Source organism: Solanum lycopersicum, chromosome 8 (genome assembly GCF_036512215.1).
Source record: "Solanum lycopersicum chromosome 8, SLM_r2.1".
Classification (NCBI taxonomy): domain Eukaryota; kingdom Viridiplantae; phylum Streptophyta; class Magnoliopsida; order Solanales; family Solanaceae; genus Solanum; species Solanum lycopersicum.
This window is the reverse complement of record NC_090807.1, coordinates 59,280,144-59,399,357: the sequence shown is the minus strand read 5'-3', so window position 1 is coordinate 59,399,357 and position 119,214 is coordinate 59,280,144. Positions and strand designations below refer to the sequence as shown.

The 119,214-nt window shown below is 31.4% G+C and overlaps 12 protein-coding genes, 2 long non-coding RNA genes and 1 pseudogene across 15 annotated transcripts; 12 read left to right on the top strand and 3 right to left on the bottom strand.

Moving 5' to 3' along the window:
• The first annotated feature begins 6,548 nt into the window (after nt 1-6,548).
• LOC104648865 (uncharacterized) lies at nt 6,549-7,175 on the top strand. The gene is made up of 2 exons (XR_742853.4): nt 6,549-6,672; nt 6,783-7,175. It is a non-coding gene; the product is annotated as an uncharacterized lncRNA (long non-coding RNA).
• A 5,372-nt stretch (nt 7,176-12,547) lies between these two features.
• Nucleotides 12,548-16,412, top strand: LOC138337637 (uncharacterized). The gene is made up of 2 exons (XR_011211013.1): nt 12,548-14,186; nt 14,260-16,412. It is a non-coding gene; the product is annotated as an uncharacterized lncRNA (long non-coding RNA).
• A 490-nt stretch (nt 16,413-16,902) lies between these two features.
• Nucleotides 16,903-18,327, top strand: LOC101244692 (protein ENHANCED DISEASE RESISTANCE 2-like). Its single transcript, XM_004245247.5, has one exon. It carries the CDS (start codon nt 17,250-17,252, stop codon nt 18,195-18,197), a length of 948 nt encoding a protein of 315 aa, XP_004245295.1. The 5' UTR covers nt 16,903-17,249; the 3' UTR covers nt 18,198-18,327.
• A 24,502-nt stretch (nt 18,328-42,829) lies between these two features.
• Nucleotides 42,830-45,472, top strand: LOC101244399 (aspartate protease family protein). The gene is given in 2 exon segments (NM_001329206.1): nt 42,830-43,054; nt 44,173-45,472. Coding segments are annotated over 2 exon segments (1,323 nt in total). The 5' UTR covers nt 42,830-42,897; the 3' UTR covers nt 45,339-45,472.
• A 3,556-nt stretch (nt 45,473-49,028) lies between these two features.
• LOC101244101 (aspartyl protease AED1-like) lies at nt 49,029-51,810 on the top strand. The gene is made up of 2 exons (XM_004245245.5): nt 49,029-49,609; nt 50,465-51,810. The coding sequence occupies exons 1-2, from the start codon at nt 49,465-49,467 to the stop codon at nt 51,631-51,633; spliced, it is 1,314 nt and encodes a 437-aa protein (XP_004245293.2). The 5' UTR covers nt 49,029-49,464; the 3' UTR covers nt 51,634-51,810.
• Nucleotides 51,811-52,990: 1,180 nt separating this feature from the next.
• Nucleotides 52,991-55,342, top strand: LOC101268894 (uncharacterized). Of its 2 annotated transcripts, none has more exon segments than NM_001329208.1 (4): nt 52,991-53,136; nt 53,726-53,851; nt 53,972-54,100; nt 54,986-55,342. In NM_001329208.1, coding segments are annotated over 4 exon segments (579 nt in total). In that variant the 5' UTR covers nt 52,991-53,010; the 3' UTR covers nt 55,184-55,342.
• A 417-nt stretch (nt 55,343-55,759) lies between these two features.
• On the top strand, nt 55,760-60,592 carry LOC101268597 (uncharacterized). The gene is made up of 7 exons (XM_004245242.5): nt 55,760-55,924; nt 58,688-58,754; nt 58,859-58,941; nt 59,041-59,121; nt 59,773-59,874; nt 59,973-60,026; nt 60,201-60,592. The coding sequence occupies exons 1-7, from the start codon at nt 55,874-55,876 to the stop codon at nt 60,417-60,419; spliced, it is 657 nt and encodes a 218-aa protein (XP_004245290.2). The 5' UTR covers nt 55,760-55,873; the 3' UTR covers nt 60,420-60,592.
• Nucleotides 60,593-60,935: 343 nt separating this feature from the next.
• Nucleotides 60,936-65,276, bottom strand: LOC101268301 (zinc finger CCCH domain-containing protein 22). Its single transcript, XM_004245241.5, has 4 exons — nt 64,968-65,276; nt 64,203-64,514; nt 62,688-62,748; nt 60,936-62,029 (listed from the first exon to the last, which is right to left on the bottom strand). Exons 1-4 carry the CDS (start codon nt 65,091-65,093, stop codon nt 61,050-61,052), a joined length of 1,479 nt encoding a protein of 492 aa, XP_004245289.1. The 5' UTR covers nt 65,094-65,276; the 3' UTR covers nt 60,936-61,049.
• Nucleotides 65,277-71,469: 6,193 nt separating this feature from the next.
• On the bottom strand, nt 71,470-75,935 carry LOC101268016 (ubiquitin C-terminal hydrolase 22). Its single transcript, XM_004245240.5, has 3 exons — nt 73,500-75,935; nt 72,897-73,015; nt 71,470-72,594 (listed from the first exon to the last, which is right to left on the bottom strand). The coding sequence occupies exons 1-3, from the start codon at nt 74,264-74,266 to the stop codon at nt 71,831-71,833; spliced, it is 1,650 nt and encodes a 549-aa protein (XP_004245288.2). The 5' UTR covers nt 74,267-75,935; the 3' UTR covers nt 71,470-71,830.
• LOC101267727 (probable phospholipid hydroperoxide glutathione peroxidase) lies at nt 75,900-79,180 on the top strand. Its single transcript, XM_004245239.5, has 6 exons — nt 75,900-76,234; nt 76,743-76,816; nt 77,299-77,363; nt 77,483-77,610; nt 78,596-78,757; nt 78,870-79,180. Exons 1-6 carry the CDS (start codon nt 75,950-75,952, stop codon nt 78,906-78,908), a joined length of 753 nt encoding a protein of 250 aa, XP_004245287.1. The 5' UTR covers nt 75,900-75,949; the 3' UTR covers nt 78,909-79,180.
• A 2,783-nt stretch (nt 79,181-81,963) lies between these two features.
• On the bottom strand, nt 81,964-82,809 carry LOC101267431 (tyramine N-feruloyltransferase 4/11-like; annotated as a pseudogene).
• A 1,747-nt stretch (nt 82,810-84,556) lies between these two features.
• Nucleotides 84,557-85,492, top strand: THT7-8 (N-hydroxycinnamoyl-CoA:tyramine N-hydroxycinnamoyl transferase THT7-8). Its single transcript, NM_001247093.2, is given in 1 exon segment — nt 84,557-85,492. A coding segment is annotated over 1 exon segment (720 nt). The 5' UTR covers nt 84,557-84,636; the 3' UTR covers nt 85,357-85,492.
• Nucleotides 85,493-87,737: 2,245 nt separating this feature from the next.
• Nucleotides 87,738-88,658, top strand: THT1-4 (N-hydroxycinnamoyl-CoA:tyramine N-hydroxycinnamoyl transferase). The gene is given in 3 exon segments (NM_001329205.1): nt 87,738-88,099; nt 88,102-88,273; nt 88,275-88,658. Coding segments are annotated over 3 exon segments (726 nt in total). The 5' UTR covers nt 87,738-87,821; the 3' UTR covers nt 88,551-88,658.
• A 19,629-nt stretch (nt 88,659-108,287) lies between these two features.
• On the top strand, nt 108,288-109,222 carry THT1-3 (N-hydroxycinnamoyl-CoA:tyramine N-hydroxycinnamoyl transferase THT1-3). Its single transcript, NM_001247948.2, has one exon. The coding sequence runs from the start codon at nt 108,367-108,369 to the stop codon at nt 109,060-109,062; it is 696 nt and encodes a 231-aa protein (NP_001234877.1). The 5' UTR covers nt 108,288-108,366; the 3' UTR covers nt 109,063-109,222.
• Nucleotides 109,223-113,201: 3,979 nt separating this feature from the next.
• LOC101266849 (tyramine N-feruloyltransferase 4/11-like) lies at nt 113,202-114,200 on the top strand. The gene has a single exon (XM_004245237.5). It carries the CDS (start codon nt 113,341-113,343, stop codon nt 114,052-114,054), a length of 714 nt encoding a protein of 237 aa, XP_004245285.1. The 5' UTR covers nt 113,202-113,340; the 3' UTR covers nt 114,055-114,200.
• Nucleotides 114,201-119,214: the final 5,014 nt, after the last annotated feature.

The following is a 119,214-nucleotide window of genomic DNA, read 5'->3' as shown; positions in this document are numbered from 1 at the left end:
ACTTTTTCTATAGGAGATATTGTTGTTCGTATATAAATTTCAAAAAAATATTGACAATCTTGTATTGAATACAAGTCTGTAATAGATTCGTTTTTTTTCATGTTATTTTGCAGTGATATTTATTGCTGTATAACATAAATTTTTATGTTTAAAATCTTTGATATTTAATATATATTGTCCATGAATATTTTTTATACGACTATACGATACCCTTTTTTTTCAATTAAATGAATAAAATATTAGTAAGAATTTAAAAAGCCATGCTACCGATCATGGAGAATCAACTGTACAACAGATGCTGACACGCCAAAAAAAAACAGTACGAAGTAAAAGAAGAAAGAGGCTAGTTTAAAGTGAACATAATGATTAACAAAGTTATGAAGTTGTCACAGGTTACTTTAAGTTAGTACATGAATATCTTCAGACTTCAAAGACACTTCTGTAAGTTTCACAATAGACTAATTGGATGGTGCACAAGCAATCTGTAGTATCCATGGCCCACGTTGTTAGATTTTCTTCGAAAATTTTAGTAGCTCAGTTGATTGATTATTTGAATTTTTCTTTTAACAAGAAGTTCAATTTTCCTCTATGTAATCCTCTCTCGCGTTTTCCTTTTTCTTTACCCTTGTTTTTTGAGAAAGAAGTTGGATTCTATTCTGCAAAATACCTAAAGGAGACACCAACAACATGTATATTTGTATATGAAGGCTAAGCTAACCTACCCTTTTTATTAAAAACATGAAATTAAGCTTACCTACCCTTACATTAAAGTATAATAATATAAATATGCATAAAATTTATCAAAATATATCCTATTGTAGACGGTGCTTATTAAGTTGGAGTATTTTTTAAAAAAGAAAAAATTGTATGTAATAGCAAAACTATTAGTTTAAATTAAATGATAAATTTAGTTTGATTAAATGTACCCATAGTAAACATATTGCTATTTCGCCTCTCTCCAGGTGAATTTCGGTCGCGTTCTCTCCCTTGCCTCTCTCGTTTTTTATACAAACGCAAATGTATAAATTGTGTTTATGTTTGTATAAAGCAAGAGAAAATCGTATATATATTTTCTTCCCTTCTCTCCCCTCTCTCATATCTCACTCGCTACTCTGTCAGATCTCGCTCGCTGACTCGCTTCTCTCACTTTATACAAAAGGGCAAACGTATAAAATGTTTTATGTTTGTATAAAGCGAGAGAAAATTGTATATATGTATATATTTTCATTTTCCTCTCTCCTCTCTTCCAGATTTCGCTCGCTACTCTCCCAGATCTCGCTCTCTCACTTTAAACAAAAACTAATGTACACATTGTGTTTTTATTTGTATAAAGCGAGAGAAAATTATATATACACATATAAATGCGTATAATATTTTCGTATACACTTATGCTTATATAAATACATCTGTCCAATTTTCTTTTGTCTTTCTCTTTTTCTTATTTTATACAAACACATATTATACAATTGATCTTTTTTATACGTATACCAAAGCAGATAAAACAATTACTTCTTTTTTTGATATATGTATGGCGAAATATATATATTTATATTTGTTATGAAGCGCAATTATACAAACTATAGTTATAACATGAAAATATAACTTTTATATTTTCTATAGCTGAAAGTTACTCCTTAAAAATAGTTGAGGGTATTATTATCTACTAAAATTCTTCTACACCATAATTAAATTCTAGAGGTAGGAGGATTTATGATTACAACATAATAATTAAGTGTTTGTTTGTTCATAAAGAAAATCTATGTTTTCTGGAATAATTTTTCATTTTATTTAATAAATGATTATGAAAATTATAAATCTATCTATTTTATTTTAAATTAGTGTTTGATCATAATAAGTTAATAAGCATGAAATATTTTTCATTTTTTTTTAATTCCTTCAACTCCCAAAACTAAAAGAAACAAATGACTTTAAAAAAATAAAATAAAAGATGAAGAAAAACAATGAAGGGAAGTGACATTTGATGTTTATTTGTGTTTTAGTGCAGTCAGGGGAAGGTGCTGGATAGGTTAAAATGTATTGAAAAAAAGATAAAATAGAGAAATTTCCAGAAAAAGTCACATGTTTATACATACATATATGATCGGTCTTTTGATTTTTTAAAAAAAAAAAAAAAAAACTAACGGAAGGATGAATATTACAATTTTGACATAGATAAGTAGGAATGTTTTTTATTCACTATTATAGCACAAAAATGTAATCTAAGTTTGACTAGTTTAAAAATATTTTTAATTAAAAATTTGAAAATAAAGCATCAATAGTTATGTCTTTAATATAGAGGATAGAATATATATTTTTAAGGGAAATAAGTATTTCTTTTTTCTTTTTTGGGAATTTAGGAGTCGCTATGATCTCTGTTATAGCTTGTACTTTTCGAGTAAGCATTTTGTGCGCACTAAATAAATTCCCCATCCTCCCCCACATTATATAATAGCTTGCAAATCACACAAAAAATATAAACTGCACTAGACAAGCCTTATACATACATCAGGTTAGACTCAGAAGACATTAAGGAGGAATCGATCCCAAATTATCCGTGTGAATAACATATTGAAAGTAGGAATAAATTTTTTTAAAATATATAATGTGATAAACTCACCAACTTTTGATAATAGAATGGGTGATAATGTAGGGATAGGTGATGGGGGTTTAGGGCAAGTAAACATGGGTTTAACATGTTTGTAGTACCTTTTAGGGAAAAATAAAAAATATCCCTTAATTTCGTTTTATTTTATTGATTGACTTGTATAGTTACGTTCTCAATTAAATTTAAATTATTTAAAAAAAATAATTGACGTAAATTGAGATAGTGAGTTATTTGATATCCTATGAGGGGTCATTATCCATTAGCCACGTGTCCCATTAATTACATTTACGCTAACTACTACTACGTCACCAGCCACTCACTCTCGCTGCTTCCCGTCCGTCCACCACTTCTTTCTTCGCCCCTATTATTCCATCAAATTACAACTTTATCCTAATTAATTTTATTGCTTAATTAGTTATTTACTTTTTCTTCTTTATAAATATTTATAAGAAATTATAAATTTAAAAATGTTCTTACTAATTTATCGTTTGATTTTTATACGATACAATTTTATTTACACTTTAAAATAATAATGAATTATAAACATAAAATAATAAAAAAATAATTTTATCATAACATTATAATTTAAATAAATTATTTTTATATATAAATAATTAATGTAAGACGGAGGAACTATGTAAAGGCTCAAAATGTTAACGTCAAAAAGACAAATGTGTGCATTAATAACATGTCTTTTCGTGCTGACCTGAGGCTATTTTGTATTAGAATATTTTTTATTTTTTTTATTAGACAATACTTTAATTTCAATATTGGAGCTCTAATAGAAAATGGAAGTTTACAACTACCTATAAAAGAAAATTATTGAAAAGAACTAAATTTACATTGATCCTCGTATAGTTATTAGGGAAAACAGTTAATAATTCCCCCAGAATAAAAATACTAATATTGTTATTATATTTTTTTTTCAATTTTCACCTATTTTTCAAGTTGATGATTTAATAGATCTTACTTTAAAAAATTAAGATACATAGAATCATCAAGAGAGATGTTAGTATCAAATAAATCAATATTTAGTAGATAAGCGATTGTAAATTGAAGATTTTGTTAGATATTTAAAATATTGTTGATATGATACAAATAATAATATTATGAAAGGAAAAAGTGTTGTGTAAATAACTTAAATTTAATAACGTACTAAAATTTCAACTAAAAAGGTAAAAACGCCAAAACAATCATATAGAACTATCAAAAGTAAAATTATTGATTGACAGATCAAAGAAGGAAAATGAGAAAATACAAACACTAGTAAAAGGGAGATTATAAGGATCAGACTTTCACAAAAATATAACTTTTTTTCTTCTTTTGAACTAGTTGCTACTTAGGTTTGAATCCCAAATTAATCTTTTTGATCCAATAATTAATTTTGCGACGTTAAAGATAATTGAAAGCTTTTAATTATATCATATTTTAAAATTTATAACACATAGCCAATAATTTATCTAAATATTTTCTCTCAAAAAAATTCTTCAAAAAAGTTTTCCCGCATTAAATCCTATAAGATGTTAAAAATAATATTTAAATTATGGTGATGCACTAATAAAAGATCTCGTGCTTGAGAGAAAAATTTATATATTTAGAAGATGAGTGAGAGATATTATTGTTAGTATTAGATTTGAAGGTAAGTAAGTTTTATATAAATAAGTACATGCCACGTATAATTGTTGTCATCAATTAAAAGGAAATGTTTGACCACTGGCTCCAATTTCTTCTTTTCATTCACTCTCTCTCTCTCTGGTAAAATAAAGAGGGAAAAAAATATAAAGTGACATGTTGAATTTATTCGGAATTTTCATTAAAAAAAATATGATTATGGGACGTTTTATTTATTTACTATATAATTTTAAATTGAAAAAAGAATTGAAAATATCCTTAAGGCATTAAAAATAGCTCAAAAATGCCTTCTTCCATCTATTGAATTAAAAATGTTCTTCCATCTACCTATTTGGATCAAAAATGTCGATAGAGTTAAATTTCAACCTAAAATACCTTTTCCTTTAACAGAAGCTGATGTGGCAAAAATAATTTTTAAAATTTCATGTGTTAGCATTATGATTATTGATCCACATGTAATTAGATCAATTTCGTTCTCAATCATATCGATCAATCCAAACTCATTCGTAAAAGACCCTACTCTTTCTTTCTTCATCTTCATCTTTCTTCCATAAAATTATTTGAAGGATTAACAAAATACTATCAAATTCTTTCGAAAAATTCAAATTTTTGAAAAAAGATTATAAAACATTCTATATATCATCATTCTCTCGATTTTTTTTTTAATTGACCTACTAATTTTGTGATAGTAAAGATAAGTGCAATTTAATTTGTATCTCAAAATGTATCAAAAGAATAAGTGAATTTGCTGAAATAGAATTAAAAAAAATTATACATTCAATCTTCCATGGAAGCAAGACACTCATCAAATCAAGTCATTTTTATCACATTTCAAAAAAAAAATGGAGCATCTAACAGTTGAGGAGGAGTTCAATCTCCAATTAGCTCATGAAAGAATTTGAATCATGTTCTTTTATTGAATGTTTTGATATTATTAGGCCAAAGTCATATGCGGCCACTCAAACTTGTTCCGATTATTCATTTAGACACTTCAACTAGACGTACTACCAATTGAACACTTCAACCATACTGAATTTGAACCATTTGAACATTTTTTCGAGAATAAACAAAAAATAGAGAATGTGTGAAATACACTCGTGCTGACATGTCAATTTGACCAATCAAATAATGACATGTGTTATTTTTTAATCCAAAAAATTATTTAAACATTATATTATAAAGTAAAAAAGATAAAAATTATTTTAAAGTAAAAAAAAAAAGAAAAAAAACAGTAAAACCTAAACAACTCTCTGCCTTCAACTGAACAAAACATACATTTCCTCTAACTCCATTAATGGCGACCCCCCCCCCCCCTTCCCTGTACAGTTCCATCTTTAACCCGATAAATTTTTTTTCATCAGCTTTTATTAATTATAACTTTTTACTTCATCTCGTTTTTTAGGTAGAGAAAGATGGGGAAAAGAATCTCTTTGAAAAATTTATAAATGAAACAAAATGCTAAGAATTTTGAAACCATTAGAACGGTGGGGGAAGAGGATAACCACTGATACTAAGAATTTTGAAATCATTAGAATGATGGCGGAAGAAGATAACCACTGGTGTATGAGTATGGGGGTTGGGGTGGGGTGGTGGGGTTGATAGAAATAGGGAAGAAGAACACAACTGTTCTTCTTCTTTTTTGTTAATTTTTTTTTAAAAAATTAACTTAGGGGTATAAATTAAGAGAAAAAAAATATATTATTTTTAATAAATTAACGCGCTCAGGGAAAGTGAATTACACGTTTTTTGCCATGTGAGCATTTTGTATCTAATAGGAATGACTTTTGAACAAATAAAGTGTTCAATTGGCACAAGGATTAGTTGAGGTGTCTAAATGAATTATGCGAACAACTTTGAGTTGCTGGAGATGACTTAGGCCATTTTATTAGTATTCCAAATAATTTTTTTTAGATGAAAGATGAAAAAAGTGGGAGATATGGGTTTGGATTTGGGTTAGGATTTTTAATGTGTATGATTATGAATTAAAGTGGATCTAATATGTGTGGATCAATAAAATAAAGAAAAATTACTTAAATACACTACTTTAATTATCTTAATAACCATTTATCCCAACTTATTTTAAAAATTTCAAAAATCCCTTATTCCCCCAATTCAAAAAAATATAAAAGATACATCAAGATTTTCCACCTTTTTTTCACCCAATTGGCAAGTTTTACTTTACCAAAAATTAAATCCTATTTTTAAGCTACCCACTTCCCCATTAACATCCCCAATTAAAATTTACCATATTAATTTTTATTCCTTTTCCTTTTTATTTCCCTACATTGTAGGTGTATAATTGTGTACTTTTAATTCCCCATTCCACACGTTTGCAGGTTAATTTTGAATTCCAGTTAAAATTTCATCCATATCTATTTGATATTCTAGGACTCTCTTTCCATCTACCAAATTTTCTCCTTCAGCTTATTCATCGTGTGAGTTTACTAATTTTTATTCCTTTTCTACTTTTAATTCCCCATTCCACTTGCAGGTAAATTTTGAATTCCCTTCAAATTTTCATCCATATCTATTTGTTATTTTGTAGGACTATCTTTCCATCTAACTAGATTTTCTCATTCATTCAATTCATCGTGTGAGTTTACAAATATCATGGAAGAGTGTGGTAATTTCAAATGTGTGTATGATTCTGATGATGAGCTGTGGGCTGAGAATAGATCTAAGCGATTGCATGACCCATTGTTGATGAAGAACAACAATGATGAGCCAAAGAAGAAGACTGAAGAAATCAAGAAAAAAAGGCCAAGAAAAGTTACATCAACTGTGTAACTTATTATACGTAGCTGGGACAGGATGAACAAGTTTATATGTTGTTTTGTGTTGAAGACAATTATCTTTTGTGTTTTTCTAAAAGCTTATTGGTATTACAATATTTTATTAGTTATGAATGTTATATTTTTTCAAGTTATTTTTTTAGAAACAGTTGTTGCTTTACAAATTTTTTAGTGTTTCATTTTAAGTTATTTTGACAGCTAATTTACAAACTGAAGTATATTACACTTAAGTTCTAATGTGTATGATACATTATTAAGTTTTTTTCACTTTATACAAATGATGTATATGATACATAAGTATAATATATACTTGAAAAAATATTGCAGTTATATTTTTAGCAACTTGAATTATATGAATGTATATGATACATCATATACATAAACAAACTTAACCCTGATTACTATTACAGTATAACGCACCACTAGAATGTACTATATCAAAATTACAGTTCATAAGGCTGTACACACTAAACATGTCGTACACATTTGAACAAGTCAAGTTTTAGGACACTAGAATAACTCATGATGGAGTATACACGAAAAATATAACATATTTTTCACTAAAATGAATGTATCTGATACATAACTGGTTACAAATAAGCCCAGCTTGAATTACTGTAAAACTGAAACCCAAACACTGTTGAATATAATATATCAAACTTATAACTCATAAGTATGTATATACGAATCATATAGTAAACAATTGAACAAATCAATTTTTTGTACACTTGAATATCTCAAAATACAATATACACGGAACACATAACATCTTTTCAATAATATTCATGTATATGATACATCACATACACAAACAAACTCCTATATCATTACTGTTACATTGAAAACGCACCACTGTTGAATCTATTTATTTATAAAATTTGGAGTTTAAATTTGGCACATAATTAAACTGCAAAGTCACAAATTCTAGACTCGACCAGAGCAAGAGCTTCAGTATCTCTTTCGGTACCTTCCACGCATATGACTTCACCTGATGAACAATCAAAATTACGTATATCCCTAACAATTTTATCAGTTGTATCAATACAAAGCGGATACATGCCAATTCTAGTTGCATTCTTTTTCACTTCGAAATAAAGTTTCACACCCATGTCGTTTTTTATTTTCAACGGACATGAGCTTCCCTCGACAATGTATCGTATTTCAATATCCTTTGTAACATTGTCGATCTCAAGCTCTGCTAAAATCAACGTTTTCAGATTCACAAACGAAATAGAATGGCTAACAACAATTCCATCAACTTTGTAACCTTCATAATTAATATTGCTTACCCAAATTCCAGAATGCCGCAGCAGAATTGAGATATTCATCTTCAAAACCTTTTTTTTTTGAATTCTTAGTATGCAGATCAACCTTTACAAGAATATTTTTGAATTATGAAGCTAATCTGATTTAAAATTTGAATTTACTAATCAGTTACACAATCTGATGACCATTAATTACGTGATTTCAGTTAAGAATAACAGGAATCACGTTAATTAATCCTAATTAATCGCAACAGCCTTTTAATTATGATGTATCAGTTAATATGTATCCTGTGCCAGAGTGATGTATCCCTTGCCAGAGTGATGTATCCCTACTAATCCGTTACACAATCTGATGACCATTAATTACGTGATTTCAGTTAAGAATAACAGAAATCATGTTAATTAACCCTAATTAATCGCAGCAGCCTTTAACTTTGATGTATCAATTCTTATGTATCCCGTGCCAGACTGATGTATCCCGATTCTTTGCTTTTTAAGGGATTTTTAGTAATTTCAATTCTTAAAGGGATAAATGGTCATTTTGTATTTATAATATGTGGTTCCTATAATTTATACATAAAATAATGCCACATATTTAACTAAAAATATATATTTGTCACATCAACTTCTATTTAAGATAAAAGTAATATTAGGTTTAAATTTAATTCTAAGGGTATTTTTTATCCAAATAGGTAAATGAAAAGACATTTTTTATCCGATAGATGAACGAAGGACATTTTGAATCATTTTCAATAATTTAAGAACATCTTTTATCCTTTTCCTTTTTCAATTGATACTATTATGTTATTTCTTACTGACATAGAGAAAGTGTGTGTGCTTTTAAAGAGAGTGAACAATTCAAAATAATTTGTGTACAAGTTTAATTTTTTCAAGTATTTTATTAAAATTATATATTTTTATATTTTTTTCGTTGTAACTTTTTTTCTTTTTTTCTTTTTCTCTTTCTTCTTTAAAATTTTATTATCATCTCCATCTAAGTTGTTCACTTTTAATTTCATTTTTATCATAATTTTTTTTTTACTATTATTAAATTTTTATCTAAATATCTTCTTACATTTCGAACAATTGATAAACCCACTAAATTACAAGATGATTATAAAGTATTATATAGTTTTTTTCTTTGATTTCAACTAATTCTTTTGATTTTCGGAGAATTCATTGATTCTTTTGAAATTATCATTTCTATTTTTGAAGTATATGATAAGGAGTAATTGATGGTACCTTTAAAATTTTAAATTTTTTTAGAAAAATAATTAGTTTCGTTATAAATAATTTGATAAAGTCTAGAAAATAATTCGTTTTTTATTTAAAAAAATAATTATTGAAATAAAAAAATTGACTGGAGAAGTAGAAAAAAAATGAGAGTGTTTTAACCTGATGTGGAATAGATGTGAGGGTGGAAGGTGAAAAAAATGTGTATGATACACTATCGCTATAAAAGAAAATTAATTTGTTCAATATATATTATATAGAAAATCTGTTTAGTGAATTAATTAGTTAAATTTTATTTGTGAGAGATTCATTTTCCATTTTACTTTTCATTATCCTGTTTAGAAAAGAACTGTTCACTAATACTGAGAATACATTTTCACTTTTATTTATTGGAAGTGCATTTTACATGTCTTTCATATTTTATCCTCAAGATTTAGTACTTATTTTTTTACATTATTTTTTAAGACCTAAAACTAAATATCAACTATAATATTATTGCTGTGGTAAATGGAAATATAGCCATATTAACTGTGCAAAATTCAAAGTTATGAACTTATATTTATTATTAAATATAATTTTAAGAAACAATATGTTAAATATCTAATTTGATATTATTTGTAAAGATACATATTTATTAAACATTAGCTTATTTGATGATTAACTTTTATTTTAAACTTTACCTTAATTATGTTATTACATTAATTAACAATAGATTTGTAGTTACACTATAATTACATTATGAAAAATAAAAAGGTCATTATATGTAATTATTAGATTGTATAATTACTTAAAAAGTTACCTCAATATCAATTAATCTAAAAAATACTCCCAAATTTTCGGGTTTAATTATCAAGTAATGAAATTCCAAGGAACATTCAAACCAGTACAATAATATTAATGTCATCGGTATTTTTATTAAATTTTGCGTTAAAAATTGTGACATTAACCTTATTTTCCTAACAATTTTATGACGAAAACCACAAGTTTGTCATAAATTTATAATGAAATTGTGATGGATTCTTATTTTTGTTATAAATTTGTAACAGAATTGTGACCATTGACCAACCATTATTTATGTCAATTATTTAATTTGTAACTGAATTGAATTGTGACGGATCATTTAGTCCTTAACAAAAATTTTCCACTTATGAATTATATCGTAAAATTGTTATAAATCCGTCGAGAATTAGTGATTTGTTTGTCACAAATACTCCGTCAAAATTTACATTTGTTCGTAGTTAGTTGGTAATCCTCCTATAGTTATTATTGTCCTAACTAGCAATTAGATCAAATTTTACAGCCTAAGATAGGTGTTTCTCAACTGCGTTTAAAATTGAGCTTTGAGATTTGTTGAAGGACTTAAAATTGAGCTTTGAGATTTGTTGAAGGACTTAAAAAGGGATACTACATATGCAGGTCCCTAAAGTTGTTTGCGTTTTTTTCCTAGGTACCTCAACTAACCCAAATTTCTATTGAATCATTTAATCCCCTATAGTTTGATCCTTTCAAATATTCTGGGCTGATGTGGAGCCAAATTTCAACAAATTATTTTTGGAAATTGGGCGCGCGAGATGAACCTTCTCTACGTGGAAATTTCGACCAATACACTCCAACCCAATAACACGTTAGTGCCACATATTAAATCATCAAACCTAAAAATCAATTTCCCCCCAAAACACTTCTAATCCGCTTCTAAACGAGAAAATCCTAAGAATCTCTCCCTTTCAATGACTTTTACAGCTGAAATTCTTAGATTTTAAAGTGATTTCGAGTGTTTTGCTGGATGAATCATTAAAGATTGCAGATGATTTTGGAGTTCACTCGCGATTTTCGAGTTGACGAGTGTGAGGTAAGTTCATTCCCTAATTTCTATGTAATTTTTATTGTTGTAGTGGTTGTGTGTTTTTAATATATATGTTCAGCCTGTGTCTTTTATTGATATATATTGGGTTTTAGTATCAATGTGGTTGCTGTTGTTAATATCTGGATAAATTTAGGGTTTTTTGTTTTAACTGTTTATAACGTGTCAGAAAAATTTTGGGGCCTTGTTTCAGGGGATCTTATGAACGCCGTTATTATAAGTCGTTTTCATCATGGTGGTAAGTTTATTCAGGATAAAATTGGAATTACTTATAAAGGGAAAGCCGATGTGGAATATGTTAATATTGACAAGGACCACTTCTCAATAATCGAGTTACTTTTTTACACTAAACAATTGGGGTATATTATTGTTGGTGGATTCTGTGTTAAAGACCCCACAAAAATGACTTTATTGAGGTGGACACCGATTTCACTTTAGTAAATCTCATCAAAACCTAAAAGATCGTGACTTTTTAGACCTTTATGTGAAGTATGTGATGGATGATGTAGAAGTGGTCACAACGGGTTTGCTTTGTGGGTCTGTCATTGAAGAAGACTTAGAAAATATAAATGTGACTGCAAGTGAAGGGTTGAATCATGAGGGTGAATCTGAAAATATTAATGTGAAAGTTGAGACAGGGGATATATTAAATCTAGATGTGAAATGGACTGAATCAAATGAAGAAAGTAATGACGACTCTCAAGAGGATGTTATTCCTGATGTGGATGACTCTGAGGTTGAAGAAGAATTAAAATCTCTCAGAAATGAAAGGAGAAACAAAGTGAAAAATAAAAAACCTACTCAAACTGAGGAAATAAAGCTTGGAACAGCTGGTATTGATAGAGGCTTTGAAGACATGGGAACGAATAAGGCTACTAGATACACTGGAAGACTAGGGGGTGATGAGCAATATATAGATAGCTCAGAATTGGACAGTGAAGACAGTAGGGATGAATTGAATCCAGAATTTGTGAAGGGTGTTGATTTACCAAGAAAAATAAAAACTAAAAATTTAAGATTTGATCCTGATTGTGTTGTAGGAATTTTTTAGCTTACTATGGTATTTAAAGTGCTGAACAATTTAGAAAAATTGTTGCAAACTATTCTTGTGAATATAAAATTAGGTTAAAATTTGAAGCCTAATGATAAAAAAAAAGAGTTAGAGTTAAATGTGAGGACAAGAAATGTAAATGATTGTTGTTTGCACTAATAGATATTCTGATGATTTTGTTGTAAAAAATTATTATTCTGTACATGTATGTCCTCAATCAATCAAGAACAAGTTGTGTACAGAAGTTTGTTGCAGAAAAGTTCAAGGATGAAATTACCTGTCAACCATATATAAGATTATGGAAAATTCAAGATTTGGTGAGAAAAAAATTTGGGTTGTATATTGAAAGAATTGTTTGTCATAGGGTAAAAAAGAGGATTATCTAGGAGTTCTTACGTAATTGGAAGATGGAATTTTCAAGATTGTGTGATTATGCAAACATGATTAAACATACTAATCCTGGTACTTCCAGTTGAGTGAGGACAAATAGGGAGTCTCAGCCAGGAAAAACTTTGTTTATTTACTTCTATGTTTACTTTGATGCATTTAAGAGGGGTTGGTTGGAAGGATGCAGAAAAATTATTGATTTTGATGGATGTTTTCTGAAGAGTTCTTGCAAGGGAGAATTGTTGGTTTCTGTTGGTAGAAATGGAAATCAACAGATGTTTTCAATTGCATGGGTTGTTGTTGACACAGAGACAAAACATAGTTGGAGTTTTTTTTCTTAAGTACTTGATAGAAGATCTGAAATTAGGCACAGGACATGGACTGACTGTTATGTCAGGTATGCAGAAGCTTAGATGGTTTTTGTATTGTATGTTGTTCTTTTATTTTTTATGTTCTTGTGTTGCTAATACTTTTCAATATTTGTGCTACAACTGTTTACATAGGGTCTTGTACCACCTTTATGTGAGTTGTTGCTAGATAGTGAGCAGAGAAGGTGTGCTATACATATCAGGTTCAACTGACATCAGTTATGGAGTGGTGAAGAAAGAAGGAAATAGTTCTGGAGATGTGTTAAGTCAAGTTTTGAAGTGAAATTTGAAGATGAGATGAATAAACTCAACAAATTAGGTAATAAAATTTGTGAGGACTTGTTGCATTATGAAAAAACTACTTGGTGCAAAACATATTTTAAAGAGCATTCTAAGTGTGACATTGTTGAAAACAATATGTGTGAAACTTTTGATTCTTGGATACTAGTTGCTAGACATAAAGCTATCATAACTATGTTAAAGGATATTAGGCACAAGATAATAGACAAAAATATTGTAATGAGGAAATTTGCTGAAACTTGGATCTCAGATATCTCTCCTATGGCAGCCACCACCATTGTTTAGCCAACCATCAAGCTCAAGCCAGCCACCACTTTTTAGTAGACCATCAAGCTCAAGTCCGCCACCAGTATGCAATCATCACGGTAGTTCTATGTGTTTTGATTCTTCAGCTGTTAGAAGAGAGCAACAACCTGCTAATAGCAGAGACACATGCAGAGGCAGAGACACTGATAGAGGCACTGGGAGAGGTACTGACAGAGGAACTGGTAGAGGCATTGGTAGAGGCACTAGGAGAGGTATTGGCACTAGCAGAAAAATTGGAAGAGGCACTGGACATTGACGGTGTATCAAGTCAGCAACCTGACCAACCAAGGGTTGTGAAAGCTTCAATATCAACAGGAAGACAAAAAAGGACCAAGACTAAAGGATTTGACATTTTTACAAATGCAAGTGGTAGTCAATCCTTTAATGTAAGTGTATATATAATTTTGTTCATTTCTTACTCTACTATATAAAGTCTCATTTTAAGACATTTCTATACAGCCTAGTACTTCAGGAGAAAAAGCTATCAATCCGAGAGTTTATAAGAATGCATCTCCAACAAATATTGATTTGGTTATAAGCCTTGAGAACTCAAGTGGAATGGTGGAGATGTTATCACTGGTTCACAGTTGCAACGAATCACTCAGTTAAGGAAAAACAAGCGTGAAACATCTAGTGTACCAAATAATACCTAATTTATGTAGAAAAGTCACTTTTTGGTTGTGTAATTAGTAGCAGAAATTTGTATTGACTACTTTGAAACTTGGAGCTCACTAGAGCAAATTAATGGCATGAATGATCAATTTTTACTGCTTTTGAGGCACAAATTATCTTCGTTCCTTTAATTAATCATTGCAATAAAAACACAAGACATTTACAATAGAAAAACCAATCAAAATTGCCCATAAAGAACACTACAATCTAGCATACATACTTTTATGAAGGAATCTAGTAGAAGACAAATGAACCAACTAAGATCATTTTGTTACACAAATCCAAGTAGTCAATATCACCCCTATGATAATGCATATCATTCATACTTTTGTTGATCGATTCCTCTACAATTCATATGTTTTGACTCTTTTCAACAAACCACATATCACCCTCCTAGCTTGAGCAGACATTTTGTCATCATACCATCAAAAATATCCATATCCACCTCGTGCCTACAAAATTAAAGAAAAAAATTGAATTATAAATAAGGTGATTCTTTACTATATTGGACAAAAAAAAAATTTATTTATCTTTGAAGTTTTGCAACAAAGGAACCTACGTCCAAGATTGGATTGCGTCCATGAGGTCTTCATTTCCTCAACATTCCCACATTGACATAGTACCTTCGCAGTTGAAGAAGATAAACTCGACATTGGAACTTGATGATTAAGAAGAAATTAATGAAAAAGAGATATAATATAATGAGCTAAAGAGGAGAAATAATGATGAAGACAAACAAAAGAGGAGAAATAAGGGAAGAATGGGAGAAATTAGGGTTAAAAGGGGGAAGAAGATCGTTGATGGGTGATTCAAGATCCACATCAGTGCTTTTAAAGCTTCTGCACACGCTTAAAGAACGTGAGATCACGTTTGGCTCCACATCAGCCAAGAATATTTAAAAAAATTAAATTATAGGGGGTTAAAGGATTCAATAGGAATCTGGGTTAGTTGAGGTACCTGGGGGAAAGCGCGAATAACATTCGGGAGCTGCATATGTATTTGGCCACTTAAAAAGTTACTAACATTTTCAAAAGTAGAGACAATTGAGACAATATTACTATTAATTTAAAAGCAGGTACACTGTAATTGAAATTATTGACCTATTTACTTGCTTATGTTATATCTCTTCCTTCGCTAATTTTATCCATACTTAAGAGTTAAACATGAACTAATCTATTATTTCCCTCTTATCTCTTAAAGCTTTTACCCTTTCCAGATTGTTGACCAGCTAGATAATCCGAGTAAAAGAGGGATATGTTATTTCTAAACTACCAAATGTATCATAAATAAAAAGGCAGGAAATTATCCCAACTGATGATATCTTGACGTAGGCTAATGTATTGGGCTGTGTATGATGCAATTCTGGCTAATAATCTGCCAAAAAATAACTGGCACAACAGGAGTTGTTGGAATTGATGTTGAGGGCTATCAATATATGAAGTTGAAGGTTTTTAAACCACACAATTAGCTAGAAAAGAATTGCTTATTTTGTGTAGTAAGTTGTTATATTTCTTATATTTAATTTTAAATGTTAGATTAGTAAATAGCCAAGTGAAAAAACATAACGCAAATAGTATTATTCCCAAGCCCCAAACATTTAATTATTGCTATAGAAACTTTTTTTTGGTTGATCAAATATGTATGCTTGTTCAACCTTTTGATTACGATTTTAGCGAACAAAAAACTTTTAAAAAATTTTCATAAAAACAAAAATTATTCCGCATTCAAATACTTCAACTATGTTTTGCTTGTTTAAGCTTTGAATCGACCCAGCAGATTGGAACATCTTTGTGTTAAGTAGTGTTAGCTTATTTTGTTTGAATGTTATTTTATTTTTTTTTTATATTAATTGAGTGTGCGCGTTTGGCAAAAATTTCTATAGCATGAACAATCATTTTATTTTTTTAAAAATAATAACAATTGTGGATAACTTCCAAAAATAATTATAAAAAAAGTTAATAGAACTAATGAATCATCAACACACAAATTATGGAAGTTCTCACAAGACATGTCTTCCAATTTTCATATCTTAAAGCATGGAGAGTTTTATTTCAATTTTATGAAATAAGATACTTCCTAAGAAAAATAGCTTTTGACATTTACTTTTAAGATTTCAATATGCAAGTGTGTCAAATAACACCCTTTTAAGTCTATCCACCCTACATATCTTGACCACACCATGAAGCATCAACCCATACCGGTGGCTCATGGTCCCATCTCTTGGCTCGGTCGATTCACTTGATATATAGTTTGTTTTCCAATTTTCTATGGTTGAACTACTATAAAAAATATAAATCTCTAATTAATATTTCAAAAAATGATCGGATTACTATATAAAATATGAATTTCTGACTAATATTCCAAAAAATAGGAAAAAGCTTGGCTCTAACTCTAAGTATGAAAATAATTGAACAATTATTTTAATCCATTTTATATTTTTAAATTTTACTTATTTATTTTCATACTAAAAAAATAAACTTATTTATATTACTTTTTCAAAAAAGATGCAAGCGAATATATGAAAATGAACGAAAGAGTGCTTGTCTGTCATTATTTATTTTTGACAATATTAGCTGTCATTTGTCAGTGGCATTGAAAAGGGGGCATTATCGTAGTTTCTACGAAACTGAAGGGTATTTGTATACTGCTACTCTCAAATATATACCCAAAAAAAAACCCCAAAAGTGGTACTCAATTGCCTTTTTCATCGGAGTTTTACTATTGCTGCTACTATCATACACTCCAATTGCAATACGGAAAAGTAGCGGTACCGGAAAATGTGTTCCACTAAACAAAAACAGAAGCAGAACCTCCACAATCAGCGCTCCGTCGTGCCTACCTCTACCTCCGCCTCAGGCGGTGACGGTGGCGGTGGTGGGGACTGGAGGGAAGAATCCATAACCGGCGGATCACTTAAGCATGTGGATTTGGACAAGGGCAAAAACGGTTGGGCATCACCACCGGGAGACCTATTCAATCTGCGAGGGCCACACTACTTGACGAAAAAGGCGAAAGTACCTTCTGGCGCGTGGCTTCTACAGCCTGCCGGAGTGGATTGGCTCCGATCTAACTCCAAGCTCGACCACGTCCTGGCTCGACACGACAACCGTGTGATGAACGCGCTGAAGAAATCTCACTCTGAAGGAAAGTCTCTGAAAACCTTCATAGTCGCCGTGAATCTCCAAGTCCCAGGGCGTGACCAACACAGCGCTGTTTTCTACTTCGCTACAAACGACGATGAGCCGCTCGAACCGGGTTCTCTCCTCTATCGGTTCGTCAACGGCGATGATGCGTATCGTAACAGCAGATTTAAGATCGTTAACCGGATCGTGAAAGGACCGTGGATCGTGAAAGCCGCGGTCGGGAATTACTCAGCTTGTATACTCGGTAAAGCGTTGAATTGCTACTATCATAGAGGCCCTAATTACTTAGAAATCGACGTGGATATCGGTAGCTCAGCGATTGCTAGCGCTATTTTGCACTTGGCGTTAGGTTCGGTAACGTCGGTGACGATCGATATGGGTTTTCTGGTTGAGTCACAGACGGAGGAAGAGTTGCCGGAAAAGTTATTTGGGGCAGTTAGGATTTGTCAAATGGAGATGAGCTCTGCTACGTTTATTGATACGACGTCGTCAAGGAAGGTATTACCGACTGCTAATTTACATAATCCTTGCAATAGTAGCAAAGTCCAAGCTGAGGAGAACGGTGAGAACAAAGATGATTAAGAAGAAATTAAAACAAAATTACTTCATATTATTCTTAGGGGAAAAAAATTGTTGGTGCAATCCATGTAGATAGATGTCTAAGCTTAAGCTTTCATTGTTCAATAAAAAGTTCATCTCTTACTTTTCTTAACTATCATTTAAGTTACTTATAATTTACTAATTTTGATTAATACTATTGATTAGAAAATTAGGCAGCTCCATAGATATAATTTCTTATGTATATATATATAAGATTTTAGGTGATAAGATAATGCTATTTTATATGGTGATAAGGTAATAAAATACCAAAAAAAATTTAAAAATGGGTATAGCATGACTCATTTTTGGATTTGTCTTTGTATTGCAATTATTGAGTGATTAACTAACAAATACTGGCGTTGCTTGTGCCGGCGTATATGGATTTGGAATTTGTACTTTTGCTTGTAAATACACATCATTTTGTTTGTTTTTGGTTTCACTTGAATTATTGTTTTACCTTTTTATCATTTAATTGATCAAATTTCTAGGGGTATGTTTGGCAGGGAGGAAATTATGTTTTGATTTTTTTTCCTTCTCCATTTATTGAATTTTTTAAATCATTTGTTTATTTAAAAATAAATAAATTAAATAATTTTTTATTTTTGTGAACTCCTATTCCAAAGTTCGTTTGCTTTTTAGGCTAGTTGTATCTTAGTTTGATTAGGAAGACACGTGTTTTATGTGTAATTAAATTACTAAGAAGGTCGTTAATCGAGATCGATACAGACAAATTATGGTGGGGATAAATAATTATTTACTTCTCTAATGTCCTCCATTTAAAAAAGAATCCTTTTCTTTTTAGTCTATTTTGAAAAAAATGAATTTTTTTTATAATATTTTGCTTTTAACTTTTTACGTTCATATTTAAGACCATAAATTAGGATGATTTTATAAATTTAACATAGCTATAATTTAAGGTCAAAAGATTCATAAATTTATTCTATTTTCTTAAAATTTGTGTCAAATCAAACTAGGTTATTATTCAGTTTATTTTGCCGGTGAAATGCGAAAATGTTTTATTGAAACAAAATTTGTAGAGTACTTTTTGCAACCCATGTTTAAATGAATTGTTGGAATTTAGCACAGTTGTTAAAAGAGGAGAAATATTTCAATAATTTTATTGAATTTTGAAAAAAAAAGTTTCACGAGAGGGAATTGTAGTTTTTTCCACTTGCATATATTTATTTCTAAATAACTTGAGAAAAAGATTTGTTGAAAATTCTTCTGGCAGTACTTGCTAAATAAAAAAGTAGCTCTCTGAAGGGTATATAGTGAATCTTTTATCATGTTATTAAGGACCCAATTCTCAATATAAATTAATAATACTAACACAGTCTTGTGCATCTAACACACAAAAAGAAACTTTAGATACAAAATCATATTCAGTATGCATGTGATTCATTACTGATTAGGCAAGAAATAGGTTCTTAAAGATCTTCATTGTATCTAGTAGATTTTTTTAGATGCTAGGCTGGCTGGGTAGAAATTAAATTAATAATTAATCAATTTGCAACTTTGAAGTCAATAATATGAACTAGCCTATGTAACTTGTTTTTCTAATAAAGGATGTTTCCTTTGGAATGAAGAAACAAAATTCATTGGTCAAATGCAACAATATGGATCGGACTATGTACTGAATTTTTAATTAAGAGCAGGAACATTTACATTCATTCTCTAAGTTTATAGATTCAGAGTTCGTAAATTTAATGACTATAATATTATTAATAACTGCTTTAATGATGTTGTTATTTTTTAAAAAAATGATGATTAATTATTAATTTTCACCTTTGCCATGGAAATTAATGTGGTAAAATAGAGAGTTGTACATGTTCATTTAATTTATTTATTTTGGACCTAGGTAGCTACTTATACTCTACTATATTTATGAGTAGCCATTCTTTTCTTTGAATACTTCTTTCATTGTCTTTGAGCTTTAATTATTGTTTTTTCACGGTATTTCTTTACCATCTCCTAATACATCAAATTTTGTTGTTTTTCAATAGGCAAATTTGACTTCTGAAAAATGAAAGTAGGTGGACATAAAATTTAAGAAATTTTTTATTTTAAGTGGACATAAAAAATTAATTATTATTATTACTCATGAAAGATACTACTTTGTCTGTTTCTTTTTATTTGATTTTATGAATTCCTTTTTCAAAATTTTGTTTTGTTAATATGACACGCTCTTTATGAAATTATTTATTTGCTGGAAAGATATTTGTTTTATGTAGTATTATTTGTAGTTATTTAATATAAAGATAATACTAAAAGAGGATTATAAATAATCTACTAAAACAAACTAGTAAAAGAAAAATCTATTAAGAATATTATCTACTATATTAGGAGTAATATTTATCTTTTCCCAAGTTTACCCATAAGAATTGTAGAAGGTACTTAAAAAATTGTTACAATCATTTAGTATTAGGTAAAGAAATTATGTAGGAAACAATAATACCTTCTAAGACTTCTTAAAATTTTACTCTTTTTTGGATGAAATTATAAAGATTAGAGAACCATTTTTAAAAAATGGACTAAGTGCGTATTACAACTTTGTGATGAAGATTTTTTTAAACTATAATAATGTCGTTAAAGATATATATATTAAATGTAAAAGAACGATCACAAATTGTATACAAGGTCTATAAGTATCATTAGATGTTGTAATATATATACATACATATACTTCTTCAGCGATGGAAAGTGGATTTCAGGTTCGATAGTCTCGAGAAGGTATTAGCCATCGGTGACCATACTTTCGTAAAAGCACCATTGGGCGGTGGTTCCTCTCCTTCCTCTTGAACCTCGAACAAAAAATCGATCTCGCCATCAGCTCGACTAAGAGTTCCGAATCGTTAGAATTTTTAAATTTAAACTTTAAATATAAAATCATCTTTTTTCAAGGACTCTACCTCTATCGCAAATCTAAATTAGATACCAAATATATTAAACATCAACAAAAACATAAAAAAAAAAAAAAGAAGATTTAAAAGTCAAAAATCATGCTCCATGCCGTTACCATCCCACATAAGTTTTTTTTTTGTTGTTGTTATGTTATTGTCATTATTTTAATGGAAAAGGGCTTAAAATATTTTTGAAGTATTGAAAATAATACAAAATTATCCTTCATCCACCTATTGGCTCTAAAATATCGTTTCCACCCAGCTATTGGCTCCAAAATATCCTTGTTATCCACTTTTGAGTTCAAAATTGATCACTTATTTAACGGTTCTTAAACTATTTAAATATTTTTTAAAATTTAAACTTCAAAAAAAATATTTAAACAGTTTAATTTTAAAATAGTTAAATAAGTGGTCAATTTGAACCCAATAATGAATGACAAGAGCATTTTGAAGCCAATAAATGAATGAAAAGGACATTTTAAAGCCAATAGGTGGATGAAGGATAATTTCATACCATTTTCAATACTTCGAAAATATATCTTAAAGTACTTTTCTGTTATTTTAATTAGGTGGGATCAATATGGAAGGACGAATCATGCAAGATATTCTGCTTTTACTAGAAACTTTTTTGTTGTCTAATAAAGTCGAGGAAGAAAAGTATAGTTTGTCTTTGGAATTATTACATGCTTTCTAGTCTCAATTTGTATGACATTCTTCTTTTTCGAGAGTTAAGTAACGCTTAAATTTGTCTGAAAATATGTGCATGAAATTTTGAAATTTATATTTATTTATAAACTACATAAAAAATATTATAAATTAGAATAATTGACCATTTAAAATATCTAAAAGCTATATAAAAAAATTATAATAAAAAAAAATATATAAAAATTTCAAATAAATTAAGACTGAAGTATCTTTTAATCTTTAAGTTGGTTACGAATGTTTTGTCTTCACTTTGGTACTAGTCTTATCAATTTTTTGTATTTTTTTATTGGGAAAAAAGTTGCTACATTCGGTCATGAATTCAATAGGATAGGATTTGGTTGATCATTGAATGTTAGGCTAAGCCCTTATACTTGAACCAACAACAAATTCAACATTGTTTTTAATGGGATCTAACTACTTATTTTTCGTATAGAATTAAATAATTAAAGGAAAAAGAAATTTGACTAAAAAATTTGACAAGTGATATTTTTTCTATGTTATTATATTTTCTAAAATATTTTTATCTTTTAATTTTAATATTTTTAACTAAAAAAAATAATTATTTTAAAATAAAAAAATATTATAATTTTTTAATTTTCTGATCAGTTAGCAAATTACTCTTTATTTTTCAAAATCGAAAGGATGTCGGCTTAAAAATTGTCATGGAACAAAGTAAGGTTGTTGGTTGAGGCCTTACAGGGAATATATGCTTGCAAATTAGATCCTTAAAGTTTTACCTAAAGTTTAATTGTCCCCTTCCTTTTAATTTTATTCGTATATTATAAGTATCGTCGATTTTTAATATTCATATATGATCACCAATATAACCTCACTGGCTTATATTTCATCCGTTCCATTTACTTTTATGTCAAACTATAGTGACTAATCTTGGTACCCAATGTTAAATTTAGAGTTAAGTGGAGTTAATAGATTCGAATGACCTTAATGATTTTGCAGTAATATTTGTACTAGAAATTAAATAAACATAAATCTATATTAATTTTTTTAAGGGAATGAAGGGATTGTGAAAATGTTTTCTATACAAAAGTTATAAATTCGAGATGTAATATATTTTTAAAATTTAAAATTCTCAAACTACTCATAATTTTAGCTTCGACTTTACCTAATTTAATACTAATAAGAAGCTAAAGATGGCAGTAGCTAGAGCCTAGATGGTGGCAGCTTTTCTCCGAAATAAAATGTTATCAATCTTTTAATAATGGAAAAAGGGCGAAAAATATTTTTAAATTACCTAAAAAAAATAAAAATGTCATTCGTTTATAATTTGGTTAAAAAATATTTTGCAATCAAAATTTTAGTCCATAAATGTTCCTATAATTATAAAATAGTTCAAAAAGGCCCTTTTTCTTAATAAATATATTATTTTTATTTAAAAAAACATTTTCTACCTAATTAAAATATAATTTAGGAAGACTGTTCTTGTTTTCTTTCGTTCTAAAGTCACTTAAACAAATAAAAACATAGGAAATATTTTTTTCTTCTTAAATCTCACTTTGTCAACTAAAATAGAATAATTTTATGTACCCTTTTGATAAATAATATATGTCATATATCTAAGATTATAGTATATCTATCGTTAATTTATATTTATATAATGATAAAAAATATTAATGATAAAATAAAAAATATTTTTATTTTTTATTTTTTTTCTAAATTAAGGTAAGATAAAATTTGCTAATCTTTTTAAAAAACATTAATTAAAAAATGTGTCAAAAAGAACAATAACATATTTATTTAGAAAATACACTTTTTTGCCCATTAAATAACAATAAGGGTATTTTTGGATCAAAGTATTAATGAAAAGGACATTTTTGAACGAAAGTATTGATGACAAGAGCGTTCTTGGACCAAATTACAATCGGAAGATATTTTTGTTCCTTTCACACAGTTTAAGAGCATATTTGAATAAAACAGTGACCGTAAGGACACATAAACTGTAACGACCTGTTTAGTCGTTTTGAGCAGCAGATTTTATTTCTGGAAAAACTGGCTGGGACGACGGAACCCACGACGGACCGTCATGGGCACGACGGACCGTCGAGGGTGTCTCGTTTCAAAACACTTAGAAAATCTGAAAAATGGGTACTGAAATCGACTCTCTGAACTTCGTAACGGAATGGCAGGACGGACCGTCACAGACGTGACGGACCGTCACAGACTCTTCAGAGAATTGAGTCTCTGAACTCTGTCACGGAGCAGCAGGACAGACCTTCGCAGGCACGACGGCCCGTCACAGGCTGCATAATCCCAGGCGGAGTCGGATTTCTTTAAAGTTTTAAGGGACGTTTTTTACTATTCCGGCTTATAATTATAAAGTTAGTGGTTTAATATTAATAACTCAATTACTTGGGGGCTAAAAGAGATAACCTTGAGTAAATTAGTGGGTTATTATTGCCATCTTTTATTCTTAATTATATGCTAATTAGGGTAAAAGAAAGAGGGTTTGAATAAGAAAAAGAAAAAAACAGAAAGAGAGAGAGAGGAGATCGAACGAGAAAGAGGAGAAACGAGAAGAAGAACAAAGCTTTGGGAACTTGCTTGCTTGATTTCTAATCTTCGGTGGAGGTAGGTTATGGTTTTTATACTATTCGTAGTAAACTCTTAATAGCGAATGATATGTATTGGGTAGTGTTGTAAACTCTTCTATATGCTTAATTATGTGTTTGCATGTTGTTGATGATATAATTGTGATGAAATAAGCATGATGAAACTATTGAATCCTAAATCTTGAAAAAGAAACCTTAATCTACTTTGTTAATGATGATGCCTTGGTATAAAAGAAGGCTTGATGAACGAAAGTAGTGAGATTAGGGGATCGGGTGCCACGTTCCGGTACCAGGATAGTATATGAGGATCGGAGTGTCACGTTCCGACACCAGGATAGAATATGGATCGGGTGCCACGTTCCGGTACCAGGATAGAATATGGATCGGGTGTCACGTTCCGACACCAGGATAGTATATGGATCGGGTGCCACGTTCCGGTACCAGGATAGTATATGAGGATCGGAGTGTCACGTTCCGACACCAGGATAGTATATGGATCGGAGTGTCACGTTCCGACACCAGGATAGAATATGGATCGGGTGTCACGTTCCGACACCAGGATAGAATGAGGATCGGAGTGTCACGTTCCGACACCAGGATAGTATATTGAGGAGCGGAGTGTCACGTACCGACACGAGAGGAATAAAGGTAATGAATCTTGAAAGATGTTAATATACTCAATCTAATGAACCTAATTCCCAAAATGAGTATGATGAGGAGGCGTGAGTCCTCATTGATGAGCTTGGTGTTATGACCAAGGGTTATGGTAATTGTAAATGCCGCATGTTGAGTATTGTAGTTGATTTTATGATATTATCTGATATATACTGTTTTCTATTTTGAGTTGGCCGATGATATCTACTCAGTACCTGTGTTTTGTATTGACCCCTACTTGTATGTTTTCTTTTTGATTATTTGTGGAGTGCAGCAAACGTGCCGTCATCTTCAACTCAACCACAACTCTAGCCAGTCTTCATTACTCCGGTTATCAGGGTGAGCTAATGCTTCTAGCTTGGACTGGATCTTCTTCCTCATGTCTTGATGCCTTGAAGTTCCGGCATGGACTAGCTTTTTATGTATTTTAGCTTCTTAGATACTCTTAAATTAGTAATTTGAGGATAGATGTTCTTGTGATGATGACTTCCAGATTTTGGGGATAATAATAGTTGTTGAGTTTTTAGAAGTTATTGAATTGGTTTTTATTAATGAGTTTAAATCTTCTGCATTACTTTCTGTTGATATTATATTGACATGTTAAGGTTTAGATTGGTTGGTTCGCTCACATAGGAAGGTAAGTGTGGGTGCCAGTCGCGACCCGATTTGGGTCGTGACATAAACGAAGGACATTTTTATTCCTTTCACATAGCTTAGGACATTTTTGACCCCTTTCTCTTAATTAAATACTAAAGGACGTTTGTCTATAAACTTTTTGATTTTAATGTTTTATCATAAAATTTTAAAAATATTGTAAAATTTAAAATTTAGATTTTAAAAGTTTTAAAGAATTCAAAAAACATTTCTAAAAATTATTTTTCACTTGAAATAATCAGAAATCACAACTGATGACCAAACGCCTCCTAAATCTTCATTTGGACCAATAAAGTTTTTTGAAGAAAAAAAACAAAAAACTTAGTTCAACCTTATTTTTGCTTTTAAAATGAAGAAGTGATATTTTTTTTTCTGAAAACTTTTTGGGGGTAAGCAGAATTAGTTGTTACTAGGGCTGATAAATGGTTGGATTGGATCAAATTTGGATGGATTAAATATAAATTGAGAAAAAATGATTTGAGTTACAATTTATTCAAATATAATATGATTAAATATGGATTTTGTCAAATATGATTTGGCGAAACTGTTCTAACTCATTTAAATAAATTTATTTTTTAAAAGAAAAAAAAAAGAAAAATTACCCATTCCCACAGGAACCCCCCCCCCCCCCCCCTATCCACCCACCTTTCACCAACCTATTCCTAAAAAATATTTGTTTTTTAAAATAAAAAAATCTATTTTTCAAACAAAAAAAATTACCATCTCCCCAAGGGCACCCCCCCCCCCTCCCCCCACATGTAACGATCCTTTTGATCGGTTTGAGTATTAGAATTTTTTATTACATAAAATACTTTTCGATAGATTTTAAAGAGGTATTTTGAACTATTCATGATTATATTTGTGAAATTAGTGAGGCAATTTAATAATTTATAGAGTTAGTGATTAAAAAAATAACATTAAAATTAGGATAGTAAATAATGTCGAGAGGAAAAGAAAAATAGAAAGGAGCAATCATTCACCAAAGCAAATTGAATTATTGACTTTAACTTTTCGTAGTTGTATTAATGCTTTGCTTATGCTTATTTGGTTAATGAAATAGTGGGTGCTATTGGAAAGTATCACGTGTGTCCTCTTCTGTATTGTAATTTAATTGGATTTTGTAGAAACTTTTGTCAACAAAACATATGTATATAATATTCATCAAATGCTAGCAAATTGAAATACATTGGTTGATTGATTTTAACATTATTATAATGTGAAATAATTGGGAAGAATTGTGTGGGATCGTTCTTATATTGGTGGAAGGAAAATAATTAACATTTAAATTGGATAGTATGTTTTAGTGAGTCTTGAAAAGGAAATTTTGAGTTTGTGAATTTTATACCTTGATAGTCAATGATGAACGATTAATGGGAATATATTAGATGGGAAGGAATTGCTAAAACTATAATTAGGTTCTGCTTGGTCTTGGTGTGCAGGTGGAGTACTGCTTCGTATAGGGTGGGTTGCTTTTTGAATTTCTTTTTATTTTGTCATCAGATTATAACTACATTTGATATATTGAGATAGGTAATTAAATATAAGGTGTATAATATTGTTAGAATTAAAGTTATGCTAATTGGAGAAATTTAGACTTATCCATAGATTTGACACTTTAAGAAATTGATTCTAGAATTAGGTGAGTTTTTGGGTCTAGGCTAGATATAAAATAACATGAGTGTTTATAAACCCTTTAACTTACAAATATTGTATACTTGATTGACTGGAACTTTTCGAGACATTGAGGAACTGAAAATCATTGTGGCTTAGCTTGCTTGATTTTGATTGTTCGGTGGTGGAGGTTGGTTATGATTTATGTTGTTTGATAGTAAATTCTTAATAGTGATTGATATGCATTGAATGATATTGTGAAGTTTTCTATGTACTTGATTGTGTGGTTATCTGGCTTGGTTGGGTGTTTTATGATTGGTCTGAAATTCCGAAGACGTGGAATTTATGTTTTTGAACCCTCTTTATCAAAGTGATGCTTTGAATAAAGAAGGTTTAATGAAATACTATCAATGAATTGAAAGTGGTGATAACAAATGATAAATTAGTGGTATAATTGGATTGGAGTGTCACATTTCGACACTCTGTGTGTGTGTGTGCGCGTGTGTGCGTGCGTGCGTGCGTGTATGCGTGCGTTGATAAGATTGCTCAATACAATTGTGTTGATATATCAATTAGATTGGACGATCTAGAAAAAAAATGACAATAAATTATACTACAATGTCATTGTCGCTCAATACAATTGTGTTGATATATCAATTAAATTGGACGATCTAGAAAAAAAATGACAATAAATTATACTACAATGTGATTGTCCAAATGTATGTGTATTTCACTCTATAAAAATAAAAATAGGTGTGTTGTATATGTATACATTCGAATCTATGTAATGTATTTATGTATCCAAATTTACTGATATTTTCAATTAGACAATCCATAAAAAGAACAAGTATTTAAATGTTTATGTATTTAACTGTGTTCGACATTCAAATACAATAATATGTCTGTGATCAAGAGAAGAAAATATATTCATGTATTTGATCACCTAGTAAATGCATACACTCTTAGATTGTAATTAGTTTTTTAAAAAAATGGATACATCGTACAAAAAAATTCATTGTCGCTACTCGCTACTGTATTTGTTCAAGCGTGAAGGTATTTCATATAAATTTCTTTAGTTAAATTGATTTATTGTAATTGTGAATTTGTTTGTTTCGATTTCAAATACGCAAATTTCACGACAAACATAATTGTATCCCTAAGATTGCTCATTACAATTGTCTTAATATATCAATACAATTGGACAATCTAGAAAAAATGACAATGGACTATACTACAATATAATTATCCAAATGTATATGTATTTCACTCTATAAAAATAGATGCGATATATACGTATACATTCAAATCTATGTGATGTATTTATGTATCCAAATACACTTGTATTTCCAAATCTATGTAATGTATTATATATCCAAATGCACTTATATTTTCAATTGGATAATTCATAAAAAAATAAAAAAATAACAAGTATTCAAACGTGTATGTATTCCACTCTATTCAACATTCAAATACAACTATATATGTATAATCAAGAGAAGAAAATGTATTCACGTATTACCTCATTTGTATCAAAGTTAATTTTAACATAATTAAATTGTATATTTGAATGCTGGTAAAATTAACTTCTTCAAATAAAACCCTGTGAAAACTGAGTAAACATATAAATGTATACAAATATAAACTCATATAAACGAGAAAAAAAAATAATAAAAAAATTACTCAATATAGATGAATCACAAAAATCGTTCCTATAATCATAAAAAGAATCATGAATTAGAAGGAAAATTGGAGTAAAATAATAAAAAGAGATATTGATACATGTATACTGAAAGGAAAAAATATTGAATAGGATAAGCATGGGAAACTTAGCACCATAAAAACGAGCATATGACATTTATTAGGTGCGTAGTAGTAATATCTTTCCTATTTAATAATTTTTTCAAACACATACATTTTTTTTTATAAAAAATCTGACAATTCATGTTTAATTAAGAAAGTAATTCTCGCTCGTTATAGAAGATGCTTCGATTTGCCATCATTTCTCTCCTCATTTCTAAGCAAAGTGCGTAACACAATTATTTCTACTTGCCTTACTATTGCTAGGCAGCTTGAGAGGGATAGGAATTGAAGTTTCTTTAATTTCTATCTAATTGTATTGTTTATGATCTCAAATTAGATAAATTTATATGTAGTAATATCTTTCAAATTTTATGTAGTAATATCTTTCAAATTTTATATAGGTATACATTTATATATTGGATACATTTGTTCATATTCATTTATAAATTGATATACATTTATTTGCATTAATATCTTTCTAATTTTAAATTTATGTTGTATACATTTGTTCATATTCATAATAAATTGGTATACATTTATTTGCATTAATATTTTTCTAATTTACATAAGTATATGTTTGTATTGGATACATTCGTCCATATTCATTTATAAATTGACATACATTTGTTTGCATTAGTATCTTTATAATTTTACATATGAAGACAATTGTTTGCATTACTATTTTGAAATGCAATAAAAAAAATCGCTAATAATTGTTATGTGTTCGTTTGTATTCATTAACAAACTTAGATGAATTTGTTGGAGATAAAATAAATATTCAATCAACAAAATCAATATTTTTAAAAATTGTCATAAATATATTTTTGTTATAAATTCATTGAATGAGTGGATAGTCCATAAGGTTGGTACATGAACAACCATTCATATTCACTAGGTTACATGAACCTTTTTGGATAAGAATGTATCTATTTATTATGATACTTAATATGGTGACCTTTGGAGTGATTTCTCACTCTATAAATAGGGTTGTTCATTCACTATTGTAATATAGAGACATATGAAAGTTATATACACTTGAATAAGAAGAAAGTCTTATCTCCTCTATCTTATACTTCTTGTCTTTTTCTTCTTATATTCTGAGCTTTTTTTACAACACGTTATCAGCACGAGTCTCTAGCCAATTAAGATTGAGTTTTACTTTTTCTTTAACTCATGTTTTGGTTGATCTCGTTATGAGAATCAAGGTATTATATGCATAAAATCAGGTATGTATTTTCTAGAATATTTTTATGATTTAGAATAAAAATAGTATTCAGTCACTAACAATTATCAGGAACCGAAGACATATACTACTATTGGTTGAATATGACATGTTATACAAAATTTCTTAAATAGAAAAAGGTATAAAATTTTAATAGCATGAATTTGAATGTTATTTTGATTGTTTTGAAAGACTCAAAGGATGAGTCATGTTGTACTTCGATTTATTATACCGTTGGTTAAGGGTAAGACGATGGATTCAAGTTTCATCGCACCAAAAGGGTAAGACATCAGGTTAAAGTTCGGATGCATCATAATAAAAATATTTGGGGATAAGACGATAGATTCAAGTTCTATCGCACCAAAAGGGTAAGACATCAATTTGAGTTTTGATGCACCGTGATTGGGTTCAAGTCCCATAGAATTATGGCGTAAAACGCCTTTTATGGATAAGACATTGAGTTTGAGTCAATGCACCATAATGATGATATAATGATGACTAGGCTTTGATGAAAAGTCTTGAAATTCGTTCTATTGAATTTGCTTCATTCCTTGAAAAGAATGTGGTAGCAACATGTAATAACTCTGAAATCCGTCTGTTAACTTGCTCCATTCAATCATACGAATGTGGTAGCAGTGAATGTTAGTCTGAAAGATGACAAATGATTAATGATATGAATAAGGGCGTGGAGGGACATAATTATAATAGTCATCATTGTGGTAATGATAAAAGGAAGAACACTATGAGTTCTTCAAATAGTCCTTCAAAATGTGAAGGCAATTTTTATTATCAAAATGGTATGAAAGGTCATTAGACTTGTGAATGTTGTCAACCCAATAATTTGACAAATTTATAAATCCTCTATCATGATACAAGATAAAGTGATGGTACACTTAATCTTTCAAAGTGATGTTGAGGTGTGACATGGAAATATGATGAATTTTAAAGTCATGACAATATGCTTATAATGCAAATTTATGAAGTACATATAAATAATTAGTCCAATCCTTGAAGAGAATGTGACTTGTAATGAGTATCGTGAATGCTCGATCATTCTATAAGAGAATGGGTCCAGATGTGATAAAATCATTATGGGTTGGATACATGTCACTTCTCATCTCTACGGGAGATTTGAGAGGAAATAAATTTTATTTGGCAGAAATGGCTAATTGTATTGTACGTTTTATACGTCACTATGGTATGAACTACCGAAAGGGCAAAAGAAAGAAATAGTTCTTGTCTATAAGGATTGTGGTCATTATTGTGTGGCAATACAAATTTGTCATTGGTTGTGTACCTATGGTACAACAAAAGTAAAGCAAGAAAGACGTCTTGCTCGTAATGATTTTGACCATGACAATAATAATATAATTTCCTCATTGAAGGAGATGCTCAACATAGGGATGATGTCATGCAATATGTAATAGTACATAAAATTAATTGCAAGCTCTAACGAGTTGTGCTATTATTAGAGGAATAATATTGGGGTTGTAGTAAGTCTCAAAAGAAACTTTTTAAGTTTCGGATAAATTGAAAATAAATATTGAGACTATAAATCACTACAACCGAAGAGGGTTATAAATGTTTATGTAAAAGATTACCCCACTTTTCCTCTTGTTTGTTCCATACAAACATGTACATGCTGATGAAATCACATGTAAAAGTAAATTATAAGTGTACTAAAATAAAGATCAGTTGGCATGACTGATTGACCATTCCGATTAAATGTGATGCAAACGTGATTGAGAATTCAGGTGACTTATATGATGAAGAAATAAAGATTCTTCAAGAATTCTCTTGTGTTGCTTGTTCTCTTGATAAAATGATCATTGTACCAGCTAAGATCGGGATTGTAATCCCCTAAAATTTTTGGAACATATAAAAGAGTGAATATGGGCCCGTTCACCTGTCATGTGGATCATTTGCAACTATATGATTAATGCATTTATGCGATGGTCACATGTATTTTGTTGTCAACTTACAAATTGGTTTTTGTAAGGTTGAACTAGTTCCAAATTATGAAATTATATTGATAATGCTGGTTGATTTAACAGAAATTGTATGCCTCCAATTATAGCTAAATCATGGTTATGAGAACAAAACTCTCAAATAAGATTTGGTATGAGATAATTTTGTTTAACATGTAGCAACACATGTATGCATCAAACCAACAAGGTTTCCCCATTAAAATTGGTTCAGGGTCAGGAACCATATAATTTTCATCTAAAATGTTGAATGTGCGGTTATGATTTTAATTACTCCACCACGCACAAAGATGAACTTCCAAATAAGGTTGGAATGAATGTTAGATTTTCTAACATTAGGGGGAGAGATGATTGACAGCTGAAAATTATGTGTGAGGTTAATTATGAATTATCTAGATCCTCGTTAAAATAAATATGTGAACTTAAAGTTCAAGGGATAATTCAGTTGCAGTTGCCAGATGAATGCACTGACCCTATGATATAATTCAGCTGCAAATGCTCCAATATGAATTCCTTGAAGGACAGAGTCTATGATACGCCGGAAGCGTAATAGACCAATCGATTCCAAATATAAAATTCCTTGAAGAAGGAAGGAGCAAATGATCAATATGGTCATGATAATGAGGCAAGTGCTATAAAAGAGCACATTGACATAACAATTCATAAAATCTTGAAAAAGGTTCAGGTACCTGAAATAATGAAAAATGAAGAGATCTCGATAAGTTATGTCTTGTTAGAATCGATATCAAATAACCGTCGACGGTATCTTTGATATGAGGTAGCGCTCAATGATATAAATTGTGATGAGGATCTTGAATTCAAATCTGTCATATAGTGTGAACAGATAAATGGTTGGCCAAGTAAAATGCACAATTCAAGTATATTTTGTTTCACTTAGAAAAGTGACATTTTGGACTGGTAGTCCATAAATCAAGGTATAATGTCAGTGGGGTACAAATAAATTATTATGCGATAGTATAACTGTAAGATATCAAATACGATTTGTGCCTTGGGGCATAAAGGTTTATCGCAAAAATCCTGACATTAGTGGAGATGTTTTCTCCTTTGGTGGATGAAATGAGGTTTGTTTTGATCTGGCAACATATGAAAACTTGAATGCATGTAAATGAATAATTTTAATGTCTAGCTAGACAATAAAGGTTATATGAAAATCCTTGAAACAATCGAGGTGTCTGAAGCATATAAGAGTTTGCAAGAAACTTTTCCAATAAAGCTTCAAGAATCCTTATATGGATTGAAATAGTCAAGGAAGAAAAAGGGTACAAAAGAATGATCCTAATTGTCCTTGTATTTTTATGAAAAGGTCTTGGTAAGACAAAATTTTGTCTTGACCTACAGATTGTTAATTTGACAAATAATATATTTGTCTAACAGTGCACAAACACTGAAATTTTTTGATGCAATTTTATGTGGATATATCGCATTCATTGAGTACCCTAATGATTATGAGATCACTTGGCATAAATGATGATTCAGTTTGATCTCAAAAGAAGGATGAAGAGTTTCTTGGTGATGAAACTCTATCTTGGTGCAATCAGGGCACTAGTGCATCTTACTAACAATATTTGACCAGATATTTGTTTTGCAGTAAATTTACTGGCAAGATTCAGTTTCTCCCCGATAAAAGGACATTGAAATGGTGTTGAGCACATGATTGAATATCCTCGAAGGACCATAGTTATGAGTTTATTCTATCCCGAGGAATCCAAGACAAAATTGATTGATTACGCAGATGCAGAATATTTATCTGATCCGCATAAAGCTCTATCTCAAGCACGCTATGTGTTTGCATGTGGAGGCACAATAATATCCTGGGGATCAATGAAGCAAATGTTGCTCTGCAAAAATAAAAGTCCTCCATGAAGCAAGTCAAAAGTGCGTCTGGTTGAGATAAATGACACACTATATTCAAGAAATGTGTGGTTTTTCTTTTAAAAAGGAATATACCAACCACAATGTACGAAGATTGGAGACATCATCACAAGAAATTAAGTGATGTTTTAATCAGGGGGAGTACAATACGCGTTGCACTCTTTTTCCCTTGATCGAGGTTTTTTCCCACTGGATTTTCCTGGCAAGGTTTTTAATGAGGCAACAAATGGTGCGTATGGTGCGTATCAAAAGATATGTGTACTCTTTTTCCTTCACTAGAATTTTTTCCCACAGGGTTTTTCCTAGTAAGGTTTTAACGAGGCACTTATCTATGAACATCCAAGGGGGAGTGTTATAAATTCATTGAATGAGTGGATAGTCCATAAGGTTGGTACATGAACAACCATTCATATTCACTAGGTTACATGAACCTTTTTGGATAAGAATGTATCTATTTATTATGATACTTAATATGGTGACCTTTGGAGTGATTTCTCACTCTATAAATAGGGTTGTTCATTCACTATTGTAATATAGAGACATATGAAAGTTATATACACTTGAATAAGAAGAAAGTCTTATCTCCTCTATCTTATACTTCTTGTTTTTTTCTTCTTATATTCTGATCTTTCTTTACAACAATTTTATTAATTATTTATTAGAAATTGAGAAAATCTCAATTCAAGAAATCACGATATATTGAAATTTTTGGGAAAGGAAAACGTTGCAAAAAATACAAATACAATAATTTGTAAAAAGCAAGATAAAGAATATATAAAATCTCAATTTTTAAAAAATTAACCCAGACAATCAATATAAATAAAATTAGTAGGATTTGAATTACTTACTGTGAAGATTTACTGTTGTGATTGATCTTTAATGAAAATAATTTAAAGAAAAAGATAGAAATCCTAAACTTGAAAGAGGGAGAAAAAAAGGAAAGAAAGAGAAAATTAAAGAATACATAAAAAAAAATTGTTCACAAATTATAAGGAGATAGAAAAAAGGAACAATAAAAACATGCTAGGAAATAGAGTGAAAAAATCAGGAAAAAAATTATTTTTTAAAAAAAGAATGTGGCTATTTAATGCCAAATAAATATCTAAAAAACTCTTTTTTTGCTAAAAAATTTAAAGTGGGATATTTATTACTAATAAAGTCTATAGGTTGTCTTATTGTGTCAATTCCTTAACTTTCATGCATTTTCAAAAGTTTTGTTGGTGTAAGATTTAGATCTTTGGATACATAGAGTTAAAATAGGTGTAATGTATTTCAGATACACTATATTCAAACGTGATTTATATGTATATGAGATACACTGACTCTTTCACTCGTCTTTTTCTTGTCTCTCACATCTCTCCTCTATTTCTCTCTCTCTCTTGCCTCTCTCATATGTATTTATATTCAGAATGTATGTATCCAGTGTGATTCACATGTATTTGAATACGTTCACCCTTTCACTCACCTCTCTTCTATCTTGCTCGTTGCTCTCTTCTATCAGTCACCGATCTCTCCCATCTCTCTCTATATATGTGTGTGTGAGAGAGATTTAAAATCTGGCATAATGATATAATATATAATTATTTCAAACTATAAAGAAGATTACTTATAATAGAATTGATCGTATAAATAAATTACTTTTCCAAAATTTTATATCGAAGTTTTCACATTCAGTTTGATGGCTGGAAAAATCATCCATAGGCTTTCTAAGATCTCTTAGAGGTCTTGGACTCTTGGTTAACATGTAAGTTAGTGGAATTTACAATGATTGAACTTTTGCCCGCATGAAATAATAAGGTTTTATACCTTCTCAGATCTATTTCTATCTCTTATTCTTTATATTGAGAGATTAAAATAGCAAATGAGTATTTTAATCTATTTCTATTTCATTTTTTGAATATTTTATTATTATTTTCTAATTAACATATCATTTTATATATAATAATATTAATTAAATATCTAATATTAGTACTTCTTTTTAAATGTAATATAATATTTTTAACATATACTATTTCATCCCAAATTAACAGTACTTAAATTTTTTCTAATTTTTGTTGATAATATTATTTGATTTTATTATTAATTTTTACTATAAAGAATAAACAAAAATTAAAATGATAAAATGAAAATTTTAATTTAAAAATACAACACATAATATGATAATTAAATACAAGATAACAATACAATACATAACATAATAATTTAAAATGCAAGATAACATACAAATACATAACATAATAATTAATTTGCGATTCATGCCGGAAAGATATTGAACGTGCATTCAGAGTCTTGCAATCACCTTTTGCAATTTTTGCAGGACCTTGACACTTTTAGAGCAAGGAAGAATTACATGATATAATGACCACATGCATCATACTGCACAACATGATAATTGAAGATTAACGTGATCTTAATGCATTAATTTAAGATGTAGTAGAGGCTTTAACTCCAACGACAGAAATGGTGGTAGATGAAAATCTTCGGATTGAACAACTTCTAGCTAGACAAAAAAAACAAGGACAAAATGTTCATTTTGAACTATGTAATGCATTAATAGAGCATTTATGGGAGCAATGTAATAATTTTAAAAATTGAGTGGTTATGTGATGTTTATGTATTGTATTTCTTTTTTATTTGAATTTGTCCATTAATTTGTATATTATATAATATTTTCTTACAATTTTTGTTGACGCACCAACTCTAACGACAGAAATGGTGGTAGATGAAAATCTCCGTGTTGAACAACTTCTAGCTAGACACAAAAAATAATGACAAAATGCTCATTTGAACTCCATAATGTATTAATAGAGCATTTACGTGAGCAATGTAATAATTTTAAAAATTGAGTGTTTATATAATTGTATTTCATTTTTATTTGAATTTTTATATTATATAATATTTTCTTACAATTTATGTTATTTAAAATTTAGAATAAAATATAATTTTATATTAATTAATTTTTTTATATCACATGAAAATTTTAAAATAATTATTGAGGAAAAAGAAATAAATGATTTATATTATGAAATAAGAAAATAAAATTGAAATAGAAATAATACTTAATATAATATTGATGAGAGAAAAAAAAAATTTTAAAAAATAAAATAGAGAATTGAATTAGAGTTAGTTATCTCAAAAAAATGAACTCTGCATTTAGAGAGTAAAATAAAATGTAAGGTTTAGAAACCTCATATAAGATCGGATTGTTTGTTATTTTGACATTATAAAAAATCTTAAAATAAGTAATTTATGCATAAAAATCATTCATTATTGTTCACTTTAGACCCAAACATCGTGTCAAAGTAATCTATAATTCAATTTTATTTTTTTTGGTTTTATAGCTTTTATTTTTTCTAAATCTGAAAACATACTAAAAAAATCAAACAAATTATACTATTAATCCAAAATCAAAAAAAAAAATAACCAAAAACCAAAATTAAATAATTAAATTTTGACTTGATTTTTCGATTTAATCTAAATAGCGCATATCCCTAATTGCAAAGCTCATACAGAGATGACACTCTCAAATAATTTTTTACACATCAAAAGCTTGAATTCAAAACTTTTAAGTAAAGATAAAATAATTTTACTACCACTACAACACTACACTCGGACTTAGCTCCTCTCTAGTAACGGATTCCTCCTGTTCCTCCATTACCATTTTAATATTTCGACACATGTCATACAAATAATTTAATGACTCAGATTTATTTGATTAATTAAAGAGTTTTCTTATAGTTTATATTTCTCTCACTTTCTTTCTATTCTTAGAATATTTCTTCTCTGTCATAATTTATTTAGTCAAACTCTTTTTTTTTTTCAGCGAATCAACAATACATTTATGAATTTTATTTATATGGTTGATATTTGGGACTTTAAATTGATTTTATTTTTAGTCATTGATGAATTCTCAAGTGATTTCTCTCTCACAAAGTTTAATTGAAATTTTTCGAGTCAGATCTCACCACTGGATTTACCTTTTCATCTCAAAAAGCTTAATTTCAGTTTTCATATTTGATTTTTTTTAAAGAAGTTGTTACTCTTACGGAACAACTTGGGCAATAAATTCTAGCTATTTTTCAAACCGGCTTCTTTGAAACTCCTCTTTTGTAACTTATTTTCATTTATTTTGTTGAATTTATTTAATATTTTGTATATCAAATTTTCAATATCGGACTTAGTGAAAGAGAAGGAATATGTTGAAATGGTTATACAAGAAAATTAAATATGATGAAAAAGAAAATATTGAAAAATATTTTAACTCAATTTGCTGTTTGATTTAATTTTATATGCTCTTACTTTGTATGATGTAAAAAAGGAAAGGACATAAAATAATATGTGGAATAGTAAAGGGGAAAATTCCACCATACAAATAGACGTACGTTTTGGTTTCAATTAAAGACTGGAACGATTACTAGCCATTGACCAAATATAATTGGGTCGTCAAATTAAAAGTTAGTACATAGTATGAACATTATGATATTTAATAGATTATTTATTCCTAGTCTATGTATTATGTAAATATCCATGTAATTAGGCAAAATTTAATTTACGTGGTTATGTAGTTCTCTTCTTATTTTGGAAATATATTCTAAGTTCCAAATTATTTTTTAATTTTAGAAAGATTATAATGTTATTATTATTACAAAAATAATCATAAAAGGATGATTTTTAAAAACTATCAAAACTAATTATATTTTTGTATTACAAGTCAATTGAATGTTCGTTACAACAATAACAAATATTGTCTATGACACTAGAACAATGTAGTAATTTAGAATGAGTGCAACAAGCATCATTTCATACATCGTGAAGTAGACGAAACACATGACTTTGTTACCTCAAACTATTTTTTTAATCATTTTCATCAATAATCATATCATTATTTAGTATTCACTAGATATTTCATCACTATTTTGGTGTTCACGTAAAAAATTATGTAATATAACTCAAACAAGAGGGTAATTGTAAGATAAAAGTTTGGGTAAATTTTAATTTTCAAAAAATCCCAAATAATGAGATTTGATCTAAATATTAAAAAAATTAGTATTTGAAATTTGAGATATTTCCCAAATAATTAAAAATTGTATGAATAAACATTATTTGCTAATTTTTTTACCAAATAGTATTTGAAAAATCTATGGTCAAACTATTCAAATATATTAAATAAGAATTCATGTACTTACTTCAATGAGAAAGAGTAAACTCCGAAAGTTTGCTTGATTAATCACCAATAATCACTTGCAAGAACCTCAAAGTAATCAACAATCTCACAAAAAGTCCAATGATTCTCCAAAGTCTAACAATACAGTGTGTAATATGATGTCTAACAATACGGAGTATATCAATACGGAGTCTAACAATACGGAGTCTAACCTCAAAAACGAAGTTTTTTGAACTATTTATAAAAAATAAAAACCTAATTAAACAAGGACTCTATTTGCTGGAAATCTGTCAAAACGCGGCTGGGTCGACGGAACTCGCGACGGATCGTCATGGTCACGACGGACCGTCATGGACTCCGTCGTCCTATACTTATGCAATTTCTTCTGCTGCTCTCTTCATTACCCTCGACGGCAAGTATGATGGACCGTCATAGGCACAACGGTCCGTCGAGGGTCTTCGTTTCAAAACACTTGAACTCTGGGAGTATGGGTACTGGGATTACTTCTCTGAACTTCATGACAAACCTGCAGGACGGACCGTCATAGACACGACGGACCGTCACAAGCTTCATAACCCCACACTTGGTCAGACTTTCCCATCTTTCTTCAGCAGCTGCACTACGCTGCCACCTACGGACCGTCACAAGCACGACGGACCGTCACAAACTCCGTAGGTGGTCTCTTCTGTATTTCTTCACTCAAAATCTCACATTGTGCAAAAAGTAAAATAATTTTTTTTAAAAAAAATGTTTGTTACTTCATCAAGTTTTCTAAATATATGGGGTGAACTTTTTCAATGTAGTAAAATTTTCCACCTCGAAATTAGTTGAATATTCTGATTCCAGTGACCTATTGAACAGTAAAGAGAGACCCCGTTGATTTAGATTTGGACTACTAGTGGACTGACCTGGTCATACATTTTAATTGGTTAAAGTCATCCACTCCACTCTATCACTTGATGGATACAATTTTTGTGATATGAATATTTTAATATTTGTTTTCCATTTACCAATATGCTTCTGCCTTGTAAATAAAAATAAACAAAATATTTTATCACTATATTAAAAATAATTTTTAGCTATAATTAATTAATGATAATAAATTTTAAAAAAAAGATTGAATGTATTCAAACTTTGATCGAAATTATTGTTATAATATCAAACTTTGGAAATGACCTTTTATCCCTCTCCACTATTTAATAGTGTATTTTAAAGATATATATGAATATAAAAAATATTGCATCATTATAAATAGTAATGTGTCCACATAAGTACATATATATCTTTAATATATACTATTAAATAGTGCATGGGGCAAAAGGTCCTCCATAAAGTTTGATATCGTCGTAACAACAATTTTGGTCAAAGTTGAAGTATTTTCAGAACATATCCCCTAATAACTTAGTACTAAAAACATCTTTTAACACTTTTTGTAAATGTCTCTAAATTCTATATCGGCACTAAATTCTGTGACAATAAACTAATGTTGATAAAAACTTCATCACTCTCTGATAATGTGTATATTCTTTTTTGGTGAATGTTAATATATACTCCGTATATTTTATTGATGATAAAAATTGTTTATGTTGTAATGTGTATAAAGAGTTTAATTTTTTAATGTAATGAACACTTAAAGAATAAACGTAAATGTTTTTTTAAAAAAAATTAGAATTGAAAATATCTGATAAAAAATATTTTATTGTACTCATTGAGATGATTCATAATTCAAATATTATAAAATTGTTAAAGAATGACAAAAGTCTCACATAAGTAGTTAATGAAATGGGTGGACTCCTAATAAGACTTGGGCAATCCTCTTCCCTTTGAGCTAGCTTTTGGGGTGTAAGGCCTAAGACTTAATTTCACATGGTATCAGAGTAGGGCCGTCTCACCCGATGTTGGGACCCCCCTAAAATCAAAATTTTCCACGCACCAGATGCTAACCTAATTGCACAAAAATTTACTCAGAAATTTTATTACAAATTAAGTATATATTAAGACAAGTTATTTTGAATGATAAACCTCACTAAATATAGCGTCCAAACTTTTTGGTAGTCTTCAATTGAATGATGTTCTTCTCCTCTCCTCGCCATGAAAACAATTGAAAGATTGGTCAATAACGGGTGACAAAAAATTGAAGAACATTAAAAGAGAGAAAAAAAGAAAAAGAATATCTCATTCATTTTAATTTGTGATATTTTATTTTTTTTGAATTTTGAGAATAATTAAAGTAAAGTATTGTTTGATCACGACTCTTTCCATTTGTTTTATAAATATTTTGAATAATCAACTGCATGGTAACTTATAGTATTAAGAAAAAATTATGCTGATAAGCAAATTTATATAATTTAATTACTCATCATAGTTATATTTTGCTATAATTACCACTAGCAGCTAACATTATACATTAATTACGTGGGCTAATTTTGAGTTTGTATAATTAGTCATATTTGTATATGTATAATTCGCTGGGATATACAAATAAATATGTATAATATATAATTTTTTTAGCCTATATACATATAGAATTCACCTCTCTCCCACTCTCTGCACTATCTCACTCGCCTCTCTCCTCTCTCCCACTCTCTGCACTATCTCACTCGCCTCTCTCCTCTCTCTCTCTCTCTCTCTCAATATTGCTCTCGCTCCTCTCTCTCCCAGTCTCGCTTGCCATTTATGCAAATGTATATGTATAATATACAATTATATACAATAATATACATATACAATTCATGTCTCTCCAACTCTCTGCCCTCTCTCGCTCGCCTCTCTCCTCTCTCTCCCAGTCTCACTCGCCTCTCTCCTTCCTCTCCCAATCTCTCTTGTCATATATACAATTACATATGTATAATATACAATTATCTAACCAATATACACATACAATTCACCTTTCTCCCACTCTTTCCCCCCTCTCTATGCCTCTCTCTCCCAGTCTCGCTTGCCTCTCTCCTCCATATGGCATGTAGCTACAAATTGTAATTATCAAACTATAGCTATGGAAAGTAATTAATTATTTTTAAGTGGCCTATATGTGAAAATTTCCCTAGTATTAAAAAGTTCATATATAAGAGGATGTTTGGATTGATTTAAAAGTTGGTTAAATCTACTTTTAATTTAATTTTTTATTTTTAAAAGGGTTTGACAAATATAAAAATAATTTAAAATAAGTTAGAAAGTGTTTGTCAAGATTTAAAATAACTTAAAATAAGTCAAAACTATTTAAAAGTCATTTTAATTTGATTTTTTATTTTTAATTTAAAAACTACTTTTTTTAAGTCAATCCGAACGAATCCTGAATTTCATGTTCAATTTCTTTAAAATATTAACTTTCAAAATTCAAATGATAGCACCTAAATTATAACCCAGGGAATAATGGCAAAGACTTGAAGTCGTCTCCTGTAGCATTGAACTTTCCAACTCAAGTAATATATAAATAGTGGGTATGATCAATGTTATTATAATAAATTAAAGGAGTGAAGAAGCACAACACATAACAAAAAACAAAATTGTATTTTGAGATTCATTTTATGGCTTTGATCAATAAACTTATTTTCTTTTTGGTGTATTTTGGTTATAACCAAATACTGCCTATTCTTGGAGAAAATCACTCAGCACCACCAAATTATAAGGTGGTTAATATCAGCTCGTTGCTACCAAAACCATACTGCCAAGAATCTACCTCAGGTAAAATATTCTCTATTTACACTCTTAATTTTTGCAACTCTTATATACAGAAGAGACGAATTTAAAATTTCTAAATTATAGAGTATCACTACCAAAATAAAGGGAAGATATATTTATTTGATTCGAAGTCCTTTTAAGCAAATAACTCAATTTTTAATCTAGTGCACTATTTTGTATTTTTTTAAGTTTTTTTAGAAAAAAAAATTGTCTTCTTTTCTAGTTTAACAACTTCTTAGTTCTAGCTTTCACGTAGTATATTTTATTTTTTAAAATATATTCTATATATTTTTAGTTTAAGACTAATATATTCTAAAGTCTTATTTATTTTTTTAAATTTTGTGTCTAAGTCAAAAATCTCACTGTACTATGCGAAATTAAACAAATATACTTATAGTTAATAGTTTGATTTAAAATACCATTGTTGTCGATAATTTGGTTTGAAAAATCCCTTATTTTTATTATTTAATAGGTCAAAAATGCTCTTATCTAAATAAATATTTTATTCCTTATCTTTTCAAACTCTTTCTTTGGTTGATAATAATTTACTAGCAAATGCTTATCCTGTTTCAATTCAGAAAATATTAAGAAATACAGATATTTTCTATTTTTAATATTTTGCGCTATCATAATGAAATTAATGATTGAGTTACCATAATTGTTATTATCAATTTAAAAGATACATATAGTTATTCTATTTTAATTAATAAAATGAGATTAAGAACCAAAAAGATTTGTCCCCTACTTATTAGTTAGTTAAAGCGACTTTAAAAGAAAAGAAATAGGGATATATTTCTTTTAAAACATTCTTTTTAGAAATACAATGTATATTTTTAAAAAGGAAATAATATTATTGTGACCCATTAAAAAACAACATGAGTATTTTTGAGCAAAACTAATCACGATAGAAGAATTTACAGTATATTGAACTGTGACTACAAAAGCATTTATAGATGAATCAATTAGGTGAGGTGTTACCCAATTTCACATGATTTCCAGACATTTTTTTTTATCCTTTTTGTAATTTTTATTATTTTAGATTATTTGTCATTGTTTTAGGTCGAATTATCGTTTATAGTCTTTTATTGAAATCCAAATTATGCATTTGAATTTGCTTACAGGCCCAGCAATCGGATCGCAGAAATTGAAAATCGTACCAAGACATGGACCCTGCTATCCAAATGCTAAAACTCCATCGTCCGATTCCGAGCAACTTATGAATTGGGATAAAGTTAGAGTTCGTTCAATCAATAAAAAACCTAAAACTACTCCACTTGTTCTTAGTAATTATGATTACGGAAGCTATACTGTAAAAATAGGTCTTGGCACACCTCGACAAGACTTCTTCTTAATGTTTGATACAGGTAGCCCAGCGACGTGGGTGCGCTGCAAGTCGTGCACCAAAGGCTGCGAATCAAACAATCGTTTGTACGATTTTTCAATATCATCGACACATACAAATAAAACAAGCGGGTGCAACGGTCAATTCGGGGCTAGCTATAATGATAATTCGTTGGTACAGGGCATTTGGGGATGTGATACTTTTATCGGAGATGATCACGAGATTGGTCCGATACAGGATTTTCGATTTGGTTGTGGCGAAATTTTGAAAGGCGACTTTGATCAAATGGATGGAATGCTTGGGCTCGGCAAAGGAGATTCCTCTGTAACGTCTCAAATTCCTTCGATACAAATGTTCAGTTATTTTATCCCAATAACAAGTAGCCGTATGGGAAATATATATTTTGGGTACGAACAAGTGATGGATCGATCTAAGGATTGTTCGATGACTCAATTTACAGCGTTGGTAGATGGGGAATGTAAAGATTGTTACTATGTTGATCTGATTGGTATAAGCGTAGCTGGAAGTAAACTGGACGTATCTTCGAAAATGTTAACTTCTGGAGGTACAGTTATAGACAGTGGCACTGTGATTACGTATTTGCCAGAAGAGGTATATTATGCACTTCGTGATGCTTTTAGACAGTCCATGTTGGGATATACGTTGTTAGAAAAGGGTGATGTGTTAATGGACACTTGCTACAGTGTGAACAAACTTTTTACTATACCAGAGATTAAATTTCATTTTGGAAAAGAGAATAGTATTGATGTGAGTTTGTCAGAAGCAGGAACTCTGTGGACTCCAACAGATTCAACAATGTGTTTGGCTTTTGCTCCTGCAAAAGATAGCTCCATTATTGGTAGCGTTCAACAACGTGGAATGAATGTCATTTATGATTTGGAACGTAAAAGAATTGGATTTGGCACCAATTGTCCAATGTACTGATTAGAGCCAGAGCCAGAGCAAGTGTTCTTTTTATTTTATTTTATTGTTACTACTTGTTTTTATAAGCAACTTGTGATTACTATTTGTTGTTATATATATCGAGAGGGATTGAGTTTTTTTTGTTTGGTATCAAAGAAACTTTTTTTTCCCCTAAGCTAAATGAGTTCTTATTTATTTTTTAGAGTTTGGTACGAAAGTAAATTTGTTGGATTTTTTCCTTCAGGTATCTCATTACACCATTTTCTTATTGAATCATTGAACCTCCTATAATTTGTTTCTTTTAAACACTGTTGACTCAGTTTGATCGGCTTTTCTATTGTAAATGCCTTCAACTGTGTTAGTATTGTAATGATTTTGATTGAAGGAATGAAGACAAACAATTTATCAGTCTCATTTGTTTTCTAATATGTTTAAATGACTTGAAGTATAAAACAATTATTCTCGAAACAGTTTTACTATAATGAATTCTAAAACAACATATATATCACTCTATCAATACCCCTCACAAAGTTTGGTTCCACATCAATCAACAGTGTTCAAAAGGAATAAATTATGAATGGTATAGTAAATCATTAGGAAGATGACATAGTTAAAGTATCTAATGGGAAAAACCTAATAAGTCTAAGAACCTGCTTATGTATTTAGTCTATCCTAAAAACATTTATATGTATAAAGATGGAATGGGTCGGGTGGGATTCTTAAGCTATGGGGATTGGGGTAGTCAGGGTAGGGGCGGAGACGATAAGCTTGGAAGGCCATTTAGGTCGAATTTTTTTTAGTTATCAATCAAATATTAGTAATTCAGACTTTTGTTCGAATAAGTTAGACCAAAAATTTGAATAAAAATCAATCGATTCGATTGATTTATATAAAACTATTTTAAATAATAAATTGATTGCGATGGTTGATTTTCCTATTTCCCTAACTTTTGATTCTAAAATAATCAATCGAGTCTATTCTATAAATTTTACTAACAGAATTTTCAGTTTTTTTTTACAAATTTTAGACTGTAATTTAACTTTTGGTATCACTTTAATTTAAACCAAAACATACACTTCAATTTAATCATAATTTAATTCTCTAGGTACTTCAATTTCATTATAGCCTAAAACCATAGGAATAAAGTATTTAATTTGTTCACTACCTATTTGCGGTGGAACTTCGGTTTAAATGTAACTAATGCTAATTAACTAATTAAAATGTAAGCCTAATACATAAACAAAGGATCTAAATGTGAAGGTGAACCAAATGAAAATCCTCCCGCTCAGGGTATGGTGTGGTATAAAAATATTATTCAAAGCTTCTCTGTCCGATTGATTAAATATTTTAATTTTCTTTTCAAATAAATTTAAAAAAATTCATAAAGAAAAACAACTTTCTTCGTAAGAGTAAGAAAAACAAATCTCATAAATAACATTTCAGGTTAGTTGTGTCCCTTCCACCCCTAACACTATTACTCCTGTAATCAAAATATAAAAAGAAACCAAAAAAAAAGTGTGTTTCCACAATTTTCAAGATTGTGATTATCAAAATTGTTGAACTTGGCGAACTCAACAAATGAAATTCTATTAAAATTGAGCAAGCGACAATAACGACACAAGGGCAAACTTTCTTCTCAAACTCTTTAATAGCTAAGAGCGTAAAGGGTTAAAGTTACCCTTGAACTATCATAAATAGCTCAAATATATTTTTTAAATATATTTCGATTCAAATATATCCTTATCGTCAAATTATAGAGTCAAAAATCCCCTTTTCATTAACATAATCGGTTAAACGTTACTTAGATGCAATGTGAATGTCACATGACATGCCACATGAGCCAATAGAGACCACTCATGCCAAGTAGATTAATAAAATTATCCCTAATTCCCCCAATTTTCTCCATTTTTCGTAGAATTTAGAAACAATTTTACTGAAGAACATAGAACCCCGTTTCCTTATTTCTTCATTTCCTTAGAACGATTTCACATAATACATAAATTCGAAAGCAAAGAGGTTCTATGTTCTTCAGTGAAATCGTTTCTAAATTTTAAGGGAAACGAAAAAAATTGGGAGAAATTAGGGGTAAGTTTATTTTCTACGTGGCATGAGTGAAACTCTATTGGCTTATGTGACATACCACATGGCACTCAAGTGGCGTTTAACAGATCCTGTTAATGAGAAGAGTATTTTTGACCCTAGAGTTTGAGGAAAATGATATATTTGAGTCGAAATATAGTTCAAAGGTATATTTAAGCTATTTCAAATAGTTTAAGAATATTTTGACCCTTTTCCGTATTTAAAAGCATAAAAAAATCTCTCGTTCACCACTCATAAAGTAGAAATAAACATTATTTTCCATCCATCTTATTTCCTTTTAATTTTTCGATTCACATTCTATTTTTTAAGACTTAATCCTTTAAAGAAACCCGAAACCCCTTAAATGACTTTATGTAAGTGTGCGAATTTTCGCCCTGCATAAAATTAGTAGATGTATATTTTGGTTCAAGTGACCTTAGCTTTCTGTAAGACAAAAGAGTGACCCCATTAATTTGGATTACTAGTGGACTGACTGACCTAGTTGTCTTCAATTTTAATTGGTTTAAATTAATTGTTACGTTCTCTACTAGCCTAACACTTGATGGAGAAATTATGATATTTATTTCCCTATAAATTTTTCAATGTTTTAGCTTAATTATAGCATAACATATATTTTTAGTAATAATTAATATTTTTTAATAAATATTTTAAAAATTTATAACAATATTTAATGCAATGACAATTAGCTAATATTGATAAAAGTTTAAACATTTTTATTAATACTATATCAAAAATGAGCTTTAGCGATAATTAATTAGCAATTATCGCTAAATATGTATTTTAAACGAAAATTAATTAACAATTAGATCTAATAACACTTAACTAATGCCAGTAAAGACTTTAACACTCTTCATTTGTCGATTTGTTGCCCCTAAAAGTTACTTTTGCTATAATGTATTATCCATATTTATTCCCACTAACTTTTTTTTTCTTTGTTATTAAAGCATAATGATAGAGAAGTTAGAGTTGATCAGGTTCAATCAATTAATGTCTCATGAAGGATATGACATATTCTTACCTTCTTGATGTTTTATTTTCGTTTCACTATTTGAGAGGTTCTTGATGAACAAGTGATAGAAGTTAACATAGTTAGAATCTTCATTGTACATCACATTTTTTTTTTATTTGTAACTATTTAAAAATATTAGAAATCTTCCAAAAAAAAATCCCCATCTTGACAATGATTGGTCAATAACGGGTTACAATAGCTAAAAGTATATAAACAAAAAAGAAAATGAAAGAATGACCCAAAGACTTGGATAATCTAACCAATACCGTCTCAAATCGTTTGGTGGCCGAAAGTCAAATTTTATAAGGAGATTTAATTTTTCATTGATATATATAAATTGAATAATAATAATATAGCTAGTGTAATGCAATACCATCTAATCGTTTGGAGGCTGAAAGTCAAATTTTTTAGGGAGATTTTAATTTTCGTTGATATATATAAATTGAATAATAATATAGCTAGTGTAATTGTATAATTGAGGTTTGAAGATGATAGAATATATGTACTCCTTATAAAGTAAGAATCCAGATTTTCAATACAAAAATATAAATGAAACAACAAATTAAAATAAATATAGTCATGTAAGAAAGGATACTATAGTTACTTAAAAACTATTTTATTTTTCAATTACTTCAACAATCTCCATATCTAGTAAGGTGATTATACTTTTTATCCAAAAACTTCGTTTCAAATTTAAAGTTCATGAGATTTATATATATATGTTGTTTCCCCAAGTCATTATTACTTTAGCAGCCTTATAGCCTAGCCATCTCTAAATTTTAATAGTTCAGTTAGTTGACCACGTACTTTTTATCATTACTGTTGATTGGTTAGTTTCTCCATTTTGTAATTTCTCCTATTTCCCCTTCCCCTAATTTTAGAAAAGAAAAAAAGAAACTTTGAAGTCCTAAGGTATTGACCTGTTCAAGTATATGAAATTGTGGTTGATCCTATAATAAACAAATTAAAGGAGTCAAGAAGCACAACAACACACAACACAAAATAATTCTGTTTTGGATACTTACATTCAATACAAATATGGCTTGGATGTATAAACATATTCCTACAATATGCTTCTTTTTGGTCATGTGTTACCTAACAATAAAAACAGTGCCTATTCTTGGAGAAAAAACACCTCACTCACAGTCTCAGGTGGAACCAAAACCTATCTGCCAGAGCTCAGGTAATTAAGTTTTTTCCATTTATATGTGTGTCATGGTTCAGAGTAGTCTAATGTCATGATCCGTCACTTTGTCATACCACTCAGACATAAAACTAAAGCATAAATGTGCTAGCCTACAATTTCATTATATCTTTATTGTGGGTGTGTTTCGATATTATGGAGTTGAGAGTTTGCTCCGCAGCTCGAGTAAATAATTTTTCAAGAATTGATCGATCCATTAATTGAATTGATTAGTAGGTATTTTTTGAACAAGAATCATAGATTTCTATATAAATCCACAACATACCAAATAATTTGGGCAATTTTTTTTGATTTTTGTAAGACTAATATCTTTTTCCTTGTGTGATTTGAATTTCTCAATTCTCATCTTTGCTTGATTTGTTTTATACTACTATAGAATAGTGAGATGAATATTTTTTGGTCATGTTCAATTTCAGTACAAAAAAGATTGCTTGAACTTAACTCCATAAAATGATAATCTGAAATTAATATAAAATAAAATTCATAAAGATAACCGATGGAAACGAACCATTACACCCTTACCACCAGATATCACAAGTTTGGATGAATTAGTCTTTTATAGTAAAAATGGCTTAAGCAAACCACTACCTTTTTTTAATTTTAAAAAATTACGAAATTGAATCCTTAATAGTAATAAAACAGTTCAGATAATCAACCAATTGAGTTATACCGATCAATTTTTAGGAACACACTTCATAGGTATAGTTATTTTTGCTATTCAATTTTGTAATTATGATCATGCATGCAACCTTCTTTAATTTTGAATTTGTAGCTATATTTACCTAATTCATCTATTGAACTTGTTTTCATGGTGCTTATGAAATTACTATATAGGTCCAATAATTGGATCGCGAAGAGTTTCAAATCCTTGTTCTCCAAATGCTAATTGGACGAAAACTCCATCATCTGGCGAACTTGTAAACGAGAATGAAGCTAGAGTTCGTTCAATCAATAAGAAACAGAATCGCCATGATCGTTACACTCGTTCTGATACTGAGTATGATCCGGATGCTGATTTTGGATTGTTTACCGTTAAGATAAGTTTGGGCTTACCACAACAATATTTTAGTTTGATTGTGGACACTGGTAGCCGTTGGACTTGGGTACGTTGTCGATTTTGCAGAGTAGGTTGCGATTCAGACGATCCTCTGTATGATCCTACAAAATCATTGTGCAAAGCTAGATTATTGAACCACTTCTATGTCAATTATGGGGATAAGTCGTATATAAACGGCATTTGGGGATGTGATACTCTCAATATAGGTGATGATCTTAGTTCAATAATGAACTTCCAATTTGGTTGTGCCCTAAATATCTTCGATGACAGTGGAGATAATTTTGCTAATGCATCTGGATATCTTGGACTTGGTAAAGGACACTCCTCTTTGGTATCTCAAGGTGGTGCATCAATGCAAGTGTTTAGCTATTTTGTCCCAGGAAATGGTGGTGGTGCAGATCTACAATTTGGGGATAAAGCCAGAGAAAAATCGAATACTTGTACAAATCAATTCACACCAATGGTACGAGGGAGCGATCCAGAGAAATACTATATCGATTTAGTTGGTATAAGTGTAGATGGAAACGAACTGAACGTTCCATCGACTGAATTAATGTCTCGAGGGACAATTATAGACAGTGGAACGACCATTACTCGATTGCCAGAAGTGGTATACTCTGCATTTCGTGATGCAGTTAGAGAGTCCATGTCGAGTTATACATTATTAGATGGTATTGATGAGCTCATGGACACTTGCTATAGCTTAGAGGGGTTAATGGAACCAATCGCATTTCCAGAGATTAAGTTCCATTTCGGGGAAGTGGATACTATTGATGTGATTTTGACAAAGGAAGGAACTATATGGAGGAAAACTGATACAGTAAATTGTTTGGCTTTTGCTGCAGCAGAAGGCTGTAGCATTATTGGTATGGTTCAACAGCGTGGATTCAATGTGCTTTATGATTTAGAAGGCGAAACAATTGGATTTGGCACGAACTGTACGTGATTACTTTGTATAATCGTTTTTAATGCTTCTTCTTGTCGTAGTATTGCTTGTTCCCAGGGTTAAAACTTATTCCTGCCGAATGTTTGCGTCAAGTTAATCAATACTTGTTTGTAATGTGTTTTTTCGTATGCCTCTCTCATTGAATTGCTTAATAATGATAAGTTGATTGGACGGGAATATTCTGTACACATAAATTTTTACCCTCTTAGAAGCATTGGTAGATTCAGGAATCATAGCAAGTGGTTTAATATTGTAGTGAAAAAATAACGGTAGGTTTTGTTATTATCGGTTAGGTTCAGTATGCTTATTTTTTTTCTTTAAATTTGAAAGTAATAAATTTGTTGAGAAAATAGATATCTTCAGAGAAACAGATACGCATATAGCTATTGTAGATTCAATTAAGCAATACTAGAGTTATTGTTACATAAATCAAGAGAAGCGTTACTATGTGATCTACGGGAGGGTAGGTGTAGATGAAGTAATGAATTATTGATGGATTCGGTTTTAGGATTTTAATAGTTGGGTTACTAAAATTAAAGTACTGGGATTGAGTAAGTAGTAAAGTTAAAAACTTAAGTTATTTAAAATTTAACAAAATATTAATATTTTATTAATGAGTATTATATAAATAATTTCATCTGGTTGAAATACCACACTTTGAACCAATCAATTTTAAGACTAAGTTCAAAATCGTAGAAGAAAGACATGAATAAATAGCCTTATGAATGAACGGATTGGATCGACTTGAAAAATAAAAAAATTCAAAAAAGTTATACGTTTTGTCACCTGTTTATGAAAAATCGTTGAATTCTTAGAGACTGCATATCCATTAATATGGATAGTAACTATTTTTTCCGAATCATGCATAATCTAAAAGGAATTAGAAAAATGAACGGATAGTGTATATTTATATCAGAATCAAACACCTAAAAATTGAATTTATCGAAAGATTATCGCAAACCCGTCTTTATTTGAATCAAGATGGCATTTAAGATTAAAACTTATCCTTATACCAAAATCTACATAAACATCTACCCAAGTAACATAATTTACCTTGCCAATACGGATTTTGATTAATAATATTGCTAGCGCAATTCAAATTTACTGATTCAAAAGCTAAGAAATAAAAAAGAAAATCTTACATAATTACTCTATTTTAAATATTTAAAACATCAAATAGACAAGAAGAACCGTAAAGTTTAAGTGTTGACTTAATAAAATTAAATTAAAAAAATCTTACGTGAGGGCCAAGTACCCATTTTATTAAAAAATAAAAATAAAAAACCTAATAAAATTAAATAAAAAATCGTTTCTTAACAACTATTTAAGATCAATAATTGATCATTTCTCTACCTCAACGCCCTTTTGTCTTTGGAGATGGAATCAAACTCCCAATTCCTCACTAATCAACAAATTGAAAAAAGAATTGAAGCAGCAGCAAAATTTATTCACCAGCAAAACGAAGTTCGAGCTCCAATTATTGAAAAAATAGCAGAAAAGAAGGTAAATGGAACTGCTCCCGTAACTGCACATGAAAATTAAAAATTAAGTTCTTCTATTTCCGGCAAAACTATTATTTTTCTGATTTTTAAAAAATATTTTCCAAATTTTCTAAAATATATCAAACCAAGTATAAGAAAGTTGAAAATTCGTATATGTTTACGCCAAATTAATGTAATTTTCATTATGTGATTTAAGGAAAGAAAAAACATGTTAATTTATTAATATTAAATAAAATAAACTATAAAATTAAACACGTAACATGCATGTATTGATTTGATGTAAACACGTGATGGCATAGATAAATTTTACCTATTTCAAACCTATAAATTAAGCACCTTGACTATTAATATTTAATGGTGGAATCAAATATTTATGATATATGATCTAGAAGATAAATATTACGCCAGCACTAACTTTACTTTTATATTCCTAGACATAATTATATCTCTATTTTTTTTTCTCTCTTTTAAAACATTTTTGTTTAAATATATGTGACATGCTGAAGAAATTCATGTAATTGTTATAAATATTCTCTCTCTTAATAAATATACAGTCAGATAAATATTTTGTACTTAAAAGATTGAAGCAGCTATTGCCAGATGAATATATAATATGGCCACAGAGGAAAAAGTATGGCTATAAAACACAATATATTTGGGATACAAAAATCACTTCTGATGAACAAGTAGAAAAGGAGCTTGATGAACCTTTATCTGTAAGTTGTTTATTTATTCTTCTTTTTTTTGTTGGATTCAAATTAAATTAAGACTAATTGTATTAGGATTTTATCAAATTCAATTTTAGTAATTATTAATTATTCCTTTTTTAATTACAGATTAAGACTTTGTATTACAAAACACAACATGGGAGTAAAAATTTGGCTGATGAAAAGAGGATTTTTAGGGAAATGAGAAGAGCAGAGGAAATTGTATGTCCTAAAGACACAAAAATGAATCAAATTCAGGTAATTAATTAACAACAGTTTGTCGGATTTGCTATTAATTTCATAATTTGGTTTTATTAACACTCAAAATAATTAGACTCTTTGTTCATTTGGATATCGTACTTCCATAAATGAGTGACTTTTTAAATTTATTACAATTGAAATTTGAATAGAGACAACTTATAATATGTACTATTTTTTCCGTTTTAATATATGTGATTGTATTTAATTGAGTATGAAGTTTTACTTTGTGAGATAAATGTATTTAATTGAGTATAAAATTTAAGAATAAATAAAACTTTTGAAATGTAGTGTGATCTAAAACAAGCTATGGATCATATATATTTGTGTGATAATAATTATCTTAATGTAAAATGATTTTTTTAAAAAAAATTTAATTGTTACTCCCTCATTTTCAAATTTATTATGTTTTTCGAGTCAAATTATATAAATTTTTACTGACATTTTAATATGGATTTATTCACAACATATTTTATGAGGGAAATTATAACTTAATTATAGATTTTTATGACACGAACTATATATTTAGGGTAATTTCACGAATGGATTGAAAAGGATAATATGAACACACCTTGTGTAGGTAAAGAAATTCTTTTTGCAACTTATCTGATTTTTATTTTGATATGTTTAATTTATATAATATGATTTAAATAGCTTCATAAATCAATCAAATTGACTCTCAAAAAGTAAAATATGATAATTATTCTGAGATATAAAAAAATGTTTTATTCTTTTTATATTGATTAGAAAAAATAGAATTACATAAATTAGAACAAACGGTGGAGAAGTAATTTATTGAAGTACTCCAATTTAAATGCATTTTATATGAATTGTTTTATGATTCATTTTTGGAAATAAATTAATAGCTAAAACTCTGATTTACAGGTGACATTTGCTGAAATACAGAATATGAGAAGTGAAAAGAGAATTTTCAATCTGAATGTGAAGAGTCTCAAGAGAAAATTGGAATCTATTAAAAATGACATTAAATCTTTGCAAAATAGTTTAGATGCCATAAATCGAAAGAAAGGGAAAATATATGCTGCCATTCTTCAGCTTAAAAGCCAAAACTACACTTCTTAATTAACAAAATATTTTTATGCTATGTAGTTCATTTTTATCTGTGTGTCATTTTCTTCTGATGAATATTTGGTTATTGTAATGTTCGATATTGTTATTTAAAATATTTTGTGCCCTTCAATTGTACCTTATAATAAAATTAAAATTTTTATTCACGCGAAATTAAGAAGGTATACTTTTATATTTACTAAATTATATTTCTTCAACAACCTAGAATTTTACTATAATCATACGAATAATGTAAAATAAAATAAAATAGCGTAACCATTAGTTGATTTAGTCTTAAGTTTTATTTTTGTTTTTAAACATATTAGAAAAAAGAACTCGAGTAAAAAAGTAAAATAAAAATGAATTCAATTAATTTTTTCATATATTTAAAAAGTAAATGAAAGTTAGAAAGTAAGAAAGCATTTTCTACGGCTCTTCGATATTTTGATCGAAAAAAGAGATTGTGACGTGTATATATCTTTTTTAAATGAAAAAATATTTGAATTTAGTTAATCTCATTCTTATATGAGGTAAATATAACATAGTAATTTGGAGATAATTTGATATTTTGGATATCCGAAAAGGGGTCGGGTCCGGTTCGTGTTCGGATCCGGTTTCGACAAAATTATGATCCGAGGGAAGTTGGCGAAGCTTCGTCCTGTTGTTTATATAAAATAAAACTTCCCGTCTGATTCAAAAGTAACAATGGCCATCACCGGAAGACCCGCCGATAATGGAAAATCAACGGAACAAAGGGTATGTTTCTTTTTTTTTTGGGGGGAACAACCTGATAATGATTTGTATATTTATAACCCTCGTATTCGGGCCAGTTTTTCCGCACCAAAAAACCTAATGTTTCTTTTTCTATATTCCTTCTTGCATTACAAGTACCTCTAATTAATGGTATAGGTTCCTTTTGTGTATATTTTTCTTGTTTGTAATACTATTGTTAAAATCAAGGTTATGGTAAAGGGTTGTTCTGTTACAGTAACCTTTTCCGGTGAAGCATTAGGAGCACACTTGATGTAGATTTGAGCTATTTAGGTATTCGAATCACTTGAGGAGGATTTGAGCAATTTAGGTATTCGAATTACAGATACAACAAAGGAAAAACTAAGAAGAGAATAGAGAGCTATAGATTCTCATTCATATGGTAAAAATGGAGTCTTCCAGCATTACATATACTCAGCCAATGCATCTATAAAACGCGACTCTCCGTGGGATTAGATGTGCTAATTGTGTACTTACTATAACTTCTACTTTAAACACAAGGGACTAAAGAGTAAATCCGGAGTGGTGGTAACTAACTCATAATAACCCTCACTGTACCATCACACGAGCTGAATGTACTAATCCCATCTGCAGTTCATAATCAGGTGCTTGCTGGGCACATCAATAGGACCCCCTCAAGGATGAAATACAGGAAATTTAACCTTCATGGTGTTAACATCCTGAATGGGCGAATGAGCCTCAACTTTATTTCTCTTTGAATCATCTTATAATCCAATACATTAACAGGTTGAGGACAATAGGGACTGGCCATGTTCACCACTGGTGGATGAGTGATTCTTAGGAATAGCATGGCAAGGCTTGAGTAAAGAGACATGAATTGTGGGATGAATAAGCAACAATTTGTAAGCAACATCTCCCACCTTCTGAATGATCATGTAAGAGCCATAATACTTTATTGAGAGCTTGCTAAAGTGTTGAGTGGAATAGTGACCTGCCTGTGAGGTTGTATTTTATAAGGAAAACCCAGTCACCTTCCTTGAATTATCTGTCAGACCTCTCTTTTTATTAACTTGAGGCTCCATTCTCTGCTGAGCTCTGGTGAGATGTAACTTCAGTGGCTGAAGCTTGAACTCCCTAGTGATCAAACTTCTGTCCTCCTCAGGTAACTCTGAATCTCCAGCCATATAAGGCAAATGTAATCGTGGTGGTTGACCATAGAGTGCCTTAAACTTTCCAAACATCTATTCACAACCTCAGTCTGATGGACAGACTGAGGATGGTAGGCAATGGAAGTTTTCTAATCCACTCCTTGAATAGAAAACAACTCTTGCCACAACTTGCTAGTGAATATGAGATCCCTGTCACTGACTATATCTTCAGGCATCCCATGCAACTTGAAGATATTCTCCTAAATAGGACAACTAACTCAACAACTGAATAAGGATGGGAAATTGCCAAAAACTGAGCTTATTTAGTTAGTCTATCAACTATGACCCACATCACAGATTTTTCTTTGAACTTGGGCAAATCTTCAATAAAATCCATACTAATACTTCCCCAAGCCAGAGCAGGTATATTCAAAAGCTGCAAAGAGACCAGGACAGGCTACTGAATCAGCCTTGCTTTTCTGACACAGAACACCCTTTTGACATAAACCTCAGCTTCCTCCCGACAGAACAATGAAACCGCTCTTCTATAAATATGATCCATCCTAGAACTTACCTCCCATCAGTGAATCATGCCACAACTGATTATATGAACTGCTCGTTATTTCTAATATAATGAACATCAAGCCGTTAGTATTATATATCATTCATTAAGAACTTGGGAAACAGAGGTTCATTGTCCGGTACTTCACTACCTTGAAATCAAACAATATATTATCCGATATAGGGGTTAATTTCCTATCTTTTTCACTTTCAGAGAGCTAATCAAGTAGTAATTTCTATATTCAGTACGAGTATATTGGATGCTTCTGTTCTTTCATTGGAAAGCGCACACTATTCCATTTTACAGTCTTTTCTGTAAATAGTGAAAATTGTGATGTCCGTATGAAATCAAGGCCTTTCCTCATATTATCCATCAGAAACTTGTATATTTTTCAGGAAAGTTTGCTTTATATTCTGTGAACCATAATTCTGGATATTGCAATTCATTTGCACAAATTCTGCTTTGGGATACGGTGAACCCATCTATGCATGTCGGTACACCTGTCAGTAATAGTCGACAGGAATTACAGGGATTCTGCAGTAGCCCAACATCTGTTCAGATGTACCATATGCTTAATCAGTTTGATTTCTGTTGGAGTATGCCTCTTGGAATGAACTGTCCTCCATAGTCATTACAACGTACACTATCAGGTAGCTCATAGGCAGAAACCAGGAAATAATGTTGATACTTTGGATTGGTACTTTGGTAATCAATGACAGCCACATAGACGACGGTCAGTTGAACATCCTTTGTCAAAGAGTCTGTAAAAATTTATGTATATAGAGGTTAAAAATTACTTCCATACAATATTTATTAAAATCTTGAACACCTTTTGTGTAATTCCGGGCTTCGTCATTATTGCTAGTTGCTAGTTGGGAGCTGAGACTTGCATATCTGATTAGAATGGCGTTATAAGGTCCTAATAAAGAAAGGAAACATATGTTCTGTTTATTAGAAATAGGTTCTTGATTAAAAATCTTTTTCTTTCTGATAGTTATAGTGAAATGTAATCAAGTTAGAACGCGTTCCCACTTCCCTCAGCTCTTTTATTGGAACAATGTCTTTTTTCCTTTTTAGGTAGTAGGAGAGTCGGAAGTCAAAAGTAATTTGGTTGCAGAAGGACGGCTTGTGAAGAACTTAAATGGTAGTCTCATATCTTATCCTTGTTGAATTGTTTCCTATTTGACATCATTTGCACATTGATCTGTAAGAATTAACTTCCATTCAAACTATTTCTTTGTGAGTCAGCTTGTAGGGCCAAATTTCAGGATATTGATCAGAGAAAACGTGTAGCTGCTGCAGGAAATCTTTCTGGTATTGATGATTCTGAGGTATTGACAATGTCCTATGCAATTGAACTCAATGTCTGTGTTTGTTATGTGATTATAGACCTCGTGTAATCACAATTTTTAACTTTTGATGTGGCGAAGGTTGTTGGATATCTCAATAACACGAAGGAGATTCATTACAAGACGATCATATGGGAAAAAATGAATAAAGAGTTTGCTAAGGTATTGCCTTCTTCCATCTACTCTTCTACATAATAGTTTTAACTATATAGAATTTTATCTGAAGTAATTGACACTTCTCTTAAAAAGCAATTCTCTTAAAGAGCAAATCCTTTCTGCTTGTTCTTGTTCGTTGTATAAGATTGACAATAGAGTATCTTCTGTATTTCTTGTGGCGTCCTGACATATCAGTTCATCCCTATGCATTTTATTCGTTAGCTTGTTTCCTCGTGGTTGTCTTACGCCCAGTTGTTTGATTAGACCTGTTCATATGTTAGATTCCTCTGTTAATGTCGAAGAATTTATATCCATAGTGAAGTCTGGAAGTTTAAGAAATGGAATGCCTCTAAAGCCACTTTTAGCTAGCTGTAGATAATAATATATGTTAATTGCTGCTGATTTCTCTCTCCCTCTCCCTATCCGAGCGGAAGATAGTTGAAAAGTGCTTTAGTAGCCTAAACTTACGTTGCTGACAGTTTATTCATATGCAGTGATGCCCTGTTTTGATCCATTACTTCATTCTCTCCTCTCCATTTTTCATTAGATAAATAGAAGTACCTTAGTCTCTGTCTTCTTAATTGTACGACGACTCTATTGATCTACTAATGACCCATCTATTTGAAATTGTAACTGTTCAACTTGCTTCTTTCTCAGGGTAATGATAAACTACATGCGAAGAAAAGAAAACGGGAAATTGGACATAAAGATGTCCATGCTAAAAAATCTGCTAAAACAACAGAAAAAGTAGAGAACAAGGTGGGCATATACCAGCTAAATATCGTTTTTGCTCATTCTTTATATTTTAGATGGTAGAATGTGCTGGTTATAATAAAATATAATTCAAATGTTTGCAGAGAACAAGTTCAAAAATAAATTACAATGCTTTGCAGAAGCTGACTGATGAATTGGTACACCTTTCTACTGCTCTCTCCTTGTGATTTTGCTATGGATGTCCAGCGATGTGTGCTTAATGCACCTATTTTTTGTCATAGGATCTGTAGAACAGTTCCATAAAGGAAAAAAATAAAAGGAGCTAATTTGATTTCAGCCATTTGATATTGCTCTTTGAATTTGTGTTGCAGAAGCAAGTTCCTGTAGAGGCAGAGCTAGGAGGACTGGAACCTAAGGCCTGTGCCAATGGTGATTCAGCTGAAAACCTGAAGATTGGATTCCATGAGTTTGAACAGGAGAACAAATATGGTGAATATGATGACTCGTTTAGAGAAAATGATGATAGTTCATATTATGGATATGGAACTGGATACCATAGCAATAGTGAAGATTTTGACGCTAATTATTGAATTGTAAAATTTATAGAATCTCTTTTTTTGTTGAGCTGTAGGATGCAAAGAAACAATAGAGTAGAAGGGTTAAACAATTTTAGTTTCTTTGGGGTTAGAAATGCAGCAAGGTCTTACATTTTACCCTACTCTTGAGGTGAAATCCAAAAATTGCTCCTCTCCTCTTTGTGCAAGTGCTTTGTTATGTTGTTGTACAGTGAAGTAATAGTTTTCCCTCGTAAAAATCCAGAAATAGTGATAGTTTGAAGCCTAATTACCAACATAGCGATAGTTACCAAATGTAGCGAGAGTTTCTGAAATTCGCTCTACATGAGTGATACAATGATATAACAATTCACTCTTTATACAGTGATACAATAACAGATACAAAGGAAATTGATGTATCAATGAAAAGAGTGAAGTTCAAAAACTGTTTTGTTATCGATGTAGTGCAAATTTCAAAATCTCTCCTAGAGATGCATCAAAGTAGTAAAATGACCTCCTATGGAGACTCATCAAAGTAGTAGTAAAATGAACTAATGAAAAAGGGAAGAGAATTCGTATTAAAAGAATAGGATTCGCCAGAAGCATCATACTGAACTGAAAGACCTCAAAATCATTCAGGTTATACAAAATAAGTTATGAGCTACTCTAGAATTTCAGCCATCTCTTTTCCTTTTCCTTGCTGTGAACTGCATTTGATGCAGATGCATGAGCAGCTTCAGCAGTGGCTATAGCTTTACGTGTTTCATTTAGCTTCCTCATAGCAGCGTCATAAACCGGCTTCTCGTTCCTGTTTCGCTGCACCATTTCTTCCAGTTTCTGAGCCTGTATCTTCAACCCTTTTATCTCATCATCATATGCAACCAGAGCCCTCCTGTCTTCTTTCTTCTCTCCCCCTTTTGCCTTACTTGGCCGCCTATTTCCTGAGCTGTTGTTCATGGTTTCTTCATGCACTGCAAGCTGAGTATTGATAAGACTAAACACATCTGGTCTTGATTCCTCTGCTTCTTTTGCAGCCCGAGCAGCTGCTGCAAATTTCCTCTCACGTTTCCTCTTACCACCCCTACTTCTTTTCTTGTGCTCTTTGTCTTCATGCTCACCTTTAATGGCATGGTCAAGAGATTGTTTAGGTGGAAGAACTTTCACAGGAATAGGATTCACCATTCCCTGTCCAGATGAGCCTAACCCCATTCCTTCACGGTAACCCATATTTGCCATCATCTTGGAAGCTATGCCACGTGTGTGATTTTCCCACTTGGCAAAAAGTGTTGTTTCATTCTGGACACCACACTGCAGGGCTGTGCTTCCCACAAATCCTAACCCTTCTGGACTATCATCTTCATAGTCACTGGAATCATTTTCTTCTGAACTCGAGTAACTCTCTTCTTCATCACTCACCTCTGCATGTTCAGACAGTTCAATATTTTCAGCTCCAAGCATAGTAGAACTTCCATCATCACAGAAAACAATGTGACCCAAATTAAGCTTTTCATCCCAAGACCCAAGTTCAGCTTTTTTCCAAAGTCCAGCTTTGCTATCTGAGCGAGCCCAGATGCAGGAACCTGCAAGTGATGAATCCCATTTAATAGGGATATACTTCTTTAACGAGGATATTGGAATGTCAATACCTGAAATAACATAAAATTAGACATCAATAGAGTGTTAAGAGGCTCAACTAACTACAAAAACAACATACATTATCACACACTGATTATCCAGCAGTAAATCAGCAGTTCAATATTTATAATTAGCCATCTAAAAAAAGAGCAAATAAAAGTAGACCAATCGAATCCGGTATAATTTCCACATTCATAGGAGTGCACTTATGTTTCCGCTATACAAATATGTTTATTTGGGAAAGTCTAATAATATTCATCCTTGTTCCTTTTTTGGCATTATTCATTACCAGAGTATTAGCCCCCAATTAGCATTAGCAGACTACAGTCATCAATGCTTAAAAACTGCAAACTGTTCAACCCGTTGCATTACAATGCAGATCATTTGAATGTAGCAAGGTTTACAAGACACAATTTATCACTCAAAACTTCTGCACCAGTACAGACGACTTGACAATTATTTCTCTTTTCAAGGGAAAGCTCTTTAGCTTACACAGTTAACTACTTTTATTTCAAATGAAACAAATATAAATTTTTATTTGACTAGATAATAGGGAAAGCAAAGTCTGATTTCTCTCATATTTTCTCCATCAGGGATAGACACAAAAAAAGATGTGAATGTCAAACCAATTCTAAGATCTCAGTCCAGATTCTGTTCATTCCAACATACCATGTGATAAGCGGCAACTACTACCAAATCGACATCGCTGCTGTAGAAAGAACTGGCACATCTGCACTAGCGTGATCTATCATTAGCAGTGATAAGACTAGAATCTAAGCACTCTGAGTTGGAAAAATACAAGAAGATTCAAGAAGCAAGGACTGCATAATCTGAGAAAAGAGATATCAAAACTACTTCACTGTTTCTCAAGCAGAAAGGGAGGTGTGCTAAGATTTACCTATGAACACAAAACATACCAAAGATCAACATGAGACAAGAGTGCATCAAATTTGTAGAGCAGAAGTAAGCTGCTAGGACCAGCACAGCAGTTGTTGCCCGAATTATGTGGGTATATGACAGACAGCGCAGAACAATTTTTTTAATTAGACTGATTAATAAAAACCAAACTAGCATTAGGTTCCACAATTTTTGGTACTATGGTAGATGGAAAATATGCTTACGAAAAATGAAAAGCTAAAATTAATCTTTTGTTCCGATCAATGAACTGCACCAAAAATGAAGATTGTCATCAGTTCATCAATCTATCCACGTGTTTTCTGTACACTCAGTTTCAGTACCTATTAGTGTATCATTGATTTCTGTGCCACAGTCCAACTTGTATTCCTCAGAAGACAAGCAAAAGATCTTATGAATGACTCTGTCCTTTCAACAATTTTCATATGTATCCTTGAATAACGGCATTCTGGAAGAAAAGATTATTCCTTTGAAAAACTTTTTTTAATAGAAGGGCGACATAGTGAAAAGTGAAGTTGATGTTAGTTTGATGTCTTCAGAGAATAATTTGCTGGTCATAAAGATACCTCAGGTACCACCAGAACAAAAGCAACAACATCCAGATGACAAAGATGAATTGTTTAGTTTTGTTTCATTTTTGGTGTAAACAGGTGTATATGGAAGATCTAGAATCAGTTATGGATGTGTTAAGATCTTTGTAATTTTTTGTTTAAAGGGTTGACGATCTTCTGGATACTCTACCTCAATTGTAATTAGGAAACCTGTAACTTGTTGTTGCAGGTTTCTGATTTTTGGAAATAGAATACAAGTTGCTACTTTCTCAAAAAATAAAATAAAAATAGGGAGGATGCTGCATCTCATCAAATCTGTAAATGTTCATCAACGTTCCCTTGCTCTGTATTCTGAATTATCTAAGTTCCTAGACCTCATCTTCATCATTTTAAACTTTTTTTTTCTTTTTTAAAATTGCACTATCTATAACTTTTTTAGTTTTTTTTTTAATCCAGTTGGGTGAGAGGTTATCACTGGTATGAGGTTTGTGGCATCCAATCTACTTGCACAAGGTTTGATCCCCGTGCAGAATGTTACAAGCAAAAGCCAAAAAGAGAGAAAACCCCGACCTACACCATATTGATATGGTTACATTTTGAAGATAATGGTACCCTTATTAAGGTGTTGCCATTGGTAATGAGAAAAAACTTTCTATGGCCAAGATATTCAATGGATATTTTGTATAGAGACTTGCAAAAGAGAACAGAGGGTACTCACCACCATGTTTTCAGACGTTGGAGTGCGGAAACAAACTTTTGCAAAATGAGAACCCTCCAACCCCACGATTAGACCATTATACCACCTTCCATCATTATTGCGAAATCTACATTTTGATCCAACAGCATACTCTTCATCCACTAGCGGTTCTTCTTCATTCTCTGTTGGATCAAGAGGCTCCACCTCAACATCAGCAGGTTGCTCCTTGAAACCATGTAAAGAAGCATCAACCTCTAGCAACAACCTTGCACGTTTTAGGTGAAGAAGGCCTTCCTCAGAGTCTTTTATAGACTGAACAAGCTCTTCATGAACCTGTTTCCATAACAATAGCAATTTTCAGTTACCTCCTTTCACTTGAACACAGAAAAGTGCAAACCTCTTTGTTCGCCCGGAACGTTTGATTTCACAATTAGATAAGTCATTTTTCCTATTAAATTGAATGATGATTGTCTTGCATACAGTGTTATCAAAGATTCATTTATCTAATCCTTAAGCTCAAAACACTATAAATTTTGCACCTTTTAAAACTAAAGCCCATAGGTTAATTCCACTATGGAGCACTTTTTAGAGCCTTTTGCCTTCAACAACACTACCATAAACTGAAAAATATATAGTTGCTGTGCCATTACACACACGAACCATATCTCCAATTAAAACTTCCTTCTTCGTTTAAGGATTCAACACAATTTCATAAAAGGAGGTTATAAAATGAACAAAATAAGGGGAAAAAAAAGGGGGAGAAAACCCTAGGTTGCGGGAACATACAGAGAGGAGTTCGGGATCGGAAGGATCAGAGGATAGTGCTTCAGTGAGAGAATGGAGAGCGTCTTTCTGCTCATCCAATTGAATTTCCAACTGCTCTTCCAGTGCTCTATCTTCCTCGTCCGCCATTTCGCCGGAATACAGCTACCTCCTCCACGGCGAGGCCGTTTGATTATCAGTAACGACTACGGAAATAGAAAATAATTGACCGTAAAACGAAATTAAATAAAAATGTTTCTAGTAACATCTGTGCTTTGTTGCAACCATAATCACAACTTGTCTTTTTTATAAAATAAATAAATAAACTACAATAATTATTTAACGACTTTCTATAATATTTATATTTAAGTAATTTAATAATTTTGATGCAATAAAATAACTTTTTTATGATCATTTATGAAATTAACCGTCAAATAGAATATTTTGATGTTATAAACAATTTGTGTTATAGTGAATGTCTAATTATGTGGAGTTAGGATATGGTTAGAAATCCTACTTGGGGCCAAGTTTATAGGTTTTCCTTCATTGTAAAGAAGATTGGTGAAAGATGTATAAATCCTGAATATACTTCAAGAGAAATAAGAAGTTTTTTCTCTTCTCCTTAATTTCTTTTCTTCTAAATTCATATAGTTTCATAATACGTTATCAGCACGAGTTTCTAACCAATTGACATATCGATTGAGCTGTATATTACCGAACTCCTCTTTTTGCCAAAGTTGTGAAATTGGCCAATTGATGTGTACGAGGGAAGAGACGCATGTTTACATATAAATTGAGCAATCAATTTTGGATCTATTAATTGAATTGTTTAGTATTACAACTTTATAGAGAAAGCAATATGTCAGGTTAGCATGTTTCTTTATTGTATTTACTTGATTCTTTTTACAAGAGCTAATGAAATTTATAATGTTTTACATAATGCCACTGGAATTAGCGAAGAAAAAAAAAGTTAATAATATATGATTTGTTAAAATATATTGGTGAACTACAATTTTGAAAATTTTAGAAATTTTATAATAGAATATGTTTCTTACTATGGATCCATGATAAAAATTTTCATCACAACTTTCCTCGTGTTGAAAAATATTGTATAATATTATTAAAGGCTCTAAAGTGAATCTTAATTGAGAGTATAATCTAATTGAATAAAAATAAAGAAGATAAGACGATGGATTCAAGTCCAATTGCAGCAAGATGGTAAGACGATAGATTCATGTCTAATCGCACCAAAAGGGTAAGACATTAGAATTTTTGATGCTTTGTGATGAAAGATGTTGGATTCAAGTCCTTCATTGATTTATGGCATAAGACGTTGGGTTTGAATCTCAATGCACCATATTGATGATATTATGATGACTAAGGGAAATAATGAGTTTTTGATAAAATTAGTCATGAAATATATCTCGTTAAAGCAGATTCATTCCCCAAAGTGAATGTAGCAGTGCATAAATGTCTAAAAGAAGACAATTGATTAAATGATGCACATGAATATGGAATGAGGTACTAAGTTATCAAAATTTGATGTACTTACATGATTGTGTTCCATTCATGAAGAATGAGAGCCTTTGATATGGTAAAAATACAGATCCATTCTTTAGAGTGAATGAGGTGATTAGCCACCATGCTAGACGTGAATTTTCTTGTAATGATTGTTAGCAAGACAAGCTAATTGTGAGATCATCATAAACGAAAGTTGAGATTGAATTCTCTGCGTTCTAGGAACGTATACAGATATTTGTGGACCTAGTCATCCATATGGTGGATTGTTTAGATATTTAATGGTCCTAATAAATGTTTATCTATATTGTTTCATGTGTGCCTATTATTATCTCGCAACTTGATGTTTGCAAAAAATGTTGGCACAAATAATATGTTACATGCACAATTTTCTTCAGTTAGTTCATTCAATGATGGAATCACGACTCACCTAAAGGGTAAAGTAATTAAGAAGAAATAAATCTAAAAATTACTCTTGGAGTAATAAAATTAAAATTTACTCGTAAAATAGTAAATTAGAAATTTACTAAAGCAAAAGGCACATGGCGTAGTAAACTTAGAGTTTATGAGTACTACTAATTTTATTAGTTGGCATGAATATTAAATTGAAATTAGATGTGCATACTGAGTAATGGACATTGAAAAAATAGAAGATTCTTCCAGAATTCTTTACGGTGCTTGTTCTCGTGATAAAGTTGATTGGATCAACTAAAGTTGGGACTAAATCCCTAAATTCTGAAAAGTATAAAAGGTGAATATGGGCCCGTTCACCTAGCATGTGATATGATAAAAAGATGCATCTATAAGATAATCACATGTGCGTTTGTTGTCAACATGTAGTTTGACATTCACAAAATTATTTGTGCAAAAATAATTGAGTTAAGAGCACAATTTTAGAATGTGCAATAAAGATAATTTATCTTGATAATAATGATAAATACTCAAGATGATGTGACACTACATGTCTCAAATAGTAAAATCATTGTTTACAAAAATAAAGTTTCATATGTTGATATGAAATATGATCTTACATACAAACATAATTGTATGAATCAAACCAATAAGTTATGATCAATTTTTATGTTAATTGGTTTATGGTCAGGGACCAAATAGTTTTCATCTGATAATTTTGATGTGCAATATATGATTAATGAATATACTATGATGCACAAATATAGATTCTCCAAAAGATTGAGATATATGTTAGTTTGTCTAACATAAGGGGGAGACTAGAAGCAACAACGGAGTTGTAAATACTCCTATTGAATGTCCCTTAAGGATAAAGTCTACGATAGACTAATCAATTCTAAATAAAATAACCCTTGAAAAAAAGGGAGGATCAAAGAATCAAAATGATCATAATAAGAAAAAAATATGCTGTTGGAGAGCCTACGACATAACACATTATGAAACCTCATGAGAGGGGTAGCTACCTAAAAATAATGAAGTGATGAGATCTTAATAAGTTTTGTCGTATTGTGAATCGATACAAAATGGTATATCGTTGACGATATCTTTGATACAATAGCGCACAATATTGTAAAGATTTCGAGGATATGAATTTTACATCTGTTAAAGCATTCTTGTGTAGCAATAATTATCAAGTGAAAAGTGAAATGATGCATTTTGGTAAGCGTAAAGCTTATTTGACTTGCAATCTAGGCACTAGAAGATGTCATACATCTAATATTAAATGTTGTTACTTGACAAAATTGATATGAAAATATCCAATGGGTTCAAAATCTAAAGCATATACAAGTTTTGGGAAAACTTGTTTATCATCCTCATAAGGATTAAATAGATTCAAAATGCATAGAGCATATGCAAGTATTATTATGCAAGTTGATGACTAGAATTGAAACTCTTGGCAATAGATTATTTGCTTAAGAAATTGAAGTAAGGAACTTCCAGAAATCTTTGACCCTGAAGGAAAGATTTATAAAAGCAGATAGAAGAAAACATATTTCATCAAGGTTTCTCTACACTCATGAGCTCCCAAGAATAGTGATATCAACATGCAAGAGGCATGTTCAAGTAACATTATTGTTGATTTATTCACCAAGTCTCTATCAACTACAACTTTCAAGAATATGGTGCACAAGCTTGGAAAACGAAGATTCTAGTCTCTGAATTGATGTAGTCATTAGGGAGAATTAATACGCGATGTACTCTTTTTTCCTCACAAGGTTTTGTCGCACTGGATATTCCTTATAAGGTTTTTAATGAGGCATCCATAATGCGTATTATTAAATATGTGTACTCTTTTTCCTTTACTAAATTTTTTTCCCACTGGGTTTTATCTAGTAAGGTTTTAACGAGGCACATAATCTACCCACATTCAAGCGGGAGTGTTATAAACAATTTGTGTTATAGTGAATGTCTAATTATGTGGAGTCCTTATAGGATATGGTTAGAAATCCTACTTGGGGACCAAGTAAGGTTTCCCCTATAAATAAAGGTTTTCCTTCATTGTAAAGAAATTAGTGAAAGATCTATGAATCTTGAATGTACTTCAAGAAAAATAACAAGTCTTTTCTCTTCTCCTTAATTTCTTCTTCTTCTAAATTCATATAGTTTCATAACAATTTTTATGTTTTAAAATTATTTTAATTATTAATTTTATAATTAGACGTAGAAAATTTGAGGAGTAAAAATACGCTTAAAAAGTAGAGGTCAAGAAATTAGATGATAAAATATGTCATAATTTTATTTTAACGAGAACAAAAAGCTTGATCGGAAGATGTTGAGGTAAAAACTTAATAGGAAGGTAAACATATTTTTTTCTCATTCTCCGGTAATTAGTAATTCATTCTTGTTTTTATGTATCTTTAGATTGCTATTTGTTATTCTTTAGCCTTATTATTTATTTTTTTGTTGTTATTTCTGCTTGTTATTCTTTCTTTTGATTGTTCGTTCAGTAAAAAAAAAAATTATTAAAAATTAATTTCTCTTACTTTCTTAAAATATGAATAAATAAGATATATGTGTACCTTATTCCCCAAAATTGTATCTATGAAATTACACTGCTAAAAAAGAACTTTTTTACACTTCATGTTATATCTTGCAATTGTATTCCAACCAACATTTGATACTTTTACTCAGCAAAATATATCTCAACACAAATTTTCTTTATTATTGAAAGCCAGAAGAGAGAAGAAGGAAATCAAAGAGGGGAAGGGTTATAGAGTTCAAAAGTAATCCTTTCTTTTTTTTAAAAAAATGTTTTTCATTTGACTCTTATATTAAAAATATATATATTTCATTTTATTTGTCCATTTCAATAAATGGGTAAAGTTTTTTCTTCATACTATTCGTAGAAAAAAGTGTGATTAAGAATCAGTAATACACAATCAATTTTTTAAGGTAGATATTCAAATTAAGGATGAAAATGATATGACCGTTGCATCACACTTGAATTCGAAAAAGTTCTCTCCACTGGCTTTCCAAATATTTGTACTCTATGCATTACGGAAAAGATTTGTCTGTCTTTCCCTTTCAATATGAACCAAAAAATCAAACTTCTATCCTTATACTCTAAAAAATAAACTCTAACTTGGGACCAGCTTCTAATATATTATAATTTCTCCATTCTACTCTTGAACTCCATTCATGTCAAAACTAAGACGATTAAATGGAACACTATATCATTGTTACATCAACTTAGACCTTGATGTCCCAAAAGAACAAATTTTCGTCACAAAGACAATTATGAGGCACAAAGAGGTCAGCTCCAAACCTAAAAGTCCCAAAAGAACTAAATGAAACCAGTTCCAAAATTTGAGCACTACCTAAAGAAAATCGCCTTCCTTACAAGAACAATTGTGTTACCTTTAATCAGATACCTGAAGAATTTAATCTTTTGCATTGTTATCCTATATAATTGAGACAAATTAAAAAGATGAACTTATCTCATTGTTCAATCTTTGTGCTTCTCAATTTTTACTGACTCATAAGAATGTTATTACTTCTTAATCGACCAAACAGAGAGAATTCAACTTCCAAGTATCACAATCTCAACCAAAAAGAGATCATGCAAATCCCCTCATATCAAAAACCCTCAAATCACACTTAACTTCACTTGATTTGCAATTCATTTACTTATTTAATCCTATAATAAAACCCCTCCAAAAAATTCACAAAACCCACCCACATTTCCCTTGCATACACAAATTTATACAAGAAAATCATGACCAACATACAGAAAATGAATCATCGAACCATTAATCAAAGAAATTCACAATTAAAAAAAATACAAATAATAAACAGAGACACACTCACAAGTTTGGAAGAATGAAAAATCTAAGTTTACAAGCAGAGACAGTTGATTATTCGATATATTAGAAAATTTCCAGCATTCAATTTTTGTGCTTCTCAATTGATGAATTCGCAGTCATTGCTCGTCTCTTCGCAATGAGTCAAACACGAAATAATACAAAATCAAAGAGATCGACGGATTCTTGAGTCACGGAGTACAATTGTATCATTCTTGACATTTGGGAGATAACAATACGTCAAAATTCTTCCACATTCCCAAAAAAAAAGGAAAAAAGAAGTCATGTTTACACATTTTGAAAACATATTCAATGACCAAATTAATTTTTAGCCGTTAAGGAGTTCACGTTCCATAACTATTTATCAATTAAACAACATTTTTAACGTCCTCTTTCTTCCGCCAAAACACAACTTTGTAAATTCTTATAAACTCACTCAAAAATCAAATTTAGCTCACTGATTAAGACGGTGATGGCGTAAATAAATTTCATGCTCCTAATATCCTAATCCAATTATCACGCAGACCATTGGGATTGCATTTTTAATAATTCTTCATATTGATTTTACATTTCTTCATATGATGACATCTCGTCTGGTGCATAAGAAAAAAAGATTGATAACTTTCCCTACCATAACAACTTTTTGACATTTACCAAGAATCAAGTTACATGTTACAAAATATAACACAACTCTCAAACAAAAATCAAGAGATGAGCTCACTTTTAAGACGTCAATATATGATAAATTATCAGAATTTTTTTAATTGATGAGAAATGAACCAAACAAAAGATTCCCTTTCAGATTGTTAAGTTACTGTACATTCATAAGGTTCCTTGTAAAGGCCTAAAATGGAAAACTAGTGTTGGTTCCATCTTTATAAGAACTTTCACATGTTAACAGCTTTCTATCTCGAAATACAAATTTTGAGTCATCTTATCATATAATTTTTCAGTGTCATCCCTCTAAACCGGAATGCTTTGGCTGGTGGAGAATCCCCAAGACTTACCATCATAGTTCTTGGCCCCCGAATAATATAACCTGGCTGGACAGAATAATGCAGAAGATCTATTCAAGTCAAGCGCACAAACGTTGAAATTCTAGCAGCAACCAGTTATCCGAACAAATGTGTCTGCTCGCAGTGACATTGGCTGGCAGCTAACATCTTCACAACTCTTGTGGTAGAGCATCTTCTGTACATAGTATATCAGATAGCACTGTGAGGCCCTAACAACTTCTTCGTCGACTTCAGTTATCCATGCATCGTCACATTTATACCATTGGTTTATCAAATGCAAATACGTCACATAGTGACCAGATTCCAACGTTCCTGAATGTGCGACCACTGCAAAAATTTCAAATTCTGTAGAAACATCTGATTCGTCACCGTCAAACGAAAAGATTCTGCTCCCGTATCTTTCTCTTACAATTGAAGATGATAAATATGGTTTCATGTCCAAAGAGAAAGGAAATTGCACGTGGCGGTCGATCTTTCTGGACATTTTTCTGGTGGGAGAATGTTCAAATCGCTTAATATGAAAGCAGAGAACAAGAGGGAGTTTTCTGATGGACATTTGTTTCAAAGCATCTTGCTTTTCGTGACAATTTTCACAGTATAGTTTCTGATCGGATCCCAATTTTTCTGGTCTTGTGAAGAGGTCCAAGCAACCTAGAAGAGATTCATTTGCCTTACTGGACTTGCTAGCAAAATCCACTCGGCTGGAGTTGCACGGACTCAAGTCAAGAGAAACGTCCATACAAGGATCATGAGTTGTTGAAGTGAAACCGCATGATGCACATGTGACATCAGATCTCAAGAGCCCGTAGAAAGCCCTATGAGCAATACACTGGCACTCTCTATTATCTGTTTAAGAAATGTTTCTTTGTAAGAGACAACAAAGAAGAGGAAGCCACAAAACTCTTGAGTTCTCAAGGTCTTAATACATGAATCACCCTTTCCCTTATCAATGAAATTGATCCCAAATGAAGGTACAGGCCGAAATTTTGAAATCGGAAATCGAGCATCTAGATAAACAAGATCTGTACTATATCTACTCACTGTGTTGTATTTCAGACACAAAGAGATGAGCCATTATCTAAGCAACAGATCCCAGAAGATGTCCTACATAGACAAGTAGTATAAGAGCCATTCTCATCAAAATATACCTTTGATTGCCAAACTTGCTTTCCCCTCTTTGTCATGGATCTTGTCCAGCATTGAAATGAAGAACTCATGAGCATCCTGCTGCTCGTAGGTAGCATGATTTTCTGAATGCTGCCACCAACTGCAAACATATACAACAATTCAATCAAAAAGAATCACTACACTACATAGGTCTTCAACATGTCAAGTCTCCAACCAACGTTATTTCCACGTATAAGCATCTAATTAAGCTCATAAGCTGCAAATGATTGATATATTATTGGAGATAGCAGCTTAGAGAAAATCTCAATACACTTATTTAGCATTAGAGAATTGCAACTTATATACTGTTAGGAAAGTTTTAAAGGAAATGCACCAAATGTTGGTTATCTAAAAACCCTATGAAGAGTATGACCATATGGTTTCACAATTATATTATAATTGATGAATCAACTCTAATTTTAACTACAAGCAAGATTTTTCAATTTGTGGGGATTGTTATCTTTCACATTTTTACAGATCCTTTTACAATCAAGTATCTAGTATCAATACTGTAAATGGCGAGAACAGATGGGAATCTGTTCGATTTCAATCACAGGAGATAAAGCCTATTAACAATCACATACCTGTAAAGAAACTGAGCTGGACTATAAGGGGTCCTATCACCAGAAAACACAGCTGAAAACATAAGATCAATGTCACAAGGCAGGCACAATCGATCCGAAGACATATTTCTGCAAATTTCTCGGTTATGTCTATCACTAAGGAAGTAATTTCTCAAAGGGGGTGCATGAAGCAACACTTGCAACACAGAATTCATGAAACAAGTATTCCCCAAATTGTTCAAACCTCTTAATCCCAACGGATAACACGATTTCGACTTACGAATAAACAATCTCTTCATATTCTTTGAATCTAAATCCATCCAAAAACTCAGCTTTCTCCTCTTACTCAATCTCATCTCACTCTCCTCAACCCCATTTTCACTTCTTGAAAACCCCCTGATATGTTTACACATCACTGCCTTATCAAAATCAGGATCATACACCTGATCACAACACACAGAGCAATACAGCTCAGCCCTTTCCATATCTACTAAAATCTCATGTCCATCTTGAGACTGGATATGCAATAGGGCATGGTTTGATTCAGGTGACAAACAACAAAACACTGATGAACAGATCAAACACATATAAAATCTGCCCTGAGACCCACTACAAACACTACATCTAGGTATCTCCAATTTCGACATCTCCAATGTTGTCCTACCATATGGAGTTGTCCTAAAACAATCTTGAATCAAATTGTACCCACATACACCATTTTTCACCTTGTACTCTGCAAGATGCTTGCAGGGCTTTGGATTTGTATACAAATCGTTGCTTGAGTACATACTAACCTTGAATCTTGATTAAGCGTCAAAATGAAATTTTGGTAAACACCCAAAACAAAAACAAAAAAAAGGATTAAAAAACAAAACTTTCTTTGATCTGTGTAGAAAAAATCAAACTTCAACTGAAAAAGATCAAAAAAAATTATACAAATATCACAGTAAGAATTTAAATTAATGGGTTGATCTAAAATCCCTAACAGAATTTTTTTTAAAAAAAAATTGGGGTCAGATACTAATGGAAACAGAGAGCTGTGATAGAGAAGAAGGGAAAGAGGAGGCGTTTTTTTGTGTAGGAGAGAAGACAGGTGAAAGACCGACCATCATTGTATTCTTCTGTGGGAGAGAGCATGAGTGTTACTGTGCATCCCAATGCGTGGCATGATCGAGACCGTTAAAATTGTAGTTGCACTTAGATATAATCGTAAATTGACATTTTCTAGCGAATTGATAATGTTTTTTTTTCCCAAACATGAATGATGTTTATTGACAGCTAAAAAATGACGACAAAACAAAAGGCATCTCCTAGTGCTATCTGGCAGTAGGGCTTTCAATTAGACTTAATACGTATTAATTATTTTAGTTTTTATAATAAGGAGTATACGAATAATATTGAATAAAATATATATTTTATTTGTTTGTATACATAAAACTATTAACTGACAATTGTCATGATACAACTAATAATATATATACATAAGTTTTATTCATAAAAATTGACGGGTAAATAATGATGGTTAATTAGTTTAGCGTTGCAATGCTTAGACATTTATTCTAGTGCTTGATCGAAAGTTTTATGTGAAAATCTTTAAAAATGAAGATGAATTATTATTGTCCCAACGTTTGCATCATCGATCAGCTAGCTTGAAACATTGCTATGAATGGGTATAGATCAATGTTGGGCTGTTGGCGAGCAGTCCAAACACTGAATCAAGTGACTGTATGAAATTCGAATTGATAAAAAGAAATTTGAGGAAATAAAATAGATTTACATTGTTTTTTGTTGAGTTTCAAAAATTAACTGCGTTCATTTAAGTGTTTGTCATAATTTATCATCCCTTTAATTTTATAATCATCAATCCTATTCTTTTTATATTCTTTCTTGCCTTTTCTCATCATATTGCATCTCATTTGTGTGCTCTTTGTCTGTATTGTTGTGTTTGGAACTATTTTAATTATAAAATATTATTTTTGGGTAACACATTTTGGTATAATGGTATCACAAATTACAGTTAATTAATAGTAATCATTTAGCAAGAAAAAGAGGAAAAATGAAAAAGACGATTCCCGTCGGTGGACGCAAGAATAAAAAATTATTTGGTTCTTTCTATGTCTGAAGTTATACTACTAGAACGTATTGTCATTTAAAGGGGAATTAAAGTAAAAAAATATTCTTCCCAACACAATCTTCAATAAAAATCATAAAAATTCTTTGCTTATTACGTTGAAATGGTATAAATAAATAGTACTCCCTTTTAATTTCTACTTTGTTATTGAAAACGAGTTTAGTTAGGTATATACACAAAATTTAAATTAGAATAATTGAATTACGTCGAACTAATAATTTTTGAGGATCCTAAGGGAATTACTTGTACATTACGTGGTCATCATTCTATATATAGATATAAAAAAAATCATTGTCTTTGTCTAAACTTAAAGAACAAAACCAAAAAAGAAACATCAATAATGATGAGCTCTATGGTTCTTTCATCACCTTTGAGTGGTCTATCACATTCCAAATTAATAATATTTTCCAACAAATACTCTTCTTCACCCTCTAAGGCTCATTGTATTTATTTTTCAAACAAGATTTCTCTTGAATCCAGCTCCAAATCATCATTTATACATGGTGATTTCACTGTTCCTTCACCAAATCTCTCAACATTTGTATCAAAATCTTCTTCTTCCAATACTATCACTGCCCAAACCTCTCCACTTGGTGAACATGTCATCTATGATTTTCAAGCTAAGGTATAGTTTTCTTGCTACTTCTTTGTGTTTATAATATTTGAAGGTTACTACACCAAAATAGCTTTTAGCGACAATAAATATACATATTAACAAAGAGTGTTAAAACTCTTACCAGCATTAGTTAATGTAAAGATTATACATCTGGACCTAACTCAACCACTAAACTAGCTCACGAGGGGAGGATTGTCCATATACATATAACGAGACTAATAGTCAGTTCGCCAACCGACCAATTTGGGACTTCAACCAACTATTCTAACACTTCCCTTTACGCCCGATTGGAGCGTGGACCGGGAGAGCGAAGAAGGATAAACCTAGCTCCGTAAAGATATAATGCCTAAACCTAATCCACAGGAGACCATCAATCCATTTTCCAATTATTGTGGGACTTTTACCCAATAATTAATTGTTATTTAGATCAAATATCGCTAAGGGCTTTCAGAATATTTTTCGAAATGTTATATATATTTATAACTAAAATATTATTCTTCATCACATTCATATGCAGGAAAAGAAAAGAGGTCTCTCTCTCGGTTGCTTTAGAGGAAAAGTTTTTCTGATTGTCAATATTCCTGAGCAAGGGTATCCTCTCTTGTCTTGTTTTCACTTTAATTTTCTTACTTATGCTTTAAATTATATTTTTCTTTCAAGTATATATTTTATTTAGGAAAAATGCACAAGTACCTCCTCAATTTATGCTCGAAATTCCAGAGACACACTTGTACTATACTAAGGTCCTACACCCCCTTGAACTTATTTTATAAGTAATTTTTTATCCCTTTTTGAATTTTGTGACACTAACTTGAAAAAAAAAGTCGACCAGCGTTGGACCCACAAGAGAATGTCACGTAGGCCAAAAAGGAGTAAAAAATTATTAATAAAATAAGTTCAGTGATAATAGGACATTCGTATAGTATAAGCGTTTCTGAAATTTCGAACATAGATTGATACTCGTGCATTATCCTATTTATTTAATGAAATGTCTTGTCAAGATAAATGTATAATTATTCAAATTCATTTCTCTATTATAAAAGCAATTGAAATTTTGGTTTTGTTGTTTTCAGTTCCATATGGACAGTGTCGCAGTATGAATTACTTCATTACCTATATGACAAGTATAAATCTCAAGGTAATTAAATACATTAATTAAATCTCACTTTGTTCAAATATATTTCTATACATTTATTAACAATATTTTATGTGTTTAACCTCTTTATTAAACATAATTTACTTTAATTCTAAATGTAGGATTTGAGATAGCTGCATTTCGCTATAATAAGAAAGAAACAGACAAGGCAGGATATAGTAATGCACAAAAAGCACCATCAGGGGGCCAACAACAGATTAAAGCTGCTAAGTTCCGAGTATTCGATAAGGTTGGTCTTTTATTTCTATTGTACGTAGTGTTTTCCTATCACAGTATTTTCATTATAATGATTCAAATTTTGAAATTTTAATTAATGATAGAAAAATATCTAGTAATATAGCTCAGAATAGAAAGATATCTAGTAATATGGCTCGGAAATGCTCTAATACGAAAATAAAGTTTTATTTGATCGATCCTTGTGTGTTAAAAATATAACTAAATAATAAAATATGATTTTGGTCATATATTTCTTTTCAACATGATATTAGAGCATCTCCGATTAAAACAAGAGACTTAATAGGAAACTCAATATTGTATTATTTTTTTAATTCTTCTCGTAAGTTTATACTAGAAATATATTTCCTTTTATAAAAATTAGTATAGCCATTTTCATGTCAGATCACTGAAGGTCAAAATAAAAGATCAAGAAAGAGAAAAAAGAAAAAAACAAATTTAACTTTCCTTTTCTTCTGTGTGTTCGATGTTATTGCAACTGATTAGAAACACTTGAACAAGGTTAGTTGAGGAAAATTAAAAGTTACCTAAATTTGTCTCAAATAAAAGATATATCACGTTGTATACTAGTGTATATTACACATAATTTTACAAAGAGATACAAAGATATACAAAAGACAGATATGTAGTGTCATATACATGAGGATATATATCTAAGAATCTAGTGGGGGATATACAGACATTCAACTTCAATCCATCTCAAATCATATTCAAACACCATGAAAAATAATGTTGAAGCTTCTTGTAATTATAATGTTCCTAACAAAACTCAGTATCACCAATTTGTATCATTGACACAAATAAGAAGAGGTCAAATCAAACATCTCTCTTTAAATATTGATGATGTGTCTAATTTCTTTGATACGTGAAGTTAATTACTTTGAAAAAGAATTTACGACGATATATATTATATAAAATAAAGGGCGTATGATATTATTATTTTTTTCTTTTGATTTTTTTAAAATTAATAATAATGACAGGTTAAAATTAATGGTAGAAGAGCACATCCATTATTTGTACATCTAAGGTCAAAATTTGGTATGGGAGAAGCTATCACTACTGAATTCCACAAGTTTTTAGTAGATAGAAATGGAGTACCTTACAAAAGCTTTGGATTGGACACCCCATGTAATGTGATCGAGGTATGTTTTCGTTTAATTTATATACATCGCGATATTTGTAAGTGTAAAATTTTTTTAATGTATGAATATATATAAATACTTAATTACTTGTAATATTTTCTTCATTAATCAGGAAGAGGTTAAGCACTTAATCTTGGAGGATGCAGATTGACAAAGTTTAAGCATCGATCTCACGTAGGATGGATGAGTACAAATTCTTTTTAATTACTTTGACTTCATGGTGTTTTCTGTTTTTAACATATATACATTTTCTCTAACAAATAATAGTTTATTTCTTTGAGAACACATGTTGAAAATAGGCAAAACTTTGTGTCTGAATTAGGTTAATGATGATTTGTTCAAGTTATTATTCCAGTGCAACTGACATATGCATGCTCCAAGTGTTAAATTACATATATAAAATGTTGCGAGTTTTCATGATTATTTTAGGTGCAATATATATTTATTCCCCTGTATTTAGTTATAAGATTTGTCCTTGAAAAAGTTAAATATATAAAAATAAAACAACACTATGTATATTGGGCATATAACTTGTGTTTATACAATGTTTATTCCCATTAATAGTACATAAATAACATGTGAATTGTAAAAACATTGTATATATCTGTCAAATCTCTTTCTAAATATGTATAAAGTATCATATATGGGATTTCTTCCATATTTATTCGTTATTCATAATGAAGTTGATTATCCAAATATTCATTGAAGACGAGGTTTGCATTGAATACATAAAATAAATGATATTTTCAAAAAGTAGCTAATAAAATCACAAGACACAAATTTCAAATCAAATTTCCAATGATCATACCACAAATCAAAAACATTTGTACATGATCAGCCTGCAGTACTCAAGTAGTGTGATGAATATTATATCAATTCCATATTTTAAAAAATGGTGAAATGAAAAGGCAACGAGTGTTTTTTTTTTAGAGAAATTAAATATCAGATATAGAGGGAATAAATACGAAATATTACGTAGTACTAAAATGTAAATTATACTACACTAGTTAATATGAGGTTATAGCAACCACTTCTATATATTATATTACTTTTAATCTGTCGTATGCTTTAGATGATCTTTTGCAACGAAAGAGTGTACCCAGCTTTACAAAGTGGACTACAAAAACATTTTACTATTAGTATTTATTATAATTTATTAGAGATGAAAGTTGCAAGTTATTTTCTTTAATATAAATGTATAATTAATTATTCCTCACGTGGAAGAAGAAAATTCAGCTTTTTTCTTTCTCGTAGTAGGTAAGTCAAAAGTGGCAAATGACATGTTGACTAGTTTGACAAGTCTCCTTGCTTAAAAAAAAAGATGCATAACTAATTTATTTTTGTTTTTTTAGACTATGTGATGTTTGCAATAAACAAATTTTTATTAGAATCATTAATTAATACAAATATAAATAATTTTATAAATACATTCAATATTAATTGATTTGATTAATTCAGATACTCAATCCTCTGTGTAGGTCTAATTACTAAAGAGGAATATTGTTATCAATAATCAAGAAGTTTGATACTCTAATGACTCGAATTAAATAACTAGTTAAAAATATACAATAATCTACAATTTTATCGTACCTTCTATTTAGAAACACATATCTAATGAGGATACTTGATTAAAATTGAAGATTAATAACTATTTCATAATCTAAATAATAACGTTCTGCATAAATTGCAAGAAAGAGAATATTGTAATAAGTTTCTTTTCAATACATATAAAAGTTTAATGAAAATCTACTATAACATCCTTATCTATGAACACCTAATTTGCTTTATAGAAGTTCTTTTGTTTTTTAATCTTCATTGACATAAATTATATTGGAATTAAATTACATACACAAGTTTTTTGGGTGTTCTTTTAGAATTAGAAGTTGTATCTTTTGGGACATATTCTCTTTATCATATTTAGCGAAAAATGGTAGTAATTTATATGAAATGATAAAGTATACGTGGGAGTCTCTGTATTGTGTTTTTCTTAGAAATATATATCATACCATCTAAGCATCTGATATAATTTGTTATAACTTTTACTTCATAAATTGCCCTCTTAGCATATGACATAACTGGTTATGTATTTTACAAAATATAACTTATGCGTACAAGATAAGAAAGAGACTCATCATTTGACACCAATATATGAACACACAAAGTTATACCACAAAAATAATGCTATTTGTTATTTGACACCAATATATGAACACACAAAGTTATACCACAAAAATAATACTATTTGTTATTTGAGTATTACAAATATTTAAAAACGACTTTTTTATCTCTACAAAATAATATTTTCTTTGTTTAAAAAAGAATGTCTCTATTTTCTTTTTAGTTTGTTAAAAAAAGAATGATCCCTTTCCTTTTTTGGCAATACTTCAACTGTAACTTTCCACGTGACCTCTTTAGAACCACAAGATTAAATGATATTTTGGTACATTTGACAGAACTTTGATTTAGAACCATAAAATTAAAAATTCTTTTTTTTCTTTAACTCCATTTCAAGTCAAACTAGACCATCCTTTTTGAAACGGAGAGAGTAATAGCATTTGTGTATATCCTTCTATTGCATTTTTGAGATTTCACACCATTAACAATTGTTATAATTGAGTGTTAAGAGATACATTGAACCATTTATTCTGTTGAATGCCTTGAATCGGATCCGCTACAAACAGAAAGGACGGGGGTCTCGTTTTTCTCGTTTATATATTTTCTCGTATTATCTCAAATTTCGCACAACATATTCATTATTCAAGATGTTGAATAATACTCCTTTCGTTTTAAAAAGAATGATCTAGTTTGATTTTGAACGAAATTTAAGAAAAGAAAAAAGACTTTTTAATCTTGTGGTTTTAAATTAAAGTTATGTCAAATTTACCAAAATGCCCTTTAATCTTGTGGTCTTAAACATGTGACGTGGAAAATTAAAATTAAAGTGTTGCCAAAAAAAAAATCTTTCTTTTTTAAATAAACTAAAAAGAAAATACAATCATTTTTTTAAAACAGTTTCCCGGAAAAGACAAAAGATAAACATCAAGACAAAATAGAGACATTTGTGTGTATTAAATTGGATAAGAATATGAGTATGGACGTCATTACGACTTACGTATGAACTTTGGACTTTACAATATGTTTTGACAAAATATACTCTCTTCCGCGATTTTCCTTTGTGTCACATGAAATTAAATGAATCATAGAGATTATTTTAATGTGATTATCAATTTAAAATTTTCAACTACAGACTGATAAATGATGATCAGCATCCTGCTTTTACAAAATTACAAATAGAAATGTATGAATTGAACTTTCACTATAGCTAACAGCTTTCTTCGTCAATTTTTGTCCTTGTTATGAGCATACTTTTGAAGGTTTTCACCGTACAATTTGCCATACCTAAATTCATCAAATATTTCAACTCCCATATTTATGTAAAAATCATATGATTTCTTATTCCAAACTGCTACTATTCCATCGACCGATACGAACCCATTGTCCGCAGCAATGGACGAAACTGTTCCAAACAACAATTTTCCCATTCCCAACTTTCTATAACTCTCCCTAAAGTAAAGACTCTCAAAATAAAATCCAGGTTTGTCATTGAAACATGAATAATTCGCGTAAAAGAAAGCATATCCCGCGATGTAAGCATCACTCTTATCATCATATTTGGACCGAAACTCCTCAACTTGTCCTTCCACCACGGGAAATTTAAGGTCAAACGTTGTAAGGACAGGCTTGAACCCTTCGTTTGTGGGTTCGTCAAAAGGGGTTGGAGAGACTTCAAGTAGAAGTACGGATGGACCATAGAAAAGTGGAAGAGGATTTTCTTTAAAGAGCAAATTGGCTAAGGAAGACTCAGTGGCTTTGTATAGATGAGTATAGTTATGGTATTCATGGATTTGGTAAAATCATTTGTATATATGAGAAAGATCAGATTTCGTAGCAAGACGAACTCGTGTGTATATCTTTCCAGTGATGGTAACGTTCGATGATGCATCGGTGATTAGTGAGTCAGATGGAATTGGCTGTTGAAGAGAAGGAGTCATGGTCGTGTGGTGAATTAGATGAAATATTAAGGCAAAGGATTAGGGTGACGGTTTTATTTGTAATGGGATACTATTGAATGTAAAGATAATAGTAATGGTTATTTATAGTGGAGATTTGGTCCCCTTCGTAATTATTTGTTTGGTTGCTGGAGATCAACTCAAATGTGCATGTTAAAAAAAATATATAATTTATGGTGTGCTTTATATTGTTTTGCAACGAAAGATAGCAGGCAGCTTCACAAACAAGTCATAGTGGACTACATCAACATCTTTGCTAAAGTAAAGCTATTGTTCAGTACAACTTTAACGTGGAAGAAGAAAATTGAGTTATAATTTCTCTTTTCTGCGGTGGGTAACTCATAATTAAGTGGCACATGACATGTCGATTAGCTTGACAAGTTTCTCTCTAAAGGATTTGACAGTTTATTTTTACTTTTTTAAAATGAGTTTAACTAATATATCTACAATTTGGTTATATCAGTAGTCTTTAAAAATTTAAATTTTTGTTATATTTGAATTACAAAAAAAGGAAAGTAATGGTAAAAGGTAATTAGGACTCTACAGCGAGAGAGGGGGATTAGAGAGGGAGTGTTAAAAGAATTATAAAAAGAAAAAAGAAAAAAAGCGATAAGCTGAAAGATAGCTGGTAACTCACTAGTAAAAAATTATTGCCCGTTAAATTATTTGATCGTGTAAAAAATGTCTATACCATTAATGAATACAAAATCAAACACTTTTAAAATTATATAAAATTATATCATATTTATCGTTGATAAGTCGAATACGTTGGTAAACATTATATTGTCAATGTTGACGGCTATATTTAACTTTCATGCCCTCAAACTATTTTCATATTTTGAATGGTCCTATTGTTTTATGTTTTATTGTTAAAGCATTTTCTAGCTCAAATAAAAAAGTCAAAAAAGGAGTGGGTGAAACTCTTTAATTAGTCAATGTAGATAGTGGAGTACACCCACTACTCACTATACACATATTTATCGAAAAACTACTATAAATGAATTTATATGAGGTCATGATAATATATCTTAGCTTTATTCGTAAGATTTGGTTATTAGCAATTGAATATTCATAAATATTTTAACAAATTAAAGAAAAATAATAATGATAAAATTTATGATTATAAAGTCAGAACATGAGAGCTGAGTTTGATATTGCTAGCCAATTATAAAGCTCCACTCGAGCTCTAATTAGGTACCCAATGAATGTCAATCCGAAAATATTATTAGTGGTGCCAATTAATATTTGTAAAATTATTGGGAACATAACTTTTTGATATATAATTTGTTAATTACTAAATAAGATTAGTGATGAATTATTTTGTTCGACTACAAAATTTATCTTGTCATTAATTTTTAATATAACCAACCTAATTTGTTCAATGATTGAAATGAAGCGTAATAGTTGTTGTACTATATATTTTCTATACAACGAAAAATCAGAATAGTTATACAAAATTTTAGTGGATAACATCCATAGCTCATAGTTGAGACTTCCCTTTCATTACCTACTCACAAACTTTTTATCATCAGTATTTACATTATAATAAGTACTATCTTATTTTAGGGTATACAAGTCACTAGTTGCCCCTAATAATGATAACTAGAATGCACACTTGAGTTTCCTCAACTAACCCCACTAACTAAATAAGTTTTATAAAATAATTAAAAAGACCACCACTCCACTATAAATAACCATTGAAATCTTTTCAAACAATGTCTCATTAATTACAAAACCTTCTTCATAGTCCTTTCAATATTTCCTACACTCTTTATTTTTTCCCTAGTTCTTCAAGCTTGCCTTATTACCATGGCTTCATCTTTATCTGAAACAATAACCACCGATGCATCATCGGAAAACAACAACGTTACCATCACTGGAAAGATATACACAAGACTTCGTCTCGCTACAAAATCTGATCTTTCTCATATATACCAATTGTTTTACCAAATCCATGCATACCATAACAACACTCATTTATACAAAGCTACTGAGTCTTCCTTAGCCAATTTGCTCTTTAAGGAAAACCCTCTTCCACTTTTTTACGGTCCATCCGTACTTCTACTTGAAGTCTCTCCAACCCCTTTTAACGAACCCACAAACGAAGGGTTCAAGCCTGTACTTACAACGTTCGACCTTAAATTCCCCGTGGTGGAAGGACAAGTTGAGGAGTTCCGATCCAAATATGATGATAAGAGTGATGTTTACATCGCGGGGTATGCTTTCTTCTACGTGAATTATTCGTGCTTTTCTGATAAGCCTGGATTCTATTTTGAAAGTCTTTACTTTAGGGAGAGTTATAGAAAGTTGGGAATGGGGAGTTTGTTGTTTGGAACTGTCGCATCTATTGCTGCCAACAATGGATTCGTATCGGTAGAGGGAATAGTAGCAGTTTGGAATAAGAAATCATATGATTTTTACGTAAATATGGGAGTTGAAATATTTGATGAGTTTAGGTATGGAAAATTGCATGGTGAAAATCTTCAAAAGTATGCTAATGATAAGGAGAAAAATGATGGAGGAAACTGATAAGGAGAAGGTGGAATTTATCATATTGTATTTGTAATGTTTTAAAAGCAGAATATGCTCATTATCACTGTGTATTAATTTGTATTTGATTTAGTTAATTTCACACTAAAAAGCACCTCCATACGCCGTGCAAACTTCAAATGAACATCCTCAACCGCATCCCTTCTAAATCTGCCCCTGATTAGCGGGGTGCCCACGATTGTTTCTTTTTTTAATACTAATAAAATAGGGAAAGGGTACCCAGACTTACGTAAACCTTTTTTTTCCACGCTTTTTTGACTCAAGTGATATCTAAATATATCTTACGCATCTCAATTGTATGGAGTCACGGAGTATGCTACGCAAAATAAAAGACGTATTAAATTACAAAAAAATAAGTATAAGGAGATAATAAGATCTTAATTTAGTTAACGTGTGTCTCTGGGATTTTGATCATATTCGAAGAGATACTTGTGTTTTATTCCTAATAATAAAATAACTAAACCACAAACATAAGAATACAAATTAGGTCCTTTGGGATGACTTAGTTCATTTGAAAGGTGGTTAATCACATGGATGATCCGAAACCGATTCCCTTCAATGCCTTCTGAATTGAGTTTGTCGCATAGGATTTACCTAATGCAATTTACATCCCCTTTGTGATTTGGAGACTATTACAAAATGTGGATTAAAAATATATATATATATATGAGAAGACTTAATCCTTACCTTATTTATAGTGATGAGGTAAATTAAATGTGTCTCCCCTTCATTCTTAGCTACCGTTTGACTATAAATTTCTTAGCCCAATGTTTTTTTAATCATGATTTTATATATGCCGTTTATATAATTTTTAATATATAAATTTTATTCTTAAATGCACGATCAAACTTTAAAATTTTGAATTTAGAAAAGTAAAAATGTTGATTAAGTACAGGTTTGATTTATTGGTAATGCAAGTCGAATATGTAGTATATATCATTATATGACATTCTTCAATATTATATAGGGATGAAAATGGTGGGATGGCTATCTAATTATTATTTTGAAATTTTGATAACTCAATTTTGTTATTATTATATATATATTGATTTTTAGAATTTCATAATCATATTGGTGGCATAAAATAAGAAAAAATTATTTGGATTAATACCTTTTAATAAATAATTATTGATTTTAGCGATACTTTTTATTTATTACCATTTATAACAAACTATGTTAAATCTAAAATATGTGTTATAAAGTGAATTATGTATGCAATAAATATGTATTATAATTATTTGTAAAATATATTATGTTTGTTTTGTAAGAAATTAATACATTGTATAATAAGTGTATTAAAATATGTGATAAATATATTAATCATCAATAAAACTTGTATAAGAGTATATGCGAATAATAAATTATTCTTTATAATATGCATTAAAATTGTATTATAAATATATTAAAAGTGATCTAGTGAAAAAAAATATTATTACTATAAATGATAAATATTTTCTTAATATAATATATTTATGTAAATTTCTCAAAAAATAAAGTGATAGGACAATTTATATTGCATTTTGATGGATCAAATTAGAAAATCAGTTGATTTTTTTTAAAGAAGTGATTGATTATATTACTATGTTCATAATTTATACCGTTGAAACATTAAAGCATGAAAGTAATAGTTCAACAAGAGCCGGTGCTTTTATTCAATTACATTTACATCTATTATATATAATATAAGTTGAATCGAACAAATATTGTGATTACCCATTTATTATTTGGTAAAAAATATTAGAATCGAAGTTAAATTATTAAATTATATTAAATTATGTTAATATAAATATAATATTAAAATATTAAAAATTAAAATCATCGAACTAAAATATTCAGTTATTGATTGATGCCACCTCAGTATATACCACGCGTGGAAGAAGAAAAGAAAAGTCAATTTTTTTGTTTTAAGAAGTTACTCCGTAAGTGGCAACTGGCAACTTTGACAAAGTCCTTTTGTAGATGAGAGCTTTTACTTCCATTTTTAAAAATTAAGAAATATCATACTCTGTTTTGAGGCAAGTAAAAGTGATGAAAAACATTAAAATATAAGTATCAATATTATGGTAAAATTATAAAAAGTAAACAGCTTATTTCCATTTCAAACGATTTAGTTTAGATATATTTTTACTTTATAAAATGATTACATTTGAAAGATGGCGCAATTTTAATTTAAGGCTCCCACCAAATATTTGTTTTTATAGGAAAAAGAAAAGAAATTTCATCCGATGCAACTTGCTTGACCCTTTTATCTACCACGTACGTTTCAGTTGACGTCCACCAACCAAATAAACATTTATAAAATACTTAAAAGGGTCCAAATTCTCCACTATAAATAACTTGTTATCTTAATATATCTATTCATACAATTTCCCATTGCCAAAAAGAAAAAGAAAAAAACTTCATCCTACCACTTTCAACAATATCTCCTTTTGCCTTGAACAACTATGGCTCCTTCTCTTCAACAACCAATTCCATCTGAAGCAATAACCAGCGATGCATCATCGGACGTTACCATCGCTGGAAAGATATACACACGAGTTCGTCTCGCTACGAAATCTGATCTTTCTCATATATACCAATTGTTTTACCAAATCCATGAATACCATAACTATACTCATCTATACAAAGCTACTGAGTCCTCCTTGGCCAACTTGCTCTTTAAGGAAAACCCTCTTCCACTTTTCTACGGTCCATCAGTACTTCTACTTGAAGTCTCTCCAACCCTTTTAAAGAAGCTAAGAATGAAGAGTTCAACCCTGTCCTTACAACGTTTGACCTTAAATTCCCTGTCGTAGAAGGACAGGTTGAGGAATTCCGGTCCAAATATGACGATAAGAGTGATGCTTACATCGCGGGATATGCTTTCTTTTACGCGAATTATTCGTGCTTCTATGACAAAGCCTGGGTTCTATTTTGAGAGTCTTTACTTCAGGGAGAGTTATAGGAAGTTGGGAATGGGGAAATTGTTGTTTGGGACAGTTGCATCTATTGCTGCTAACAATGGGTTTGTATCGGTTGAGGGAATAATCGCAGTATTGAATAAGAAGTCATATGATTTTTACATAAATATGGGAGTTGAAATTTTTGATGAGTTTAGGTATGGCAAATTGCATGGTGAAAATCTTCAAAAGTATGCTCATAACAAGGACAAAAATGACGAAGGAAGCTGTTAGTGTGTTATTTTTTTACATGTTGAAAGTTCCCATTCATACATTTCTATTTCTAATCTTGTAAAAGCAGAATGCGCATTACATTTATATCAAGTTTAAATTTGTTACTCACTCCGTACGGTATTGTTTGTCATGATTTCTATTTTTAAAGTCAAATTATAAAAATTTTGACTAATATTTTAAGATGTATATTTACATCATATTAATATACAAAAAAATATAATTTATAGTACTTTTCATATAATTTTAGAATATCTAATTTTTTTATTTAAAATATCAAATTATCTTTAAAAATTAGTGAAACTTTCAACTGAGAGGAGTATCATATATAACACAATCCCTTTGATTCATTTAATAATATGTGGCACGGTTATTATTTGGGAATTCACAGGTTTTTTTTTGCCCTTGCCATATTAGATATGCATTTCCCCTCCATTTTAGGCTTCGTTAGTTGTACTTACTTTTACGAGCGAAACCTCCAAATTTAGAAAAATAACTATACTATACTATTTTTATTAAAACTTATTGAAAAGTCCAAGGTTCGTTACGTAATTGACAATAATGTGCATACTCATTTATCAAGTGTATCCCTATCCAATTTAATTTGTTGATGTCATTTGTACAAATGTTTTTATTTTGGAGTGATATTTAACTTTAAAATATTTTTATTTATTTATTTATTTATATAAATTTATTATTTGCATCTGTGGCAACTGGCAACATCCAATAGATATTTTTATTACGACATGTGGTTAATGATTCGCTTAGTTAGAATTCTCTCACCAAAAATATTAAGGTAATAACTATCTATAAATTTTATCGTCTATTATAAATTTTGTAAAGAAAGTGAGTGTTGTGATTGGGAGAAAAAAAAAAAACAGATTGGACTATATCAAGACGTACGGTATTATTATTTTCTTTTCAATTTAATTATGATGTTTGAATTTATAAAATCAAATAAATTTTTTTTTTATCATATTTAATTTATTTTCTTATCTTTTAAATTATTAATTATTGAGATGTAAAAAATAGTACTTAATTTATCTTATAAGCTCCATGATTTACTTAATTAATTGGAGATGCATCTAGCATTGTATATCATATATTATTCTTCAGGATACCATAGATATCAAATTACCATATTTGAAATAAAAGTTTTTAATACAAGAAATGCAGTATTCTAATTTTGGTATATGCATTTTATTAATTTTATAATTATTCATAAGAAAATTACTTGAATTTTTCTTGAAAATATTTTTATATGTTTAACCATTTAAGTTAGTAGTTATTTTAAAATCAAAGACATAATTATCTATTATATGTTAATAACATACTTTAAAAGATACAAAATTAACTGCGGAATAGGAATAATATAATATTTCTAAAATTCGAAAACCCAAATTAAGGAACCAATTTTTTGAGTATCATGCTCAGTCCAATATGGCTTATACCACATGTGGAAGAATCCGGATCTGATCTATTTACTCGGCAATTCATCCGGTGACTTCACGGTCGCCAAAGAAGCCCCAAGAAGCATCAAACATTTCCGATGAGATCCATGGAGCAATTCTTAGATAGCAAGAAAAGTCAATAAAGAGTTGTATTTAAGCCGGCATGTTCACCCACCAAATAAAAATAAGACCAAATTCTCCACTATAAATAACTTGTTATCCTAATGTATCTTTTCATACAATATCCCATTACTAAAACAATAATCACCCATGCATCATCGGACGTTACCATCACCAGAAAGAAGAATGCTCAATATATTTATATTTGAAAAAATTAAATTGGTAATTATATACTATTTCCGTCCGGAAATACTTGTCATAGTGTGCTTATCGAAAGCTAATTGATTAATTTTCAAAGTTAAATTAGACACATTTAATTCGATATTTTAAACAAAAAAATTAGATATTCTAAAACTATAAGAAAAGTACTATTAATTACAACTTTTTGCATATTAATATGATTAAAAAATGTATCTTAAAATATTAATTAAAATTTTTATAATTTAACTCTAAAAGTAAAAATCATAACAAACAATACCGGACGAATGGAATATCATGTTAAACATCTTGTATTCATGAATTTATATGTCACGATCCAAAACGAGCCGCGAGTGGCACCCACACTTACCCTCCTATGTGAGCGAACCAACCAATCTAAAACCCAAACATTTCAACCATAATAAACAGAAAATAATGCGGAAGGCTTAAAACTTATTAACGAAATCAATAAATAACTTCTAAAATTTAATACTTATTATTCCCAAAATCTGGAAGTCATCACCACAAGAACATTCTATCCTCAAACTACTAAATCTAAGAGTATCTAGGAAGCTAAAACAAATAAAAGAGATAGTCCATGTCCGAACTTCAAGGACATCAAGACATGGATGAGAGAGAATCCAGTCAGAGCTAGGAACAATAGCTCACCCCGAAATCTGGTATGCTGAAGACTGGCTAGAGTTGCGATTGAGTTGAAGACGATGGTACGTTTGCTGCACTCCACAAATAACATAGAAAAAGAATACAAGTAGGGGTCAGTACAAGACACAAGTACTGAGTAGATATCATCGGCCAACTCAAAATAGAAAGCAATATATATCAGATAATAACATAAAATCAACCATAACACTTAACAGGTGACAACAATAGGTGCCATAATCATTGGCCACAACTCAAGCACATCTATGAGGACTCAAGCCTCCACACCATACTCATTGTTTACATCCCTAATCAATTAAAATAGGTCGAAACGTCGTGGCAACTCAAAAAATTGTTAATTGATTCAATTTTAGCAAAGTTAAAAAATAAACGAGTTTTAAAAAGAGTCGCCACCTAATTTTAGGAAAAAACTAGGAAACCAATTATTAATCTACGAAACCAAATTGATTCTAGGTAAGGGGTTCAAGTTATTCCAAAGGGAAGGGGTTATGCACCCTTCGAAATCCACAAATGCGGTTCCCGACTGAATTCATTTTTTTTTCAAATTGAGGAAGAATATAAAATAATATACAGACATAATAAACATGCAATATACAAAATAAAACAAAATAATAATCGACCTAAAGTTTGCCTAACGTCAATATTCACAAGATAATGAAATTAAAAGTATGATTCGAACTTCATTCGAATAATTTCAAAGAGAAGCTCCTCCGGGTACCTGTAAACACTTAGTAAAAGAGTTAGTACCAAATAAATATAAATAAAAATGAATAACTCAAATAATAACTAAAAAATAAAAATTCGTCTTATTAACATGGGAGGCCTTGGAAATCGACGGTAATTTCTTCATCGGCCTATTTCAATAACTAAAAATATATATAAACTTGAATTAGATTTTCGTCTTTTAAAATGGAGAGGCCTCTATGCATATGGTGCTCACAGGACTTCTTATGAGGAGCTACATCTCGAGAGCATCTCCAGTTTTTGCCGTCCGTTCTTTTGCATCTTCCTGGCTCTAGATCCCTTATATTTGTTGTGTATCGCTGGCCTTGTACTGATCCAGTAGCCGATGTAGTATGTGAAGCTCCAGAGAAAATTGATAAGAGGAGATCTGGAGGAACAGACATAGCCGAAACCATGTACTTGTAAATCATAGCTTGCCTATCCAGTTCCTTCCACTGTGCCCATGTAAAAGGGTATCCCAATGCAGTAGCCATTCCTTGGGAGTTGGTAGCAACATCAAAACTCCTTACAACAGCTGTTGAAGGAGGTAGAGGAAGAAGATTAGCTTCATCAGTAGAACAAATAGTATAGCAATTTTTTGAGTTTTCCATCCTCTAGGGTTGATATTGTTGCCTTTTCCAAAGGGCTAAAGCCTTTAATAGCACCCTCCTCCTCTACATACACCCCTAAAAATGGAAAAAGAAAAAACCCTTTGATAGTCACTATATACACCCCTAAAAATGGAAAAAGAAAAAACCCTTTGATAGTCACTGGCTTTCCTTGTCAATGACCAGCAAAAAGGCAAAACAGAAAAAGAGATACAAGACTAAACCCTCTTAGGAAACTCTTCATTTTAACCTCAAACTCTCCATCTTTGATTTCAAAACAAAAAAAACTTGTTACTATTATGATGCAGACAAATGGGGGTTAAATATTACTCTACAATTTTTTTAGTGTAATGAGGAAGATGAGGAATTATTTTTTTAAAGTTTCTTTGTTTTTGGCGCCATTTTTGGCCTTTGGTTTGCCTTCACTGGTGGCCTCTCCAGGCACTGTTGTCATTGTTGGCTGCCTTCGCCGGTGCCAAGGAGAAGAGAAGAGAGGCGGCGCCACCTGGTCTTCACCACCTGCTGCTCTCCGGTGGAACCTGGCTGCTGTCACGCTGGCTGGTCGGAGGGAAAAAGGAAGAGGGAAGGGGGAGAAAAGAGGAGGCGAAAAAGAGGAGGGGGACGACGGGAGAGGGGGAAAGGAAGAGGGAAGAGGGCGACGGGAGAGGGAGGGGGGCTGACGGGAAAGAGGAAAAAAGGGGGAGGGCGTGAGAGTAGGCGGATGTGAGGGAGATGAGAGGGGAGGTGGAGGCTGTGAAGAGAGGAGAGGGAGAAAGAGGGGCTGACGGAAGAGGAGAGGGGGACGGCTGGAGCAGCTGGGAGGAGAAAGAGAGGAAAGGGGCTGCGGCTCCCCCTCTTTTTCTGAAATTTCCCCCCCTCTTTTGACCTAGTTACCAACTTAAATAAAAACTCAAAATCGGCTCAAATGACGGGCTTAGCATTGTGGCTAAAATTACGAATTTTTAAAAATGTTAGGCCAAAATTGGTTTTCAACAGCTGTCCCTTTCGTTGTGTATAATTGATGAAAGAAATCGTGGACAACGAAATTTGACAAACCCAATTTTGACTGAACAGATGACCTTTGTAGAGAGGAGTGCGGTTGCATGTGGTGGAAGTCAATCCCATACCTGTCTCCAAAAGGTTCCATGATGTGTTGCGTCCTTGTTTAAGTGGTTTGCACCTGTTTTTTTTTTTTTGAAGAAATTCATCCTTTTGAATTCTCTTGACAAAGACTGAGATAAAACTCGTCAGCTTAAAAATGCAATTTAAATGGGAGACAGTATCTTTCACCGTGTCGACACTCAATTTCTCTCCTCGGCATTTAACGTCAGTTGATGTTGAAGGATAAATATTTCATTTGAGATGCACGATCCCTTTTCTGACAGCGCATGATTGTTTGCGGGGCATGAACATCTTTCCGCGATGCATAAATATTAACTCGCAATGCATGAATATTAACTAGTGATGCATGAATTAACTCGTGATGCATGAATCGACTCTCGATGCATGAATATTAACTAGTGATGCATGAATTGACTCTCGATGCATGAATTAACACACGATGCGCGAATCGACTCTCGATGCATGAATTGACTCTCGATGCATGAATATTAACTAGTGATGCATGAATTGACTCTCGATGCATGAATATTAACTCTGAATGCATGAATATTAATTCTCGATGCATGAATTAACTAGTGATGCATGAATTTTCTGCGAGGTATGGAATCTTCTCGCGATGCATGGAATTTTCTGCGAGGTATGAAATCTTCTCGCGATGCATGAATGTTTTGCGAGGTATGGAATCTTCTCGCGATGCATGAATTCCGCAAGGTATGAAATATTCTTGCGATATGTAAACTTTTGCGAGGAATTGAATCTTCTCGCGATGCATAAAAATTTAACTTGCGATGCATGAATATTAATCCGCGATGCATAAATATTAACTAGTGATGCATGAATTTTCTGCGAGGTATGGAATCTTCTCGCGATGCATGAAAATTTATGCGAGGTATGAAATCTTCTCGCGATGCATGAATTTTTTGCGAGGTATGAAATCTTCTCGCGATGCATGAATTTTCTGCGAGGTATGAAATCTTCTCGCGATGCATGAATTTTCTGCGAGGTATGAAATCTTCTCGCGATGCATGAATTATGACTCTCAATGCATGAATATTAACTAGTGGTGCATGAATTGACTCTCGATGCATGAATATTAACTCGCTATGCATGATTTTCCGTGATGTATGATTTTTAACGAGGCTTGGATGGCTCGATAATGTTCCAACTGTAACGAGGTAGATGTCTCGATAATGTTCCAACTGTAACGAGGTGGATGGCTCGATAATGTTCCAACTGTAACGAGGTGGATGTCTCGATAATGTTCCATTGTAACGAGGTGGATGTCTGGATAATGTTCCAACGGTAACGAGGTGGACGACTCGATTATGTTCCAACTGTAACGAGGTGGACGGCTCGATAATGTTCAACTGTAACGAGGTGGATGTCTCGATAATGTTCCAACTGTAACGAGGTGGACGGCTCGATAATGTTACACTGTAACGAGGTGGATGTCTCGATAAGGTTCCAACTGTAACGAGGTGGATGCTCGATAATATTCCAACTGTAACGAGGTGGATGACTCGATAATAGTCCAACTTCAAATGAATTTTTGAGATCCTCTCAAAAATTTTGTCCCAGTTTCCATTATGAAGAGAAATGGAAATCTTACTGGGTATATGACCGAGCCGTTGTGGCGCCTACGTATCTCATTGGAGCAGGAATCAGGTCAAACGTAGTTCCCCTTGTGGATGATGAGTGCTGCAAAGAATCTGAAAGATTATCAGTAGAAAATGCACAATATGAACATGATGGAATATGCAAATGGTATCCTTTGCTATATTCAAAGCCTAAAGACAAGAAATATCACATTTTTGGGATGGAAAATTCAATGAAGTAAAATAGGCGTCTCACATATATAAGATTAACTTAACAACACCTTTTATAATGAACGACTCAAAAGACCTTTTTTTTTCTTTTTTTTTCGAAAATAAAAATGCGATGAGATAGTCAAATCTTCACCACGATTGGTACCAACAATTAAGATTGCAGGTAAATCTTTCTTCTTTCTTCTTTTTTTTTTTCAAGATTGAATCAAGGTAATTCCTACAGCTTCAAGTGGTACCTCAAATATACTTAGGATCAACAAGATCCATTCATCTTGTTTCAAACAAATGTTTGAATTGTATCAATCCTCATGTTTCAAGTGCCCTCACGACAAAGGCTAGTCCTATTTCACACATATTTGAAACATTTGATTATAGGACATTTTTTCAAAGTGCACACACACTCACAAGAATGTTCAATGCACACAACTGTGATACCATATGCTTGACCCTTATGTAAATATCCACTAATGTGATAACATTTGGAATGAGATCATGTAGGGCTTGTCATTGGCTTGTAACGTTGGCTTAGGAATGGGTAGGATATTTATTTGAGATAAAAGTGACTTAATTCCTCCTTGAGTGTTACATAGAATTTGTGCTCTTAATAATTGGTACGTCTTTGGAGTCAGATCCTCTTCATTGTTCTCCCACCTTTCATCTTCTTTTGAATTCTCATTTTTAACATGTAACGATTCAAAAAAAAGAGAATTATGTAAATAAGTATTTAAGGGCATAATTGTCCTTTCACGTTTTAAATGAATAAATAAATAAATAAATAAACCAGATTAGTATTTATTTATTTTAATGTTATTTGACTAATTCTTGAATTAGTCTCCTAATTCAATTAGTCCTCTCTCTCTCACGCTTCTAAACTCCCTCTCTCACGTTCTCCATCTTCCTCACATTATTTCTGCCAAAATATCAATAATTTTCATGCTTGAAGAACTCACAAAAATTTTTTTAAGCAAAAGAAAAAGTAATCAAAACGTCAAGGCTAAGAGAGGTTTGGTGAGTGAGGTGTACGTTGAAGTGAATTGGGAGTGGTTTGGAGGAGTTTTCCGGGCAGCAACATTTAAAGTTTGAACATCGATTAAGGTATGGGTTTTCTTCTCTCTTGGTCCCTTTCCCAAGAGACCCCTTAAGGTTCAAGATATTCATTCCGAAAACTAGGGTTGTTCCCTTTTGTATGTCCTTGTCACTAGCTCCCAATGAATTTTAGGTTGGGTATGATTGTTGGTAGATTTAGAGGTATATTATGTTTTCGCGATGAATATGATTATGTTTGTGTACTTGGAATCGTATGAATGGCAATCATGTTTTCTTGAAATTAAGTATGTTACGGTGAATGAGGTTCTCTATGTAATGCTCCAAAAGTTTAATGTAATATGATTGTATTTATTGTGTATTTGATGTGTATAATGGATGTACAAGATGATGTTCATTATGATGAGGTATATAGTAATTGATTAACAATCTTCTAGCTAAACAAACTCATAAAAGATGCACTTAAAATGTGTTATAATAGTCTACGAATTTTCTTAGGAATTCAAGTGAAAATATTGATAAAAACGAATTGAAAAATGACCAAAAATTTCAGAAACAATGCAACTTTAATTTAGACTAAAGTTTAATGAAGGAAATCTGGAAATTTATTAAATTTTAAAGGAATGAGGCCGCCAGGATTCGAACCTGGGACCTCACCTGTGAAGCTGCAGTAGCTCGCAGAAAAAGAAAAAAAAAAGGGGGGGCTGGGGGATTCGAAATCGGGTACAGGAAGAGGAAGAAAAGGAAAAAAAAAAGAAGGGGAGATGCTGGGGGCGGGAATCGAACCCCCGACCCCCAGTTCGCGAAAAAGGGAAAAGAAATGGGGCTGAAGGGAATCGAACACGCGACCTGGGGAAAAGAGGGGAAGGGAATTAATTCAGTAAATTAAATGGGAGGCGTGGGATTCGAACCCACGACCTCCAAGTGCGCGCGAGAGAGGGAAAAATGGGAAGAAATAAAACGTGAGGCGTGGGAATCGAACCCACGACCTCAATGACTGTAGCAGAGTATAAAAAAAATAAAAAATTTGAGGGGCTGTGGGGGTTCGAACCCACCACCTCACAGTCTCCTCTTCAGCGAAAATGAGAGGAAAAATAAGGGGGCTGTGGGGGTTCGAACCCACAACCTCCCTATTCGAGCGAATTTAATTAAAAATAATAATAATAGTAAATTAAAATTCTAATTAAAGTTGGAAAATTAATTCTCTTATGTAAACATTGAGATTTAATTTAGAATTTTAATTAAAAATAGAACATTAATTCTTTTATGTAAATATTGAGATTTAAATTGGAATTCTAATTAAATTAGAAAATTATTCTTTCATGTAAATGATTGAAATTTAATTTAGAATTCTAATTAAAATAGAAAATTTATTATTTCACGAAAATGTTGAGACTTAACTTAGAGTTCTAAATTTTTGAATATTAGAACTAAAATCAATGAAAAATATAAATGATATCCAAATAATTCAAAATTTGGGTTCTCGTGTCCAAACCTCCGTATTGATACATAAGTCATACGTGAGTGAAATATTCAAGAATAATGTCATCTACTTAGATCAAAAATCAAAGATCTTGGCATATATACAAGATACATAAGTCTTGTAATACATAATCTTAGAAAAACAAGAATTCACTTAACGAACTATAAATGAAGCCTCATGGCTTGTATGTATAGATATATAAGTTTAACATACTTCAAGAATAAGTGAACCTAAGATATACGTAACGAAATGAAGAATGTGGTGACAATCATGATGTGAGGTTAATGCATATGATGAGAGCAATCTTAAATGAGCTTAAGTAAATGTTACCGATACATACTCACCAATGAGAGTGTAAGATAATGAAGAGACCAGTCTCTATGAATACTCTAATAAAAATATTGAGTTTAAAACACTTAATACTAATGATGAGATGAGAAATCATCTATTGAGCTATGATGTCTTCATACTAGAAGCAAACTTCTATGATGTATGAGTTGCATGTAATGGAACTTTATACCGAGCACCGATAGGCTAGCTATGAGTGGTGATGCCTTCTTTCGGGAAGGGCGGAGGTTCACGTAATTCTCATGAGATGAGACTGTCCGGCTTGCCGGGTATGGGTCTCCATACATCTCCTAGTCTTTGAACCTATATTGCCACTATAGGGATCTGGCGGGGTTAAATTCCCATATACGCTAGCATGTTATTGAATCGCTTTGGCCGGTGATTCCACCTCTTTTCGGTGTGGGGAAGACACTGGATTTCATGATGCTCACATGATCTATGTCGGTTAAAGTTAAAGTTCCCAATGAATGAATGAGGCCAGCCTCAAATGAATCATATAAAGAAATAAATGATACCGAAGGTGTTAGGATAGGATAATCAAGAGGTGAGCTAGATTCAGGTAATGACATTAGGTCATTCCTGATCATTGCACAGCAAACCCGATGAGAGTCTTAAACTACATCCTAGGTATAGCTGGTGTTCGCACTGGCCTATGAATGAATTGAAATGAAATACGAATGAATGAGTGAAGCAGACTCTGTGTTTGCTAAAGAAGGCTCCCTAGTTGAGGTCCCATATGTTGAGCCCTCATTTTGGAAAGTCTTAAAGTTAAGTCTATGATAATAAGGTCTCATGGTATACGGATGAATAATATGAAAGAAAGTATGTGTTATATGAATATGTTATGTTTTGTGTGCTATACGATAATTATAATGATGCATGTCACTCTCATGGCATAACTTTCCCAATCTCAATTTGGCAAGTCCATTGACTTGACTTCCAAAAATCATGTTGTTAGGAAAGAGCTATTCTTCCTCATGCATGTCCCTGGTGTGTACTTGCATATACTCATACTTAGTACAAGTGTGTACTAATTCCATACGAACATCTACTTTTAGGTGCAGGCACAGGTGGACGCTAGAGCTACAGGTTCGTTGTTGCAGCTATCCGGACATCAGTATTCATCCGGAGTTTGGTAGGTCCTCATGCTTTCGAGGATGCTACTGTTTTACATTCTAGCGTAGTTTTAGAGTTGAGCTAGCGGAGCATGTTCCACTAGCGTTTCTTTCCTGTTTTGGTTCAAACTTTGTATTGGTGCTATTTTGGCCGATATACAATTAATACTTAATGAATTATTTCTTTCAGTTGTTTCTCTCTTAAATGTTAGATGGTTGATGATGAACGATTACGAAATGTTAAGAATGTTCAGCAATTATGATTAAAGAATCAAAAATTTCAAATTTTCCGCTAAAATTAATCTATGTAAAGTAAGAATGACGTAAGCAGGCTTGTCTGCGACCTCTGAGAGGTCAACGACGCCGGTCTCGTCTGGGGTCTAGATTCCAGTCGTGACATAACATTTCCCACTTTTTTTTTTGATTTCTCCATTTTTGAGCTTTTCTCTTTTTTTTCCCTTTTGAGTCCTTATTCCATGGAGCTTTTCATTTATTCACTTCTTTATAATAATTTTTCCTTTTTTTGTTGGAGTATTTTCCTTCCCTCCTTTCACTGACCCTGTAAGGGTATTCTTTACCTTTCTTTATTTCTTCCACTTTTCTTTCTTCCTTTCTCTCTTTTCTATAGAGGTCTTTGCTTCCTTTATTTTGAGAGACTCAATATCTTTTCTTTTTGAATTTTCAAACATGTATCTCCTCTTATAATTTGCACATTCTTTGTGCACTCAAGAAGGTTGAGCCAAGATAGGATAGCGCTCGTAAGCACTCGAAAGGGTAGTGGTTAAAATGTGGTTGTCCAAATGAATGTTTCAGGCTTAAAATGGAAAAACTAGGGATTAATGTAATTTGGTAGGCTTTGAAAGGCACAATCGGGTAAAAAAAAAGGCCTACAATCCTTTCTCAACCAAACATTACTCATGATTTCGCCTCGAAAATATTCAGGTCAAGTTCTAGATCAACAGTGTAACACAATCGAACTTTGATCAAAATCTCACCACACAATGCATATGAAACATAAGGTCAGTTTTATTCTTATCTTGATTAAATGCAAGAGAATTTTCAAGCATCACAAAAGTACAGATAAGAGGTACCACGAGAATCTATGGTTTACCGCAAAGTCAGTCTTTTCCATCACATCGAATATATCTACATGCTCTTAACCATATAGGTCCCGACCGAGTTGAAGACATGACTCTAACAGTATGTACAAACAATTTTTTTTTGAAAAATGATTACCGAACCCGAGAAAGGCTGCCTACGTATCTCATTAAAATGAGAATCAGGTAAGCGTAGTTCGTGCAGATATAACTTTGAAAATATGCACAAACTTTTTTTTTTGAAAAAGATAATACCGAACCCAAGAAGGGTTGCCTACGTATCTCATTAACATGAGAATCAGGTATGCGTAGTTCGTGCAAATATAACTTTGAAAATATGCACAAACTTTTTTTTTTGAAAAAAGAGAATACCGAACCCAAGAAGGATTGCCTACGTATCTCATTAACATGAGAATCAGGTACGCGTAGTTCGTGCAGATATAACTTTGACACAAACTTTTTTTTTTGAAAAAGATAATACCGAACCCAAGTAGGGTTTACGTATCTCATTAACATGAGAATCAGGTACCCGTAGTTCGTGCAGATATAACTTTGAAAATATGCACAAAATTTTATTTTTTTTTTGAAAAAGATAATACCGAACCCAAGAAGGGTTGCCTACGTATCCCATTAACATGAGAATCAGGTACGCGTAGTTCGTGCAGATATGACTTGAAAAATATGCGCAATTTTTTTTAGAGAAGATTATACCGAACCCAAGAAGGGTTGCCTACGTATCTCATTAAAATGAGAATCATGTAAGCGTAGTTCGACCAGATAAGGCATAAAATAATTTAAAGATTTAGAAAACTCAAAGAAATTTCTATGTCTCGCGCCACTAAAATTTGTAGAGATAAAGTTTTTTTTTCCGTACCAATATGTTTTATAGCCTCTTAATCGTCAATATTTATAATGTCTGTTGAATGTATCCTACGAATTTCTACAGTAATGATTTGTCGTACTCTTTTTGGATGTTTTCTTGGACCTTTGTCTTCTTCCAATTTTCACGAGATCCAGACATTGTCATGACCATCCCCGACTGATGTCGGGGACGATATCCCTATAAAAATATGAGAAATATGTGAGAGCAGAACCATCATGCAAAATAACAATAAAAATAAGTGAATGCGACCTCATAGTCAAATACTCCCTTGATTTATCGTTTTGACGTGATATAATTGAGAAATGCGAGGACTCTAATTTCGCTAATCCTCTTGTCTCTTGCAACTTTGGACAAATAATGATTTTTGAGTTCGGACATAAATCAACATTTCGCTTTGAAGAAGAACAACTCAAAAATGTAAAAGTGTTAGTTCCTGTACATAGTGGATAATGCAAAATATCACAAAAATAATGAATAAAACACATAAAAATTGTTTTAATTAAAGACAAACGGAATATATCACATAGCATACTAACAATTATTGCCCGTCCTATACAAATATGTGACCTTTTTATGCCTAGGGTAGGCCTATCGATTTGAAGAATGTATACATCATTTGAGATATTTCATTGCCGCAAAACTCAAATTTATACAAATTTTATGAATAAAATTTAATGGGAATACATAATAGGGGAAATGTAAACAAAATAATCAGTTCCACGCAGGGGTACGATCCTAAACCATGCCTCCACGAAAGATCCTTCTTCTTTCTTTATTTGTTATCATCTCCGGGTGCCAAGATCTTCGAATAGGCTAGTAGCCGGTGAAGCTCTTCCTTTAACCTAAGCAAACTATAATCTAATCCCTACCCTACGAGACAATGATTTTCTTAAACAACGTATACATCCTTCAAATTTAAACACATAAGTATGAACGTCCATTTAGACCGTGGGCCATTTTGGACTCAAAATGGTCTTCTAATGGGCCCAACACGCCTTGGGTATTGAGTCATCTTAGTTCAAATGCGCTATTTTTGGGATTTTGCTCGGTGCTACGCTAGTTTACTAGGAGTGGGTTGTATTTATAGTGGAAAAGGTAACCCAAGCGGACTACTTGGGTTGGGACAGTTAACGATCGTTGACTATTAAGTAGCCAACTACACTCGTTAGGGTGCCCCGAGAAAATCTTTGGTTAATGAATGACTGCGAACCCGCATAATCGTCCTAGTGAAAATGAAAATAAATGTCGTTTGACGGAAAATATTATGCCATGAATGCAATGATAATATACACACAACAAGATAAATAATGAATAAATACAATATACAAATAATTAGCGAAATATAAAAACACAAGGTATAATATAATAATAAAGCAAAAATTTCCTCAATTTGACAAAATAAATAGATTCATATTGGTTAAAACATCTAAAACTCCCCAGTGAAGTCGCCATTTTGTTTACATCCCTAATCAATTAAAATAGGTTGAAACGTCGGGGCAACTCAGAAAATTTTTAATTGATTTAATTTTAGCAAAGTTAAAAAATAAACGAGTTTTAAAAAGAGTCGCCACCTAATTTTAGGAAAAAACTAGGAAATCATTTATTAATCTACGAAACCAAATTGATTCTAGGTAAAGGGTTCAAGTTATTCCAAAGGGAAGGGGTTATGCACCCTTCGAAATCCACAAATGTGGTTCCCGACTGAATTCATTTTTTTTTCAAATTGAGGAAGAATATAAAATAATATACAGACATAATAAACATGCAATATACAAAATAAAACAAAATAATAATCGTCCTAAAGTTTGCCTAACGTCAATATTCACAAGATAATGAAATTAAAAGTATGATTCGAACTTCATTCGAATAATTTCAAAGAGAAGCTCCTCCGAGTACCTGTAAACACTTAGTAAAAGAGTTAGTACCAAATAAATATAAATAAAAATGAATAACTAAAAAATAAAAATTCGTCTTATTAACATGGGAGGCCTTGGAAATCGACGGTAATTTCTTCATCGGCCAATTTCAACAACTAAAAATATATATAAACTTGAATTAGATTTCCATCTTTTAAAATGAAGAGGCCTTTATGCATATGGCGCTCACAGGACTTCTTATGAGGAGCTACATCTCGAGAGCATCTCCAGTTTTTGCCGTCCGTTCTTTTGCATCTTCCTGGCTCTAGATCCCTTATATTTGTTGTGTATCGCTGGCCTTGTACTGATCCAGTAGCCGATATAGTATGTGAAGCTCCAGAGAAAGAACAGACATAGCCGAAACCATGTACTTGTAAATCATAGCTTGCCTCTCCAGTTCCTTCCACTGTGCCCATGTAAAAGGGTATCCCAGTGTAGTAGCCACTCTTTGGGAGTTGGTAGCAACATCAAAACTCCTTACAACAGCTGCTGAAGGAGGTGGAGGAAGAAGACTAGCTTCATCAGTAGAACAAATAGTATAGCAATTTTTGAGTTTTCCATCCTCTAGGGTTGATATTGTTGCCTTGTCCAAAGGGATAAAGCCATTAATAGCACCCTCCTCCTCTATATACACCCCTAAAAATGGAAAAAGAAAAAACCCTTTGATAGTCACTATATACACCCCTAAAAATGGAAAAAGAAAAAACCCTTTGATAGTCACTGGCTTTCCTTGTCAATGACCAACAAAAAGGCAAAACAGTAAAAGAGATACAAGACTAAACTCTTTTAGGAAACTCTTCATTTTAACCTCAAACTCACCATCTTTGATTTCAAAACAAAAAAAACTTGTTACTATTATGATGTAGACAAATGAGGGTTAAATATTACTCTACAATTTTTTTTAGTGTAATGAGGAAGATGAGGAATTATTTTTTTAAAGTTACTTTGTTTTTGGCGCCATTTTTGGCCTTTGGTTTGCCTTCACTAGTGGCCTCTCCAGGCACTGTTGTCGTCGTTGGCTGCCTTCGCCAGTGCCAAGGAGAAGAGAAGAGAGGTGGCGCCACCTGGTCTTCACCACCTGCTGCTCTCCGGTGGAACCTGGCTGCTGTCACGCTAGCTAGTCGGAGGGAAAAAGGAAGAGGGAAGGGGGAGAAAAGAGGAGGCGGAAAAGAGGAGGGGGACGACGGGAGAGAGGAAAAGGAAGAGGGAAGAGGGCGACGGGAGAGGGAGGGGGGATGACGGGAAAGAGGAAAAAAGGGGGAGGGGGCTGACGGGAAAGAGGAAAAAAGGGGGAGGGCGTGAGAGTAGGCGGCTGTGAGGGAGATGAGAGGGGAGGTGGAGGCTGTGAAGAGAGGAGAAGGAGAAAGAGGAGCTGACGGAAGAGGAGAGGGGTACGGCTGGGAGCAGCTGGGAGGAGAAAGAGAGGAGAGAGGCTGCGACTCCCCCTCTTTTTCTGAAATTCCCCCCCCCCCCCTTTTGACCTAGTTACCAACTTAAATAAAAACTCAAAATCGGCTCAAATGACGGGCTTAGCGTTGTGGCCCAAAATTACGGATTTTTAAAAATATTAGGCCAAAATTGGGTGTCAACACTCATTTAGGAATTAGGTTCTTCAAACTTGAGTATATTAGCATAATTCAAGATTCATTCTCTTTACTATTCTGGTATCGGAACGTGACACTCTGATCCCCTCAATATTCATTCATCTTACTATCCTGGTGTCGGAACGTGACACTCCGATCCCCTACTATCCTAGTGTCGGAACGTGACACTCCGATCCTCTACTATCCTGGTGTCGAAACGTGATACTCTGATCCTCTACTATCCTGGTGTCGCAACGTGACACTCCGATTCTCTACTATCCTGGTGTCGAAACGTGACACTCCGATCCTCTACTATCCTGGTGTCGGAACGTGACACTTCGATCCTCTGCTATCCAGGTGTCAGAACGTGACACCCGATCCCCTAATCTCATTCTTTCAGCTCATCAAGCCTTCTTTTATACCAAGGCATCATCATTAACAAAGAGGTTTTTAAGGTTTAAGATTCAACAGTCTCATTATGCTTATTTTATCACAATTATGTAATCACATCATGCAAGCACACAATTAAGCATATAGAAGACTTTACATTATTACCCCATACATATCATTCGCTATTAAGAGTTTACTATGGAAAAGCAAAAACCATAACCTACCTCCACCGAAGAATTCACGATCAAGCAAGCTATCCCCTTAAACCTTTGCTTTCCTCTTCGTTTCTCTCTTCTCTCGATCGTTCTCCCTCTCTTTCTGTCTCTTTCTTCTTTTTCCTTATTCAAACTCTTTTTCTTTTACTCTAATTACCATATAATTAAGTATAAAAGATAATAAAAGTAACCCACTATTTATTTTAAGGTTATCTCTTTTAACCCCCAAGTAATTGAATTATTAACATTAAACCACTAACTTTATAATCATAAGCAGGAATAGTCCAAAACACCCCTTAAAACTTTTAACCGAAATCCGACTCAGTCAGGGTTACGCAGTCTGTGACGGTCCGTCGTGCTTGCGATGGTCCGTCCTGTGAGTCGTCAGAGAGTTAGAGACTCAATTTTATTATAGAGTCTGTGACGGTCCGTCGTGCCTACGACGGTCCGTCCTGCTCTTCCGTCGCGAAGTTCAGAGAGTTGTTCTCAGTACCCAATTTTTTCAGAATCTAAGTGTTTTGGAACGAGACCCCCTTGACGGTCCTTCGTGCCCATGACGGTCCGTCGTGGGATCCGTCGACCCAGACAGTTATTACCAGAATAAACTCTACTGCTCAAAAACGACTATCATTAGAGTTTAGATTGGTTGGTTCGCTCACATAGGAGGATAAGTGTGGGTGCCACTCGCGGCTCGTTTTGGATCGTGACATTATATGATATGATCTTTCTTTTTTTTAAAAAAAACTATCATAATTCTTTCTATAAAGAAAAATGGTGAAGGTCAATGTCAAAGTGTACATAGAGGTGGCAATAGTCTGACCTCTCGCAGCAAATTACTCTCTTCGTTTAAAATTATAGTCATATTGTATTTATCGAAAATTAATTTAACTAATTTTCAAATATGAATTAAATTACATTAATTCAATATATTAAACAAAAAAAATTAGATATTAAAACTATATGAAAAGTACTATAAATTACAATTTTTTACATATTAATATGATTATAAAATACATCTTAAAATGTTAGTCAAAATTTTTATAGTTTAACTCTAAAAATAGAAACTATGACAAACAATACAAAACGAAGGGATTAATATCTTGGATCAAAATGAAGCTTTGTATCTTGAAAATCACATATTTTTTGTGTGATGAAAATCAATTTTATAACTAACAATTACATGTTTGGCCATAGAACTGCTAAAATGGCTATTATGTAAATTTTTTTTTAACTAACATGCCTTAATCAATTCATTGATTTTTGCAATAATTATAAACTTAAAAAGTATAATTATTAAAGGAAGGAGGAATAGTGAATACCGAGTGAAAGATAGTTAGGAATTTTATTTTCTAAAAAAGGTATTTTGAGAACTATAAAAACTATTAAAGATTGAATAGTGAATACCCAGTGAAAGACATTTAGGAATTTTATTTTTTTTAAAAGTATTTTGAGAACTATAAAAATTATTAAAGATTGATGTTACAATAAATTTTAAAGTGACAGAAAATAAATTGCGATCACAATAAAAAAATAGAAACATCACTTTATTGATCAATTCCTTAATTCTATTCTCCTAATATTTATTCATGATTGAAGGGCCGTCAGTAGCTTATGATTTAGATTTGACTAAATAATCCATTAATTTGCGAATTATTCAAGATTTTGATTTCGAGATGCCTTTTAAGATAATTTAGTAGCTCTTATATAGGCATAAACTAGAATTTAGGATTGAGTATCCTTCAAGAATCCTAATTTAAGTTGAACACAATTTGTAAAGTTTTGTAAAATTTCAAGGCATAATACATATTTTGGACCCTAAACTTGGCTTCAAATTTTAACTTTGACCTCCAACTTTCATAATGCACAAACAGAAACTTTAACTATTCAATTTTTAAATAAATAAACACAGGAGTCCTATATGGCACAATACACTTAGGACAACATATAGGACGATAAATGACATGTGTGTCTGTTTCTTCAACTTTATACAAGTTTAAGTGTCTACTTGTGCACATCTAAAATTGAGGGCATAATTATAATATGAAATTAAGTTAAAAGACATATTTATGTATTATGACAATTTTCAATGTCTACGATAGTAAAATCTTTGATTGAACACAAAATGCTTATAAATTGAGTGGTGGACGAATTATGACATTTGATTGATTTTGTCTAATAAATATTTAACTAACTTATAAACTTAACTAAATATCTTGTGTAATTTATTAATTAAATTGCATCGGTAACAAAAGTAAAATGGGTATGACGAGACTCGATTTTTCATAGATTAGAGATTTCGTTGTACTATATTTCTGTCTTTAACCTATCGATTGAGGGGTTCTTATTGTATTGGTAGCGTGTCAAAAAAAATATTTTTATATTTTATACAAAATAAATTTTTAAAAATAATTGATCGAACTTTATATATATAATTACATCCCTACTAAAATTGTTAAAGTATTATTCCTTCGACAAGTTTCGTAGAAAATTCATAAAAAAGATCAATTAAGATGAAAATAATTTTCCTCTAAACATGTTCCTTTTCAGTGTGAATATATATTATCCTTGCTGAGCTTTCAAGCATCTTGGTAAGCCTTATAGAGCTACACAATGTTGAAGACTTCATTTTATTTTCACACCTCATATACTTGTTATTGCTGAAGTTGTCAAATTTGATTTTGGAAGGATCATCGGTTCTTCATAGATGTTAACATTTTTATGATAAGAACTGAGAAGTAGGTAAATGTCTTTGTTCGTACAAAGTCAACATTTTTTATGTTTAAGAATTGTCACTTTGTTCCTACATTTTTGACTTTTTTGCATGGACCTAGCTATGACATCTCTTGCACCAACTCCACCAACCTCACTAACCAAATATAAAATATTTCTTTAAAAGGACCAAATTCTTTCTCCACTATAAATAACTACTATTATTATCCCAAACACAATATCTCATTACTAAACCTTTCAATATTTCTTTTATCTTATAAACCTCATTCCTCTCAAACAACATCCCATGGCTCCTGCTCTTGAACAAGCAATAACCAGCGATGCATCATCGGACGTTACCATCACTGGAAAGATATACACACGAGTTCGTCTCGCTACGAAATCTGATCTTTCTCATATATACCGATTGTTTTACCAAATCCATGAATACCATAACTATACTCATTTATACAAAGCTACTGAGTCCTCCTTAGCCAACTTGCTCTTTAAGGAAAACCCTCTTCCACTTTTCTACGGGCCATCTGTTCTTCTACTTGAAGTCTCTCCAACCCCTTTTGACGAACCTAAAAATACTACAGACGAAGGGTTCAAGCCTGTCCTTACAACGTTTGACCTTAAATTCCCAGTCGTAGAAGGAGAAGTTGAGGAATTCCGATCCAAATATGATGATAAGAGTGATGTTTACATCGCAGGATATGCTTTCTTTTACGCGAATTATTCATGCTTTTATGACAAGCCTGGATTTTATTTCGAGAGTCTTTACTTCAGAGAGAGTTATAGAAAGTTAGGAATGGGGAGTTTGTTGTTTGGGACAGTTGCATCTATTGCTGCCAACAATGGGTTTGTATCGGTAGAGGGAATAGTAGCAGTTTGGAACAAAAAGTCATATGATTTTTACGTAAATATGGGAGTTGAAATATTTGATGAATTTAGGTATGGAAAGTTGCATGGTGAAAATCTTCAAAAGTATGCTCATAACTAGGACAAAAACGGCGAAAGGGAGCTGTTAGCTAATATGGTTTTTTGTGTACTATATTGCGCAATTTATTAATTTCTATGTTTAATATTGTAAAAGCAGAACGCTCATTGTATTTGTAATTTGAAAAATAAATAAATTGGTACTTATCTTATATTATTTTAAATCCCTGGATTCAATGTTTTTAAACTTTATCATAAAAATTTATATCTTTCTATAAAACAAAAATGGCAAAGATGATCTCTTGTATTATTAAATAAAGGAAAAATGTACGAGTAACCCTTCAATCTATGCTCGAAATTTCAGAGACGCACTTATAATATACTAAAATCCTATTAACCCCTTAACTTATTTTATAAGTAATTTTCTACCCCTTTTCGACCTACGTGACACTAGATTGAATAAAAAAGTCAATCATTATTTGGCCCACAAGATAGTGCCACGTAGGTCGAAAAGAAGTAAAAATTATTAATAAAATAAGTTCAGGGATAATAAGACCTTAGTATAATATAAATGTATCTCTGAAATTTCAGGCATAGTTTGAGGAATACTCATGCATTATCTCTTAAATAAAAAAATGTTAAAAATCATTTTTTAAGTGATAAAGTGGATCTTATAACTAAACATGTTTGCATAGAAATGGTAAAACGACTAATAAACAATTGTTTTATTTGATAAAAGAATATTTATAAACAATTCTTTTCGTAGAATAACTAAAACACCTTAATTCAACAGTTTTATAAAAACTTAAAAATTATCTTTGTTTTTTTAAAATTAAAAAAAAAAAAAACAAACGAACATAGAGCGAAGAGTTTTAAGTTTAAGAATATATATTTTTTTGAAAATTAAAAAAAAAATTATTTAAAAAATATATTTTAGTATGCATTAGATTTGGTAATCCCCTGCATCCTAATCACTTTGTACGTGGCAAGTGGCATATTGTTTAGTTTGACAAGTCTTTTAGGAGTGTGGGGCCGGGGTGAAAATCCACTACTAAAAGTAAGTACAGCGCATTCTGTGTAGGTACGTGATGTTTTAAAAAATTAATACCCCATAATATTAAAAAAAAAATGGATATGATGTGACGATTTAATAAAAAATTCTTTTTATAATAAAAAATAAAAATAATCATAAATTTATACAATATAAATTGTAAGAAAATAATTAACTAATTGAATCCTATCGTAGACACTTGTACTAGGATCACCGTTGTTTTAAAATATTCAACAAATTTACGTGATTAACTTAATTTCCATTTACAGAAACACGTGTTTTATGGATAATTCTTACTATTAAACTTTATACTATATCTAGTATCCAATGTTTATTGTCATGACAAATCAGATTTGTGCTAAACAAATTGACCGGAGGAATAATATCCAATAATGCATTATATTAAAGTTTTCATTTTGGGACTTATTAGAAGGATGAAATCACTGTATGTTGCGTCACATCTTTAGTAGTTATAAGTTATTAACGATCTTAAATAGAAAGTTCTAAGATATTAGGAATATATACTACACAATAAAAATATCATTTCGCGATATTAGATATTGACATTAATAAAGAGTGCTAACGTATTTATCGACATTAGTCTAGTGTTAGTAGAACCAATGTCGTAAAAGGCTTTAGAAATATATACAAAGAGAACTAACTGCCACTAAAAATACATATTTTACAGTAATTAAGAATCGCTAATGATCATTTTTGATATAGTAATATTTTTCCGGTGGTGCATCATTATTATTATTATTTTTAAAATTCGCCACGTGTTAAATAGTTAAAAAGCTAGAGCGTTTTATTTTTTAAAAATCTTTTTTTATAAAAAAATTATACCGATCATTAGTGAACGAAATTAAAAAAAATCGATGCGATTTCACAAAGTCTAGCTTTTATCATACAAAATAAAATAATAAAAAACTTAATATGATAAGAACTTTTGAGATTGAACGGTACTATAAAAAACCCAACAAGTAATATCATTATTCAACAAATATGCGTGATGAACTTAATTTCCATTAACGGAAATACACGTTACATGGATTATTTGCGTGATTGACTTAATTTCCATTTACGAAAACACATGTTTCATGGAAAAAAAGAAGTTTATTTTTCTTTAGAGCATGTTCCTCAATGTTAATGACTTGATTATTTGACTATAATCTCAAAGTCACATTTATGTTATCCATAGAATTTTTTAACCATATTGCTAAAATTGTCAACATTTTATTTTGGATGAATTATTGGTTCCTTGGTAGATGTTAACATTTGTAGTGTGTACGATAAGAAGTTGATGAAAAGTCAACATTTTTATGTTAAGAAATTGTCAGTTTGTTCCTACAATGTTTATGTATCATGTTTATGATATTTTGTGTGGTCCTATGAACCCATTTGTTTCTTCTCTATATAACTTAAATTAAATGGACTATAGAAGGTTGAATATTATGAATCGTAACTGAAATTTGAAATTTTATTAAATTTTCAGTATGTTTATATTGTTATTTTTGTAGTTCCATATTCGAAAGTTTTAAATTCCAGCAGTACTAACAAATAGGGGTTTTTTGGTCCAATTTTGTTTTAATTATTATTAAAGAATATTTTCTTCGTCTTAATTTATGTGATGTAATTTAATTAAATAATGAATATAATTTAAGAAATAAGAGATGACTTTACAAGTTACACTTTTTGCCAAATAAATGAAATATTGGTAATATTATTATTAAGTTGTTCTATGTGATGTTTTTTTGGACTAACTAAAAATAATAAGATGTCATAAAACAAGAACAGTTAATTACGATCAACTACATAAAAATTGGTGGCCCAGTTTTGATGAAATACTCAAAAATATCATCCAAAATACATCACGACATCAATCTCACTTAAAAGGCTAAAACATATATGAAATTAAACTCTCCCTGGGTAGTTCGATAATTAATGGATACTAAAATTTGTAGGAAACATTATGTTTTTACTAAATTTGGAAAGTAATTTTTTCCCCCTTATAATTAGTTGACTTAATTATAATTGTGATAGTATAATATAATCTTAACCTTTCAAAATTTGAATAATTAAGACTTTTTCATAGACGTGTACTTATGGAACGGAGATAAATTATAATCGGAGCAAATTCCAAACTTTAAAAAGGGTAAAAAAATTTCACTTATAAATAATTATGATCTTGAAGTATTTACACACAATATCTCATTACTAAACTTTTCCACATTTCTTTTATCATAAACCTGAATATTCCTTTCCTACTTAACTAAACAATATCCCATGGCTCCTGCTCTTCAACTTCCTACTTCATCTGAAATAATTATCACCGATGCATCAATCGAAAACAACAACGTTACCATCACTGGAAAGATACATACACGAGTTCGTCTCTGATATAACCAAATTGTAGATATATTAGTTAAACTCATTTTAAAAATGTAAAAAAGTTACGCATCATGTCAAATCCTTTGGAGAAAAACTTGTCAAACTAATCGACATGTCATGTGCCACTTAAGTATGAGTTACCCACAGGAGACAAAGAAATTAGAGGTTTTAACCAAACTAAGCCATTATATAAAGCCATTCACCAAAATAATATGTTTTTCTAAAATTTTACAAAACTAGTATAAACGTATTCCCCAGTAATGTTTTAGGATATATTTTATTTTTTAAAAGTTGATGGCGTCAGATTGATATATGTTACTCACAGTAACGTTTTAGGAGTAAAACGTTACTGAAAATAACGTTTTAGGAGTAAAACGTTACTTACAGTAACGTATATCAACCTAATGCTGTTAGTTTTCTAAAAATTAAATATACCCTAAAACGTTACCGTGAAATACGTTTATGCTAGTTTTGTAAAATTTTAGAAAAATGTATTATTTTGGTAAATTGTTTTATATAATTACTTAATTTGGTTAAAAATTCAAGAAATTATAACTCAATTTTCTTCTTCCACGTGAAAATTGTACTGAAGAATGAATAGCTTTACTTAAGCAAAGATGTTGATGTAGTCCACTATGACTTGTTCGTGAAGCTGCCTACTATCTTTCGTTGCAAAACAATCTAAAGCACACCATAAATTATATTTTTTTTAAAAAAAAAAGAAGATATATAACATGCACATTTGAGTTGATCTCCAGCAACCAAATAAATAATTACGAAGGGGACGAAATCTCCACTATAAATAACCATTACTATTATCTTTCCACTCAATAGTATCCCATTACAAAAAAACCGTCACCCTAATCCTTTGCCTTAATATTTCATCTAATTCACCACACGACCATGACTCCTTCTCTTCAACAACCAATTCCATCTGAATCAATAACCAGCGATGCATCATCGGACGTTACCATCACTGGAAAGATATACACACGAGTTCGTCTTGCTACGAAATCTAATCTGTCCCATATTTACAAATTATTTTACCAAATTCATGAATACCATAACTATATTCATTTATACAGAGCTTCTGAGTCTTCCTTAGCCAACTTGCTCTTTAAAGAAAATCCTCTTCCACTTTTCTATGGGCCATCCGTACTTCTACTTGAAGTCTCTCAAACCCCTTTTAAAGAACCCACAAACGAAGGGTTTAAACCTGTCCTTACAACTTTCGACCTTAAATTCCCTGTGGTGGAAGGAGAAGTTGAGGAATTCAGATCCAAATATGATGATAAGAGTGATGCTTACATCGCGGGATATGCTTTCTTTTACGCGAATTATTCATGCTTCAATGACAAGCCCGGGTTATATTTGGAGAGTCTTTACTTAAGAGAAAGTTATAGAAACTTGGGAATGGGGAAATTGTTGTTTGGAACAGTTGCATCCATTGCTGCCAACAATGGATTCGTATCGGTAGAGGAAATAGTAGCAGTTTGGAATAAGAAGGCATATGATCTTTACATAAATATGGGGCTTGAAATATTTGATGAGTTTAGGTATGGGAAGTTGCATGGTGAAAATATTAAAATGTATGCTGATAAAAATGTAGGCAACTGAAAGTTAATACCCCTACATATTGAAGGTGCAATTTATTATATTGTATTTGTAATTTTTTATTTTTGAATTTTTTTATCAAAATAAGTCACTATTTAAATTAATTCACTAAAGTAATTTGTTTTTTAAATTTTTTTTACAAAATTAGAATAAACTTATTTGGTTGTAACATTTTAAGTAATATTTTATTAAAAAATAATCAATAACAAGAATACAAAATTCTGATAGAGTAAAACGTTAAAAGTATGTTTTATTAATACGTTACTTACGATCACATTTTAAGGCTAATAAGACAGTAACGAATATTTAAGCAGAAACATTACTGAGTGTGTACACGATGCTGTTCTCGATTTCCCTAATGACAATTTTTTCTTCTTTCCAATTCCGACAACGACTTCAAAAGGCAACCTTGCGTTTCCCTAAGAATTTCCCCACTCCTTTATTCAACCATACTTAAAATACAATCAAATAAAAGTATATTTTTATGTATATACCATGTTGAGTTCACCACATCAATTCAATCTTAAAGCTTAAATTGATATTAGGTAGAAACTTTTTGGGTGTTGTGTGTTGAGACATGACTGTTTCTAGTACCAAATTCTTTATGCTTTTTCATTACATAGTGATGAGTATTGAAATTTGTCGAAGATTCATTCAGTAATATTCCAGCTAATTTCTTTTCACAACAGGTTTAGAATCAAACGTTCTCGTTCCACTTCAAGATGGACATCCTCACTATTTAAGATGAATCCTCAATTTCAAATAGATAAAAATTCAAAAATTAACAAGAAAGAGGCGCTTGGAAAAATGAATTAAGTTCTTCCTGAATACTAGAGATTTAACAAGAGTGTGGTGACAATAACTAACGGAGTAAATTGGATCTAAAGAGTCGTTATTCTCGGTAGCGTTTTAGCCTTAAAACGAATCCATAAAACGTATTTGACAGTAACGTTTTAATCCATTAGAATTTTGTCTTTTTGTCATTGATTATTTTTAAATAAAATAATACCTAAAATTGTAAAGCCTGTGGATTCTAACAAGAATCCATGGCCAAATCTCAGCTGAAGCTGCTCAAGAACACGTAGAAGAGAAGCAATTTAGTTGGGAGAGAAAGAAGAACTGCATTAAGCAACAATGCCACACATTACATGAGTTATATACAATCCACTTACTAACAAACTTGTAACTAACTTCTAACAAATTTGTAACTAACTCTTCCTAATTATAATCTAGTGTGTAATCTACACTATAATCTACTATGTGTTTCAATACATGTTCAATGTACATTAATGCAATTATTTAACTCTTTTACACCCTCCCTCAAGCTAGGAGCTATGAAGATGTTCTTCATTCCTAGCTTGGATACAAGATGTGTATGAGAATCTCGTCCAAGGGTCTTAGTGAATATGTCTGCAGGCTGTTCAGATGACTTCAAATATGTTGTGACAACCAATCCTTCTTGTATCTTTTCTCTCACGAAATGGCAGTCTATATCTATGTGTTTTGTTCTCTCATGGAACACTGGATTAGCTGCTATTTGAATTGCAGAAGTGCTGTCTGAATGCAATAACACAGGAAGGTTAATCTTGACGCCAAGTTCATCAAATAAACCAACAATCCAAACAACCTCAGAAACTGTAGATGCCATTGCTCTATATTCTGCCTCTGCTGAACTCCTAGACACTGTCACTTGTTTCTTAGATTTCCAGGATATAGGTGAACCTCCATATTGTACCAAGTATCCTGTAATTGATCTTCTACTATTAATGCATGCACCCCAATCAGCATCACAAAACACCTTTAATTCACTCCCCCCTGTTGATGCCATCAAAATACCAAGTCCTGGTGCTGATTTCACATATCTAACTAATCTCATTGCAGCCTCCATATGTGAAGTCTTTGGAGAGTGCATAAACTGACTCAAACATTGTACAGCAAATGATATATCAGGTCTAGTAGTTGTGAGATACAACAGCCTCCCAATTAACCTTTGATAGCCTGTAGGATCTTTTAATGTTTCATCTGGACATGTAGATGGGATGTTAGCATCAAACTCAACTGTAGTAAGCTTTTGATTTAATTCCATTGGAGTTGAGACTGGTTTGGCACCTGCCAACCCCATGTCTGATATGAGTTCTAAAGCATACTTCCTCTGGTGTATCAGAATTCCAGCATCACTCCTAGCAAATTCCAGCCCAAGAAAGTATCTTAGCTCTCCCAAATCTTTGATCTTGAAAGACTGTTGTAGCATCTCCTTAGTTTGTTGAATCATCACTGAATCATTGCCTGTCAATAACAGATCATCTACATATATAAGAACTATCATTATCTTGTCTTGTTTCCTCTTCGTGAACAAAGAATAATCTCGTGTGCTTTGATGAAATCCAGATTCAATTAAGGTGTGTGTAAGCTTGATGTTCCACTGTCTTGATGCTTGTTTCAGGCCATAGAGTGACTTTAGTAATCTACATACTTGATTGTTTCCAGTCCTGTCGTTGTTCCTTCTACTAAAACCTTGAGGCAATGTCATATATACCTCTTCATACAAATCTCCTTGTAGAAAGGCATTGTACACATCCATTTGATGAATGTGCCAATGCTTAGCAGCTGCAATTGAAATAACAGACCTTACAGTAGTCATTTTGACTACTGGTGAGAATGTCTCTTGGTAATCAAATCCTTCCTTTTGATTATAGCCTTTAGCCACCAATCTTGCCTTGAATCTTTCCACACCACCATCTGAATTATACTTCACCTTATACACCCATCTACAGCCAATGGCTTTCTTGTTCTTTGGCAAGTCTACTAGTTCCCAAGTCTGGTTATCCTCTAGAGCTTTTATTTCACTCTGCATTGCATCCACCCATCTAGCATCTTGTATGGCCTCTGCATAGGTAGCTGGTTCATTCTCAACTGAGAATTTTGAAACAAAACTTTGGTATTTGTTGGACAACCCAGAGTAGTCTAGCACTGAAGCTATTGAATACAGACATTTGTTGGTCCCATTTGTAGTAATGTAATCCTTATGCCAAATTGGAGGTTTAATGCTTCTAGCTGATTTTCTTAGTGGAGGATCATCCTGATAAGATGACATTTGTGGAGCAGCATTATCTGAACAAGAAGGAGGTATAGAGGATTGTGGCACTATAGTGATCAATTCATCATAATTGAATAAGTCTGCACTGGATATAGTATTAGATGAAGATGTAGTATTGTCTTTGAAAGGAAACACTGATTCAACAAAAACTACATCCCTATTAACAAAGAATGTTTTGCTCTCCAAATTGTATAATTTGTATCCCTTTTGTGTAGGTTCATACCCCATCAGGACAGACTTTAGAGCCCTAGGACTAAACTTGTCTTGTTTAGTAAGATTAGTAGCAAAACATAAGCAACCTATCACTCTTAAGTGATCAATTGAAGGAGGCTTATTGTATAGTTTCTCAAAAGATGACACACCATTCAAACTAGTAGAAGGTACTCTGTTGATCACATATACTGCAGCTTGAACACACAAACCCCAAAATCTATCTGGAAAACCAGCTTGAAACTTAATAGCTCTTGCTGTCTCTAGAATGTGTCTATGTTTTCTTTCCACTACACCATTCTGTTGAGGTGTATATGGACAAGAACTTTCATGGATAATACCATATAACTTGAAAAGCTCATTGCAATTGTAGTTGAAAAATTCAGAACCATTGTCTGACCTTATCTTCTGAATCCTTTTTCCAAACTGAGTTTCAACTTCTGTAAAGAAATGTTTTAACAAACTAACAACATCTGATTTCAATCTCATTAGAAAAATCCATGTCCATCTAGAATAGTCATCAACAACAGTAAGAAAATATCTCATACCATCAAAAGTTTCAACTCTATAAGGTCCCCAAACATCTAAGTGAACCAGCTGGAAAATACTTGTTGATCTACTAGTACTGTTAGGAAAAGGCAGTCTAGTTTGTCTAGCAAGTGGACAAATTTCACAATTATGTAATGCAAATTTACTACCAAACTTATTGAAAATGGGAATCTTCCTGATTACACTCATAGGCACATAACATAATCTTTGGTGCCAAACAGTAGCCTTATCTTCAGCATCTTGTATTGCTGTTAAACATCTCTGAGGCATATCTTCTACTTGTGTATCTACCATGTATAATCCATCCTTTTCTTTACCAGTCACCCTCACCTTCCCAGATGAGAGGTCCTGAAAAACACAGTAATGAGGAAAGAAGGTGACACAACAATTCAAATCTTTTGTCACTTTTGAAACAGACATAAGATTGAATTTGAAGTCTGGAATGCATAACACTTGTTTAAGCATGTCACCTTTTTCTATAGGACAACTTCCAATATGAGAAACCTTTGCAGACTCTCCAGTAGGCAACTGACACTACCTGCATTTTCTATCATTCTTTCACAATGTAAATGCTTAGCATCATTTATCATGTGATGAGTAGCACCAGTATCAACAACCCACTGTATTGAAGCATCCTTAGATAAGTAAGAGTTACCTGCCATATTAGCTGCACAATGTGTATCACCAACTGTTGTTTGATTCAACATTTGAATAAGTTTCTGATGTTGTTGTGGTGTAAACATTGGCATTGGCATTGTCTCAGATGCTGCAGCTTGATGAAACTCCTTTTGAGTAAGTTGTGGAGCATGATGATGGATTGATGATTCTTCATAGACTAGGTTCCCTGCAACAACTGAATCTCTCTTTCCTTTGAACTCTGTAGGATATCCAATAAGCTTGAAACAATCAAGTTTTACATGGCCAGTTTTGTGACAATGATCACACTTCAATAATTTGTTGCAATCACTTCTCATATGTCCCTTCATGTGACAATATTCACAGAAAACATTAGGATTGTATGGCTTCCTATTCCTCGAACTAGACCTTGATGTATACATTGCAGTAGGATTTGAATTTGAACTTTCTGGCATTGATCTACTTAAGTTTGCTGCTAGTTTTTGACTTTCATCTTGACTTATCATGGCATAAACCTGATTAATGCTAGGAAGTTGATGCATCAACAGAATTTGGCTGCGAGCTTGAGCATAACCATCATTAAGTCCCATAAGGAACTGCAACATCCTCTGATATTGAAGATGCTCAAAAAACTCCTTAGATTTAGGACAATTACAAGCTGGTGGTGGCAT

What these genes read in the sequence shown, in the direction of transcription:
- LOC101244692 (XM_004245247.5), top strand. Translation starts at nt 17,250, where the DNA reads ATGTGTTCCACTAAACAAAAACAGAAGCAGAACCTCCACAATCAGCGC.
- LOC101244101 (XM_004245245.5), top strand. Translation starts at nt 49,465, where the DNA reads ATGGCTTGGATGTATAAACATATTCCTACAATATGCTTCTTTTTGGTC. An exon ending in ACCTATCTGCCAGAGCTCAG is followed by an intron (nt 49,610 to 50,464) that starts GTAATTAAGTTT and finishes ATTACTATATAG; the next exon opens with GTCCAATAATTGGATCGCGA.
- LOC101268597 (XM_004245242.5), top strand. Translation starts at nt 55,874, where the DNA reads ATGGCCATCACCGGAAGACCCGCCGATAATGGAAAATCAACGGAACAA. An exon ending in GAAAATCAACGGAACAAAGG is followed by an intron (nt 55,925 to 58,687) that starts GTATGTTTCTTT and finishes TTTCCTTTTTAG; the next exon opens with GTAGTAGGAGAGTCGGAAGT. An exon ending in CTGGTATTGATGATTCTGAG is followed by an intron (nt 58,942 to 59,040) that starts GTATTGACAATG and finishes GATGTGGCGAAG; the next exon opens with GTTGTTGGATATCTCAATAA.
- LOC101268301 (XM_004245241.5), bottom strand. Translation starts at nt 65,093, where the DNA reads ATGGCGGACGAGGAAGATAGAGCACTGGAAGAGCAGTTGGAAATTCAA. An exon ending in CCGATCCCGAACTCCTCTCT is followed by an intron (nt 64,515 to 64,967) that starts GTATGTTCCCGC and finishes TTATGGAAACAG; the next exon opens with GTTCATGAAGAGCTTGTTCA. An exon ending in CAACGTCTGAAAACATGGTG is followed by an intron (nt 62,749 to 64,202) that starts GTGAGTACCCTC and finishes ACGCTAGTGCAG; the next exon opens with ATGTGCCAGTTCTTTCTACA.
- LOC101268016 (XM_004245240.5), bottom strand. Translation starts at nt 74,266, where the DNA reads ATGTACTCAAGCAACGATTTGTATACAAATCCAAAGCCCTGCAAGCAT. An exon ending in CCAGCTCAGTTTCTTTACAG is followed by an intron (nt 73,016 to 73,499) that starts GTATGTGATTGT and finishes ATATGTTTGCAG; the next exon opens with TTGGTGGCAGCATTCAGAAA. An exon ending in AGCAAGTTTGGCAATCAAAG is followed by an intron (nt 72,595 to 72,896) that starts GTATATTTTGAT and finishes TTTCTTAAACAG; the next exon opens with ATAATAGAGAGTGCCAGTGT.
- LOC101267727 (XM_004245239.5), top strand. Translation starts at nt 75,950, where the DNA reads ATGATGAGCTCTATGGTTCTTTCATCACCTTTGAGTGGTCTATCACAT. An exon ending in GTCAATATTCCTGAGCAAGG is followed by an intron (nt 76,817 to 77,298) that starts GTATCCTCTCTT and finishes TGTTGTTTTCAG; the next exon opens with TTCCATATGGACAGTGTCGC. An exon ending in CCCCATGTAATGTGATCGAG is followed by an intron (nt 78,758 to 78,869) that starts GTATGTTTTCGT and finishes TTCATTAATCAG; the next exon opens with GAAGAGGTTAAGCACTTAAT.
- THT1-3 (NM_001247948.2), top strand. Translation starts at nt 108,367, where the DNA reads ATGGCTCCTGCTCTTGAACAAGCAATAACCAGCGATGCATCATCGGAC.
- LOC101266849 (XM_004245237.5), top strand. Translation starts at nt 113,341, where the DNA reads ATGACTCCTTCTCTTCAACAACCAATTCCATCTGAATCAATAACCAGC.